Below are 139,218 nucleotides of genomic sequence, written 5' to 3'. Positions count from 1 at the left end.
GACGGTGTTGGGAAATCAGTTTTACCCCTGTTCTTTTATTCGTCGAAACTTCCAGAGACGGCACCGGAACTCAGTAGTTATTTCACAAAACCTTTATTCATCTTTATTCATCTTCATTTAAGCATGCACTTCTAGAAGGGAAGACGAGGCCGGTGAGTCCCTCTGCAAAATCTTCACCCCTTTGTTAGTTACAGCCAGCTTTATAGAGGCGTCCCCATCATAAACCCCCCCCCACTGTGCTGCAAACTCTGTCTGTGTCTATGTGCACGAGCACATGAATGCCTACATGTGCGTGTTCCCACGTGTCTATGTGAGTGCTCGTGAGTGACTGTGTACGCATACCTGTGTGTATGTGTGTGCACGTGAGTGAGTGTGCGTGTGGATGTGTGTGCGTAACAATTAAAACACTGTGGGTGTAGGTGACTCCCTAGGTCATAAAACCCATCTCCCTTCCAGACCACAGTTATCCAGTTACAAATGTTGAGACCCCCAACCAAACATCCTCTGGGTAATTTCCCCTCAGCATTAACTCCTCTGTTTTACTTCCACAGTTCAGCTGGGGAGGGGTCTCCTACAATCTACTCCTAAGTTCACGACACAGTCAAGCCTTTATTACTTTGAGGGCAGTGTCTCTACAATAGTTCTACATTCTATGTTAACACATTTCTAAACTCTAAAATAAGCTAAACACTCCTACAAATGTAGTTGGTAACTTTAATGGCTGGTTTTTTTTGGAGGGCTGCATGCAAACACATAGGCTGCATTTCCTAAATCCTTGGATCTGAGTAACCAACAGAACAAACACTCTAGTGTGACTCCTGCTTTAATGCTACCATTAATGCTAGTAGTATTCATGCTACTTCTACATGCTACTCTGAAAATCACTTCCAGGTCTATTAACAATAGTATCAAGAAAAATAATATCCTGATTACTTCTGATGTTCTAGGATTACTAGTTTCTCACAGTGATTGATAGCTCTTGTCAGCATACTGTTAACATACCTGTTTGTTCCCAGAACTCTGAACACACGACTCTCATCTGTAATTTCTTGTGTTACCTGCACATAAAGTGAAACTTCACATGTGTAATGACTTAGAACAAATATGATAAGCACATGATACGAGCTCAGCCAACGCTGGATGGATTTACTAGTTCATCACCTCATCTGAATGGAAACTCCTCCCTTTGAGGCCATGCTTCCAGAACGCCAGCACACTATCCTGCAAGCAGACTGACAGAACAGGAGGTGTCACTCAGCTTTCAGGACACACATCAGCTCTCATTCACTCTGTTTGTCACATCATTATTTCTACCTAGTGTTTCAATGGGGAAGTCAAAGACTATTTCTGCAGCCAGCTGTCTGGATGGAAGTCCTTGCAGGCTCACGATCTTTACAGTTCCTGTCCAAACGGTACACAGATTGAGAATGAGCATGAAAGACATTTGAAGGATTCACAATATGCGAGGGGACTTACTTTCCAAGGTGATGAGAACAGTGTCTCGGTCCAGCTGGGTTACCTGCACGGCTCTGAGTGCTCCACTATCTCCTGACGCACGGAAAGAAGGAAGCTTGTTGAAACAAGTTGAAGCTTCAGGAAGTCAGCAGAGAAATTCAGAAACGGTCCTACCTGGCACTGGAACAGGAGCGCCGTTCAGCTCTATAATATCAAACCTGAGCTGTTGGCCGGTTGGTGGTTTATCATTACTACAGTCTCTCACTCCAACACACAGCTGAGGAAACTCATCTGTTGCCAACACCAGCAGTTCAAATATCGGAAGAGAATCTGGGAGCCTGATGGCGAGTTGCTGTGAAACAGTCATCAAGGAAAACAAGAAAAACTAAATAAATTCTCATGATGGTTAAGTGATGCTTGTTAAACCTGAGCTGAACCTGTTCATACAACCGTCCAAAACAGCACAACAGAATTCTTGTATGATTAGTAAATCTCTTGAGACTAAAGATAAACCGATGCCATCCACCCATCCATCCACCCATCCATCCATCCATCCATCCATCCACCCGCCCATCCATCCATCCGTCCAGCCGTCCATCCACCCGTCCGTCCATCCATCCATCCATCCACCCGTCCATCCGTCCGTCCATCCACCCATCCGTCCATCCATCCATCCACCCGTCCGTCCATCCATCCATCCATCCATCCATCCACCATCCGTCCATCCATCCATCCATCCATCCACCCGTCCGTCCATCCATCCATCCATCCATCCATCCACCCGTCCATCCATCCTTCCATCCATCCTTCCATCCATCCATCCATCTGTCCGAGCATCCGTCCATCCATCCGTCCGTCCATCTGTCCATCCATCCGTCTATGCATCCATCCATCCAAGCATCCATCCCTCCGTCTGCTTCCGCTTATCCTTTTTCAGGGTGGCGGGGGGCTGGAGCCTGTCCCAGCTGTCTTAGGCCGAGAGGCGGGGTGCACCCTGGACAGGTCCCAGTCTGTGGCAGGGCTAACACATAGACACAGACAACCATTCGCACACATTCACACCTATGGGCAATTTTGCGTTTCCAATGAACCTGTCCCCTAACTGCACGTCTTTGGACTGATGCCACTTTTCCATAATGTTGTGACACAGGCGTGTTTCTCCAAGCAGCACTGTGTTAGGACTGCAGACAGGCTTACAGTTTTTCTCGATTGGTTTGGCTCATTTCTTGAAACCGAGATGACATTCTCAAAACCATAAGGTCATTTGGCCAAACAGTCTTACAGTCCTGCCCAACATTATAGCTCACTAGCAAAATCAAATATCTTTCCCCAAACTCTTCGTCCATGCTTCAAAAGCAGATTCCTTTCCATTATAAAAGGTCAGTACAGTCAAAATAGCACAGATCCTTCTCAATTGCTTTGGCACATGTGCATTCATTTAGTGCTTTTGTCAAAATAACCTGGATGGTTTAGCACAACACCATGGATCCCCTGCAAAAGCTCATATCTCTCCCAAAAGAGTTTATCCATGTGTCAAAACTAAATATCCTTCTCATATAAATAGTCAATGCCCCCAAAATGCATTATACCTTCGGCATTGTTTAAGCACTGCAAGTCAAAATGCTTAGACGTTTTGTCACTGAGGCACAGGTCTAGCAACAGAATACCACTATGAATAAAACTAAAAGATTTTACAGTAAAATCAGCCTCCAATAAACCACTCATACTCAAGGAAACTGTAAACATTTTTATTCGTACAAAGAAATGTTAACATTAGAGAACATACTGTGAAAAGAAAACATATACAGGATTCTGTAAATGTGAACAGTTATAAACACAAACAAAACACAAAAAAAACTCTAGCCTACCATACTGTAAATAAAGTTTCAGAACTATAGTACAGTAATATTTTCAGTGGTCGCCATTGTCACCCTCTCTTTCCTGGCCACCATCCTCATCCCCCTGGCCATCGACGCGCTGCTCTCTGTCAGGCCATAAATTCTCATCCACATCACAACGGATATTTTCTCTTGCGATGCAGCGAGGGAAGAAACGGCGTGAATGTCTCAACCATCCCCTACATTGATCCCCTGTGATGTCCTCACATGCAGCATCCATTGCATGCAGCAGGGCCCTCTGGTCTTGAGCCTGATGCTCATACATCCTCCACCTCCAAGCTGAAAAAAACTCCTCAATTGGATTTAGGAAAGGAGAGTAAGGTGGAAGAAACTCCATTAGCATCCGGGGATGGGTGGTGAACCAGGTTCTGATGCGTGGGCCGCGGTGGAAGTTCACATTATCCCACACAATGACATAATGTGGTAGCTGAGGTCCTTCTTCACCTCTCTCATTTTCTGGGATCAGATCAGTATAAAGGTGGTCCAAAAAATTGAGGAGCTTTTGTGTATTGTAGGGCCCTAAACTGGGAATGTGTGTGGCCACACCTCTTTCTGATATAGCGGCACACATTGTTATATTTGCTCCTCGCTGGCCTGGGACATCCACAGTGGCTCGGTGGCCAATGATGTTACGGCCACGCCTTCGACCTTTGGCCAGGTTGAAGCCAGCTTCATCAACGAACACTAGGATGTGAGGGGTTTCGTTGCCTTCTAATGCCATTATTCTCTACAATAGAATAGAAATATATCTAATCAGTCAAGTAGAGACAGATACTGCAGGGAGGATCTAAAGTACTGTAAAAACAGGGAGTGGAAAACTGAAGACAATTTCTAGGCAAAATGCTCTAGTCACACAAAGCTGGATTCTGAAGGTAAAAAGGATAACGCAAAACAAAAAAACAGTGGTAACCATGTCTTACTGTAATAGTGTTACAATGATAGACAACCAGTAGTTGACTTACATGCACATACTGGTACCGCAGCCCTTTCACTCTGTCAGAGTTTCTCTCAAATGGTACCCTGTAAATCTGTTTCATGGTCATCTGATGTTTCTTCAATACCCGGTCTATTGTGGAGATGCTGATAGAGTTTATATTTTGGAACATTACATTGTCTAGCAGGATTGCATTACGAATCTGTCTCAGTGTGATGGCATTATTTGCAATGACCATGTTGCATATTTCTCGTTCTTGTTGTTCATTTAGAAGTTTTCTTCTGCCACCCACTTGAGGCTGTTGTCCAATCCTAGACATACAAGTCAAAGGTCAACACTGTAAATTTGTTACAAAATGAGTTACCAATGTAATTGTACTGCTGTTTTATGGTACTAAAAGTGTGATGCACTGCACAGTGACTGGAATACTATTCACAGTATTTTCTCCATTTTTTTTTCTTTGTCATTTTTATAGTATCATATAACATCACATGAAGATATTACAGTACTCTAGGCCTACACACACACCAACACTGAATAGTTCAATAGCATAGTTCTGTACCTGTTTTCCCTGCGAAAGGTTTGGATGATGGAGGAGACTGTAGACCGAGGCACATTAGGCTGCACTCGGCGACCTGCCTCTGCCATTGTGAGGCGATGGTTTATAACGTGGTCAATAAGGGTGGCCCGGATTTCATCTGGGACATCATGGTGCCTCCGTGCTCCTCGGCCTCTTCCCCCTATTCCTCCACGCATTCTCACTCCTCCTCTTCCTCTTCTTCTTCCTCCTCTTCCTCGAGCAGGAAGTTGCTGTTGTACTTGGCGAGGTGCTTCCATGTTCACACTGCAAATGAAACTGGCCCCGGGCCAAGCTCTGTCTATATACTTTTGGCAGCAGTCATAATCATAGACAACACCTGTCAGGTATCTAAACAACCTGTTTGATTGGTCATCTGAGATGTGGGAAACTGCTCCTTCGTTAGTTCTAATTTCACCTGATTGATTGTCAAGTACTGTCATAACTTTATCAAATGTTCCAAGATATTCTTTCATGGTATTATATCTTTGACTAATTTTGACAGTTGAACAGACAATTGTGCATATGATGACTTACACAATGAAACCATGCTGATATGTTTTGGAGTGAGTAACCATTTCACTGAAAAATCAACTAATCAGTTTAGATCGCCAAGATCTATTTATTTGGAAAATGTGCTAAATGTGGGTCATTGTGCTAACTGTAGCTACTTGTACATAATCATTTGAAAAGAAGCACAGAGTCACTTGAGACATGTACTAAAGCATTTGCAATTTGATAAAACCAATGAAAAATGACATTCTGTTGTGAACAATTGCAAGGTGGTTTGGAGATTTGTCCATGTTATTTTGGGAATGTCATCTCGGTTTCAAGAAATGAGCCAAACCAATCGAGAAAAACTGTAACACAGAGCTCTGTTCTCACAATATTTACATTATCTTCATGGAATGTGCGAGACATTCACAAAAAACCTGTCAATTAGTCTGCTATGTGATCTAATGGTGCATGCTGGCGTTGAACTGTGTGCTGATAACACTGTTCCTGTAGCACAGAAAACACATGGTAACCATTCAGTTACACGAGCTTGGACCCAGAGAAGGTGCTGTTGGTGTTTTTGGACGGCGTTTATACAACGTTTCTTTTATTTAGTCTCTAAAATCTTGTTGGGCTTGAATAAAAAGTATGCATATGTTATTAAAAAAAACAATGACATGCTTCAGATTTTGATATGCTGTATGTCTACTTTTATGTAATTCAGGTCTAATGGCTGGTTTGCATTGTGGAAATCGGGTTAGAGTTAGAAAGGAAGACATTTATTCAGGTGGCAAGTTCGACATATCTGTACAAACCTTTAGATGCATGAACTTCTGAAGAGGCTCATACCACAAGAGTAAAACCAGGCCAGATGGGACAGCCCCGCACAGAAATGTGCTATCTGTGTATGGGTTTCTTGCTGAAACAGAGAGAGCAGGACTAAGTGTCTGCAGTTGTTCTCCGTGAACAAACAGACTGACCAGAGTAACTCTGCATTGCTTACCTACACTGCACATCCTACAACCTTTAGTGTCAGGAATCTTTACAGATATGGCAAACTTTCTGTGGCCAACAGAGAATATCCAGGTCAGAACAAGCAGACAAAATTGGGTTTACAGTATCCTCCTTCCTCAAAATCAGGTGGTAGCATCATACATCACATAATTAATACTGCTGCACCTACAGCTCCTGTTTCCCTGCATCTGTGATGGCGTGTCGTACCTGAGACTGATCCGCTCAGTGAGGCGGTTGGTGCTGAGCGACAGTCTGCTGTGTTTCTTGTGCAGATGTCCTTTCTGTTCAAACAGAGCTGGCAGGCTGTGCGAGTAAAGCTGGGCCGACTTCCCTGCAGGATGGAGCCTTTTTAGAGCAGCATATTATCGAGTGGACACAATGTTCTCCGTTTGTGTCACGCTGTTTGTTACCTGATACGGACATCAGCACATTGTTCATAACATATAGCCATATACATCGCTGAGGGAGGAGCTGTGGGGAAAAGACAAGCAGTTCACTGAGACTTCAAACATCCAGCTTCAGTCATCAGACTGTTCCAGAAACACCATTTCCTGGTTTTCAGTGCTCCTCCTTTCATCAGGAGCTGCACTCCTTACTCAGGTTTTTCAGGGTGATGCGATTAATGACTTGCACTTTTCTGTTATTACTTGCATTTTTACACAATGCTCTTCTACTCTGACTGACACTTTCAACTACCAGCTTGACCGCGCATCACTCTTTTCTACCTCAAAACGACCAGTTACACATGTCTGCATGAATTCTGCACGCACGTTTGCACTACAAGCTGCACACAAACACGTGCACACATCCATGATTTACTCCAAACCTAACCTTCAGCGCTTTTTAACTTCCAACCCCTTCAGTGGAAACATCGGGAGAAGTTTGCCAGTGTGGGATTATAATATTATTTTATGCCATGTTAGACCCCTAATTGAAGATTGTGAATTATTATGTAGTTTTAGTTTGCATTATTCTCCTGAATTAGAAGAAGGTGATAACTATTGCATTTGTTAAGCTGAGTTGCATTACATTAGACTGCTGATTTATTGTGAATGAATGATATTGTTTTATGATGCATTATGCTGCTGAGTTATAAGAAATACTGTTTGCAGAAAGTCATCGCCTTATTTGTCTGATTAGAAGAGAACAGAACATACTGGAGTTTTCTGCCCCATCTCAGCAGGAGCAGATAAACAGGGAGCCAAGGTTGTAGCTTAGGCACTGTGTGAGAGAAAGAATGTGAATGTTTAGGCTTTTATGATTAGGTGGGGCCACTAGAGGCTATAAGAGTTTGATCAATGCTCCACCATTTTGAGATCTGATGCTGTCTGCGTACGGTGTCCATCTCCCACGCGTGTGATCATTAAAATCATCGTTTGACTCAACCCGGCCGGACCAGTGTTGTTATTTTTGGTTTTTCCTCTTGTATCCATCCCCAATATTTGAATCCGTAACAGTTTGGGGGCTCGTCCTGTGGTATTGGGGTGGAAGTTGGAGGCTTGGACGGTCCGAGGTGGTCAGATGGGCAGACATTATCCGGCAATCGAACTGAGTGGACATGTGCCTTTATAAAAGAGGTAGGCACAGGCCTGTTGATTTTATCCGAAGTGTGCTGAATTGGACGATAAAATTAAATGTCTATTCTCTAAAAGTTGCCGGTGAGTGCCTGTTTTGATTTTGATGAAAAAAATCTCATGAGAATTGAAAGTTGAAGTAATGATAATGGAAGTTTGTAAGTTACAGTACTGGGTTAGAGGCCCAAAGAAAAGGAAAACAGTGAAATTGGGTCAGAAGCCCAAGTAGTTTGATAGGGAATTGGTCATTTTGTGAGTTAGAGGCTCCGTTGATCATAGGGTTGCACCTGCCTCAGTCATACTCTTGTTTTGGGGTGTTGACTGCTGTTTCAAAGGGTTATAAATTATTATAGAACGGCGTTCGAAGAAGAAGTGCATAGCCCGGAGGTTACGCTCCCTCCTGGCCGCGGACGCGCGACCTTGACCTGTCGGTGAACAGGGTTAGTTCAGTTTGGCTTGACTGTGGGGTACGGGGCATCCTGGAATAAGCTAGGAGTTAGAGGCTCCTTACTGTGTTGAACGGTATCTGCGCTTTTTTGGACACTTGTAAAATGAGTTAGGAACTTTAGAGATGAGGCCAGAGACTGTTGAAACAGATACTGGTTAATTGATCACAAAAAAGTTGGACTTTTTCGGTTGGACCCATCATGGCCTGGAAAACAAGATCTGGAAGTGAAATCGAATTTCATGCTTATAAACAATTATATCATAAGAGTAATAAGTATTCAGCACTAGCAAGACAAGTGTCATGTGCAGGTTTTCTCAAATCAGTAAACTACAATTATTTCCATAATTTGCCTCAGACATGGATCATCCCTTGTACTCAGTCAACATTGATGTAATCGGTGACTTCTCTTAAGCAAAGTCACTCCACTCATCAATCACTATGAGCTCAAAAGTGGCCAGCATAGGAGATCCATATTAAACTATTCCATAAACACTGCATCTCTTATTTGTTTTTCTCATGTCACTTGTCCGCTTCTGCTGAATCCTCTACATGTACTCTTAGAAAAACAAACATTAGCAATACACATTGACCATCGGTGGTCAGGCGCAGGTCGACAGGTTCCAGAGGTGCCATAAAAAGACCATAAAGTTAGCCATCCATAGCTGTGGAAAGAATGTTATTCACATCGTCAAAGTAACCTTCACATTTTCCCAAGAACACAGTGTAACAGCATCACCAACTCATAACCTGTAAACACAGTTTTCTTCACACATAAACCCAGAAATCCTGTAGTAGAGAAACATTAACTAGGCCTCTTATAAATCACATGATCAAACACATGAAGAAATGTAGTGCTGTAGAAAAGAAAATGCAAATGTTAGCGCTGCGCAGGCGTATGCATACTTTGTCACAGTTACCTCTGTACACACAAGGTAGTGAATAACACCCCCTGGTAGATGCACAGACACAGAAAATGGCATTTAAAAAGTTAAATGATCACGCAACCTCGAATGTTGCTGTCATCTTTCTGCTCCTGTAACAGGAAACACATAAATTCATCCGCACCTTTGTCAGGTGGGGGTTAACCTTGAGTCGTGGTCAAGTCTTGTCAGCTTTTACCAGTCAGTCAGTTTGTTTTTATTTCCATTCATTCATCCATTCTTTCTTTCTTTGCTGATAGTGGAACCCATCGTCGCATTTAGTTTTCACCCTCAGCAAAATGACGTCATTTCAAAAAGCAAAAGAAGAACTTTAGATCGGATTACCTCGCTGAATCCTTTTTAGGGAGGGACTCTCATTTTCTAATTGTCCCAAATAAGTGGCTTTCTCCAGAGCCCATTTTAATGTGGAGAAACTCACTTGCAACAATTTTCTCGACGACGTGTAACACTTTTAATTCCCGACGTGCAGATCTGCTTAAAGAAAAGAAATTCACAAACAGAAATCAGTGCCTGTTCAAAAATAAAAATAAAATGAAAAATAACAGAGATTATCAAACAAAACTTTCAGTGCACTGTGAAAGTATCAAAATAAAAAGGCCTCGTTAAGTCATGACACAAGCTCCTCATCTCAGGAGGGTAAATCATACCATTAGCATGGTTTATCATACCATCATACTAATTGTCAGGCTCAACTTCACAACAAAAGAAAAAATCATCAGCTAGATTCACTCCAAACCAACCATCAGCTGCACAACACACAACATAATCCTAATATGTCTTATTAGCTATGAGTTTAATCCCCAGGTCTGTGCTCTTCACTCATTTAGGCCACAGATCTATTTTATTCAATTTTCCTTTTTTCCCGTCATCATAAAACATGTGACATGTTGTCATGCACTTCACAAAAGAAGTTTGTTCTTATGTATTCAGAGTCGTGTATCTGGGTGCAGGATTCACTCGCACATCAAAACAGGAAACTCAGTGTTTTAGAGTCTCCACTCTAACAAACTCCAACACTCACTTGTGCTAGAATTCAGTCACCTTTCATTAATCTAAGAACGATCAACTAATTTGCATATCAGCTATTAACCCACTAAGATGACAGGACAACAGAAATGCATGTTCAAAATCTTATCACAAAAGAGAATTTCCCTCATACAGTAAATCACTTGTGCTGCATCAGTCAAGCAGAAAGCATCTCCCAATTTACTATATCAACGACTAAATTTATTGTCTGATCACTGGTTGGTCAAACCAGAATCTTTTTTCCCACAAAAGTTAAAACTGTTGTCCTGCAACCTAGAGAGTCAATTTGATAACAAGTGTCTGCTAAATTGACACTATTTTAACACTGATGAGAGATAACAAGCTGATCTTCATTGCATGGGTGTTTGTATTATTAGGCAGGTTTAATGCATGTCTGTGGAGCTGCATATCCAGCAGAGCATGTTCTTAAAGCTGCCTTTCCTACACACTTCTCTGCTATTATTTATTAATTTTGTAACTGATGTGCTATGAGTCCACTGATCTTTGCATCACTTCTCATCACACTAAGTGACTTGGACAAGATGATAAACAGACTCACATGCTTAAGATGTTGTCTAATCTTCATGAGCTCTCTTGTGTTTGTGTTAGTAGGGTTAATGCATGTTCTGCTTGTGTGTGTGATTTTGTATGTTTCTTTTTGCAGTGTTTCAGACTCCTTCACAATTTTCCCACTTAAACAGTCAGTTTTGTTTTTCCCAGGTTTGCTAACCCAAATTTTGATTTCCCACATTAAATAACAAAATTCCTATGTGTTCTCACCACTCCTCTCACTCTGTTGTCCTCTCCCACTTCAACAGTCCAACAGCCGGCAGTTCTCCTTCAGCTTTGTCCTGTGTTCCACTGTCTCTTCTTGCCATTTTCTCCAAAGGTGGCAAATGTCAAACTCCAACAGTCTCCTCAGTTCTCCTCAAACGTTCTTGTCACCTGCACAGTGAATTTGCAGCTTGTTGGAAACACAGTGCCATTCATCCAATCAGGCAGGATGATGGGTTTGCTCTTCTTCTCTGATGCTTTTTGTCCACACTGCAGCTGCTTGCTGGGACTCTTTGCTCAGGACTTTGCTGCTGTCTCTTTATCTGCCATGTTATTGCTCTTTGGAGCTGCATTCCTTGTCTTCAGGGAGGAGTGAGAGCTCGCTTGTGAGTTTGAGGGACACATGGAGCTGTAAATAAGTCAGCCAGAAACTTGGCCTGAACGTTTCCAATGATGTTAAACTATAACTTTCTTCCGACCGCTGCATGTGGAAAATTGATTCAGGTCTGCTTTTCACCTGAAAGTGACAAACTAAGACATTTTCATTATTATTATCACTGCTTAATCAACACACATCTCTCTCTCTCTGTTTTTGTGAACAGTCCTTTCTTTAAAGCAGAAAATGAGATTGTAGTTGTTCTTGGCTGATCAACACAAAACCTTTTTCCTATGATTATTTTTCATCTACAATGTGAATTTTGTCTCTTTTTCACTCTTTTTTTTTCTTTCTTTACAATAGCTGGTGACCTGCAGAATCACCGCTCTCACAATCAGAGACAATTACTTTTACACAGCGCACAAAAACACTGTGACGTCAGACACATTCACACTCACTTTTTCATCTGCACAAATAAATCATTTGGCCAGTGGCATGTGCCATGGTGATCCATAAATATGATCACAAGTTTATTTAACTATTTTTCAACCCACCAAAACAAATAAACAGAAACATGATGCTGATGCTATGAACACTCTACACACATGAGTCAAGATGCAGGAAAACTGCTCACGGAAATGCTGCACACTCCAGTTATCATAGTTATCATAGTTCTGTTTCCCTCTCTTTGAAGAGTTCTCAGACAGCTGTTTCATACAGGGTTCAGCATATTAGTTGTTTTCACAGGTGTGCTCTATATCTCAACAATGGCTCATATTAGGATGACAGTTTTTCAAACAGGTCAAGTGCCTCTATACACGTAATTAGTTAAAAGATTTACCTATTTCACTCCATCTCATATGTACTAATTTTGAGCAACCCTAAGCTTAATGCAGATTACTTTCAACAATTATCCACCTCACATCATAACTGACTGAGGTGCCTCTTCATATTAATATTATTTCATCATTAATGCTATTATTTTTTATATAACAGCAATGGTATATTACAATATGTTATTTATATTTTACTTTGTATCCACCAAGGGCTGTGGGTGATCTGCAGTTTCACTCTTTCTCAAGCTGGAGACATTTTCCTTTTCACACACTTTCCTTGGCTGAACAATGACACAACCTTAATATACTTTATGCATCCCTCTATTTCATTTAATATGTGTTTGTGTGAATTATCTGCTTTCATTCATTCTATTCTGGGCATGATCTTCATCCCAACTATGTTTCATTATTAATACCAGTTTATAGGTTGTTATCCTTGCTATTATTAGTTTGAATACATTAAAGTTAAGTTGTAATTTAGCCTTTTGTTTATTTTACTTTATTCCTCTTGTATTTATATCTATTCAGTCGGGTCTGTTTCCAACCCTTTTTGAACTACTTTAAACTACTGTGATCTCTAATTTTCACTGGGTGAGGGATTATTACGTTCTTCCTAGTCTGAACTGCTCTCTTCACCTGAGCTGCTATCCTATTCTGAGTTACTGTCTTCTTTGTTTCTTACAGTCACGTACAAAATGTCCCTCTTTTCCACACCTCCAGCATGTAGTACTAAAGCCACTGTTTGGTGTGTGTGTAGCTCTGCCTCTACCTCTTGCTCTTCCATTATGCATTCCTCTCCCTTTCTTTTGGATTAGTCCTGCTCCGGCTTGCTGTTTTTCTAAACATTTCTCATCAGGTGTTAATTTTGCTTGTTTATCCCCCATTTTCAAAGATTTTGCTGGGCCGTCGCTGGCACACTTGACTTCAGAGTGGTTTACTGATACGGCCTTCAACTCCACCCTAACGGTGAAGCGGTATCAGTTTTATAAGATGAAACTCAACCGTTCTCCTTTGTCACCAGTACGTGAGCCTCAGCAAAGAAAACAAAAATGGAAGTAGTTCAGCAGCGTATTGTGCTGTAAAATCAACTTACTTCCAGACACATACACACACATTACGTTACTTTAAACCTTTGCGGCCGTTTTATATACCAAAATAGTTTTTCTCACCCTCCGACGTCCCACTGGTGGTTCGGATCATCAGACTGAATCCCAGCGCCGTGGACCAGGCACCGGCCCAGACCTGAATTTAACGTCCTGGGGCTCTCTCCTCGTCCAAGAGGGCTGTGCACAGGCTTCGGTGCTGGCTCCCCACGGCGTCAGGAATCAGTGCTGGATCCTGGAACAGAGTCACAGATAACAGTTCTGATATTTTCTGCTCCGGCTCGAAGGACCAAATAATGTTAAGAAATGTACTCTAAAACACTTCTTCAGTAAAGACTCAGAGAAGAGAAACACAAAACTTCTTGCTAGCAAGGGCAGCCTCCAGAACTGAGACTCGCACTGAGGACTGCCCTGGTCTTTATTTATATGCTTCAGTGAGCGTTTGTTCCTTACATTGGAATGTGGAGGTGTACGTGTGTGTGTGTGTGTGTGTGTGTGCGTGTGCGTGTGTGTGTGTGTGAGATCCTGCTGATCAAAGGGTCATATAACATAACAGCACAAGAGGAACATCCTTGGTCATAAAGTGGGTATTCTCCCCCTCACCCTAGATGGTTCACCCTAGATAACACAGTGAAGAGGTTCAGCAGTTCATCTAAACAAAAGGCACTTAGACTAAAACTGACATAGCTACGTTAATCCTACCGTAAAACAATAAGACAAGGTACGACCTCTCTCATGCTCCTAGGATGTGGGGGTGAACGCCAGAACACCCTGGAATGTTACAGACCTCCTAGGATGAGACATTCTTTCAATATGCCACCAACTATATACTTCTAAACACTAATGATTACATGCAGTATTCTACCATATGCAAACTTATATCATTAAAATATTATACTGACTACTAAGTACAATTTTCCATTGACAGTAACTGACTGTAAAAGGTCAGCACAAGGAAAATAAACTCCACCTAAACTTGGTTTATATCTGACCCAGACAGACTGCAGGTCATAACTTCTTACCTGAAGTTCAGTTCACCTGACACTCGAACCGGCGGCTGCCTCGGATCTCTCCTCCTCCTGGGTTGCCGACCCCTGCTCTAAAGCATCTGATTTGGATTCCTGAGATCAAATATATTTTCCTTTGGGTTTGTTTTCTTCCCATTTGTGGCTTTAATGTAGTGTTACATCCTGTTTGTTTGCTTCCATCTGTATACATGTCCAGATTCACTGTTATGTTTCTATTCTTACATTGCTGTGTGATCACTGTTCCCTCTGCTAACTGATGTGACCTTTTGTATCTTACACTGATACTTGTCATATTTGTATCTGTTTTCCATGCTAAAACACAGCTCCACCTCCTGCAGTTCTCCCTCTGAACCACTAGATGTCTCTGTTATCTAAATGAAGACGTGCAGCACAGCAACCACAGCAGCGCTCAGATCACACGTGTCCTGTTATTATGCAGGGCTCTAGACTAACTTTTTGCCATGGGCGTACCGGTACGCCTAACTTTAAAAAATTAGGCATAACTTTAAAAAGTTAGGCGTACCAGCACAAAAGTTAGGCGCACACAAATTATATAATAATTTATATAATATAATGTGTTTTTCTGGATACACTGTGCTTTTTCAGCAATCCAACATTGATGACACCGTGTCAGAGCACTGGCTATGAATTTCAGAAGGATCAGGCCTTAACTTATAGAAAAGTTAGCAATAGTTCTTTTCCTATTACAGCTACATCCACTTCTGTCGTGCCTAGGCTGCTCACTAGGGCTGGGTATCATCACTGATTTCTATAATTCACTCGAGTCCGGTTTTCAAAGTCCCGATTCGATTCAACTCAGCCTCAGACAGTCAGAAATATTATAATTCTGATCATTTATCAGTACTGACTTCATCAGAATTGTGAACATCACAGCAGATGCCTTTGTGTGAAAGTAACTGAGAATAAAACACAGAAAAACATGAAGGAGATTTTCCTGGTCTGGCTTTTTATAGCAGATAACCTTAAAAATATTCTACAATGTTCTGCATATAAAGTTTAAATTTCTTCAATATTGAACAACAGAAAAAATAGGCTTTCTTGTCCGAGGTCATTTAAGTGAAAAAAAGAAAAATAAAGGAAAAAGACAGCAGCCGACAGCGCTGTAAACAACGGTAGACTGGTGGGTAATAAGCGACTGAATAATACAGAAAACAGAGATTGGAGACGGGAAACTGTTCTTGAAGTACAGAGAGAGATAGAGAGAGAGCTAGCTGTGCATGGAGTGTGGTTTTAATAGTCATGGAAGCAAAGCAGCAAAATTCATGACGACATTGATCAAATGTGAAGCGCAGTTTGCTGCTTCTTTTGCTGCTGGCTCGGTGAATTTTGGTTGGAGAGAGAGACAAAACCTGCAGCTCAGAATCAGCGCAAAAAGACGTAATCACAGCGCGGACCGGACGCATCAGAATCACTAAGCTCCGACAGCGTGTCCGTCTACGGGCCGTCGGGTGAGAAAGCCGAGAAAGACAAAGTTAATTCTGATGCGTCGGGTCCGTTCTGTGTTTACGTCTTTGTGTGGAATCCGTGTACCTGCTCTCATTTACTGTTTGGTTGTTGTTGAAATGGTTTTGTGAGCTTTAATCTGAGAATCTGGCGTTTCTGGCAAAACACAGTTATATTTAAAAGTCGATTCAGGATTTAATGAATCGATATCGCTTTATTCAAGCTACTCACCTCCCACTTCCACCTGCACTTTCAACTGGACCACGGCCAATCAGAGAGGTCCCGCCCCTTACTATCTCTGATTGGTTTAGTCCACGATAGGGGCAAAATGTGTGTCTGTTGTTGACCACACGGAGAGTTGAAGAGATTTTATTTTTTTTGTTACCCGACCAGTTGGTCGCACAGGTGCAACCAAATATTTTTTTTTAGTCGCACCACTGAAAAATTTGGTCGCATTTGCGACCAAATTGGTCGCACTCTAGAGCCCTGTTATGTATAAAAGCATGAAACAGGTGAGACAGGTGGGATCAATATTAATGTTGTGGAAATATATGAAAAAGCAAAAGAAGAGTGAAAACATTTCGTGTTTCTAGAAAGATCTTTCAGCTCATAGCTGCTCACAGACTGTATTTACAAGTGACAAACTGCAACTCTACAGTACATCTACAGTATATATCAAATATATTCTGTATTCAAATCTATTGAGTGATGTTTGAAAGTCTTTCCAGGTGAGTTTGATCCAGGAGGGCCTGAAGCCAGAGTCAGACAGAGACTGTGCAGAGACTGTAGAAGGACAGAGCAGCAGCAGAGCAGTCCAGATACACTGATGATCCTCTGTCAGATCCAGAGGGACACACAGGGATGATGCTGGACTCTACATTGTGTCTGACAGTGGAGCTGTTCTCAGAGCAGTTCACTCTGCAGCACTGACAGTCATCTGCACTTCTTCTCATTCCTCTGTCAGTCACTGCTGGATGAAGCTCTCCTCTCCACCTCCCAGTAACATGGCCCAGTCAGAGCGTCTCTACACACAAGCTGCTGCTGCTTCAACCTCTCTGGATCATCAGGACACAGCTCCTCCTCTCTCAGCACACACACCGTCCTGTTTACCATCATCGCCTCCACCTGCAGAGAGAAGAAGGAAGAGCAGAGGAGATAAACGAGTGTTTCCAGAGACTCTTCATCAGCTGTCAGTCACTGATGCAGCACATCCAGTATAAAGAGCAGCAGGGACTTCAGTGCTGGGACTGTACTAGGACTCATTGTTGCTTCACTTTTTCTAATCTTTGGATTTTTATTGAAGGTGATGAAAATGTTTTTCCCTCCTAGTTTGAGTTTGGACTTTCATTCATTAGAAGAACCTTGGTGTGTCCACTCTGAGCTCTGTAGGAACCCCAACAACAAGCCCAACAATCCAGATGGACGGTTCCAGCTGTTAACTGGAGGAATTCCATCCAAACATCTGCTCTCACTAAATTCTTCCTCACCTACAGACTGTGTTCTTCACTGCTTTAAACTTGGAAATGAATGCAGTCATTGGTCTGCGTGCTGCTTTGTTGAGAGAGCTGATTGGCTGTTGACAGTGTTTGATCAGAGCGTGTCAGCCGTTACTATGGTGACCATAAAGGTGACAAAAAGGCAGAAACAGGAAGTGTTTGTGTCCAATCCTGAAGCCTGTCACCATTCTCCTCTCACAGCTTCACTGAGAAGCTGCAGCTTTACAGGAAACACTGGATCTTTGTTTCATACTGACTGTGTTTAGTACAATACTGCTGACAGCACCACCCACACACTCCATCACTCTACTGACCTCAGAGTCTCCAGTCTGTAGTCTGGACTCTGCTGAAGATCAGACAGCTGCTTCACATCTGGATCCTCCAGGTTGTTTCTGTACAGGTCCAGCTGTCTCAGATGGGAGGGGTTGGACTTCAGCGCTGCTGCCAGATAATCACAGCTGATCTTTGACAAACCATAGCTCATCAATCTGTATAAAGAATGAAAGATGTAAGTTTATTAGACAAAGTGTGAGCTTGAAATCATTCAGTGTTTCATCATCTGTTCAGAGCTGAAGAAGGTTCAGAATGTAGAAGTTTAGAAAATGGAAACTCCAAACAGCTGAAGCCAACAGGAAGCAGCTTCAAACAGGAAACTGTGCAGAGTTTCAGACTATATGTCCTGATGCAGCCAGTTGGATTTTGGAGATTTGAATCTCTGTTCTGTGACTAAGTCCTTGAATCATTTCTTCCAGTTGGTCCAACAAGACAGACTAAGTATTGGACATGTGTTGTGGCTCCATTAGGGGAGCTTCTAAATGTGATGTGATGGCCCCTCTGGGTCTGTCAGGTCACAGGACTGAAGAGAGCTCAAACTGGGCACACAGTTGTTCCAGTCTGGACCAAAGACTCTATACTGGGACTGAGGGACTGCTTTGACTGCACCCACTGGGACTTTTTAAAGGCTCATGTTCTCACTTAGATCATCGATTTCTACTTACATTTCTTTCTGGGGAAAATGGGGATTACTTTGAAAACAGGAAGTATTTTACCCAATAAGCAGCCCTGGATTAGTAAATCACTCCAACATGTTCTCAGGCAGAAGAAGCTGTCTTGTTATGAGGGAGAGAAGAAAAAGATTGAGGCACAGAAACTTGTTGAAAGAGAGACAAAGCAGCTAAAATCAGGTGTAAAAGTAAAGCAGAGGATGAGCTGAATAAAGGACACTCAAGGCTGGCTTGGAAAGGAATGAAGTCCATGGTGGGGATGCAGAACAAGGAGCAAAGATGAATGTGATGCTGAATCAGCAGAAGACTTGGACTCATTTGATTCCAGCTTTGATATCATTGATTTCAATGAAGAGCTTTGTGATTGTAGCAAAGGGCTGGTAGCTCTGAGAGTCCCACTGATGAGGTGTTTGTGTGGAAATCTCTTAGTGGGACCAAAGAGAGAAAAAGCCCTGGTCCTGATGCTGTGGGAGGGAAATGATTGAAGTGTGCTGTGAGGAACTGACTGGGAGATTTTCACACATTTTCCAGTCCTCCTTGGAACAACAGGAAGTTCCCAGCATATGGAAACAAAGGTTAAGTGTCCTATGGCACTCAGTGATGATGGTGCTGTGGCCCCACCACCTCCACCTCTTTGTAAAGGAACTAACTGTAATCTGAAGCTTCAAATGGAACTAAGACTTCCTCCACTAGGTGGCAGTGTCTGATGAGAAAGTGTTAGTGGAGCTGGCCTGGAGTCAGAAACAGGAAGATGCAGGATTTGGGCTGAAATGGGGAAAAGTGGTTAGCACTAGTGCCTTAAAGCAAGAAGGTTGTAGGTTGAAGCTTGTTGGCCTTTCTGTGGAGGTTGGATGTTCTCCCACAGTCCAATGAAATGCTGCTTAGGTTCATTGGTGCTTCTAAATTGGCTGTAGGTGTGGATGTGAGAGAGTGCTTCTCTGTCTCTCTCTGTTGGCCCTGTGATGGACTGCTCACCTGTGCAGGTGGACCACGCCTCTTGCCCTATGACAGCTAGGGCACAGGCTGCAGCCCTGTGAGCCTAAGCTGAATAAACAGTTAGCAAAAATGATCCATAGATGGCCTGAAATTCCCCAGTTAGCAGTTTGGTAGATAGCTATGACATGCTAATCCCATCCAGCAGCTGTATTCTACCTGTAAGCTGATCCCTGCTGAGCCAAAGCTCTTTTTCATATACAAATTACAACCTTTAATAGAAACCTATTGGTCAGCATCTTATTAGCCTGCTGTTAGCTTCATTCCACAGAAAACTGAGAGAAACTAACAGAGTTGATAAAGAATAAAGAGAAATGTGCTGATTTAAAGCCTTTGAAGTGCTTCAGATGATCTCTGTCCACTTCTGTCCACTCATTCATTCATGTAAGCTTTCTAATGCAGCTTTGATCTTCACAGTCTGCTTTATGAAACTCATTCTAACCCTGAATGTCAGAGTGTTCCTCCTTCTCTTTCCCATCATTCATGCTGGCAGTGGAGGAGATTTGGATGTTGGACTGTGTTTTGGATGATGTGTGTATGTTTGTGATGGACTGCTGTCTGTAAAGCAAACGCACATTTTGCTTTGGATTTCAGTGTCAGACAGACTTTAAGGTGGAATGAAGAGTTGGAGAGTTTCACAGTGAATTATCCAGTGGAGGATTTTTCTTCTTCTTTGAAGGTTTGAAATGTGAACATTGTTCTGCTGCAGTCAATGGACTAAACCAGAGAAGAAGAAAACAGACTTTACCATGAAGATCCTCAGTGTGGATCAGTATAATATCAGCCTGATGTCTGCAGTTTAGTGTCAGCACAACTTTCACATCATATTCATCTCAGCACAACTAAAACATGCTGACTGACCTCAGAGTTTCAAGTCCACATCCTGGATTCTCCAGGAAACCACACAGATGCTTCACTCCTGAATCCTGCAGCTTGTTGTTCCAGCTCAGGTCCAGCTCTCTCAGATGGGAGGGGTTGGACTTCAGTGCTGCTGCCAGATAATCACAGCTGATCTCTGACAAACCACAGAACCTCAATCTGTATAAAGAATGAAAGATGTAAGTTTATTAGACAAAGTGTGAGCTTGAAATCATTCAGTGTTTCATCATCTGTTCAGAGCTGAAGAAGGTTCAGAATGTAGAAGTTTAGAAAATGGAAACTCCAAACAGCTGAAGCCAACAGGAAGCAGCTTCAAACAAACACAACAAGAGAAAAAACTCTGAATGTTTCACATTAAAGTCGTACATTTATCATAAAAACAGGACAAAGACTTGAAAAAGTCGTGTTTTTCCTTCCAGGAACCACAAGGCTTCACTTTTAAAGGTGAAGTGTGAAAGAAATGGACATATTTGAAGTCCAACACCTTTTTCCAGTCACATTATTAAAGCAGACAAACTACAAGCTCATTTTCATTCCAACAAGTCATCTTCTGACCTGGACTAACAACACTGGTCTCTATGTGCAGCTGGCTGTGAGACCAGTGCTCAGGGACCGTCTACAAAGTGCAACACTGAAAGAACATCACACACTAATTTGCTTCCATCATCCAACCTGAAGAGGAAACAGAGACGGCTCCCCTTCAAAGTAAAAGCTGCTCCTTTTGGACATAGTATCAAAGAAAGTCTACAGTATAACATAGAAAAGACAGAACAAAGTTTTGGTTGTTTTTAAATTGTGCAGAAATGAAACTACACTAAGCTCAATTATGTGACACACATTTCATCCCATGTCAGTTTGGCCTCATCCTGGGCCGGATTATCCAGCACACACTCTGACCACAGGCCCAAGGGCCACGCACAGCTGGGCTCCATCCAAGAGACAGGAAACAAATCAACACAATAATAAAAAGCACCATGTGATCTTCTTACATCTTCAAGACAAACATAGTAAAAACATGAGCATATTTGTTTCCTGATAAAATGATGTGACAGGTAGAACAGAGTAAAGTGGTGGTGTTACAGCCTTTCTCCCCTCTGCTGCCGAGGCTGTTAGTCTCTCCCAAACTCAGCTACAGGACTTCCAAATGAATGAAAGCAGCAGAAGAGGCTTTACAAATGAAAGAGGAAGAGGAGAAGAAGAGGAGAGGGAGGCCACCCTGACCATCACTCCAGCTGAAAACATCACACTTCCATTAAAGTTGGTGAGGAAATGTTGAGCAGGATGAGCTGCTGGCTAATCTGGAGGCTGTAGCAGCAGCTCACAGTCACAGTGGATTTCCACTCATGAAAAAGCTCTGGCTGCTTCATTTCTCATCTCATATCAGAGACTTTAATGCTTCACTGAAGCTGTACTGTGATCCTTCCATATTCCAGTGAGGCCTCCATAATGATTTCAGCTGTTCTGTACACACACTGTGTGCCCTGTATGGCTCAAAGTCTCTGCAGCCTGTTTTTATCTGCTATCATCAGATCTTCATCATCCTCATTCACATCCCTCACACACTCTACAGCCTCATCAGCACTGACTTCATCTTCACTGACTGATGGAGCACAACATGAAACTGTGGAGGCTGAAACACTGTCCTGTCAAACATCTCCCCGTCACCACTCCACTTCTGTCAGCCTTTAAATGAACCCTGCTCAAGTCTGTCACTTCTATTTGGAGCCAAAAGGAAAAACTGTTGTTCAGTCATTTGGAAAGACAAAACATTTCTGAAAGCACTCAAACTTCTTCACATTTGTCTTCAGAAACATCCTGAACATTTAGGAACTAAAGCAAGTTTCAAACATCAATCAAAGACATGAAATATAGAAAAACACAAAACAGCCGCAGTCAGTGAACTCACCTCAGAGTCTCCAGTCGACAGTTTGGACTCTCCAGTCCAGCACACAGAAGCTTCATCCCTGTAACCTGCAGCTTGTTTCCACTCATGTCCAGCTCTGTTAGATGGGAGGGGTTGGACTTCAGAGCTGAGGCCACAACTTCAAAGTGAGACTCTGAGAGTCCACACTGAGTCAGTCTGTGATGATAGAAAATATAAAATGTGTTATTATAAAAGCAGAAAATTGCATTATAAACTCAGACTGAATGTATATGAAGACAAAACAGAGTGAGGTCATAATCTGATGAATCTGCTCTTCACATCTGTGCTTCAGCTCCTCTTACTGTGTTTGACATGACACAACGATTGAGTCTCTCTCAGACCTGCAGACTTTTAATGAGAATCTTTGTTTGGCTTTAATCTGCAGATGAAGGAGGAAGATGGTGTCACATTTAGGCTTCCATAATGTCCACAGTCTGTCACTGAGATCTGATCCAGAGTCAGAGTGAAGACACACATTTGGACTGTTTCCTGTTTTGAATCTGACTCCAGAACATTTTGAATGAGTTCAGCTCAGTGAAGAGTTCCAGCTGGAAAGAAGATCTCTGTTTGCTACCTGCTGTCAGGTACGACTGTTCACGTCCACACGCAGGAAAAACCTGCTGACTGTTACCAAACGGAGCAGAAATCTCATCACTGGACAATAATGATGAATGAACTCAGAGCTGCTGATATCAGATCTGATTTCAGGGGAACTAATCACAGAAATGATTGGCTCATTTTAGCTTTCTGAGCCATTATCTGCTGGTGTGTCACTAGTTGGCAGAAAATGATTTGTATTCCTGTTCAGGGCTTCAGTGTTTATGAGTCCAGATCCAGGTGACAGCAAGTCAAAATGATGTTACCTGTCTGTGTCCAGCAGCAGCCTGTATTCACTTTGAATATTGTTATAACCTGACATGGATCAGTTTGTCTTTGATTGGTTTGTAAATGTCACTGTTTCCATTGGACCTGAGTGACGGTACAAAGACAGAGAGGGAGAGAAAGGAGAGAGAGGATGGAGACAGCAAAGAGAGAGCAAACACAAACAGGTGAGAGTGGACAGGTGACCAAGGTCAGCAACCAATCAGAGAGCTTCTGTTTGACCCACAGTCACTGATGATGACTGCACATAACCAAGCAGTGTGTTACTCTGATATCAAATATGGATCCTGCTCTTATAATAATGATCATCAGATGATATTATTGTGTTATTTTGTAGCTGAATACGATGTTTGTGTGATTATCAGTGAAAGAAGCAGTGAGGAGGATGGAGAGAGAGAGAGAGAGGACAGAGGGTGAAGTTAGAAACACTAAAAGGATTTTTCATGGATTTCATGGATGATTTGAGTGATTTCCAGCAGGACACTTAAACATGTCAGTGGACGTCCTAAAGAACATATTCACTGATATGAAATGTGTCATTGGATTAATATCAGTGGAAACATGGTGGAAACAGCTGTGACTGCATGGATGTGACACACTTCAAATCTGTTCTCCACTCTTGGATTTGGGATCCATGGAGCTGCTGCTGAGTCTGTACAATAAAGGAATGGTGTGGAAGGTTGCAGCGTACGGACGCAAACACTTTGTGGTTACAATCTGATTTTATTTTCAAAATTAAACTACTAACGATCACATCTGGACTCACCCAGCCTTTCTGCAGTTCCTCACAGCTGGAATCAGTCTCTGTCGTCCCTGCTCTGATGTTTTGTACTTCTGCAGGTCGAACTCATGCACAACCTCCTCTGACATCTGCAGCATGAAGGCCAGAGCTGAGCACTGGATCTCAGAGAGTTCCTTCTCTGATCTGTTCTCTGACTTCAGGAACTCTTGGATCTCCTGAAATAATGAGAGGTGGTTCATCTCCATCAGACAGTGGAAGATGTTGATGCTTCTGTCAGGAGAGATTTCATCACTGTTCATCTCCTTCAGGTTGTGGATGACTCTCTGGATGGTTTCTGGACTGATCTCTGTCTGACCCAGCAGACCTACTAAGAGTCTCTGGTTGGACTCCAGACAGAGGCCATGAAGGAAGCGAACAAACAGGTCCAGGTGGCCATTTTTACTCTCGACAGATTTATACATGACTCTACTTAGAAACCCATCCACAGAGGATTCACCCAGAGATGGTTTAATGTGGGGAAAATTAGTATAATCATGATAGTCAAAAACAAAGTCAGAATCATAACAAAAATCTCCCAGGAAGTCCTCCAGCACCTCTGTCTTCCAGCTGGTGAAACAGTGGAACATGTAGACAGCAGCCAGAAACTCCTGAATGCTCAGATGAACAAAGCAGTAGACTGGTTTCTGGAAGATCACACACTCTCTTTTGAAGATCTCTGTACAAACTCCTGAGTACACCGAGGCCTCTGTCACATCCAGACCACACTGCTCCAGGTCTTCTTGGTAGAACATGATGTTTCCTTTCTCCAGATGTTCAAACGCCAGCCTCCCCAGCTTCAGAAGAACTTCCCTGTCAGCCTCCGTCAGCTCCTGTGGACTCGTCTCATGTCCCTCATGGTACTTGTTCTTCTTCCTCTTTGTCTGAACCAGCAGGAAGTGTGAGTACATGTCAGTCAGGGTCTTGGGCAGCTCTCCTCTCTGCTCTGTAGTCAACATGTGCTCCAGAACTGTAGCAGTGATCCAGCAGAAGACTGGGATACTACACATGATGTGGAGACTCCTGGATGTCTTCATGTGGGAGATGATTCTGCTGGACAGCTCTTCATCACTGAATCTCCTCCTGAAGTACTCCTCCTTCTGGGCGTCAGTGAAGCCTCGTACTTCTGTTAGCCTGTCAACACATGTAGGAGGGATCTGATTGGCTGCTGCGGGTCGGGAAGTTATCCAGACGAGAGCCGAGGGAAGCAGATTCCCCTGGATGAGGTTTGTCAGCAGCTGGCTGACTGATGACTTCTGTGTGACATCAGACAGCAGCTTCCTGTTGGTAAAATCCAATGAAAGTCTGCTTTCATCCAGGCCGTCAAAGATGAACAAAAGCTGAGAGACAGCCAGCTTCTCTGCTGTGACCTTCTGTAATGTTGGATGGAAAACATGGAGCAGCTCCAGAAGACTGTACTGCTCATCTCTGATCAGGTTCAGCTCCCTGAATGAAAGCAGAACCACCACACTGACATGTTGGTTCTCCAAGCCCTCTGCCCAGTCCAGAGTGAACTTCTGCACTGAGAAGGTTTTTCCAACACCAGCCACGCCGTTGGTCAGAACCACTCTGATGGGTCTCTGTTGGTCAGGTAAGGCTTTAAAGATGTCCTGGCACCTGATTGGAGTGTCATGGAGGGTGTCCATCTTGGAAGCTGTCTCCAGCTGCCTCACCTCATGTTGGGTATGAACCTCTTCACTCTGTCCCTCTGTGATGTAGAGCTCAGTGTAGATCCTGTTGAGGAGGGTTCTACTTCCTGTTTCATCACTTCCTTCAGTCACACGTTCACATCTCCTCCTCAGACTGATCTTATGTTCATCTAAAACCTCCTGCAGACCAACATCTGCTGAAAGAAAGAAAAACAATGAGGCTAAAGAGAAAGAAAACTCTTCAATGTCTGAACAACACAAGAAGTCCAGTTTTCAGAAATGAGTCCATCAGCAGACAGATGTTCAGTCTTACTTTGTACACAGCTGCTCTGACTGGCTGTCTGCAGTCCAGCTCTGCTTCTGGATCTTTCTCCACACTGTGCAGAAGCTCTGATGGTGACACAGAAAAGTCAAAGTGGAGATACTTCTGTCCACCTTTGATTAGACTCATTATAAAAAGGAAAACAAAGTTTGAACACAGTCATGTTTCCAGTTCACTGACTTACATTTATTCCATGGACACTCACTCTAACCTGAACCACAGCTACAACCCAACATTGTTGAGGCCTCATCTCCTCCTTTCCTGACTGTAGAGGTTAAATATGCAACAACCAACAAATAAAAGAATTTGGTTCATTTCAACGAAATTCACACGGTGACCAAGTAAAGTAACCGTAGTAAAGGAGACAACATCCCGTTGATGGTGGGATTATTTGAAAGATTTGCTTTAGTCACGTCACCCAATGCAGTTGAACCACCCGTGGATCCATGTTTGACCATCCTACCACTCTGAGCTCTGCTTTTAATCATTTTATTATTATCATCATTCATTTATTCATTCTTTGGAGGGGGGCTATTTCCTAATGCCGCCCTAATAAGGTGATGTTCAAGGGGAAATATAACAGAAACTCTTTCAGTGTTATTCATTAATAAATTAACAGATAAACTGTGAAGAAGAAAAAACTGAGATTTAAAGGAGAGAGTGAGAAACTTGATCATCCATCCTCATAATACATGTTTATCAGTATCTGCTGTGACCATACTGCAGTAATAACTACAAGTCTACATTTCTGTGACTGTTGATCAATCACAGCAGGAATCTGAGCTCATCTCTGCACACAGAGCAGCTTCAGCTCTGGGATAAACTGCTCGCTTCACGTCCTTCTCAGCTCACAGACACTCATCCTGTTATTTTCCTTTAACATTTAATGATATAATTCATCTGAGTTTACACTTTATCTGCATAAATACAGAAAAACAGACCCAAACACCATAAACCATCAGTTTCACCATGTAGAATATATTGTTGTTTCCTTGCTTTGAATTCAGAGAAAATCTCTGATTTGGATTTTCTCTGTTCTCTTTGCCACAGCCCATCCCAGCAGCAGCTGAAGCAGCTGACTGTCACAACACTGAATAACACTTTAGGAGGAATTTCAGAGGTCAGTAAAGCTCCAGTTTCAACATCAGTTAATTCATCATAGTTCATCATAAATGTTAACCTGGCTGGCACACATGTTAATGTTAGCCATTTAAATATTAGCAGTTAGCTGAGGCCACAAGAAGAAGAGGCCCTAGAAGAACAATGGATGATAAGATTAGATTTTCAAGACTAGGCAGAGACGTGTTTTCCTTCACTGTCTCTTACAGAGGAGGGAGCAGATACCAGACGAGGTCACGGAGGTACGGGGAGGATTCTCAGCAGACAGCAAGGCTGCCACGTCCATGCGAGAGAGCGATGGCTACGATAATCTCTGTTTTTGTCTCCCTATATAATGTTGTAAAGCCAATTTGAGGGTATTTTAACACAAACATCAGTCCTTCTACTTAAGTATGTTTGCCTCTTTGTTTACGCCTAAATTAACTTTACTGTTAACGAGTTTTCATGTTTCTGTAATCCACCAGTGTGCTCATGCTTTTTTAATTGAAAAGAGATTTTTAATGATCAAATATATTTATGTTTGTTATTTGTGGATTTCAAATGTCCTTGACAGAGACAGATGATGATCATTATCCTGCACTGTGGTCTCAGGTTTGGTCGAGCTAGCACAAAGAATGGCTGGCTATGTTGAACTTCCTCCTGGGATCTACACTAAGAAGTGAGTCCAACATTAGCAGGGTCTCTTTCCTTTATCTGGATTCACTTTAGCATTCACAGTCACGTGAAGCTTGTTATTAACTCGATAAGTCAACCCAGGGTTTCAGCTGAGCGTTCACATGAAACACATGGTGTTGGCAGCATCTGATCAATCATATTCATGGAGACGTGTATCAGCAACAGAGCAGCTGAGTTTGCAGAAGGAAGTCAAACTAAACCACAGGAACAATATGAGGAGATTACACACATAATAAAATACTAGCAGTAACACAGCTGCTGCAGACAAATCAGTCGTGTGATCGTGTGTGAGAGGAGAAGGACTGCAAAGGAGTTTGGTGTTAAAAGCTCTGTATGAATGTGGGAGCATTTGAAGGGCTTTAAAAAGGCCGATATAAAATAAAAGGCAGCAAAATTGCTGACTGTGAAAGTCACCAGACTTATCAGAGCTCTGTGATTAAGACCTGTAAGAACACCTATTTGTACTTGTTGGCATTATATCAAACACACACGTATATTAAGCCTTTGTTTGAACTCTGGTTGAATTTGTTACTTTCAGACTGTGAAACATCACAGAGGCTGCAGCTGCAGATCTTTTTTTTCACCTGGAAATTTACTTTAAATGTTAGATGGAAAATGTATTGCTCAGTTTAACCAAAGTAAGAACAATAATCCATAAACCTTCACAAAGACAAACATCTCCCCAGAACATTGAGCTGCTGAAGTGTCACTGAAGGGAAAAACTATTTGTCCTCCTCCATCCAGCAACACCTGAAACACCTGAGTGGAAGCTCCTCCCTACACTGTGTTTGAAGCAAAGCACAAAGGAGACACCTGCTGGAGCAGCTGGAGTCCTACAGACACTCAGCCTCTTCACTACACAAACACCTCCTACAACATCCACTCTTTCCACTCTGACTGCTGTGTTTGTGGAAACACTCCAACACACACCGCTTCACATACCAACATAGAAATGTGTGTGAAAAAGAGCTGAGCTGATATTAAACATGAGGATTTATTCAAAAATACAGAGTCGGGAACAACATCTAGACACACATTACCTCTCAGCAGCAGAAGAACAGCCTTTAAAGTTTAGACCAAAATCCTTCGACATGTTGCTCTTTAGAGACACACAGCTGGGTTCAGGTCCAGGAGATTCTGGCCTCTTATTGATCCTAAAAGAAAAACAATAAATGTAACAGCTTCATGAGATAGGAAGGAAAAACTGGAAATATTAAATTAAAGACATGATGAACAATCTCATAAAAATAATGTACTTACTCTTTGTCACATAACAGTCTTTTGTTAAAGTTTACAACAATATTCTTCGAGTCGTTGCTCTTTAAGGAAACACAGCTGGGTTCAGGTCCAGGTTCTGGATCAGTTTTAGGGTTATGTCCAGCTGAGCCTGGTACGCCCCACAGCTCTGGGCTTTAAAACAACACACACAGAGGTATGAGTGTGAATAATGATGGAGCAGTGATGTGAGTGCTGAGCTGTGACATGGAGAAGAGCCATGGACAGTTAGAGATGGTCATCTCACCTCTGAGCTTTGGTCTGGCTCTCATGTTCCCCACACAGAGTGCTTTTAGAGGGAGGGACTCCCTCCTCTCTGTCCTCACACTGATCCATGCTGCTGAAAACATCCAGATGAACAGAATCAACTTTTTGGGGATTTACTGGATGATTGAGCATCAAGACACTTTTTAATATTTTACTAATTTCTGAAGCATTTTACCAACTTTATTCAAATTGGTCTGCCGTCATTTTATTGTTGACAAAAAGAGATTTTGAGTTTGACCGTTGACGTTTCCATGTGGGACTGTTGCTGCAACACCAGGATGTTACTACAGAATACACTTTATATTGTGTGCACTTGGATGTTAGTCCAGTGGTCCTAAACTGACACACCTGCACCTGGATTCATTCTGACCAGATTTTCTGAGTGTGTGTGCAGCAGGACACCGTGTCCTATGAGTGTTATACTACAATAAACAGAGCCTGACCGCGGGCATAAAGAGGGCAAAAACCCACTTATGCTCTAAAGATGAAGTTCTGTTTCTCTTCAAATGACCCTCAGAGCATGTGGAGGGTCATTAAACGCATCACAGATTACCTCAAGAACAACAGGCTGAAGAACATAAAACAAATGCAGAGTTTCTGTCTGATGGTTTGAACATGAAACAGGAATTATTTAGCAAAAACGGCCATTTTGCTAATTTATGAACTAACATCAGCGCATTCACCTACAATACACGAATGAATATCACCAGTTAAACTGAAAAAGGGCACGAGTAGAGAAATGCATTTTATAGATGAAGTGTTGGCAGCGACTTCAGAAAAGCAACTCTTTCGAAATTTCGACTTATTAACTTGGAATTTTGAGAAAACTAACTGTCAATCAGTAATTTACGTGAATGACGTAATTTCTTTGTTACCCGGAAGCTGAAGCCCTCAGCTACAAATGCTACAGCTAAGATACCAGAATTACAGCCAGTCATAAATGCACAAATTGCTGATTATTGTCTCTGTGGCTTCAGAAATGATGAAATCTTTCTGTTATTAGCTGAATCACATGGCGTTAATATCAGCAAACTACTCCCGAAAGCCGATTTGTTGCGATGCGGTTTTGAGAGCGCATTCTACGTAGATTACTGATTGGCAGAACTAACGCAAAATTTCGAGTTAATAAGTCGAAATTTCGAGAATGGATCCTTTTTTGTGGCGGAAACGGGCTTCCATAACAGACTGATGGAGGCAGGAGAAGCTGCCTACAGTCATCAGTCAGTGGATCCACAGTAACATCGACTCTGAGTTCAGCTGCTGATCATCAACTGTTTCTGTCTCGTTCCCAGACTCTGATCTCACATAAAACGAAGCAGATTTATGCTGAAACTAAGCTGCGCACAGCTGATGTTAGCCAGGAAAACAGTACAGACTGCTAACGTTACCTTAACTTCGAGACGATCAACTGCGCCACAACATTCACGAAAGCGAAAGTAAAAGCGACGCAAGGAAACGATCAGAGAGGCGTTTGAGGGACGTTCAGAGTCAGGAACCTCAGAAACGGATCAGGCTGGAGTTTAATTCTGTTTTCATCTTTAGAAACATCTGGAAATAGTTATAAACATGCTGCGTAATAAAGAAAAATAGTGTAGATTAGTTTGAGTTGTGTTTAGCTGAGCTGTGTCTTTAATCAAATCTAAACTGAAGAGTTCATTTTGTGGAGGAGCAGCAAGACTTTCAGTGTTACTCTCAGGAGAAAGCCTCCCAAATGTCTGTTGTCTTAATAGCGGAATTATCTGGAAAATGAACCAGTTCTTATAAGCTGCTTTTCAATATGAGCAGTCAAAGCATTTTATACAGCGTGCTTCATTCACACAAGCACTTCTTTTTCTAACAATGACACTATGATGGATGCATCGGAGAGGAAGTCGGGGTTCCACATCTTGCCCAAGGATACCGTGGCGTGCAGACTGGAGCAGCCAGGGATCAAACCTCCAACCTTCCAGTTAGTAATTCTACCTGCTGAGCTACAGTCTGTACTTCCTGAACAACACACCCTCCTTTTGTTTCTTTGTTTCCAGTAGCAACCAGGACCATAATGAACCCTGACTCCAACAGACACTCAGGATCCACCTGCCCAGTAAGTCACCCGCTAACTGTAACTATCAGAGCCCTGACCTTCTGCAGAGACGAGTCACACTGAACACAGCAAGTGTCCCTGCTCTGATACAAAACCTGCCTTTAAAAGTTCAGAGTAATGAAATCAGCAGTTCTGATTCTAGAATTTGTAGTCTCACACACCACTTGTACATTTTTGTTGTTTTGATTTACATACGTTGATTTTCTGCTGCAAACAACTTATGAGAACATTTTATAAAAGCTTTGAGTGTCCATCAGGATCCTGTAGAAACAGCTTCCATGTCAAAGATCAATATTCTGAATTCTGTTTTGAAAGAAAAAGATTTCTAGAAAATTCTCTAAAGAATTCAACATCTGTTTTGTTTTCTACTATTTATTTGTTTTTTTAAATGTCCCACTAGCACAGATTTCTTTAGTCACATGTCTTTCTGTGTCTTCCATACAAACATTAAACATGCAAACACTCAACACAGCAACACTGAAAGCATTTGAGTGTAACTTTCATTCAAATCAAACTTTATACACAATTACAATAATGGAAAAAAAGACTAAATATTAAAACACTACAAACACTGAAGAAACAAATAAAACCAATCACAATCAAAATGAAAATATGATAATAGAAAAATAGAAGACACATATCATACAATTCATATTCATGTGATCTCTACATTCAAAAACCCAATAACCTTCAATCCTTCATTTAAATTACATTTAAATTCCAGCTGGCAGCTGTTGGAGTCAAATTGTTAAATGTTGTCATTGTGTTACTTAAATGTGTAAGTCTTAGTTCAAGCAGCAGGATCAAAGACATTCCTTTGTCTCTGACCACCTCTGCAACCAGTCTGTTGGTGGGGGAGGCTGTAGTGTTTTATTATAGGGACATCCTGTCTGAAGGTTCTGTTTTCTTGGTTAATAAGCTTCCTGCTTTTATTACCCTTTTGGTGAGCAGGAGGTCACACAAATGCACCCCCAAACACAAATACACACACACATCCAAGCACATGCATATACACACACATACATAAGGAGGTCTGGTTTCCCTGCCAGTTTCAAGGAGGGTTAAGGATGGTTTCTCCACCGAAAGGAGGTTTTTCCTCCTCCGCTGAGGGCGTTGAGTGTTTGGTTTCTCCACCAATATGTAAGGAGGATAGAGCTCTCATTGGTGCCTATTTTGTGTGTGAACGCGTGTGTGAGCGAGTGCGGGCCAGACGTGGTCTGTGTGAGTGTGGCTGATTGTTGTCTTGTAATGGGGAATAAACTGAGTAATTCTGCCTTGAAAGGGGATGAAATACATTGCAAAGTATTCACTGGGCAGCACGTAGTATGTAGATCATTGAAGGAAGAAAGTAATGAATTTGTTCACAAAGCAGATGAAACCGTGAGTGTGAATGTGTCTGACCTCACTGTGTGTGTGAGCCACAGAGAGGTGTGAAAGACAAAGTCAAACATCCAAACTCAGCCTGCAGTTCTGTTCTGTGATTCTACATTTGACTATCCGTTGAGTTTGGTGAGTACTTCTGCTTTGTTCAGATGCATTTAGATACATCACCTCCACTCTCCTGTCTTTCCTTCTCTACCATTGCCTCCTAACTAGGGATGGGTACCGGTATCCGGAGCCATTATGGCACCGGATCTGACATAAACGTAAGTAACCAGACTGAAAAGCAGCGCACATTTCGGTGCTTTTTTCTGTGCTTTTTTTTCCTGAGTCACACACTTTGGATTCCAGCCAATCATTTTACCTTTCCGAGGATAGTAGGCGGGCCCAGGTACGTACGTTCTTTTAGAGCAGAGCTACAGATTAAAAATGCCCAAGGCGAAGCGGTCAAAGTCTGGCTGTACTTCACAGCAAAAGATGCAAACTCAGCAGCCTGCAACAAGTGCTTTAAGGGGATACTGTGATACTGTCAAAGGAGGTAACACCTGACATCTGATGAAACACCCAGCGATGTTAAAAGCCGAGAAATGCACCGTATTTGATAGCTTGCTGCGAGACCTCACACCGAGCACATCTACTGCGGGTGTGGTGCCTGTTATCGGAGCCGGAGTTAGCAACATCCTCCAAAAACCCGAAGAGGAGAGTCCTGGCCCCTAGCCCTGCCAGTGTAGCAGAAATGATGACGGATGATGATGATGCAGCAGCAGCCGTTCTTCTCTGCGTGAGTAGCTTAATGTTGTTCGTGTGTAATTTACGTTGAGTAGGCTAACCACGTTATTACATTAATGCATGTAAGGTGAACTAGCAAACACCATCATAGCTACATGCGGCTGTCTTCTTGTTTGATAGAGTGATACCATATATGCCCTATAGCTGCAGAAAAGGCTAACATTGTTGTCTTAGGTTTTAGGTTTTAGGACAAAGTTTGTGTTCTCCATTCTTTAAGCACCGGTTCCAACCAAAGGAGGTGTGTTGTATCAACAGAAAAGGCTGACTTGGTTATCATTTTGCAGAAAAAAAGAGACGGCGAGAAAAACTAGTTTTGTCCTGCAGATGGCGATCTTGCACCGTGTTCAGAGAGCTGACACTTTGATGATGCTGGTCTACTCAACTTACTTTTAGCCTGGGTTGGACTCTATATGAGCAGCTTCCACTCTGGGAAAATAAATATTAAATTATGTGTTGGTACATTTGTTTGCTTCATTTGAGGAGAAAATGAATCAGGTTAAAATAGTGGTGCTTTAAATCACTGCAGATGTATAATGTAATTTAAATGTTGATAATGGTTGTAGTGGGCTTGTAATGTAAATGTGTTCTGATTAAATGTGACATTAATGGTGACGCTGCATAAACCTGATAAAAGAGTTCTATTAGTGGGTCTGTGTGATCAGCATCAGTGGGTTAAGGTGAGGCCTTGACTAGTAGAACGTCATGTTGTTGTTTGACAACACATGAGCCAACATCAGACTCCGAGCGCTACGATGCTAAAGATCAGAAGATCCAGTGTGACATCATCGTTACCTGGCAACAGCAGCCCTCATCTGAGTTTATTGGAGGATATTTAAACCAGCAACACTGTTTAGTTTGACATGTGTAGAAATGTTTAGCTGATTTAGAGTTTAGAAATGTGTTAACATAGAATGTAGAATTATTGTAGAGACACTGACACTGCCCTCAATGTAATAAAGGCCTGACTATGTCATGAACTTAGGAGTAGATTGTAGGAGACCCCTCCCTCACTTGAACTATGAAAGTAAGACAAAGAGGAGTTAATGCTGAGTGGAAATTCCCCAGAGGATGCCTGTGTGGGGGTCTCAACATTTGTAACTGGAGAACTGTGGTCTGGAAGGGAGATGGGTTTTATGACCTCTAGGGAGTCACCTACACCCACAGTGTTTTAACTGTCACGCACACTCACTCACGTGCACACACATACACACAGGTATGCGTACACAGTCACTCACAAGCACTCACATAGACACGTGGGAACGTGCACATGTAGGCATTCATGTGCTCGTGCACATAGACACAGACACAGAGTTTGCAGCACACCGTGGGGGGGGTTATGATAGGGTCGCCCCTACAAAACTGTGTTTCACAGACAAAGGAGTGAAGATTTTGCAGAGGGGCACCGGACTGGCAAGTCTTCCCTTCTAGAAGATGCATGCTTAAATGAGGATAAATGAAGATGAGTAAAGATGAGTAAAAGATGAGTAAAGATGAATAAAGTTTTGTGAAAATGACTACTGAGTCCGGTGCCGTCTCTGGATGCTCGAGGAATAAAAAGAACCGGGGTAAAACTGATTTCGCAACACATGACGGATTAACAACATGCACTGTGATATCCAGTTTATGTGTAATAGATACTGGATCTAATCAGTCAGCAGATATTTGATCACCTTATTTATAACTATACTAGAAACAAATACAACTGTGTTGGTGATTCATGCAAACTTGCATATCAGCCTTTTAAGGTTTTGTAGTATTGAGAACAAAGAGGTTGTGTTAGGGCTGAAAAGCCCGACTTGTTCTCCTCTGCAGGTCATCAAATGCACCACAGAAGTTTGTATTTGCACAAGCCTGTATATGTTTGATGGCTTTATTATTCTCTGTTCAAAGACAATAAATGTGGAAAATGTCTCATGTAGTATCAGCTTCATTTAAAAATGACTGCAAACATTTAGAGAACATGTGCTGCTGTTTGTCCGACATTTCCAACACTGAATGAACCCTGAAAACGTGATGGCAGGTGGCAGATTGGAGTTCACATGAAATATAGGCTGTATGAAGACTGGAAAATATAGATCAGTGGCGGAGCGGGGGGGTGGCTCACTGGGCTTAAGCCCGGATTGTTTTTTCAGAAGCCCGGGGTCTTTTGGAGTGTAATTTTTTCATAGTTAGATGCCTGGCTGACAACTGTAGGGAATTTACAACTGTGCGTAAATCCCCCCTAATATTGGTATGATCCGAGCTCAGGCACTAAGCGGGGCGGGGCAGCTGCTGCCTACGAGTGCGCTGTTGGAGAAACGGAGCCAGGCAGACAGAGGAGAACTGAAGTTCGACCAGGTACCAAAGCAAATCATTGGTACTGTACAAATAATGTAAATATGACGGTGTATCACAAAAGATTGATATCAAACTGATCACTTGACCCATATTACGTTACTTGCTCTTCGAGTGAAACAACAAATGGCGAAATGAAAAGCCGAACAACAACAATGCTGTTTCTTCAGAGAGTCTCAGCTTACATGTGTTTATTTCATATTTTCAGTTGTTTCCCTCCACGGCTAAATAAATCGGTTTCAGTAATGCACTGATATACAAGAATGGACATAAGGGGCTTCTTTCAAAGAAAAAACTCTGGTAGTATTTTTATATATTATGCTTTGTATGTTGTTCAGTGTATTTCTATGCAAAACAAGAGGAATTTCAATACACAGCAGGATATTCACAGTTGAAACCAGATATTTACATACACTTTATGGAAAACACAAGAACATTTTTTTACTGTACAACATCAATTTAGAGTAAACTTGTTTTGTTTTAAATAAATAACTGTTGAAATATCTTTTGAATTAGTTAAATGTCAGAATATTGAATCAATCAGATTAAATATTCTTCCACGACTGCTGTATTTGTTTCAGTCTCTACCGATTGCCATACCACAAAAACAGTTTGCGGCATGGGATAGAACATTGTCAAAATATATCTGGAATGGGAAAAAAGCTAGAGTTAAATATAAAACGCTCCAATTAAAGAAAGAAAAGGGAGGTCGTGGGCTTCCCTGTCTATGAGAATATTATTGTGCAGCTCAGTTAAGACCACTGATTTGTCTCTGTTGTCCAGACTACACCGCCGGATGGAAAGATGTTGAAGGAACAATAGTAAAAGAAATACCAGTTTCAGCTTTAATATCGGACATAAAATTGCAGAATAAAATACATATGGCAGATAAACCTATACTACAAATAATGATATCTGCTTGGAAAGAAGTAATAAAAATTGGTGGTTTGGAAAATGCCTCTAAGGTTTTAAGATGGTGTGCATATGATTCAGATTTTACCCCAAATCAATATGATAATAGATTCAAAAACTGGATTTCAAAAGGTATAACTAATTATTATTCATTTGTCTATAAGGGTGCATTTCAAAGCTTTGAATTTTTAAGGAGTAAATATGACTTGGGATCAGATGATTTTTTTAGATATCTACAGATCAGAAATTATTTTAATCAAAACTTAAAAGTGAACCTAAACGAATTACAATTTGTAGAAACATTCTTATTATTAACCAAATCTGAAGTGCAAAGTAAAATTATTTCTAAATTATATAACAGCATCCGGCGGTGTAAAAACGACAGCACTCTGTATATTAAAGCGAAGTGGGAAAAGGAGGGTAATTTGACAATTACAGAGAAGTGTTGGGCTCACGCATGCAAGATACAGTGGGCTACCACTGGGTCTAATGTTTGGCGTGAATTTTGCTGGAAAAGCATTATGAGATTTTTCATTACCCCTGCTCAACAAAGATATCGAGGAATTGGTGATAAATGTTGGAGATGTGGGGGAGACGGAGCTAACCATTTTCACATCTTTTGGAACTGTAAAGTTATTCGCCAGTATTGGTCTCTAATCCATGATCATTTACAAAATGTTTTTTCATTTGTTTTTCCTTCAACTTTTGAGACCATATTTTTGTGCAATGCACCAACGGATAAACTGAATTTCAATGACAGAAGACTCCTGTAAATCCTTCTGGCCGCAAGTAAAAAGCCCCTTACGAGAAGATGGCTTAAGCCTGAACCACCAACGATAGAAGACTGGATACATTCTGTACAAGAGATCTATACGATGGAAAAAGTGTAATTTTCTCTTAAACTTCAGAGGGATACCTTCTACGGAATATGGTCTAAATGGACAGACTATGTTAAGCATATGAGGTGTGATTTTGTATATGATGTTACAACCCTGAGTACTACGTAAACCTTCCTGCCCTGCTGCCTCCTAACCCTAGTTTTTTTGTTTTGTTTTGTTTTGTTTTGTTTTTTGTTTGTTTTGTTTGTTTTGTTTTTTTGTCTTTTTTTTCTCTTCTTTTTTTGTTTTCTTTATTTTTAAATTATAAGTTAAAATGTGACAGCAAAGAAAGTGTAAAAAGGTAAACTACTGTTATGTTCAACAGCTGTCCCAATAAAAGAGATAATAATAAAAAAATAAATAAATGTCAGAATAAAGAGAGAGAGAGAGCTGTCTATTTTTTATCACTTTCATCAAATTTAGGAGTACATATACACTAAGTTTATTGTTAATTAATAAGAAAACTCCAGATGATTCCATTCTGAGCTGAAGAAGCTTCTGATAGGTTCGTAGAGTCCATGTGAGTAAATTGGTGGCACAGCTGTGGATGCATATAAGGCAAAACACAGAGCCTGTTTCTGTGACATGGGAAAATCAAGAGATGTCAACCAAAACACCAGGAAAAGAATTGTGGAGCTCCATAAGTGTGGCTCAATTTTGAATACAATTTGGTGCCATTTACAATTAAGAAATACAAACAATTTATCTCTTTACTCTTAAAGTTAACAAATATGTTTTTTATATTTATCAATCTAAAAAAATAAACATTTAGTCTGATTTGATGTTACAATTAAAAAAGTGTTTTTATCTGAAGAGTTTGTAAATATCTGGTTTCAACTGTATATTTGATGATTGTCAGCACAAAGAGGGAGAGAGAGGAACAGAGAGGGAGAGAGAGGAACAGAGAGGGAGATGGAGAATGAGGACAGAACAGAGATGAACAAGAGCAGGTGAGACACACATGTTAGTCAAATGGTTGTTTACCAAAAGTATCACCGTATCATAGGCACTCATGTATCTCGTACCTAGTGTTTCTTTTTAGGTTTACTATTTTTCAAATTCTACATTTATTAAGTTATGCAGGCTTGTTTGCACAACAAGGCTAAATAATTATATAAACTTTTCTCAATCTAAATAGTGGACTTTGGTAGAATTAAAAAATAAGTGTAGTGCAGGTCTATGATGATTTTTAGTGCTACTATCATCTAGTTCTGATTCTGGTTCTGTCTTGGTTAAGTCCTCAGTAGTCCTGATTTTGAACTGTTGTAGTCCTGTTTTAATTCTGGATCAGTTCTGGGTCTGGTTGAATTGGGGTTTAGTCCTCGTGTCTTGATACAGCCCTGACCTTGTTCTGCCTTGCTGCTTAACTGTCATGATCCTGGGTCCTTTTGACCCAGCGTTTGGTGTTTTCTGTTCTTCCTCTGTTTAGTGTTTACTCTGTTCTGCCGTGTGTTCTTGTATTTAGTCCGCGTTTCTGAGTTGGAGTCCTTTCATGCGTAGTTCCTGTTTTATTGTGAAGGTCTGCGTCTTATGTGAGTGTTTTCAGTTTGCCTCCCTAGTCTCGTCACGTTAATCACTCCCAGCTGTGTTCCCCACCTGTGTGTAATCTCCCTGTGTTCTCTGAGTGTATTTAAGTTGTGTCTTCTGTCATAATAGTTGCTGGTTTGCCTGTGTTGTTTCCCCTCGGTCTCCCTGCATCTCTCCATGTGTATTTCCCCGGACCTCCCTGCATCTTCGTTTCTGGTTTGTTTTGTTAGTTTTATCCAGTTTAGGTTCCAGTTTCATGTTCCCAGTGCTTTTGTTGTTTGTTTTGCCCTTTGTTAATAAATACTCACCTGCACCAGGGCTGCCGCGTCCTGGTCCTAAATATTCCACACGGCTTGCCCTGGCAAACTGTGACATTAACTTAAAAACCTAGTTTAAGGTGTCCTGCATATGTGATATATTTTTTTCCTATATGAAGTCATTCTTTTTTGAACAAAACTCAAAACAGAGCCAATTAATCTTTCAGTCATTTCTACACCCCCCCCCCCAAAAAAAAAAAGAAAAAAAAAATCCCACATGCATACTACCCTTTAGGGCTAAGCCCGGGGTGTTTCAAATGTCTGGCTCTGCCTCTGATATAGATTATGAAAATATGCAGCCAAACATTTGTGGACATGGATAAACTATCTGATCCAAAAAGCAGGAAGTGACACAGCTAGAAAATGAAAGTGTGTAACAGCTGAAGTCAAATGTAATGCAGAGTTGAATCTGCACTTGGATCCATCTGTGAAAGGTCCACATGTAGGGATTACATGAGTCCTGATGTTTGTCAGTCCAGCTTGATAACTCCATCTACTGTGGGCTACATATACTGGGCTGGTAGCTCCATAGTGTTGGAAAGAAACTATTAAATGTGCACATTTAAACTCAGAGGCTCTTCTAACACAGGAGCCATGTTGAGTTTAGATCACAGCCGACCACCGGCAGTCTGAAATGGAATGAAGCCCATTGACAGCCAGCAGGTCTAAACAGGAACGCACCCATTTGTATGCGTGGCAATGATGTGGCTGCAGCTGACACAGGATTGATTCAAACTAAACATCAGATGCATTTCACAGAGTTCACAAATAAACTCACGTTTTTATCTTTGAAGATCATCATAAAGTAGAATTGATGGTCCAGTAGAAACAGCAGGAGGTTTGAGCCCTTCTGATGCAGCAGAAACAGGATTTGGAGGAAGATGTTAATAGATTAGAAAGAATTGTACACTGTGAATCAATGCAAGTCTTTCTAGATAGACAGATCTTTAATAATCCCTCAGGCAGGTTCCTCTGGGACAGTCACAGATAGAGACACCAATTCTGACGTCCTTTGAAAGTTTGAATTTTCATAACTCGTCATGTACACAGATGTTAATTCTACATATTCCTAGTACTGAACTCTAAATCAATATGAAGAAAATGCTCCTACTAATCTGCATATATGTTGATATCAAATCCTTTTCCAGCACATGGATAAATCTCTATAAATCTTTCAATCTGATCAGAATGGGCACAGTGTTGTTATTGCAGCTGATGTTTGAAAAGCTAAATGTCCATTTTAAAGTGGTCGTGTGTAGGATTGTGTTTTCCTTCCTTTGTGCAGTTCTTACAGTAAACATGTATGAATGTTTCCTGTTCCCCTGATGCTTCTTCCTGTTGGAGAAAGTTGGTTTGAATAACATGTTCTTATAGGTTTCAATGAACTTCAAACTGTGATCCACTTACAAAACTGTCTCATTTTATTGGAACGATCCACATTTGCATCCATTCACGGTACATTTGACAACTGAACACGTTTGTACACATGATGAAAGGACAGATGGTGTTTGTGTGTCCTTCTTAAACTTAGTGTGGATGTTTCATCATGTAGAACTACTTAGAACAAAGTCTTTGGAACATTTGGAGAGCACGTTTAGGAAAGTAAGATCCTGGTAGAACATTTTCTTAAAGCAAAGCAGAGCTGCAACATGACTGTGAGGATTCAGAATAATAAAGTCAGAATACTTTATTATTATGAAGACTAAAGAGCACCTTAATGCTGCCAATGAATACACGTGTTCTTTGTGAAAGCATGTGTGAGCACAGCTGACGTGCACCACACTGACCCCACTCGCCCCATTTCTTCATCCACTTCTTGCTCTTGTGCTTGAAATGAGACGCAGACGCAGCAAAAGTCAGAGGCTCTAAAATCCACAAAAAGGGGGCTCGTTAGATCAGGATACTGGATGTGATCCATAAAAAACATGGATAATACACCACTTTATTTGAAGACATCTGTAGCACTGCCTCAGTTCTGGATGTTTCCACAGACTCCTCTGTGCACCTAAAGAAAAGGTCAAAGGTCAGCAGCACATGTAGTTGGGACAATTCTTCAGTCGCACAAACGATACAATTATTTTCCTCCAATTAGGACTTTTCACTTGCAGAAATGGTCCTGTGTGATTTCTAGGCTGTGATATGAAAAACTAGTTCCTAATGGCAGCGATTCACTCAGTAAACATGTGTTTCCTTCACCAACCTCACACACAGATCCAATAAGATCAGGAAGTGGGCAGTATAGTACAATATGTGTTATTTTGTACTGTACTGCCCAAACTAAAGATCTGCTGAACTGTTGGAAATGATTCAGATGTTTATTTTGGACGATACAGCAGAAGATCAGATATGAAAGTGGAGATAACACAGAAGACCTGCAGCAAAGGGTCAGAGGTCAGACTGGGCCACTGGATTCAACAATGAGCCAATGATCATCAAGCAGTGACTAAAGCAGAGCCCTGACGTTCTGACATTCATCACACAGTTAGAACAAATGTCTGCTGATGACTTCATCTCATGAAATGACTGATAGATGTCAATTCATTGATCAGCTGAGCTGCTGATCTTCATCGTGCACAGAAACATTCAGTTTGTTTCAATCAGTAAATAACTCCCACTACTCTCAGTTTGAACTGTTCCCACTCAAAATGCTGTGAGAACAATGATCATTGTAGAACTCCACAAACATCACGTGTTGTTTTCCACATGTAAGATCAGCAAACACACAGAAACTTCCTGTTGCCACACACGGCCTCTAAAATCTCTTCCACGGTTTCTGTCTGAAGTCGACTCTCTGTGTCGGATCCACAGGAAACAACAAGATCTTATTAACATGGTTAATAAGTGTGGCTCTGTTTTCCCCGTCTGCCGCGTATTGCTTTTTCTCTCTCTCTCCCCTCCTGCCCCGCATGCGCTCATTTGGATACATCCGTGACGCCCAGATTTTAACTATAAACACAAGCCTTTAAGGCAGATGTATTCACGGTACTACGTAACCAAACCAACACAGCAACAAAAAAAAAAAATTTAATCCACCACCATAAACATGCATTTACTTCTTAAATTATTAATTACACAAACAAGTTTAACAACAGCAAAATATAAATACTAAAACATATGAACTATATTAACTTGGCTCCCACATACCAGCCCCTAATTGTGACTCTATTACACAATTACCAAATTAAACTTGTGGAGCCAAAGTACACAAACTTCAGTCTCTGCAGCTGATTACTTCAGTCCGATTCCTGCAGAAGGCAAATCTTCGTAATGGGCCTGTCCAGTACACTCGTTTTGGTTTTGATCCTAACCTGCCGCTCCATTCTACATGACTGTCTTCAGCTATGCTAGCCATTTGGCTAGTAACCACAGATATATCCGTGCTAGCATCCCAATCTGACGAACACATTCTTCTGCCTTGGCCGAGATGGTATGGATTACTTTCCCTGTAATCCAAGAGTTGCGTGGGGCTGTATCGTCAACAATAAGCACAATGTCTCCAACCAAAAAGTTGCGAGATTGACGGGTCCACCTTTGCCTCTCTTGAAGTTGCGGCAAATATCCCCTTGCCCATCGTTTCCAGAATATTTCCGACATGTATTGCACATGCTTCCATCTTCTTCTTGCGTAGAGAATCTGCCTGTCAAACAGTCCGGGAGGAGGAGATGGTTTGTTCCTGAGAAGCAACAGGTGATTGGGAGTGAGTACTTCCAGATCATTTGGATTGCTGGACGCTTTGGTTATTGGCCGACTATTTATAATGGCCTCTGCCTCACACAGAAGTGTATGCAGGCTCTCTTCATCCAGTGTCTGCAGCCTCAAGGTAACGTTTAGGATTTTCTTCACTGACTTGATTAATCTCTCCCAGACCCCTCCATGATGGGGTCCTGAGGGAGGGTTGAATGTCCACTGAATGCCTTGTTGTTTTAGGTGGTCTTCAATTTTGGACACATTCCATTCAGCAATGGCTCTTTTAAGTTCACGCTCTGCACCAATGAAGTTAGTTCCATTGTCAGAACGAAAGATCTTTATCTGGCCTAGTCTGGCTATGAAGCGACGGTGAGCATGGATGAAGGAATCTGTCTCCATCGAGGCTGCCATCTCCAAGTGTATTGCACGAGTAGTTAGGCAGGTGAAGATGACTCCATACCTCTTCACTGTACTTCGACCACGTTTGATCTTGAACGGACCAAAGTAGTTCACTCCATAGTTGGAGTAAATGGAGGGTCATCTAGCAGAACTCTGTCTTGGGGTAGGTCGGCCATCTGCTGCTCTCCTGCAACTCCATGTGCACACCGGCAGGCAATACACCTAGCGAGTGTTTTTCTTACTGTAGAGTTGGCACCGGGTACCCAAAATTTTGTTCTTAACTTAGAGATAATGTCATGGTCCCTGTGCCCCGCTGGTCGACCCTCTATTGGGCAATATGTTTGTGGTTTGTTTGCTCTCTCTCGCTCTCTCTCTTGCCGCAGCGACGCTCATTGCGGGCTCCCGCTGCTGGCCCACACACCTGCTCATCACCGCACCGGCCGCTGATCCCAGCTGATTACGGCACTACTTAGATGGCGAGTCTGCACTAGTCTTCGCTGGATCGTTGAGCTATCAGCGTCAGTTAAACTTGTGTATCAGCCAACCTGTATCTTGAAAGCCTTTTGTTATTATCCCGCTAACCCGACCTTTTGTGTTTAGATCGTTTTTGGAACCGGATTCTGAGAGGAGTGACTGAGGAGGAACTTTTGTACAGAAAGTGTGGAGCACCCTTTCCCCTAACCCTGTTTCCCACGGACCCTGGCGACCCGGACCCGTTTCCCCTGCACGTTGTATATAGCCACTTGGTGATTGTGTTCACTGTGAATAAACCATATCAGATAACATGATTGCGACCACAATGAGCGAAGTTCTCATGTATTTCTCTGAGGATAAGCTTTGTGACGTGAAGATCCTTGTTCAGGATTGCTGGCCGCTTAGATCCCTCGGGTAATGCTGCTCTGCTGAGTCGCCCTCCGACCCTGAGGATGCCTTGTTCAAGTACTGGACTCAGTTTGAAAAGACTACTAGTCCTCTTCACCCCTTGACCTTTAGAAAGTGCGGTGATCTCTTTGGAAAATGTCCTCCTTTGACAGTAGTGAATGATTGCTTCTTCAGCCTTAGCAAGGTTCTCTACAGTTAGCTTGTTGGTGTCCCCTTGAAACAGGCTGTCCTTGAAACCATTCATATCCCTCTCGACTTCAGGTTGAGCTTTAACAGCACTCAACTCCTTCCTTTTGCGACACAGTTGCAGCAGAATGCTCTTGACTTTAAGCATCCATGCCACTACCCTTTTAAGCTTAAACCAGGATGAGAAGTACTGCAGGAACTCCAGCACTACATCTTCACATTCCTTGGTTGTACTAGCACACACCAGGTTACGGTCTTCAACTGGGTGCACCTCTCCTGGCCACTCTTCCATGGGCTTGGTGAGAAAGTCCAGCCCCTGTAACCATGTGTGGGACTGCAGGTAGCTCTCTGCTTGGAGCCCTCTTGACGCAAAGTCGACAGGATTCAGTGAGGTGTTGATATACCTCCATTGCTCTGGACTGGAACATTTCAAGATGGCATCCACACAGTTAGCCACAAAGGTATGGAATCTACTTGTTTGATTGCTGATATACTTGAGTGCCGTGGTACTATCTGACCAAAATACAGATGGTTGGAGTGGAAGCTGCAATTCAGATGCCAGAACCCTGTCCTGCATGCTCTGGGTTTGTCTCAGAGTCCTCACAGGTGACAAATTAGCTCCAGAAACCCAAGTCAGGTGTCTGAATACTGACACATGGACTCTTCCAATCCAGAGGGAGGACTTAGTCACACTTTATAATAACTACACAATAGTGAGCATTAGTATGTAATTTATTAATGGAACCAGACCCCAAACTGTTCCTTTTATACCCGACTTTCAGGACCTTAAAGTTTGCACTTATTATCAGTTGGAGCCCCTCCTCATTCTTCTTCTTCTTCTTTGGTGCAACCCTGTAAATTTTGGGGTACCCCTTTGGCCCCTCCCCTTTTCTACAATTCCCCTGTGGGAGAAGTCGGTGTCATTTCTTTCGTAAACACTGTACAACACAGATATAATGTATATTTAGCCACCCTGATATTTCTGATTGTGTTTTTAGTTCAATTATTGTCATCATTGTGCCTGTCTTTGCTAGATGCTGTAAATTTGTAGTACGTGTGTGCCACAAATGTGTTACAGGCACAGTCTATGCTAGCATGAATAGATCATTCTTGCTAGCTTGGAAGTTGTGGTGGGTGGAGCTAACCCTCTTCCCTACTGTTTGCATTTGGTTGTAGGAGCTGGAGCGAGCAAGTTAATGACTTGGAGGTCTTTGTTTCTTTGACCTTTCATTGTCGGACACAACGTAGGAACACGCCGGTTCCATTAAGACAGATTTAAAAGATCTGGATCAATAAGTTCAGAACATCATCAGTGACAGCATTTTTATATGTCTAAAGTATGACACACAGACAGACCAGTTATTTAGGAGCTGTTATGGTTGTAAATTATAGGTTTATTACTTAGAAAATAATTAATGAAGTATTTAGATAATAATAATGTTTCAGATGATTAACATACAGGATAATTCTGGTTCTATAAATGTTATGAAGTTTGATTTCTCTGAGGTTTCATAAATACTTATCTCTGACTGTAATTTCTGGTAACTGAGGCACTTACTAGTCGTTATTGTTAGTTAGTGCTTTTGTCTGATCTCAACGAAGGTGACGATTATTCAGACCTTCAGGAAGTTTTAGATGAAACTGAAAGGCCCACAGAACCAAACAAAGTCTCAGCTGTGATCACCAGAGATGGGCAGTAACGCGTTACAAGTAACGCGTTACTGTAATCCGATTACTTTTTTCAAGTAACGAGTAAAGTAAGGGATTACTATTGCAAAAACGGTAATTAGATTACCGTTACTTTCCCGTAGGAACACTGCGTTACTGCGTTACTAAAACCGTGATTTTTTTGCGAGAATGTCTCATGACAGTGACGTAAGCAAGTGCGACGTTCTTGACAACAGCTGTCTGCAGATCAACAGTGGATAATATATAGAGTGCGGGAGAGAGTATGAGCGTGGAGCGTTTAAAGCGTGGAAGTACTGACCTTACTTTGAGTTTGATTCCATAAAAAGTGACAAAAACATTAGTGTCCGTTGTGCGTGGGAAGAAAACTTCTTTTTACACCGAAAAAAAACCCCCTAAACTTCCAAGCAAGCACCGAGTAGCTACCACGTAATGGGAAATTCACAGAGAAACTCGCGGATTCTTCCACTGACTGCTGCGGCACACCTGCACCAGGGTAAACCTCCGCCTACCCTACTCCTGCTTTACAGGTGAAAATAGAGCAAAAGGACCGCTAGTCTTTGACTTTATTTATTTTCTGCTGTGTTTTACTTGCATCTATTTGAAAGAGTGAGTGTAAACACACACACACACAAAAATTATGTGCTGGAATGTGAAGAAAATAGGTTTAAATATTAAACAAATTTCTTCCAGTCAGAGAATGTTGCATATAATTAAATTTTTGCTTGATGCATAAAGTTAAAAGATTAAAACTAATAAAACAAGTTTTAAAAAGGGACTTTTCCATTTGATTACATTTTGTATGATGGATTATGTAGAAAAAGTAGAATTGGGCTGAAAGATCTATCACTTTATCACCTATTCAGGTTGTAAATCGTGTTTTTAAAAAGTAACTAAGTAATTAATTTCTCTTGAAAATAAGTAATCAGTAAAGTAACGGGATTACTTTTTGGGGGAAGTAATCAGTAATTAGTTACTGATTACTTTTTTCAAGTAACTTGACCAACACTGGTGATCACACCAGAAACAGAAAAACACAAAGTGATCAAACACATACCAAAGCCTACACTGCCATCTAGAGACATAAACTAGTACTGCTAGACAACCAGGCTACTTTAAAGCAGGTGATATTTAGGTTGAAAAATAAATGATAATAAACATTTGACAAAATCTTTTGGCAGCTAACATCTGGAAGTGAGCTGTTCTTTGGTGGTAATTAACAGTTTATTCTTGTTGGTAATTATGTAATGAAAGGTAGCAGTAAAAGTCACCCACTCACACACTCACACACACAAACACAGCAAATCTGCATTTATTTGTCCCACAAGTGGAAAATCTGCATTGTCATTGCAAAAAAGTGTACAGTGCAAGACAAAAGCAGCTAAATAAAAACTGTACAAAGAGCACGGTGTAGAAAGTGTACTATACAATCTATCTATCTATCTATCTATCTATCTATCTATCTATCTATCTATCTATCTATCTATCTATCTATGTGTGTGTGTGTGTGTGTGTGTGCGCGCGCGCATGTATGTATGTATGTATGTATATATATATATCTATATATATACACACACACATATATATATATATATATATATATGTAGATGTGTGTGTGTGTATAACTAGACTTTATGCATATTATGTAAGGTGCGGCTATATAAATATATGTACAACTCTTTGTATATATGTTTATGGACAGGCATGCAATGTAGTGACAAGGATTGACAAGAACTAATATTGCATATGAGAAATATTGCACATAGAAACTACCATGGTGTATTGTACGCTGCAGGTAAGGAAGGAAAGTAGCCTTGCAGGGAAGGAAAGACCTGAATCTCTCATGAATGGGGGAGGGTGTGTTTGCACAACAAAAGCAGGAGAACAATGGAGCTGAAGACCTGTGAAAATCTCAGCGGGGTGCCAAGAGGTGTTAGGGTCGGGGGAATTTACGCAAATTTGCGCAGGGCTACTAAATCTAGTAGTAGGGACTTGCACCAGGGGAAAAAAGGCTCAGTAATTCTAGTGTTAGGGGTGTTTGTGACCATAAAGTCTGTCTCACAAGGGCAGCCACTGGTCCAGGCGAGGATGCCTCCACAGTGGGATGTCTGAGGGTGCAGACATGGGTGAAGTTAGGACCAGGTGCCAGTGGACCTGTGTACCTCTGGAGATAGGAGTTATTATTTCACTCCACCAAAAGCAGGAGAGAAAGATGTTTATTAATAATCCTTCTAATTAATAAATGCTCTGTAGAGCAAATTTGTTGAAGGTAAACAAACATAAATGATGGAAACAGCATCAACCAATCACAATGCTGCACTCTTGCAGGAGGAGGTTGTGGTTTGATGCATGTGATGAATATATTTATTTCTTATTCTCCTAACAGGAAAATTATCTTTTATTTTTGTATATTTATACTAACATAAGTGCATTTAAAGGCTCGTCATCTTGATTTATTTATTCAGAAATGATATCAAACAATAATACAGAGAAACCCTGAATTAAATGACACAATTCTTGGTCATTGATGGTTACAGCTCACAGTGTCTCTGGGACCACTTTTGACAGCATTTGACTGAAGTGCTGGTTGGCTGCAGGGCCACCATGAAGGCTCTTTCTGGAGCTCTCAGTGCTGCAACACATATCCTGCAGTGCAGGCTGCAGGGTAACAGGACCAGTGGTTGTTAATGCTACATCCACTTTACAGTCAAAAACACCCACTAGTCTGGGCCTAACACCCAATCGGTGACCCTGTTTCCTCCACCAGCTCCATCCCTTTGTTTCTTAATCTCTTCTTTCTGTTGGAATGATTATTTCTTATTATAATTATAATTTCAAGGTTGATCGACCAAAGTTAATTCACTTTGACTGCATTCTATTTTTCTGTTGTTTTCTACTAACTATTATCACAAAGTCCAGAAGATAAATTTGATATTTTAGCACAAACAAGTTTCAGTAGTAAACGCTCAGAAGCAGCAAACTAGCAGTGCAAAATAGCCCATTTTAGTAGGTGGCCAGTTAAGTTGAGTGACCTAGTAATCCATTTACTTTTACTAATATTTTTTTCTAAGCTGGGGAAACAACTTCCCCCTAATTCTAGTTTATGCTGGGCCAGGCTAAACATGTCCTGGACATGGTCTCTGCACACAGAGAAAACTTAAAATAAATAAAGAGAGTGAAAATGTCAGTTCCTTTCCAGAGATCAGTTTGAACAGGACAGACATCTACTGTTTAAGTTAGACCAGAATGGGAAAAATGTTCCTATATGTGTGATTGTTCAAATAACACTGGTTTCCAGCATTAAGTAATCAGACAGAGCCAGTTTCCTCATCTATAAGACACTGTTTGTGGCTGTAACGGCCATCTACATACCTCACAGTGTCCAGTCTTAGCTGCTCAAGCATCTTCACTCCTGCCTCTCCTGGGTTATTGTAACTCAGGTCCAGCTCTTTCAGATGGGAAGAACTGGAGCTAAAAGCTGAGACCAGAGACTTGCAACCTTCCTCTGTGATCAGGCAGCCTGACAGCCTGCAGACATGACAAATACTCTTAGAGAAGAGAAAAATAGCTAAATGCAAACAGGAAATTGCAGCCAAACATGAAACAGGAGTTAAAAATGGCCATTAGTCAATCTAAACCTTAGATTGTAAACCTCTAAACCTCATCTACTGAACATTTCAAGAACGCTGACCTGAGTGTTTCCAGTTCACAATATGGACTTTTCAGTCCAGAAGACAAAACTTTCACTCCAGAGTCCTTCAGGTCATTGTTACTCAGGTCAAGCTGTCTCAAACTAGAGGGCTGGGAGCTGAGTAGTGAAGACAGAGTTTCACAGCTTCCCTCTGAGAGATTACAGACACTCAATCTGAAGAGACAATAATGAGAAAAATAATCATGTTAAACTTTCTGGTCTGAACCTTTGAAAAAACATGATCTAGATAAAATATCATCTCTATAGAGGTTAAATCATGTGGAGGGTTAATTAATCATCAATAATCAATCAATGAGTCATCATTAAATAATTAATTAAACGTCATTAATGAATTAAGTTCAAAATACTTAATAAATTAAATATATACATTACTGATTTAATGCCATGTAATTTCCAATAAATTAATTAGAAGTTTAGTGTTTTTTAACTATATTTAATTAATCACTTACTGACACATTTAATTATATATTTAAGAATCTATTTATTTAATTCATTTGGGCCCTTCTAGCCCTGCAGCTGTGCATGTGCTTACATATCCACTGGTATGTATCCTACAGGTATTCTCACAGCAGTGCTGCTGAACATTAAATGACCAGCAGATGTCAGTTCTTCATATAAGCAGTTAAACGAGGCTTTGTGTGATCTGCCTTTGGGCGAAGCAACTGGCCAGAAACATTCGACACATTCACAGAGCTTTACCACACCATCACTAGACAACAATGGAATTATTTTAACTAAAGAAAATTAATCAGAAAGTCTTCTGCCTGGTCTCGTACCTCTGTGTTTCTGTAACATGAATAATGAGCTGAAATTCTCCTCACGACTCCACCGATCAGCTCAAAGGGCCCTCGAGTTTACCTGCATGCATCCTGTTCACCTGTCAGCTGTTTACCACCTGCTGCTTATTCAGGAAACACGCCCACATTACCTGGTGACAGTCACAGTTTAATGCGGGCCACTGTTTGTCAATATAAAAGAATTTAGTTCCAATATTGTGCACACAATTTGCAAATGTACCGTATTTTTCGGACCATAAGACTCACTGGATTATAAGACGCATTAAGCGAAACAAAAATGTTGCATAAGTCAAACTTTACTCAGCTCATTCTTCTTGCTTCCTCCACTTCCGTACCGTTGATTCATTCATGTTTAATTCTCTCACAGCTGCTTTATTCCCATGTTGGGAAGGGCGATGGACACTAAGATAACTACAGAATACTTTATAAGTGAACCTGATGCTTTAATAAGGATTTGGGCTATTTGCATTTAAATCAAATAGATTTATTGACAGACATCAATTAAATAAGTAAACGTGTACCTCAGTAATATAGTTCTGCCACTTATCTGCTCTAATGACTGGAAATCTGATATCCAGTCACCAGCACAGCTCACTCACTTACAGTCACTTACTTCACTGTTTTTGCTCCTGAGCAAATCAGTTTGTTTTAGATTAAAGTTGTTTCATAACTGCATCATTTTACTGAAGTTTAATGTGTCAGCGGAGCACATGTGGAACTGAACCATTCGCTTGTCTTAATTATCTGATGTTTATATGTGTTACACTTTTTTAATCTTTAATTTTAAATTGAAACTAACATTTAAAAACATTTGGTACAATGTGGAAAGAGGAAGAGTATTTCCACCAGGAGCAGAAACGTCTGACTCAGCATGACGATGCTGTTGGTGGATACTGAAGAGCTCAGCCTGTCAAGACAGGATTAGGTTATCGTTTTTAAACATGTTTATTCAATTATATTCTGAGGCCAGTTATCTGGTATAATTTTTGGAAGTCTATTAAAATAAAAATAAAATCAGATGTGTGGTCTTTTGGTTGTTTTTGTTTTGTTCAATAAGCAGATGTTGATGTTTCAGCAATGCAGTAACTTAAGTTTAAAAGACTTGTTAGAAACTATGAAACACATCATACAGACTTGTGGACATTAGAAGACGACTAATAATCATCATGAATAAGACTAAAGGCAGGAAGGTGTCCTTTATAACTAATAATATTAATAGTGGTTGGCACCTCCACATTTGTATCATAGTCTGTCTGCAGCTGAGACAATACAAACTCAAACTGTGGGGAGAAGATTATATCACTTCAGTTTAAATTGACCTGGAAGCGCCACATTTTCACAGACTTCTTTATTTATAGCATTTTTTACGTGCTGTAGAGATTATACAGTTAGGTCCATAAATATCTGGACAGAGAGAACTTAATTTCTAATTTTGGTTCTGTACATACACTAAAATCAATTTTAAATGAAACAACTCAGATGTGTTGGAAGTGCAGACTTTCAGCTTTAATTCAGGGGGTTGAACAAAGAGATTGCAGAAAAATGTGAGGAACTAAAGCATGTTTAACACAATCCCTTCATTTCAGGGGAAATGTAGAGGAAAAATTAGAAAAATTAAATAACTTAATTAAATCATAAGATTGTCAGCTGATAACCAGCTTTATGCGACCGCTTATCCTGGTCCCAGTGTTAGGGTCAGTGAATCCAGTTAACAGAAAGATATCTTGGATATACTTGACTGACTTTTTAGACTCAAGATTAATAATCATAATAAAAATTATAGTCTAACATCCAGAAATCTGTACGATGTGTTTCATTATGTCTAACAAGCTTTTTAGAGTTAAACCTAACAGTTACTACATGACTGAAACACCAACATTAGCTCTTTTATTTATTTTTTTATTTATTTATTTTTTTTAGATATACAATTTTTATTCGTTATCAAGAATAGCATAAAACATAACAACCAAACAGAAAAGAAAAAAAAGAAAAAAACAAAACAAGACACATCCACACACACACAAAAAACATATTTTCACTCAATTACCCACAGATATAGAAAGAGAAAAAGATAAACTCCAAGAATGAATTGTCCTTTACACTTACTTCCTATTTAACTGAGAGCATCTTAATCGCAACCACCCCCCCTCAACAGTTGGGACAAATCATTTGGCAAATAAGAAAGCAAAGGGGACCAAACATTGAGAAAGAGACCCTCATTTCCTCCTAAAATAGCAGCAGTTCTTTCGTGAGGAATAATTCTCTGTACCACAACGTCACAGAGGGAGGTTTATCCTTAACCCAATTAATGAGAATACATTTCCTAGCTACCAGCAATAGTTTGTCACATAATTTGCGCTGCAAGTGATTCAATGTTACTTCTTTTGAGGGTAGGCCAAGAAGAAAATACCCGGGGTCCCTTTGAATCAGATTGTTAAAAATATTACTTAGTTCTTGAGATATGAAGCTCCAAAATCTTTTGATTAATTTACATTCCCAAAAGTAATGAAAAAAAGTGCCAGTTTCTTTTTGACATTTACTACAAAGATGGTGAAATGTGAGGTGCAATCTTATGCAAGACATTAGGAGCTATATAAAGGCGATGTATGATTTTGTATTGGGTTTCTCGCAAGGGGTTACAAGTAAAAGTGGAACTACTCATGTTAATGGCTCCTTTCCACTCCTCTTCAGTATATTGATTATTAAGATCTCTCTCCCATTTATAAATAGCGCTCAGTGTGTTGCTACTAAGAGTATATAGGAGAGAGTAAAAAGCTGAGATAAAATGAGTTCTGTCTTTTCGCTTAATAAGAAATGTCTCAGTATCATCATATATAACTATTTCTGAAGACTGTGGAATTCTAGAATGAACGAAGTTACGAACCTGGAGAAAGCCAAAAAAATGGTCTCTAGGAATATTAAAATTTGACTGCAATTGCTCAAAGTTCATCAGTGTGTTGTTTTGATACAAATCGCCAATTACCCTCAATCCCTTTTTGTGCCACTTATCGAACATGCTACAAGACATTCCTGGAACAAAATCTTTGTTTCTCAGTAAAGGAGTCAAGAATGAAGTGCAATCTTCTCTACCCAACCTTTTACGCATTTCCGCCCAGACTCTTATTGTATTATAAATGATTGGGTTATTCTTAATCCCCATTTTTAATATTGTTTTTTTGTCACAGACAGCTAAGCTCCAAAGGGAATAAGGTAAAGTGGACCAAGAGTCTAGGTGAGAGTGAGAATTTAGATAAGCATGTAGCCACTCCGATAAGACACGGCTATGACATGCCCAATTATAAAAAATTAAATTTGGTAAGCCTAAGCCTCCCCTATCTGTAGGCAGTTGCACAGTTCCAATCCTTAATCTAGGTTTCTTGCCACGCCAGATACATTTTGAAAAGGCTTTTTCTATATCACAAGAAACTTTCTGGGTGATCAGTAAAGGTAGCATTTGTAGGGGATATAATAAACGCGGGAGAATACTCATTTTGATTAAGTTCACACGCCCCATAAGAGAAAGCGGCAGTTTTTGCCATCTATCTAAATCTTTTTTTATTTTTATTATAACGGGTGATAAGTTCAGTTTCCATAAATCTTTAAGAACTGGTGGAATTTTTAGCCCAAGGTATGTAAAGCTGCTGGGGGACCATTGAAAGGCATTAGAGATATCTGGCAAAGAGTTAATCTGATCACCCAGCGGCATAACTTCTGATTTCCCAAAATTAATTCTGTAACCAGAGAATGAGCTGAACTCATGTATGGTAGACATAATAGCTGGTATTGATTGTTCTGGTTTTGATAAGAACAGCAGAATATCGTCAGCGTACAATGCTATCTTATGATTTGTTCCACCCACTGTTATACCATGCACATCTTGGTGCTGGCGAATAGCCTCAGCTAGAGGTTCAAGTGCTAATGCAAAGAGGAGAGGGGACAGGGGACAGCCTTGCCTCGTACCTCTTTGCAATGGAAACGCTGATGATTGTATACCATTAGTTATGACAAAAGCTTCTGGAAATTTGTAGATAGTTTTAATCCATGCAATAAAACCCTCGCCTAAGCCAAATCTCTCTAATACACTAAATAGATATGTCCACTCGATTCTGTCAAATGCCTTTTCGGCATCTAAAGATATAACATAGGCTTTATGATTTGTCTGATTCAAGTATTGTATAATATTTAATAGTCGTCTAATATTTGTAGATGAGAAACGATTTTGGATAAAGCCTTTTTGATCAGGGTTTATGAGCAGTGGGAGAATGCCGTCAAGCCTCCTTACTAATAGCTTGGAGAGTAATTTAGCATCGACATTGATGAGACTGATCGGTCTGTATGATTCACACCTATCTGGAGATTTATTTTTCTTTAGAATTAACAAAATATTAGCCTGTCTGAGTGTTGGGGGCAACTGTTCATTCTTAAAAGAGTCTAAAAACATATCAGTCAATGGTCCTACAAGAAGGTGACTTAGTTTTTTATAAAACTCTGGGCAGAAACCATCAGGTCCTGGTGCTTTTCCTCCTTTAAGGGAGTTAATAGCAAGTCGCACCTCCTCCTCTGTCACAGGGTTATTTAACTCTTTCCTGTGACTTTCTGATAACGATACAACAGGCACCTTCTCTAGAAATTCCCGCATCTTCCCATCTGTATTACTACACTCTGATGAGTATAAGTGTATATAAAACTGCTTCATAATTCGATTAATATCCGTTGTTTTATAATGCTTAACATGTTTATTATCAAACAGTGATTGTATAACGTTTGTATCTGTCCTGCCTTTTGCTATTTTTGCTAAGAGACGGCCAGGTTTATTCCCAGATTCATATAATTTATGCTTAGCAAAGAAAATTGCTGCCTTTGCTCTTTTAGTCAGTAATTGATTTAAAGCTGAGCGGGCTGCTTCTAACTTCTTAAGTATAGTTTTGGACCTGGAGATTTTAAACTGCACTTCTAGTTTTTGTATTATGTGCTCTAAATCGAGTTGTTCTTTCATTGACGCCTTTTTCTGCGCTATAGTGTATGAGATAATACTACCCCTAAGATAGGCTTTAGCAGTTTCCCACAATAAAGATGGGCTTACATCTTCCGTTTTATTAGTGGTCATAAAAACATTCCTCTCTTTAGTGATATACTCAATAAATAAGGGGTTACTCAATAAATGAGGATTCATCCTCCATCGGCGGGAATTTGGCTCAAAATAAGGTGGGTGAATATTTATACTTACTACTGAATGATCAGATAATGGACAAGACCTTATTGAGCACTCTTCCATCCTATCCAACACCATCCTGGATGACAGGAACAAATCTATTCTTGAGAAACTCTGGTGGGGGCAGGAAAAAAAATTGAAGTCCCTATCTGTGGGGTGAGCTACTCGCCAGGAATCAAAATTTCTAGATCAGAACAGAACTCTTTCAATCTAATGCTTCTTGGCGACAATTCACTCCCTGGTGGAGATTTATCAACCCTAGGATCAGGAACACAATTAAAATCACCTCCCAACACCAAATATGGGGAAGCTATGGCTGAAACATGGGTTAAGAGATTGGGAAAAAAGAGACATCTTCTGAATTTGGACCATAAATACATCCTATAGAAACAGATTCTCTAAATAAGAAACCAGATATAAGAATGTAGCGTCCTTCCTTATCTTTTATGACTTTTTCTATGGTTAGAGGCAACTTGCTACGGATAAGGATGGCTACTCCTCTGCTTTTTGTGTTATATGATGAGTAAAAAACTTGGCCAACCCAATTTCTTTTTAGTTTTGAGTGTTCCAAATCATTTAAATGAGTTTCTGAAAGTAAGGCAATTTGTGTTTTTTCCTTTTTCAAGAATGAAAGACGTTTTTGTCTTTTAACAACATTATTCAGCCCTTTAACATTTAAAGAAATTATTTTAAGGTCAGTCATATCAGCTCAATCTCTTTTGTTATAGTTTCTTTTCCCCCCTCTATTATAACATGATGTGTGGGAAACCATTTTTCGGAGTGCGCTACTGCAATTAAGCAAACAGATGTTTCCATAGAAGGGAATGCAGGTAATTTTAGATACATTATATAGACACAAACATGAAAAAATAAATAAATAAACAACAGAAACAATAACCACGCATATTAATGATAAAAAAAAAGGAAAATAACAACCCCTAAAATCCCCCTTCCCTCCCCCCAAAAAAACGATCCTACGATCCATCAAAAAAGAAAACTTGGTTTCGTGAAACCGAGCAAAAGTCACTGACAGAGAGGCAAAAAGGAAAAGAAAAAGAAACAAAACTTCCTCTCCAAACTCCCGCATGCCACCGAGAGAACCTCATTTATATTTCTGAGTTAAACATGTTTTACTTTATAAAGTTTGTAAGAAAAAACAAATAAGAAGGGACGGGACAGTTAAATCATTCCTTAATAACTGTACAACTTCCAGTTCCAATATACCTTAACATGGACTGGGTATCCTTAAATTAAGAGTATGTGTAATATTTAAGTGCCGTAATAGAGCTAATCATATTCAATCAATTGCTGTCGGTGTTCAATTTAACTCAAATTGTTCAAAAAAGCAAGAGCATCTTCAGATTTACGGAAGGAGTAATTGTTTCCTCCGTGAGAAAAGTTAAGTGTAGCAGGATAGCGCATATAAAAGCGCATATTTTTCCGGATAAGTTTTTGGCACACTCCGTTAAACGCACGTCGCATCTCTTTTACTCCTGTTGCCAAATCTTGTCGAATATGAATGATCTGTCCATCATAAGTCAGGGGGCCATTATCTTTAGCTGCAGTGAGGATCCTAATCTTGTCTACCGGATTATGCACCTTAATAATCATTGCACGAGGGTGATTAGGTCTTGATAATCCAATGGACCGATGGGCTCTGTCGATTTTGATTTTCCCCTGTTTAGTTTGAATACTCAACAAAGTCGGTAGCCAGCCTTCGAGGAATTTCACCGGTTCACGACCTTCAGTGCCTTCCTTTAAGTTCAGAATTACAATGTTGTCTCTTCGGCTCCGGCCCTCCAAGTCTAGACATTTTTCCATAAGAGTATTCACTTTAGTCTCCATATCAGCCAGTCTAGTTTCCATACCTGACAGCGAGTCTTCTGCAGTTGAAATGTGATTCTCCGTGTCAGAGATCCGTTGAGAATTTAATTCCAGTTGTGCCGATATACTTTTTAGTGATAATGAGAGCTCATCGAATTTATTCTCCATCATAGTAGATATTTTGTCCACGACTGTCTTTGATATTTCCGCAGCGAGCGCGTCGGTGTCCACAGGTGTACTTGGAGTGGTAGCTGTGCTCGTCAACATACCCTTTTTCGCTTCTGATTCTTCAGGAGATTTGTTGGATGCAGATTTTGCAGCTCTTGTAGGAGGCATTTTAACAGACTCTTGTTTAAAGTTTTTATCCCTCAAGGTTGTACAGAACGTATCGATAATAAAGCAGGATATGCTCAGTGGCGGCGGGAGCTCAGGAAAGACCTCCGCTCAGTCTGACACCATCACGTGACCAAGCTCTTTTATTAAAACATGCATATTAGGGCTGGTATCGTCACTCATTTCTAGAATCGATTCGATTCCGATTCACAAGGTCCCAAATCGATTCGAACCACGATTCCATTCAGTTTGAATCGGGGAAATTTTGCCTCAGACAGTCAGAAATATTATAATTCAGGTCATGCATCAGTACATTTTTATATTTTTATATCTATAAAAAGAAATCTGACACTTGCGAGACTTTATCAAAGGTGACCATGGCTCAGGGGGTTGGGAAGCGTATCTGTAACCGGAAGGTCGCCGGTTCGATCCCCGGGCTCTCTGTCCTGGTCGTTGTGTCCTTGGGCAAGACACTTTACCCTGCTGGTGTTGGCCAGAGGGGCCGATGGCGCGATATGGCAGCCTCGCTTCTGTCAGTCTGCCCCAGGGCAGCTGTGGCTACAACCGTAGCTTGCCTCCACCAGTGTGTGAATGCGAGAGTGAGTGAGTAGTGGCATTGTAAAGTGCTTTGGGTGCCTTGAAAAGCGCTCTATAAATCCAATCTATTATTAAAGGTGTGAGCATCACAGCAGATGCCTTTGTGTCAAAGTAGCTGAGGATAAAACACAGAAAAACATGAAGGTTTTCCTGGCCTGGGATTTTATACAAATATTCTGCAGTACATCAAAAACGAAAGAAAACCATTAATGAACATATGAACATTACCTGGTGCTGCTGTCATGAAGCAGAGCAAAGTTAGAGAGGTTTTATTCCAGACACAGCTGAGCGTTTTGCAATTTTGCATCATTTTAAAAAGTTTAAATTTGTTCAGTATTGAACAGCAGAAATGAGGCTTTGTTTTCGGAAGTAAGTAAAAGAAAAAAAAACAGCGGCCGACAGGCTGTAAGAACGATAGACTTGTGCATAACAAGCAAGCGAATAATGCAGAAAACAGATTTTTAGACGGGAAACTGTTCTTGAAGTACAGAGAGAGAGAGAGAGAGAGCGAGAGAGCTGTGCAGGAAGTGTGATTTTATTGTGGTGGCAGCAAAACAATCAGAGGGAATTCATGACGATGTTTATGTGAAGCGTAGTTTGGATCTTCTTTTGCTGCTGGTTTACTCAATATTGTTTGGAGAGAGATAAAACCTGCAGCTTCAGAATCAGCGCAAAAAGGGCATAAACACAAAGCGCGGACCCGCCGAAACATCAGAATCAGCGAGCTGTCGGCTTTCAGCTCGTGTCCGTGCAGTCAGGTGAGAAAGTCACATCTCACTGATTCTGATGTGTCGGCGGCTCCGCGCTTTGTGTTTACGTCTTTGTGCAGAATCCGTGTTCCTGCTCTCATTTACTGTTTTAGCTGTTTGGTGGTTGTTGAAATTTTGGAGGTTTAATCTGAGATTCTGGCGTTTTGGCCAAAATAAATTTATATAAAAAAATCGATTCAGGATTTTAATGAATCGATATCACGTTATCCAAGCGAGAATCGATTTTAATCGATAAATCGATAATCAAAACCCACCCCTGATGCATATACACGGGTCATACTGCTTATTGAAACCCCCCCAAAGATCAGATCTTAATCAGACAGGTTTTTGTTTTTTGTTTTTAAAGTTTAGACTTTGCTTCTATTGGACTTTTTATCAGTAACACGTGCTTACTTTTTCCAGGAACAGTTGAAACTAACATAAATAAATAACTCCAGAGGTGATAGTCAGCAGGGGGTTTACAAGTTGTGTGCCGCGTTGTCGGCGGTATAAACTCGACCACTTGCAAGGTGAGCTGGCAGACATCACTGAATTCATCAGAGATGATTAGGTTCATTTTGACAAAGTGAGCAGATATTTAACCTCCTAGGACCTGGCGTCCACATATGTGGACATCACATTTTGGGTTTTTTAGACCAAAATACTCAATTTTGCTCTACAAGGGCCTGATATCCACTTACGAGGATGTTATACTGCCACTGTGCTATCGAAATTTTAGACCAATATCCTCATATGTGGCTCTCGTTTTTCTCACAAACAAAAATTTGGTAAAAAAAAAAAAATCTGGTAATTCTTTGTTTTTACATTCATCAGGTCCCAATCAGCCCAAATATCAAAGAGAAATTAAAAATGAATGCCACAGAGGAGTTCGGGTCTTAGGAGGTTAAAGATTATGCCACTACATTCTTGTCTAGAAGATATTAAAGTGTATTTGGTGACACACAAAAAAGGGTAAAGTTTAAGTATAGTTTGGATCCACAATGTCCAAACCGGGGTGTATAGGCCTACTTAGTTTTGAGAAATTGTCATGGGACCGGGGTCTGGGTGACCCAGGGCCTGTAAGAAGTTATGGACATGTGTGTTTTTGGTGCTGCTGTCTCCTGTTTCCATGTTTGTGTATCTAGGGCTGTATCCCAATTCAGGGTCTGCGGCCTTAAAGTACGCAGCCTCAACGGCCCTCAAGGACCGCGTACTCAAAGACCGCTAAGGCCGGAAGTGTGAGGCTTGTAAAATGGGACGGTCTAGCCTCCGTCGCGCTGCCCAGGTTGCCTAGCAACCATGATAGCTGGAAACGTGTGGTCGACAGAAATGAAGGAGAAAATATTTTGTTCGTTTGTTTGTTTCTGCATGAGCTTTGTGTGATTTAATAAGTATCTGAGGCTGAGACCACATGACTGTAAAACATGATTGTTGGGCTTCATATCTGTACTGAACAGTCATATAAGATTAGCTAGTAAATAACAAATAGTTAATGTTGTTCATGAGACTAAAGTCAGTGTAAATATTATATGGCCAATATTATAGTTATTATACTAATCATTATCAGTTATTATAGCAGTGAGTTTGAACTCTCAAATCAAATCACTTCTATTGTCACATCACATGTGCAGGTACACTGGTATAGCACATGTGAGTGAACTCTGTGTCAAATACTGAGCTTCAGTAAAGATTCAAGTTGCAGCTATTTATATGTCCTATCACCTTAAATCTTCACTCAAAGACACTCAAGTATCTTTGACAGTGTATATATAGATGTATTATATATGAGACAAATGTTGTTCCTTCAGTATGTTGGCATTATTACATTTGGCTCAATGCTTACATATATGTGTAAAAAGCAAATGTACGAGCTGTGATAACTGTGTCTGATAGAATGAAGAGGAGACTGATATATGAAATATTCCTTTATTGGGTGAGAAAATCAGACCATGTCATAACTGCTTTAAGTCATACAGAATAGATATCAGAGCCTTAAACAGGCTGACTTCTGCTAAATGGGTCAAACTGGGCAGAAAGTCTACAAACACATAACATCCTTATAGAATATGATGTAACACTATAGATCAACTTACCTCAGAACATATAAAGCATATAAACAATTACAGCAATATGATGCAACAAACACAGCAGTGCTACTGATCCAAAATACTCAAAGCTTCATAGAACTGAAACAAACATTTATTTTTAGCTCCATTCTGCTGCTGATACATACTTTAGGTTTCTGAATATTAAACTTGTTGCTGCCTTTCATAGTGTGTGACTTGAAGGCCCTGAGTACTTTCTCCCACACTGAAAACACTGGGATGATAACATTATTTGAACATTACCTAATAAGACTGATTCAGGACAGACAATTAGTTATTTAAACTTTTCTAGCAGTCCTTCACAAACAGGGAACAGTCTGTCTATTCTCTCCATCTGTCAGCTGCTGCTTGCTCTTCCTCCTCCTCTTCCTCACACACTGCTGAGTTTGTCCTGGTGGATCATCAGGGGTGCAAAGCCTCACAGATGATGTGCAGCAGTGGGTCCCTCAGTCTGTCCTCACTCTGGACACTTGCAGTTGTCACACATGGAAATCAAATGTGTGATAAGCTGCAGGATTCAAACACAAGTGTAACTTATAAATACATGTTCATGCTTTTATTCCACAATCAGAGAGAAAGAAACAGAGAGAGAGTGCAGGACAGACAGACAGGTGACAGTCTCAGGTGTTTACACTGCTACAAAACAGCACCAGAGAAGGAGGATTTAGTGTTTGTGTTATTACGAGTGCTAAACAAGAAGAGTTCCCAGATGGTACAGTGGACACATGTGTGACTCCTGTGATTAAAGCATCTTTCTTTCAGCTTAACGAGTGAACCGTCAGCTCGTTCAAACAGACGTTAAAGTCCGTTTGGCTCGACACCACCGAACAGAGGCAGCAATATAACATAGCTAACATTAACAGTGCAGTGAATCCTGCTTGTGCCGTGATGTTCAGGACTGCAAACCGAGCAGCATCACTGACTTTCAGCTTGTTGTGTTTGTGGATATATGACTGACTTTAATTATCCATAAAATCATCACATTCTTTGTAAGATTAAGGCCGACTATTGAACGGCGTATATTTTGAAATAAATGTTTCTACTTTTACTTTAAAAAGTAAAAACATCGCTAATGTCACATAACTTTGCCGACATGTGGCCAACAGTAATGTTTTAATGTTCTTCATTATTAAACATTTGCGCATAAATAAGTGACATAATATTGAGTACTTACTTTTGAAAGTTTACTCTTTGGCCGCTCCGATTCCACCGTTTTTTTCGGAAAAAATGATCCACACCACCGCCGCGCTATGAAGTCTGGGATATGTTGGGCCATGAAGGCTACACCAACCCATCCTTAAAATTCAGGGAAATGAAGGACGCATTTGAGGGCCGCATTTCGAGCAGCCTTTGAATTGGGACAGCCTTCATCGTGTGGCTGTGACGTAATCGGTCTTGAAATGCAGCCTTTAAGACTGCAGACCCTGGCTGTGTCCTTCAAAAGAGACTCTACAAGTTCTCAAATGAGGCTCGAAAGTCAAGGTTAAGGAAGCCATGAACTTGGCCTTATCAGTGCCAGGCTCCAGTAGTCTTGGCTTAGAAGCAACCATAGAAAGTCAATAACATGCCATGACCTCAAGCGACACGGGTGAAAAAATCACGACTTGGAAGCAGGCTGTTGGTGGAACTCCACCTGCATAGGTGGCTTCTGATCAGTAGGAGCTTCCAAGAGTTGGCTTTCATTGGTACAGCTTGAAGTAATTTCTTGTAAACACACATTTCTCTTGTGTTCTTAACAGTTCTTCCACCCTCTTTTTTGGTATATTAGACCAAAAAAAGGGGTCAGTTTAGACACAAGTCGTGGGCCGGTTAGCTCAGCTGGTCAGAGCGTGGTGCTAATAACGCCAAAGTCATGGGTCCAATCCCCATACTGGCCATTCCAACAGCCATCCAAGGTGCTGTCTCATGGTAGACTGTGGTTTTTGTTTGGTGGGATCCAAGAAAAAGACCTCTGCCAACTTCCAGGTGACAGATCGGGCCACGTAAGCTTTATGACCTCCATTGGCAGATGATACTCTGGCTTAGTGGGTGGATCCACTGTGCATGTGGCAGGTAGGACTACGTTTTTAAGAGCGTGATACATGGGAGAAATGCTGTGGCATGCACTTATTTCAAGCAACAATCAATTATTTCAAGCAACAATCAAGCAATATCCACCAGCCACGTGACCAACCCAACACCAGCAGTTGGCTCAAACAGACTCCAACGATCGTTCGTGAAAAGTGGGAACTTCTACCAGACCACGTGGCCTAACGGACAAGGTGTCTGACTTCGGATCAGAAGATTGAGGGTTCGAGTCCCTTCGTGGTTGGTTGTGAGTCCTTGAGGAGCAGGCATGCGTTCGCAGCAGGCCAACCTCGGATCCTTTATGTCATCCAAAATTGCTACGCTGTTGTCAATTTCATGTCCTTCAACAGAGACTCTACGAGTTCTCAAACGAGGCTCGAATGGCCAGGTTGGGGACTGAAGCCATGAACTTGGCCTTATCAGTGCCAGGCTCCAGTAGTCTTGGCTTAGAAGCAACCATAGAAAGTCAATAACATGCCATGACCTGAAGCAACACGGGTGAAAAAATCACGACTTGGAAGCAGGCTGTTGGTGGAACTCCACCTGCATAGGTGGCTTCTGATCAGTAGGAGCTTCCAAGAGTTGGCTTTCATTGGTACAGCTTGAAGTACTTTGTTGTAAACACACATTTCTCTTGTATTCTTAACAGTTCTTCCACCCTCTTTTTTGGTATATTAGACCAAAAAAAGGGGTCGGTTTAAACACAAGTTTTGGGCCGGTTAGCTCAGCTGGTCAGAGCGTAGTGCTAATAACGCTAAGGTCATGGGTTCAATCCCCATACTGGCCATTCCAGCAGCCATCCAAGGTACTGTCTCATGATAGACTGTGGGTTTTATTTGGTGGGATCCAAGAAAAAATCTCTGCCAACTTCCAGGTGAGTGATGTACGCAACTACAAATGACAGCAAACCATAAAATTCACTGACACATGACACGCTAATGAATACATTACATGCTTAGCTACAATCTCCAAATCATTTTTCAAGCTACTTTCTGTATAAATCACTCATTTCCAAAGTCTGACACAGCATACTGCATCAAAAACTGCTGCTTTATATCCTCACCTATCGACCCTAACAGTAGAAGACGCACACCATGTATTGTTTTGTGGCAAATTTCTTCTTAAAGCATTTTTTGTAAGTCAACAGAAGACTTTTTTTTCCCAATATGTTGAGGTAATTTCTTATAAACACACATTTCTCTTGTGTTCTTAACAGTTCTTCCACCCTCTTTTTTGGTATATTAGACCAAAAAAAGGGGTCGGTTTAAACACAAGTTGTGGGCCGGTTATCTCAGCTGGTCAGAGCGTGGTTCTAATAACGCCAAAGTCATGGGTTCAATCCCCATACTGGCCATTCCAACAGCCATCCAAGGTACTGTCTCATGGTAGACTGTGGTTTTTGTTTGGTGGGATCCAAGAAAAAGACCTCTGCCAACTTCCAGGTGACAGATCGGGCCACGTAAGCTTTATGACCTCCATTGGCAGATGATACTCTGGCTTAGTGGGTGGATCCACTGTGCATGTGGCACGTAGGACTACGTTTTTAAGAGCGTGATACATGGGAGAAATGCTGTGGCATGCACTTATTTCAAGCAACAATCAATTATTTCAAGCAACAATCAAGCAATATCCACCAGCCACGTGACCAACCCAACACCAGCAGTTGGCTCAAACAGACTCCAACGAACGTTCGTGAAAAGTGGGAACTTCTACCAGACCACGTGGCCTAACGGACAAGGTGTCTGACTTCGGATCAGAAGATTGAGGGTTCGAGTCCCTTCGTGGTTGGTTGTGAGTCCTTGAGGAGCAGGCATGCGTTCCCAGTTTGTTCGCAGCAGGCCAACCTCGGATCCTTTATGTCATCCAAAATTGCTACGCTGTTGTCAATTTCATGTCCTTCAACAGAGACTCTACGAGTTCTCAAACGAGGCTCGAATGGCCAGGTTGGGGACTGAAGCCGTGAACTTGGCCTTATCAGTGCCAGGCTCCAGTAGTCTTGGCTTAGAAGCAACCATAGAAAGTCAATAACATGCCATGACCTCAAGCGACACGGGTGAAAAAATCACGACTTGGAAGCAGGCTGTTGGTGGAACTCCACCTGCTTAGGTGGCTTCTGATCAGTAGGAGCTTCCAAGAGTTGGCTTTCATTGGTACAGCTTGAAGTAACTTCTTGTAAACACACCTTTCTCTTGTGTTCTTAACAGTTCTTCCACCCTCTTTTTTGGTATATTAGACCAAAAAAAGGGTTCGGTTTAGACACAAGTTGTGGGCCGGTTAGCTCAGCTGGTCAGAGTGTGGTGCTAATAACGCCAAAGTCATGGGTTCAATCCCCATACTGGCCATTCCAACAGCCATCCAAGGTACTGTCTCATGGTAGACTGTGGTTTTTGTTTGGTGGGATCCAAGAAAAAGACCTCTGCCAACTTCCAGGTGACAGATCGGGCCACGTAAGCTTTATGACCTCCATTGGCAGATGATACTCTGGCTTAGTGGGTGGATCCACTGTGCATGTGGCAGGTAGGACTACGTTTTTAAGAGCGTGATACATGGGAGAAATGCTGTGGCATGCACTTATTTCAAGCAACAATCAATTATTTCAAGCAACAATCAAGCAATATCCACCAGCCACGTGACCAACCCAACACCAGCAGTTGGCTCAAACAGACTCCAACGAACGTTCGTGAAAAGTGGGAACTTCTACCAGACCACGTGGCCTAACGGACAAGGTGTCTGACTTCGGATCAGAAGATTGAGGGTTCGAGTCCCTTCGTGGTTGGTTGTGAGTCCTTGAGGAGCAGGCATGCGTTCCCAGTTTGTTCGCAGCAGGCCAACCTCGGATCCTTTATGTCATCCAAAATTGCTACGCTGTTGTCAATTTCATGTCCTTCAACAGAGACTCTACGAGTTCTCAAACGAGGCTCGAATGGCCAGGTTGGGGACTGAAGCCATGAACTTGGCCTTATCAGTGCCAGGCTCCAGTAGTCTTGGCTTAGAAGCAACCATAGAAAGTCAATAACATGCCATGACCTCAAGCGACACGGGTGAAAAAATCACGACTTGGAAGCAGGCTGTTGGTGGAACTCCACCTGCATAGGTGGCTTCTGATCAGTAGGAGCTTCCAAGAGTTGGCTTTCATTGGTACAGCTTGAAGTAATTTCTTGTAAACACACATTTCTCTTGTATTCTTAACAGTTCTTCCACCCTCTTTTTTGGTATATTAGTCAACAAAAGGATCGGTTCACACACATGTTGTAGGCCGGTTAGCTCAGCTGGTCAGAGCGTAGTGCTAATAACGCTAAGGTCACGGGTTCAATCCCCATACTGGCCATTCCAGCAGCCATCCAAGGTACTGTCTCATGATAGACTGTGGGTTTTATTTGGTGGGATCCAAGAAAAATCTCTGCCAACTTCCAGGTGAGTGATGTACGCAACTACAAATGACAGCAAACAACAAAATTCACTGACACATGACACGCTAATGAATACATTACATGCTTAGCTACAATCTCCAAATCACTTTTCAAGCTACTTTCTGGATAAATCACTCATTTCCAAAGTCTGACACAGCATACTGCATCAAAAACTGCTGCTTTATATCCTCACCTATCGACCCTAACAGTAGAAGAAGCACACCATGTATTGTTTTGTGGCAAATTTCTTCTTAAAGCATTTTTTGTAAGTCAACAGAAGACTTTTTTTTCCCCCACTATGTTGAGGTAATTTCTTGTAAACACACATTTCTCTTGTGTTCTTAACAGTTCTTCCACCCTCTTTTTTGGTATATTAGACCAAAAAAAGGGGTCGGTTTAGACGCAAGTTGTGGGCCGGTTAGCTCAGCTGGTCAGAGCGTGGTGCTAATAACGCCAAAGTCATGGGTTCAATCCCCATACTGGCCATTACAGCAGCCATCCAAGGTACTGTCTCATGATAGACTGTGGGTTTTATTTGGTGGGATCCAAGAAAAAATCTCTGCCAACTTCCAGGTGAGTGATGTACGCAACTACAAATGACAGCAAACCATAAAATTCACTGACACATGACACGCTAATGAATACATTACATGCTTAGCTACAATCTCCAAATCATTTTTCAAGCTACTTTCTGGATAAATCACTCATTTCCAAAGTCTGACACAGCATACTGCATCAAAAACTGCTGCTTTATATCCTCACCTATCGACCCTAACAGTAGAAGACGCACACCATGTATTGTTTTGTGGCAAATTTCTTCTTAAAGCATTTTTTGTAAGTCAACAGAAGACTTTTTTTTCCCCCACTATGTTGAGGTAATTTCTTATAAACACACATTTCTCTTGTGTTCTTAACAGTTCTTCCACCCTCTTTTTTGGTATATTAGACCAAAAAAAGGGTTCGGTTTAGACACAAGTTGTGGGCCGGTTAGCTCAGCTGGTCAGAGCGTTGTGCTAATAACGCCAAAGTCATGGGTTCAATCCCCATACTGGCCATTCCAACAGCCATCCAAGGTACTGTCTCATGGTAGACTGTGGTTTTTGTTTGGTGGGATCCAAGAAAAAGACCTCTGCCAACTTCCAGGTGACAGATCGGGCCACGTAAGCTTTATGAACTCCATTGGCAGATGATACTCTGGCTTAGTGGGTGGATCCACTGTGCATGTGGCAGGTAGGACTACGTTTTTAAGAGCGTGATACATGGGAGAAATGCTGTGGCATGCACTTATTTCAAGCAACAATCAATTATTTCAAGCAACAATCAAGCAATATCCACCAGCCACGTGACCAACCCAACACCAGCAGTTGGCTCAAACAGACTCCAACGAACGTTCGTGAAAAGTGGGAACTTCTACCAGACCACGTGGCCTAACGGACAAGGTGTCTGACTTCGGATCAGAAGATTGAGGGTTCGAGTCCCTTCGTGGTTGGTTGTGAGTCCTTGAGGAGCAGGCATGCGTTCCCAGTTTGTTCGCAGCAGGCCAACCTCGGATCCTTTATGTCATCCAAAATTGCTACGCTGTTGTCAATTTCATGTCCTTCAACAGAGACTCTACGAGTTCTCAAACGAGGCTCGAATGGCCAGGTTGGGGACTGAAGCCATGAACTTGGCCTTATCAGTGCCAGGCTCCAGTAGTCTTGGCTTAGAAGCAACCATAGAAAGTCAATAACATGCCATGACCTCAAGCGACACGGGTGAAAAAATCACGACTTGGAAGCAGGCTGTTGGTGGAACTCCACCTGCATAGGTGGCTTCTGATCAGTAGGAGCTTCCAAGAGTTGGCTTTCATTGGTACAGCTTGAAGTAATTTCTTGTAAACACACATTTCTCTTGTATTCTTAACAGTTCTTCCACCCTCTTTTTTGGTATATTAGTCAACAAAAGGATCGGTTCACACACATGTTGTAGGCCGGTTAGCTCAGCTGGTCAGAGCGTAGTGCTAATAACGCTAAGGTCATGGGTTCAATCCCCATACTGGCCATTCCAGCAGCCATCCAAGGTACTGTCTCATGATAGACTGTGGGTTTTATTTGGTGGGATCCAAGAAAAATCTCTGCCAACTTCCAGGTGAGTGATGTACGCAACTACAAATGACAGCAAACAACAAAATTCACTGACACATGACACGCTAATGAATACATTACATGCTTAGCTACAATCTCCAAATCACTTTTCAAGCTACTTTCTGGATAAATCACTCATTTCCAAAGTCTGACACAGCATACTGCATCAAAAACTGCTGCTTTATATCCTCACCTATCGACCCTAACAGTAGAAGAAGCACACCATGTATTGTTTTGTGGCAAATTTCTTCTTAAAGCATTTTTTGTAAGTCAACAGAAGACTTTTTTTTCCCCCACTATGTTGAGGTAATTTCTTGTAAACACACATTTCTCTTGTGTTCTTAACAGTTCTTCCACCCTCTTTTTTGGTATATTAGACCAAAAAAAGGGGTCGGTTTAGACGCAAGTTGTGGGCCGGTTAGCTCAGCTGGTCAGAGCGTGGTGCTAATAACGCCAAAGTCATGGGTTCAATCCCCATACTGGCCATTACAGCAGCCATCCAAGGTACTGTCTCATGATAGACTGTGGGTTTTATTTGGTGGGATCCAAGAAAAATCTCTGCCAACTTCCAGGTGAGTGATGTACGCAACTACAAATGACAGCAAACAACAAAATTCACTGACACATGACACGCTAATGAATACATTACATGCTTAGCTACAATCTCCAAATCATTTTTCAAGCTACTTTCTGGATAAATCACTCATTTCCAAAGTCTGACACAGCATACTGCATCAAAAACTGCTGCTTTATATCCTCACCTATCGACCCTAACAGTAGAAGACACACACCATGTATTGTTTTGTGGCAAATTTCTTCTTAAAGCATTTTTTGTAAGTCAACAGAAGACTTTTTTTTCCCAATATGTTGAGGTAATTTCTTATAAACACACATTTCTCTTGTGTTCTTAACAGTTCTTCCACCCTCTTTTTTGGTATATTAGACCAAAAAAAGAGGTCAGTTTAGACACAAGTTGTGGGCCGGTTATCTCAGCTGGTCAGAGCGTGGTGCTAATAACGCCAAAGTCATGGGTTCAATCCCCATACTGGCCATTCCAACAGCCATCCAAGGTACTGTCTCATGGTAGACTGTGGTTTTTGTTTGGTGGGATCCAAGAAAAAGACCTCTGCCAACTTCCAGGTGACAGATCGGGCCACGTAAGCTTTATGACCTCCATTGGCAGATGATACTCTGGCTTAGTGGGTGGATCCACTGTGCATGTGGCAGGTAGGACTACGTTTTTAAGAGCGTGATACATGGGAGAAATGCTGTGGCATGCACTTATTTCAAGCAACAATAAATTATTTCAAGCAACAATCAAGCAATATCCACCAGCCACGTGACCAACCCAACACCAGCAGTTGGCTCAAACAGACTCCAACGAACGTTCGTGAAAAGTGGGAACTTCTACCAGACCACGTGGCCTAACGGACAAGGTGTCTGACTTCGGATCAGAAGATTGAGGGTTCGAGTCCCTTCGTGGTTGGTTGTGAGTCCTTGAGGAGCAGGCATGCGTTCCCAGTTTGTTCGCAGCAGGCCAACCTCGGATCCTTTATGTCATCCAAAATTGCTACGCTGTTGTCAATTTCATGTCCTTCAACAGAGACTCTACGAGTTCTCAAACGAGGCTCGAATGGCCAGGTTGGGGACTGAAGCCATGAACTTGGCCTTATCAGTGCCAGGCTCCAGTAGTCTTGGCTTAGAACCAACCATAGAAAGTCAATAACATGCCATGACCTCAAGCAACACGGGTGAAAAAAATCACGACTTGGAAGCAAGCTGTTGGTGGAACTCCACCTGCTTAGGTGGCTTCTGATCAGTAGGAGCTTCCAAGAGTTGGCTTTCATTGGTACAGCTTGAAGTAACTTCTTGTAAACACACCTTTCTCTTGTGTTCTTAACAGTTCTTCCACCCTCTTTTTTGGTATATTAGACCAAAAAAAGGGGTCGGTTTAGACACAAGTTGTGGGCCGGTTAGCTCAGCTGGTCAGAGCGTGGTGCTAATAACGCCAAAGTCATGGGTTCAATCCCCATACCGGCCATTCCAACAGCCATCCAAGGTACTGTCTCATGGTAGACTGTGGTTTTTGTTTGGTGGGATCCAAGAAAAAGACCTCTGCCAACTTCCAGGTGACAGATCGGGCCACGTAAGCTTTATGACCTCCATTGGCAGATGATACTCTGGCTTAGTGGGTGGATCCACTGTGCATGTGGCAGGTAGGACTACGTTTTTAAGAGCGTGATACATGGGAGAAATGCTGTGGCATGCACTTATTTCAAGCAACAATCAATTATTTCAAGCAACAATCAAGCAATATCCACCAGCCACGTGACCAACCCAACACCAGCAGTTGGCTCAAACAGACTCCAACGAACGTTCGTGAAAAGTGGGAGCTTCTGCCCGACCACATGGCCTAACGGACAAGGCGTCTGACTACTGATCAGAAGGTTGAGTGTTTGAGTCCCTTCGTGGTTGGTTGTGAGTCATTGAGGAGCAGGCATGCGTACGCAGCACGCCAACCCCGGGCCTTTATGTCATCCAAAATTGCTACGCTGTTGTCAATTTCATGTCCTTCAACAGAGACTCTACGAGTTCTCAAACGAGGCTCGAATGGCCAGGTTGGGGACTGAAGCCATGAACTTGGCCTTATCAGTGCCAGGCTCCAGTAGTCTTGGCTTAGAAGCAACCATAGAAAGTCAATAACATGCCATGACCTCAAGCGACACGGGTGAAAAAATCACGACTTGGAAGCAGGCTGTTGGTGGAACTCCACCTGCATAGGTGGCTTCTGATCAGTAGGAACTTCCAAGAGTTGGCTTTCATTGGTACAGCTTGAAGTACTTTGTTGTAAACACACATTTCTCTTGTATTCTTAACAGTTCTTCCACCCTCTTTTTTGGTATATTAGACCAAAAAAAGGGGTCGGTTTAAACACAAGTTGTGGGCCGGTTAGCTCAGCTGGTCGGAGCGTGGTTCTAATAACGCCAAAGTCATGGGTTCAATCCCCATACTGGCCATTCCAACAGCCATCCAAGGTACTGTCTCATGGTAGACTGTGGTTTTTGTTTGGTGGGATCCAAGAAAAAGACCTCTGCCAACTTCCAGGTGACAGATCGGGCCACGTAAGCTTTATGACCTCCATTGGCAGATGATACTCTGGCTTAGTGGGTGGATCCACTGTGCATGTGGCAGGTAGGACTACGTTTTTAAGAGCGTGATACATGGGAGAAATGCTGTGGCATGCACTTATTTCAAGCAACAATCAATTATTTCAAGCAACAATCAAGCAATATCCACCAGCCACGTGACCAACCCAACACCAGCAGTTGGCTCAAACAGACTCCAACGAACGTTCGTGAAAAGTGGGAACTTCTACCAGACCACGTGGCCTAACGGACAAGGTGTCTGACTTCGGATCAGAAGATTGAGGGTTCGAGTCCCTTCGTGGTTGGTTGTGAGTCCTTGAGGAGCAGGCATGCGTTCCCAGTTTGTTCGCAGCAGGCCAACCTCGGATCCTTTATGTCATCCAAAATTGCTACGCTGTTGTCAATTTCATGTCCTTCAACAGAGACTCTACGAGTTCTCAAACGAGGCTCGAATGGCCAGGTTGGGGACTGAAGCCATGAACTTGGCCTTATCAGTGCCAGGCTCCAGTAGTCTTGGCTTAGAAGCAACCATAGAAAGTCAATAACATGCCATGACCTCAAGCGACACGGGTGAAAAAATCACGACTTGGAAGCAGGCTGTTGGTGGAACTCCACCTGCATAGGTGGCTTCTGATCAGTAGGAGCTTCCAAGAGTTGGCTTTCATTGGTACAGCTTGAAGTAATTTCTTGTAAACACACATTTCTCTTGTATTCTTAACAGTTCTTCCACCCTCTTTTTTGGTATATTAGTCAACAAAAGGATCGGTTCACACACATGTTGTAGGCCGGTTAGCTCAGCTGGTCAGAGTGTAGTGCTAATAACGCTAAGGTCACGGGTTCAATCCCCATACTGGCCATTCCAGCAGCCATCCAAGGTACTGTCTCATGATAGACTGTGGGTTTTATTTGGTGGGATCCAAGAAAAATCTCTGCCAACTTCCAGGTGAGTGATGTACGCAACTACAAATGACAGCAAACAACAAAATTCACTGACACATGACACGCTAATGAATACATTACATGCTTAGCTACAATCTCCAAATCACTTTTCAAGCTACTTTCTGGATAAATCACTCATTTCCAAAGTCTGACACAGCATACTGCATCAAAAACTGCTGCTTTATATCCTCACCTATCGACCCTAACAGTAGAAGAAGCACACCATGTATTGTTTTGTGGCAAATTTCTTCTTAAAGCATTTTTTGTAAGTCAACAGAAGACTTTTTTTTCCCCCACTATGTTGAGGTAATTTCTTGTAAACACACATTTCTCTTGTGTTCTTAACAGTTCTTCCACCCTCTTTTTTGGTATATTAGACCAAAAAAAGGGGTCGGTTTAGACGCAAGTTGTGGGCCGGTTAGCTCAGCTGGTCAGAGCGTGGTGCTAATAACGCCAAAGTCATGGGTTCAATCCCCATACTGGCCATTCCAACAGCCATCCAAGGTACTGTCTCATGGTAGACTGTGGTTTTTGTTTGGTGGGATCCAAGAAAAAGACCTCTGCCAACTTCCAGGTGACAGATCGGGCCACGTAAGCTTTATGACCTCCATTGGCAGATGATACTCTGGCTTAGTGGGTGGATCCACTGTGCATGTGGCAGGTAGGACTACGTTTTTAAGAGCGTGATACATGGGAGAAATGCTGTGGCATGCACTTATTTCAAGCAACAATCAATTATTTCAAGCAACAATCAAGCAATATCCACCAGCCACGTGACCAACCCAACACCAGCAGTTGGCTCAAACAGACTCCAACGAACGTTCGTGAAAAGTGGGAGCTTCTACCAGACCACGTGGCCTAACGGACAAGGTGTCTGACTTCGGATCAGAAGATTGAGGGTTCGAGTCCCTTCGTGGTTGGTTGTGAGTCCTTGAGGAGCAGGCATGCGTTCCCAGTTTGTTCGCAGCAGGCCAACCTCGGATCCTTTATGTCATCCAAAGTTGCTGCGCTGTTGTCAATTTCATGTCCTTCAACAGAGACTCTACGAGTTCTCAAACGAGGCTCGAATGGCCAGGTTGGGGACTGAAGCCATGAACTTGGCCTTATCAGTGCCAGGCTCCAGTGGTCTTGGCTTAGAAGCAACCATAGAAAGTCAATAACATGCCATGACCTCAAGCGACACGGGTGAAAAAAATCACGACTTGGAAGCAGGCTGTTGGTGGAACTCCACCTGCTTAGGTGGCTTCTGATCAGTAGGAGCTTCCAAGAGTTGGCTTTCATTGGTACAGCTTGAAGTAACTTCTTGTAAACACACCTTTCTCTTGTGTTCTTAACAGTTCTTCCACCCTCTTTTTTGGTATATTAGACCAAAAAAAGGGGTCGGTTTAGACACAAGTTGTGGGCCGGTTAGCTCAGCTGGTCAGAGCGTGGTGCTAATAACGCCAAAGTCATGGGTTCAATCCCCATACTGGCCATTCCAGCAGCCATCCAAGGTACTGTCTCATGGTAGACTGTGGTTTTTGTTTGGTGGGATCCAAGAAAAAGACCTCTGCCAACTTCCAGGTGACAGATCGGGCCACGTAAGCTTTATGACCTCCATTGGCAGATGATACTCTGGCTTAGTGGGTGGATCCACTGTGCATGTGGCAGGTAGGACTACGTTTTTAAGAGCGTGATACATGGGAGAAATGCTGTGGCATGCACTTATTTCAAGCAACAATCAATTATTTCAAGCAACAATCAAGCAATATCCACCAGCCACGTGACCAACCCAACACCAGCAGTTGGCTCAAACAGACTCCAACGAACGTTCGTGAAAAGTGGGAGCTTCTGCCCGACCACATGGCCTAACGGACAAGGCGTCTGACTACTGATCAGAAGGTTGAGTGTTCGAGTCCCTTCGTGGTTGGTTGTGAGTCATTGAGGAGCAGGCGTGCGTACGCAGCAGGCCAACCCCGGGCCTTTATGTCATCGAAAATTGCTACGCTGTTGTCAATTTCATGTCCTTCAACAGAGACTCTACGAGTTCTCAAACGAGGCTCGAATGGCCAGGTTGGGGACTGAAGCCATGAACTTGGCCTTATCAGTGCCAGGCTCCAGTAGTCTTGGATTAGAAGCAACCATAGAAAGTCAATAACATGCCATGACCTCAAGCGACACGGGTGAAAAAATCACGACTTGGAAGCAGGCTGTTGGTGGAACTCCACCTGCTTAGGTGGCTTCTGATCAGTAGGAACTTCCAAGAGTTGGCTTTCATTGGTACAGCTTGAAGTAACTTCTTGTAAACACACCTTTCTCTTGTGTTCTTAACAGTTCTTCCACCCTCTTTTTTGGTATATTAGACCAAAAAAAGGGGTCGGTTTAGACACAAGTTGTGGGCCGGTTAGCTCAGCTGGTCAGAGCGTGGTGCTAATAACGCCAAAGTCATGGGTTCAATCCCCATACTGGCCATTCCAGCAGCCATCCAAGGTACTGTCTCATGGTAGACTGTGGTTTTTGTTTGGTGGGATCCAAGAAAAAGACCTCTGCCAACTTCCAGGTGACAGATCGGGCCACGTAAGCTTTATGACCTCCATTGGCAGATGATACTCTGGCTTAGTGGGTGGATCCACTGTGCATGTGGCAGGTAGGACTACGTTTTTAAGAGCGTGATACATGGGAGAAATGCTGTGGCATGCACTTATTTCAAGCAACAATCAATTATTTCAAGCAACAATCAAGCAATATCCACCAGCCACGTGACCAACCCAACACCAGCAGTTGGCTCAAACAGACTCCAACGAACGTTCGTGAAAAGTGGGAACTTCTACCAGACCACGTGGCCTAACGGACAAGGTGTCTGACTTCGGATCAGAAGATTGAGGGTTCGAGTCCCTTCGTGGTTGGTTGTGAGTCCTTGAGGAGCAGGCATGCGTTCCCAGTTTGTTCGCAGCAGGCCAACCTCGGATCCTTTATGTCATCCAAAATTGCTACGCTGTTGTCAATTTCATGTCCTTCAACAGAGACTCTACGAGTTCTCAAACGAGGCTCGAATGGCCAGGTTGGGGACTGAAGCCATGAACTTGGCCTTATCAGTGCCAGGCTCCAGTAGTCTTGGCTTAGAAGCAACCATAGAAAGTCAATAACATGCCATGACCTCAAGCGACACGGGTGAAAAAATCACGACTTGGAAGCAGGCTGTTGGTGGAACTCCACCTGCATAGGTGGCTTCTGATCAGTAGGAGCTTCCAAGAGTTGGCTTTCATTGGTACAGCTTGAAGTAATTTCTTGTAAACACACATTTCTCTTGTATTCTTAACAGTTCTTCCACCCTCTTTTTTGGTATATTAGTCAACAAAAGGATCGGTTCACACACATGTTGTAGGCCGGTTAGCTCAGCTGGTCAGAGTGTAGTGCTAATAACGCTAAGGTCACGGGTTCAATCCCCATACTGGCCATTCCAGCAGCCATCCAAGGTACTGTCTCATGATAGACTGTGGGTTTTATTTGGTGGGATCCAAGAAAAATCTCTGCCAACTTCCAGGTGAGTGATGTACGCAACTACAAATGACAGCAAACAACAAAATTCACTGACACATGACACGCTAATGAATACATTACATGCTTAGCTACAATCTCCAAATCACTTTTCAAGCTACTTTCTGGATAAATCACTCATTTCCAAAGTCTGACACAGCATACTGCATCAAAAACTGCTGCTTTATATCCTCACCTATCGACCCTAACAGTAGAAGAAGCACACCATGTATTGTTTTGTGGCAAATTTCTTCTTAAAGCATTTTTTGTAAGTCAACAGAAGACTTTTTTTTCCCCCACTATGTTGAGGTAATTTCTTGTAAACACACATTTCTCTTGTGTTCTTAACAGTTCTTCCACCCTCTTTTTTGGTATATTAGACCAAAAAAAGGGGTCGGTTTAGACGCAAGTTGTGGGCCGGTTAGCTCAGCTGGTCAGAGCGTGGTGCTAATAACGCCAAAGTCATGGGTTCAATCCCCATACTGGCCATTACAGCAGCCATCCAAGGTACTGTCTCATGATAGACTGTGGGTTTTATTTGGTGGGATCCAAGAAAAAATCTCTGCCAACTTCCAGGTGAGTGATGTACGCAACTACAAATGACAGCAAACCATAAAATTCACTGACACATGACACGCTAATGAATACATTACATGCTTAGCTACAATCTCCAAATCATTTTTCAAGCTACTTTCTGGATAAATCACTCATTTCCAAAGTCTGACACAGCATACTGCATCAAAAACTGCTGCTTTATATCCTCACCTATCGACCCTAACAGTAGAAGACACACACCATGTATTGTTTTGTGGCAAATTTCTTCTTAAAGCATTTTTTGTAAGTCAACAGAAGACTTTTTTTTCCCAATATGTTGAGGTAATTTCTTGTAAACACACATTTCTCTTGTGTTCTTAACAGTTCTTCCACCCTCTTTTTTGGTATATTAGACCAAAAAAAGGGGTCGGTTTAGACACAAGTTGTGGGCCGGTTAGCTCAGCTGGTCAGAGTGTGGTGCTAATAACGCCAAAGTCATGGGTTCAATCCCCATACTGGCCATTGCAACAGCCATCCAAGGTACTGTCTCATGGTAGACTGTGGTTTTTGTTTGGTGGGATCCAAGAAAAAGACCTCTGCCAACTTCCAGGTGACAGATCGGGCCACGTAAGCTTTATGACCTCCATTGGCAGATGATACTCTGGCTTAGTGGGTGGATCCACTGTGCATGTGGCAGGTAGGACTACGTTTTTAAGAGCGTGATACATGGGAGAAATGCTGTGGCATGCACTTATTTCAAGCAACAATCAATTATTTCAAGCAACAATCAAGCAATATCCACCAGCCACGTGACCAACCCAACACCAGCAGTTGGCTCAAACAGACTCCAACGAACGTTCGTGAAAAGTGGGAGCTTCTACCAGACCACGTGGCCTAACGGACAAGGTGTCTGACTTCGGATCAGAAGATTGAGGGTTCGAGTCCCTTCGTGGTTGGTTGTGAGTCCTTGAGGAGCAGGCATGCGTTCCCAGTTTGTTCGCAGCAGGCCAACCTCGGATCCTTTATGTCATCCAAAATTGCTACGCTGTTGTCAATTTCATGTCCTTCAACAGAGACTCTACGAGTTCTCAAACGAGGCTCGAATGGCCAGGTTGGGGACTGAAGCCATGAACTTGGCCTTATCAGTGCCAGGCTCCAGTGGTCTTGGCTTAGAAGCAACCATAGAAAGTCAATAACATGCCATGACCTCAAGCGACACGGGTGAAAAAAATCACGACTTGGAAGCAGGCTGTTGGTGGAACTCCACCTGCTTAGGTGGCTTCTGATCAGTAGGAGCTTCCAAGAGTTGGCTTTCATTGGTACAGCTTGAAGTAACTTCTTGTAAACACACCTTTCTCTTGTGTTCTTAACAGTTCTTCCACCCTCTTTTTTGGTATATTAGACCAAAAAAAGGGGTCGGTTTAGACACAAGTTGTGGGCCGGTTAGCTCAGCTGGTCAGAGCGTGGTGCTAATAACGCCAAAGTCATGGGTTCAATCCCCATACTGGCCATTCCAACAGCCATCCAAGGTACTGTCTCATGGTAGACTGTGGTTTTTGTTTGGTGGGATCCAAGAAAAAGACCTCTGCCAACTTCCAGGTGACAGATCGGGCCACGTAAGCTTTATGACCTCCATTGGCAGATGATACTCTGGCTTAGTGGGTGGATCCACTGTGCATGTGGCAGGTAGGACTACGTTTTTAAGAGCGTGATACATGGGAGAAATGCTGTGGCATGCACTTATTTCAAGCAACAATCAATTATTTCAAGCAACAATCAAGCAATATCCACCAGCCACGTGACCAACCCAACACCAGCAGTTGGCTCAAACAGACTCCAACGAACGTTCGTGAAAAGTGGGAGCTTCTACCAGACCACGTGGCCTAACGGACAAGGTGTCTGACTTCGGATCAGAAGATTGAGGGTTCGAGTCCCTTCGTGGTTGGTTGTGAGTCCTTGAGGAGCAGGCATGCGTTCCCAGTTTGTTCGCAGCAGGCCAACCTCGGATCCTTTATGTCATCCAAAATTGCTGCGCTGTTGTCAATTTCATGTCCTTCAACAGAGACTCTACGAGTTCTCAAACGAGGCTCGAATGGCCAGGTTGGGGACTGAAGCCATGAACTTGGCCTTATCAGTGCCAGGCTCCAGTGGTCTTGGCTTAGAAGCAACCATAGAAAGTCAATAACATGCCATGACCTCAAGCGACACGGGTGAAAAAAATCACGACTTGGAAGCAGGCTGTTGGTGGAACTCCACCTGCTTAGGTGGCTTCTGATCAGTAGGAGCTTCCAAGAGTTGGCTTTCATTGGTACAGCTTGAAGTAACTTCTTGTAAACACACCTTTCTCTTGTGTTCTTAACAGTTCTTCCACCCTCTTTTTTGGTATATTAGACCAAAAAAAGGGGTCGGTTTAGACACAAGTTGTGGGCCGGTTAGCTCAGCTGGTCAGAGCGTAGTGCTAATAACGCCAAAGTCATGGGTTCAATCCCCATACTGGCCATTCCAGCAGCCATCCAAGGTACTGTCTCATGGTAGACTGTGGTTTTTGTTTGGTGGGATCCAAGAAAAAGACCTCTGCCAACTTCCAGGTGACAGATCGGGCCACGTAAGCTTTATGACCTCCATTGGCAGATGATACTCTGGCTTAGTGGGTGGATCCACTGTGCATGTGGCAGGTAGGACTACGTTTTTAAGAGCGTGATACATGGGAGAAATGCTGTGGCATGCACTTATTTCAAGCAACAATCAATTATTTCAAGCAACAATCAAGCAATATCCACCAGCCACGTGACCAACCCAACACCAGCAGTTGGCTCAAACAGACTCCAACGAACGTTCGTGAAAAGTGGGAGCTTCTGCCCGACCACATGGCCTAACGGACAAGGCGTCTGACTACTGATCAGAAGGTTGAGTGTTCGAGTCCCTTCGTGGTTGGTTGTGAGTCATTGAGGAGCAGGCATGCGTACGCAGCAGGCCAACCCCGGGCCTTTATGTCATCCAAAATTGCTACGCTGTTGTCAATTTCATGTCCTTCAACAGAGACTCTACGAGTTCTCAAACGAGGCTCGAATGGCCAGGTTGGGGACTGAAGCCATGAACTTGGCCTTATCAGTGCCAGGCTCCAGTAGTCTTGGATTAGAAGCAACCATAGAAAGTCAATAACATGCCATGACCTCAAGCGACACGGGTGAAAAAATCACGACTTGGAAGCAGGCTGTTGGTGGAACTCCACCTGCTTAGGTGGCTTCTGATCAGTAGGAACTTCCAAGAGTTGGCTTTCATTGGTACAGCTTGAAGTAACTTCTTGTAAACACACCTTTCTCTTGTGTTCTTAACAGTTCTTCCACCCTCTTTTTTGGTATATTAGACCAAAAAAAGGGGTCGGTTTAGACACAAGTTGTGGGCCGGTTAGCTCAGCTGGTCAGAGCGTGGTGCTAATAACGCCAAAGTCATGGGTTCAATCCCCATACTGGCCATTCCAGCAGCCATCCAAGGTACTGTCTCATGGTAGACTGTGGTTTTTGTTTGGTGGGATCCAAGAAAAAGACCTCTGCCAACTTCCAGGTGACAGATCGGGCCACGTAAGCTTTATGACCTCCATTGGCAGATGATACTCTGGCTTAGTGGGTGGATCCACTGTGCATGTGGCAGGTAGGACTACGTTTTTAAGAGCGTGATACATGGGAGAAATGCTGTGGCATGCACTTATTTCAAGCAACAATCAATTATTTCAAGCAACAATCAAGCAATATCCACCAGCCACGTGACCAACCCAACACCAGCAGTTGGCTCAAACAGACTCCAACGAACGTTCGTGAAAAGTGGGAACTTCTACCAGACCGCGTGGCCTAACGGACAAGGTGTCTGACTTCGGATCAGAAGATTGAGGGTTCGAGTCCCTTCGTTGTTGGTTGTGAGTCCTTGAGGAGCAGGCATGCCTTCCCAGTTTGTTCGCAGCAGGCCAACCTCGGATCCTTTATGTCATCCAAAATTGCTACGCTGTTGTCAATTTCATGTCCTTCAACAGAGACTCTACGAGTTCTCAAACGAGGCTCGAATGGCCAGGTTGGGGACTGAAGCCATGAACTTGGCCTTATCAGTGCCAGGCTCCAGTAGTCTTGGCTTAGAAGCAACCATAGAAAGTCAATAACATGCCATGACCTCAAGCGACACGGGTGAAAAAATCACGACTTGGAAGCAGGCTGTTGGTGGAACTCCACCTGCATAGGTGGCTTCTGATCAGTAGGAGCTTCCAAGAGTTGGCTTTCATTGGTACAGCTTGAAGTAATTTCTTGTAAACACACATTTCTCTTGTATTCTTAACAGTTCTTCCACCCTCTTTTTTGGTATATTAGTCAACAAAAGGATCGGTTCACACACATGTTGTAGGCCGGTTAGCTCAGCTGGTCAGAGTGTAGTGCTAATAACGCTAAGGTCACGGGTTCAATCCCCATACTGGCCATTCCAGCAGCCATCCAAGGTACTGTCTCATGATAGACTGTGGGTTTTATTTGGTGGGATCCAAGAAAAATCTCTGCCAACTTCCAGGTGAGTGATGTACGCAACTACAAATGACAGCAAACAACAAAATTCACTGACACATGACACGCTAATGAATACATTACATGCTTAGCTACAATCTCCAAATCACTTTTCAAGCTACTTTCTGGATAAATCACTCATTTCCAAAGTCTGACACAGCATACTGCATCAAAAACTGCTTCTTTATATCCTCACCTATCGACCCTAACAGTAGAAGAAGCACACCATGTATTGTTTTGTGGCAAATTTCTTCTTAAAGCATTTTTTGTAAGTCAACAGAAGACTTTTTTTTCCCCCACTATGTTGAGGTAATTTCTTGTAAACACACATTTCTCTTGTGTTCTTAACAGTTCTTCCACCCTCTTTTTTGGTATATTAGACCAAAAAAAGGGGTCGGTTTAGACGCAAGTTGTGGGCCGGTTAGCTCAGCTGGTCAGAGCGTGGTGCTAATAACGCCAAAGTCATGGGTTCAATCCCCATACTGGCCATTACAGCAGCCATCCAAGGTACTGTCTCATGATAGACTGTGGGTTTTATTTGGTGGGATCCAAGAAAAAATCTCTGCCAACTTCCAGGTGAGTGATGTACGCAACTACAAATGACAGCAAACCATAAAATTCACTGACACATGACACGCTAATGAATACATTACATGCTTAGCTACAATCTCCAAATCATTTTTCAAGCTACTTTCTGGATAAATCACTCATTTCCAAAGTCTGACACAGCATACTGCATCAAAAACTGCTGCTTTATATCCTCACCTATTGACCCTAACAGTAGAAGACACACACCATGTATTGTTTTGTGGCAAATTTCTTCTTAAAGCATTTTTTGTAAGTCAACAGAAGACTTTTTTTTCCCAATATGTTGAGGTAATTTCTTGTAAACACACATTTCTCTTGTGTTCTTAACAGTTCTTCCACCCTCTTTTTTGGTATATTAGACCAAAAAAAGGGGTCGGTTTAGACACAAGTTGTGGGCCGGTTAGCTCAGCTGGTCAGAGTGTGGTGCTAATAACGCCAAAGTCATGGGTTCAATCCCCATACTGGCCATTCCAACAGCCATCCAAGGTACTGTCTCATGGTAGACTGTGGTTTTTGTTTGGTGGGATCCAAGAAAAAGACCTCTGCCAACTTCCAGGTGACAGATCGGGCCACGTAAGCTTTATGACCTCCATTGGCAGATGATACTCTGGCTTAGTGGGTGGATCCACTGTGCATGTGGCAGGTAGGACTACGTTTTTAAGAGCGTGATACATGGGAGAAATGCTGTGGCATGCACTTATTTCAAGCAACAATCAATTATTTCAAGCAACAATCAAGCAATATCCACCAGCCACGTGACCAACCCAACACCAGCAGTTGGCTCAAACAGACTCCAACGAACGTTCGTGAAAAGTGGGAACTTCTACCAGACCACGTGGCCTAACGGACAAGGTGTCTGACTTCGGATCAGAAGATTGAGGGTTCGAGTCCCTTCGTTGTTGGTTGTGAGTCCTTGAGGAGCAGGCATGCCTTCCCAGTTTGTTCGCAGCAGGCCAACCTCGGATCCTTTATGTCATCCAAAATTGCTACGCTGTTGTCAATTTCATGTCCTTCAACAGAGACTCTACGAGTTCTCAAACGAGGCTCGAATGGCCAGGTTGGGGACTGAAGCCATGAACTTGGCCTTATCAGTGCCAGGCTCCAGTAGTCTTGGCTTAGAAGCAACCATAGAAAGTCAATAACATGCCATGACCTCAAGCGACACGGGTGAAAAAAATCACGACTTGGAAGCAGGCTGTTGGTGGAACTCCACCTGCTTAGGTGGCTTCTGATCAGTAGGAGCTTCCAAGAGTTGGCTTTCATTGGTACAGCTTGAAGTAACTTCTTGTAAACACACCTTTCTCTTGTGTTCTTAACAGTTCTTCCACCCTCTTTTTTGGTATATTAGACCAAAAAAAGGGGTCGGTTTAGACACAAGTTGTGGGCCGGTTAGCTCAGCTGGTCAGAGCGTGGTACTAATAACGCCAAAGTCATGGGTTCAATCCCCATACTGGCCATTCCAGCAGCCATCCAAGGTACTGTCTCATGGTAGACTGTGGTTTTTGTTTGGTGGGATCCAAGAAAAAGACCTCTGCCAACTTCCAGGTGACAGATCGGGCCACGTAAGCTTTATGACCTCCATTGGCAGATGATACTCTGGCTTAGTGGGTGGATCCACTGTGCATGTGGCAGGTAGGACTACGTTTTTAAGAGCGTGATACATGGGAGAAATGCTGTGGCATGCACTTATTTCAAGCAACAATCAATTATTTCAAGCAACAATCAAGCAATATCCACCAGCCACGTGACCAACCCAACACCAGCAGTTGGCTCAAACAGACTCCAACGAACGTTCGTGAAAAGTGGGAGCTTCTGCCCGACCACATGGCCTAACGGACAAGGCGTCTGACTACTGATCAGAAGGTTGAGTGTTCGAGTCCCTTCGTGGTTGGTTGTGAGTCACTGAGGAGCAGGCATGCGTACGCAGCAGGCCAACCCCGGGCCTTTATGTCATCCAAAATTGCTACGCTGTTGTCAATTTCATGTCCTTCAACAGAGACTCTACGAGTTCTCAAACGAGGCTCGAATGGCCAGGTTGGGGACTGAAGCCATGAACTTGGCCTTATCAGTGCCAGGCTCCAGTAGTCTTGGCTTAGAAGCAACCAGAGAAAGTCAATAACATGCCATGACCTCAAGCGACACGGGTGAAAAAATCACGACTTGGAAGCAGGCTGTTGGTGGAACTCCACCTGCATAGGTGGCTTCTGATCAGTAGGAACTTCCAAGAGTTGGCTTTCATTGGTACAGCTTGAAGTACTTTGTTGTAAACACACATTTCTCTTGTATTCTTAACAGTTCTTCCACCCTCTTTTTTGGTATATTAGACCAAAAAAAGGGGTCGGTTTAAACACAAGTTGTGGGCCGGTTAGCTCAGCTGGTCAGAGCATGGTTCTAATAACGCCAAAGTCATGGGTTCAATCCCCATACTGGCCATTCCAACAGCCATCCAAGGTACTGTCTCATGGTAGACTGTGGTTTTTGTTTGGTGGGATCCAAGAAAAAGACCTCTGCCAACTTCCAGGTGACAGATCGGGCCACGTAAGCTTTATGACCTCCATTGGCAGATGATACTCTGGCTTAGTGGGTGGATCCACTGTGCATGTGGCAGGTAGGACTACGTTTTTAAGAGCGTGATACATGGGAGAAATGCTGTGGCATGCACTTATTTCAAGCAACAATCAATTATTTCAAGCAACAATCAAGCAATATCCACCAGCCACGTGACCAACCCAACACCAGCAGTTGGCTCAAACAGACTCCAACGAACGTTCGTGAAAAGTGGGAACTTCTACCAGACCACGTGGCCTAACGGACAAGGTGTCTGACTTCGGATCAGAAGATTGAGGGTTCGAGTCCCTTCGTGGTTGGTTGTGAGTCCTTGAGGAGCAGGCATGCGTTCCCAGTTTGTTCGCAGCAAGCTAACCTCGGATCCTTTATGTCATCCAAAATTGCTACGCTGTTGTCAATTTCATGTCCTTCAACAGAGACTCTACGAGTTCTCAAACGAGGCTCGAATGGCCAGGTTGGGGACTGAAGCCATGAACTTGGCCTTATCAGTGCCAGGCTCCAGTAGTCTTGGCTTAGAAGCAACCATAGAAAGTCAATAACATGCCATGACCTCAAGCGACACGGGTGAAAAAATCACGACTTGGAAGCAGGCTGTTGGTGGAACTCCACCTGCATAGGTGGCTTCTGATCAGTAGGAGCTTCCAAGAGTTGGCTTTCATTGGTACAGCTTGAAGTAATTTCTTGTAAACACACATTTCTCTTGTATTCTTAACAGTTCTTCCACCCTCTTTTTTGGTATATTAGTCAACAAAAGGATCGGTTCACACACATGTTGTAGGCCGGTTATCTCAGCTGGTCAGAGCGTAGTGCTAATAACGCTAAGGTCACGGGTTCAATCCCCATACTGGCCATTCCAGCAGCCATCCAAGGTACTGTCTCATGATAGACTGTGGGTTTTATTTAGTGGGATCCAAGAAAAATCTCTGCCAACTTCCAGGTGAGTGATGTACGCAACTACAAATGACAGCAAACAACAAAATTCACTGACACATGACACGCTAATGAATACATTACATGCTTAGCTACAATCTCCAAATCACTTTTCAAGCTACTTTCTGGATAAATCACTCATTTCCAAAGTCTGACACAGCATACTGCATCAAAAACTGCTGCTTTATATCCTCACCTATCGACCCTAACAGTAGAAGAAGCACACCATGTATTGTTTTGTGGCAAATTTCTTCTTAAAGCATTTTTTGTAAGTCAACAGAAGACTTTTTTTTCCCCCACTATGTTGAGGTAATTTCTTGTAAACACACATTTCTCTTGTGTTCTTAACAGTTCTTCCACCCTCTTTTTTGGTATATTAGACCAAAAAAAGGGGTCGGTTTAGACGCAAGTTGTGGGCCGGTTAGCTCAGCTGGTCAGAGCGTGGTGCTAATAACGCCAAAGTCATGGGTTCAATCCCCATACTGGCCATTACAGCAGCCATCCAAGGTACTGTCTCATGATAGACTGTGGGTTTTATTTGGTGGGATCCAAGAAAAAATCTCTGCCAACTTCCAGGTGAGTGATGTACGCAACTACAAATGACAGCAAACCATAAAATTCACTGACACATGACACGCTAATGAATACATTACATGCTTAGCTACAATCTCCAAATCATTTTTCAAGCTACTTTCTGGATAAATCACTCATTTCCAAAGTCTGACACAGCATACTGCATCAAAAACTGCTGCTTTATATCCTCACCTATCGACCCTAACAGTAGAAGACACACACCATGTATTGTTTTGTGGCAAATTTCTTCTTAAAGCATTTTTTGTAAGTCAACAGAAGACTTTTTTTTCCCAATATGTTGAGGTAATTTCTTGTAAACACACATTTCTCTTGTGTTCTTAACAGTTCTTCCACCCTCTTTTTTGGTATATTAGACCAAAAAAAGGGGTCGGTTTAGACACAAGTTGTGGGCCGGTTATCTCAGCTGGTCAGAGCGTGGTGCTAATAACGCCAAAGTCATGGGCTCAATCCCCATACTGGCCGTTCCAACAGCCATCCAAGGTACTGTCTCATGGTAGACTGTGGTTTTTGTTTGGTGGGATCCAAGAAAAAGACCTCTGCCAACTTCCAGGTGACAGATCGGGCCACGTAAGCTTTATGACCTCCATTGGCAGATGATACTCTGGCTTAGTGGGTGGATCCACTGTGCATGTGGCAGGTAGGACTACGTTTTTAAGAGCGTGATACATGGGAGAAATGCTGTGGCATGCACTTATTTCAAGCAACAATCAATTATTTCAAGCAACAATCAAGCAATATCCACCAGCCACGTGACCAACCCAACACCAGCAGTTGGCTCAAACAGACTCCAACGAACGTTCGTGAAAAGTGGGAACTTCTACCAGACCACGTGGCCTAACGGACAAGGTGTCTGACTTCAGATCAGAAGATTGAGGGTTCGAGTCCCTTCGTGGTTGGTTGTGAGTCCTTGAGGAGCAGGCATGCGTTCCCAGTTTGTTCGCAGCAGGCCAACCTCGGATCCTTTATGTCATCCAAAATTGCTACGCTGTTGTCAATTTCATGTCCTTCAACAGAGACTCTACGAGTTCTCAAACGAGGCTCGAATGGCCAGGTTGGGGACTGAAGCCATGAACTTGGCCTTATCAGTGCCAGGCTCCAGTAGTCTTGGCTTAGAACCAACTATAGAAAGTCAATAACATGCCATGACCTCAAGCGACACGGGTGAAAAAAATCACGACTTGGAAGCAGGCTGTTGGTGGAACTCCACCTGCTTAGGTGGCTTCTGATCAGTAGGAGCTTCCAAGAGCTGGCTTTCATTGGTACAGCTTGAAGTAACTTCTTGTAAACACACCTTTCTCTTGTGTTCTTAACAGTTCTTCCACCCTCTTTTTTGGTATATTAGACCAAAAAAAGGGGTCGGTTTAGACACAAGTTGTGGGCCGGTTAGCTCAGCTGGTCAGAGCGTGGTGCTAATAACGCCAAAGTCAGGGGTTCAATCCCCATACTGGCCATTCCAGCAGCCATCCAAGGTACTGTCTCATGGTAGACTGTGGTTTTTGTTTGGTGGGATCCAAGAAAAAGACCTCTGCCAACTTCCAGGTGACAGATCGGGCCACGTAAGCTTTATGACCTCCATTGGCAGATGATACTCTGGCTTAGTGGGTGGATCCACTGTGCATGTGGCAGGTAGGACTACGTTTTTAAGAGCGTGATACATGGGAGAAATGCTGTGGCATGCACTTATTTCAAGCAACAATCAATTATTTCAAGCAACAATCAAGCAATATCCACCAGCCACGTGACCAACCCAACACCAGCAGTTGGCTCAAACAGACTCCAACGAACGTTCGTGAAAAGTGGGAGCTTCTGCCCGACCACATGGCCTAACGGACAAGGCGTCTGACTACTGATCAGAAGGTTGAGTGTTCGAGTCCCTTCGTGGTTGGTTGTGAGTCATTGAGGAGCAGGCATGCGTACGCAGCAGGCCAACCCCGGGCCTTTATGTCATCCAAAATTGCTACGCTGTTGTCAATTTCATGTCCTTCAACAGAGACTCTACGAGTTCTCAAACGAGGCTCGAATGGCCAGGTTGGGGACTGAAGCCATGAACTTGGCCTTATCAGTGCCAGGCTCCAGTAGTCTTGGCTTAGAAGCAACCATAGAAAGTCAATAACATGCCATGACCTCAAGCGACACGGGTGAAAAAATCACGACTTGGAAGCAGGCTGTTGGTGGAACTCCACCTGCATAGGTGGCTTCTGATCAGTAGGAACTTCCAAGAGTTGGCTTTCATTGGTACAGCTTGAAGTACTTTGTTGTAAACACACATTTCTCTTGTATTCTTAACAGTTCTTCCACCCTCTTTTTTGGTATATTAGACCAAAAAAAGGGGTCGGATTAAACACAAGTTGTGGGCCGGTTAGCTCAGCTGGTCAGAGCGTGGTTCTAATAACGCCAAAGTCATGGGTTCAATCCCCATACTGGCCATTCCAACAGCCATCCAAGGTACTGTCTCATGGTAGACTGTGGTTTTTGTTTGGTGGGATCCAAGAAAAAGACCTCTGCCAACTTCCAGGTGACAGATCGGGCCACGTAAGCTTTATGACCTCCATTGGCAGATGATACTCTGGCTTAGTGGGTGGATCCACTGTGCATGTGGCAGGTAGGACTACGTTTTTAAGAGCGTGATACATGGGAGAAATGCTGTGGCATGCACTTATTTCAAGCAACAATCAATTATTTCAAGCAACAATCAAGCAATATCCACCAGCCACGTGACCAACCCAACACCAGCAGTTGGCTCAAACAGACTCCAACGAACGTTCGTGAAAAGTGGGAACTTCTACCAGACCACGTGGCCTAACGGACAAGGTGTCTGACTTCGGATCAGAAGATTGAGGGTTCGAGTCCCTTCGTGGTTGGTTGTGAGTCCTTGAGGAGCAGGCATGCCTTCCCAGTTTGTTCGCAGCAGGCCAACCTCGGATCCTTTATGTCATCCAAAATTGCTACGCTGTTGTCAATTTCATGTCCTTCAACAGAGACTCTACGAGTTCTCAAACGAGGCTCGAATGGCCAGGTTGGGGACTGAAGCCATGAACTTGGCCTTATCAGTGCCAGGCTCCAGTAGTCTTGGCTTAGAAGCAACCATAGAAAGTCAATAACATGCCATGACCTCAAGCGACACGGGTGAAAAAAATCACGACTTGGAAGCAGGCTGTTGGTGGAACTCCACCTGCTTAGGTGGCTTCTGATCAGTAGGAGCTTCCAAGAGTTGGCTTTCATTGGTACAGCTTGAAGTAACTTCTTGTAAACACACCTTTCTCTTGTGTTCTTAACAGTTCTTCCACCCTCTTTTTTGGTATATTAGACCAAAAAAAGGGGTCGGTTTAGACACAAGTTGTGGGCCGGTTAGCTCAGCTGGTCAGAGCGTGGTGCTAATAATGCCAAAGTCATGGGTTCAATCCCCATACTGGCCATTCCAGCAGCCATCCAAGGTACTGTCTCATGGTAGACTGTGGTTTTTGTTTGGTGGGATCCAAGAAAAAGACCTCTGCCAACTTCCAGGTGACAGATCGGGCCACGTAAGCTTTATGACCTCCATTGGCAGATGATACTCTGGCTTAGTGGGTGGATCCACTGTGCATGTGGCAGGTAGGACTACGTTTTTAAGAGCGTGATACATGGGAGAAATGCTGTGGCATGCACTTATTTCAAGCAACAATCAATTATTTCAAGCAACAATCAAGCAATATCCACCAGCCACGTGACCAACCCAACACCAGCAGTTGGCTCAAACAGACTCCAACGAACGTTCGTGAAAAGTGGGAGCTTCTGCCCGACCACATGGCCTAACGGACAAGGCGTCTGACTACTGATCAGAAGGTTGAGTGTTCGAGTCCCTTCGTGGTTGGTTGTGAGTCACTGAGGAGCAGGCATGCGTACGCAGCAGGCCAACCCCGGGCCTTTATGTCATCCAAAATTGCTACGCTGTTGTCAATTTCATGTCCTTCAACAGAGACTCTACGAGTTCTCAAACGAGGCTCGAATGGCCAGGTTGGGGACTGAAGCCATGAACTTGGCCTTATCAGTGCCAGGCTCCAGTAGTCTTGGCTTAGAAGCAACCATAGAAAGTCAATAACATGCCATGACCTCAAGCGACACGGGTGAAAAAATCACGACTTGGAAGCAGGCTGTTGGTGGAACTCCACCTGCATAGGTGGCTTCTGATCAGTAGGAACTTCCAAGAGTTGGCTTTCATTGGTACAGCTTGAAGTAACTTCTTGTAAACACACCTTTCTCTTGTGTTCTTAACAGTTCTTCCACCCTCTTTTTTGGTATATTAGACCAAAAAAAGGGGTCGGTTTAGACACAAGTTGTGGGCCGGTTAGCTCAGCTGGTCAGAGCGTGGTGCTAATAATGCCAAAGTCATGGGTTCAATCCCCATACTGGCCATTCCAGCAGCCATCCAAGGTACTGTCTCATGGTAGACTGTGGTTTTTGTTTGGTGGGATCCAAGAAAAAGACCTCTGCCAACTTCCAGGTGACAGATCGGGCCACGTAAGCTTTATGACCTCCATTGGCAGATGATACTCTGGCTTAGTGGGTGGATCCACTGTGCATGTGGCAGGTAGGACTACGTTTTTAAGAGCGTGATACATGGGAGAAATGCTGTGGCATGCACTTATTTCAAGCAACAATCAATTATTTCAAGCAACAATCAAGCAATATCCACCAGCCACGTGACCAACCCAACACCAGCAGTTGGCTCAAACAGACTCCAACGAACGTTCGTGAAAAGTGGGAGCTTCTGCCCGACCACATGGCCTAACGGACAAGGCGTCTGACTACTGATCAGAAGGTTGAGTGTTCGAGTCCCTTCGTGGTTGGTTGTGAGTCACTGAGGAGCAGGCATGCGTACGCAGCAGGCCAACCCCGGGCCTTTATGTCATCCAAAATTGCTGCGCTGTTGTCAATTTCATGTCCTTCAACAGAGACTCTACGAGTTCTCAAACGAGGCTCGAATGGCCAGGTTGGGGACTGAAGCCATGAACTTGGCCTTATCAGTGCCAGGCTCCAGTAGTCTTGGCTTAGAAGCAACCATAGAAAGTCAATAACATGCCATGACCTCAAGCGACACGGGTGAAAAAATCACGACTTGGAAGCAGGCTGTTGGTGGAACTCCACCTGCATAGGTGGCTTCTGATCAGTAGGAACTTCCAAGAGTTGGCTTTCATTGGTACAGCTTGAAGTACTTTGTTGTAAACACACATTTCTCTTGTATTCTTAACAGTTCTTCCACCCTCTTTTTTGGTATATTAGACCAAAAAAAGGGGTCGGTTTAAACACAAGTTGTGGGCCGGTTAGCTCAGCTGGTCAGAGCATGGTTCTAATAACGCCAAAGTCATGGGTTCAATCCCCATACTGGCCATTCCAACAGCCATCCAAGGTACTGTCTCATGGTAGACTGTGGTTTTTGTTTGGTGGGATCCAAGAAAAAGACCTCTGCCAACTTCCAGGTGACAGATCGGGCCACGTAAGCTTTATGACCTCCATTGGCAGATGATACTCTGGCTTAGTGGGTGGATCCACTGTGCATGTGGCAGGTAGGACTACGTTTTTAAGAGCGTGATACATGGGAGAAATGCTGTGGCATGCACTTATTTCAAGCAACAATCAATTATTTCAAGCAACAATCAAGCAATATCCACCAGCCACGTGACCAACCCAACACCAGCAGTTGGCTCAAACAGACTCCAACGAACGTTCGTGAAAAGTGGGAACTTCTACCAGACCACGTGGCCTAACGGACAAGGTGTCTGACTTCGGATCAGAAGATTGAGGGTTCGAGTCCCTTCGTGGTTGGTTGTGAGTCCTTGAGGAGCAGGCATGCGTTCCCAGTTTGTTCGCAGCAGGCTAACCTCGGATCCTTTATGTCATCCAAAATTGCTACGCTGTTGTCAATTTCATGTCCTTCAACAGAGACTCTACGAGTTCTCAAACGAGGCTCGAATGGCCAGGTTGGGGACTGAAGCCATGAACTTGGCCTTATCAGTGCCAGGCTCCAGTAGTCTTGGCTTAGAAGCAACCATAGAAAGTCAATAACATGCCATGACCTCAAGCGACACGGGTGAAAAAATCACGACTTGGAAGCAGGCTGTTGGTGGAACTCCACCTGCATAGGTGGCTTCTGATCAGTAGGAGCTTCCAAGAGTTGGCTTTCATTGGTACAGCTTGAAGTAATTTCTTGTAAACACACATTTCTCTTGTATTCTTAACAGTTCTTCCACCCTCTTTTTTGGTATATTAGTCAACAAAAGGATCGGTTCACACACATGTTGTAGGCCGGTTATCTCAGCTGGTCAGAGCGTAGTGCTAATAACGCTAAGGTCACGGGTTCAATCCCCATACTGGCCATTCCAGCAGCCATCCAAGGTACTGTCTCATGATAGACTGTGGGTTTTATTTAGTGGGATCCAAGAAAAATCTCTGCCAACTTCCAGGTGAGTGATGTACGCAACTACAAATGACAGCAAACAACAAAATTCACTGACACATGACACGCTAATGAATACATTACATGCTTAGCTACAATCTCCAAATCACTTTTCAAGCTACTTTCTGGATAAATCACTCATTTCCAAAGTCTGACACAGCATACTGCATCAAAAACTGCTGCTTTATATCCTCACCTATCGACCCTAACAGTAGAAGAAGCACACCATGTATTGTTTTGTGGCAAATTTCTTCTTAAAGCATTTTTTGTAAGTCAACAGAAGACTTTTTTTTCCCCCACTATGTTGAGGTAATTTCTTGTAAACACACATTTCTCTTGTGTTCTTAACAGTTCTTCCACCCTCTTTTTTGGTATATTAGACCAAAAAAAGGGGTCGGTTTAGACACAAGTTGTGGGCCGGTTATCTCAGCTGGTCAGAGCGTGGTGCTAATAACGCCAAAGTCATGGGCTCAATCCCCATACTGGCCGTTCCAACAGCCATCCAAGGTACTGTCTCATGGTAGACTGTGGTTTTTGTTTGGTGGGATCCAAGAAAAAGACCTCTGCCAACTTCCAGGTGACAGATCGGGCCACGTAAGCTTTATGACCTCCATTGGCAGATGATACTCTGGCTTAGTGGGTGGATCCACTGTGCATGTGGCAGGTAGGACTACGTTTTTAAGAGCGTGATACATGGGAGAAATGCTGTGGCATGCACTTATTTCAAGCAACAATCAATTATTTCAAGCAACAATCAAGCAATATCCACCAGCCACGTGACCAACCCAACACCAGCAGTTGGCTCAAACAGACTCCAACGAACGTTCGTGAAAAGTGGGAACTTCTACCAGACCACGTGGCCTAACGGACAAGGTGTCTGACTTCGGATCAGAAGATTGAGGGTTCGAGTCCCTTCGTGGTTGGTTGTGAGTCCTTGAGGAGCAGGCATGCGTTCCCAGTTTGTTCGCAGCAGGCTAACCTCGGATCCTTTATGTCATCCAAAATTGCTACGCTGTTGTCAATTTCATGTCCTTCAACAGAGACTCTACGAGTTCTCAAACGAGGCTCGAATGGCCAGGTTGGGGACTGAAGCCATGAACTTGGCCTTATCAGTGCCAGGCTCCAGTAGTCTTGGCTTAGAAGCAACCATAGAAAGTCAATAATATGCCATGACCTCAAGCGACACGGGTGAAAAAATCACGACTTGGAAGCAGGCTGTTGGTGGAACTCCACCTGCATAGGTGGCTTCTGATCAGTAGGAGCTTCTAAGAGTTGGCTTTCATTGGTACAGCTTGAAGTAATTTCTTGTAAACACACATTTCTCTTGTATTCTTCACAGTTCTTCCACCCTCTTTTTTGGTATATTAGTCAACAAAAGGATCGGTTCACACACATGTTGTAGGCCGGTTAGCTCAGCTGGTCAGAGCGTAGTGCTAATAACGCTAAGGTCACGGGTTCAATCCCCATACTGGCCATTCCAGCAGCCATCCAAGGTACTGTCTCATGATAGACTGTGGGTTTTATTTGGTGGGATCCAAGAAAAATCTCTGCCAACTTCCAGGTGAGTGATGTACGCAACTACAAATGACAGCAAACAACAAAATTCACTGACACATGACACGCTAATGAATACATTACATGCTTAGCTACAATCTCCAAATCACTTTTCAAGCTACTTTCTGGATAAATCACTCATTTCCAAAGTCTGACACAGCATACTGCATCAAAAACTGCTGCTTTATATCCTCACCTATCGACCCTAACAGTAGAAGAAGCACACCATGTATTGTTTTGTGGCAAATTTCTTCTTAAAGCATTTTTTGTGAGTCAACAGAAGACTTTTTTTTCCCCCACTATGTTGAGGTAATTTCTTGTAAACACACATTTCTCTTGTGTTCTTAACAGTTCTTCCACCCTCTTTTTTGGTATATTAGACCAAAAAAAGGGGTCGGTTTAGACGCAAGTTGTGGGCCGGTTAGCTCAGCTGGTCAGAGTGTGGTGCTAATAACGCCAAAGTCATGGGTTCAATCCCCATACTGGCCATTACAGCAGCCATCCAAGGTACTGTCTCATGATAGACTGTGGGTTTTATTTGGTGGGATCCAAGAAAAAATCTCTGCCAACTTCCAGGTGAGTGATGTACGCAACTACAAATGACAGCAAACCATAAAATTCACTGACACATGACACGCTAATGAATACATTACATGCTTAGCTACAATCTCCAAATCATTTTTCAAGCTACTTTCTGGATAAATCACTCATTTCCAAAGTCTGACACAGCATACTGCATCAAAAACTGCTGCTTTATATCCTCACCTATCGACCCTAACAGTAGAAGACACACACCATGTATTGTTTTGTGGCAAATTTCTTCTTAAAGCATTTTTTGTAAGTCAACAGAAGACTTTTTTTTCTCAATATGTTGAGGTAATTTCTTGTAAACACACATTTCTCTTGTGTTCTTAACAGTTCTTCCACCCTCTTTTTTGGTATATTAGACCAAAAAAAGGGGTCGGTTTAGACACAAGTTGTGGGCCGGTTAGCTCAGCTGGTCAGAGCGTGGTGCTAATAACGCCAAAGTCATGGGTTCAATCCCCATACTGGCCATTCCAACAGCCATCCAAGGTACTGTCTCATGGTAGACTGTGGTTTTTGTTTGGTGGGATCCAAGAAAAAGACCTCTGCCAACTTCCAGGTGACAGATCGGGCCACGTAAGCTTTATGACCTCCATTGGCAGATGATACTCTGGCTTAGTGGGTGGATCCACTGTGCATGTGGCAGGTAGGACTACGTTTTTAAGAGCGTGATACATGGGAGAAATGCTGTGGCATGCACTTATTTCAAGCAACAATCAATTATTTCAAGCAACAATCAAGCAATATCCACCAGCCACGTGACCAACCCAACACCAGCAGTTGGCTCAAACAGACTCCAACGAACGTTCGTGAAAAGTGGGAACTTCTACCAGACCACGTGGCCTAACGGACAAGGTGTCTGACTACTGATCAGAAGATTGAGTGCTCGAGTCCCTTCGTGGTTGGTTGTGAGTCATTGAGGAGCAGGCATGCGTACGCAGCAGGCCAACCCCGGGCCTTTATGTCATCCAAAATTGCTACGCTGTTGTCAATTTCATGTCCTTCAACAGAGACTCTACGAGTTCTCAAACGAGGCTCGAATGGCCAGGTTGGGGACTGAAGCCATGAACTTGGCCTTATCAGTGCCAGGCTCCAGTAGTCTTGGCTTAGAAGCAACCATAGAAAGTCAATAACATGCCATGACCTCAAGCGACACGGGTGAAAAAATCACGACTTGGAAGCAGGCTGTTGGTGGAACTCCACCTGCATAGGTGGCTTCTGATCAGTAGGAGCTTCCAAGAGTTGGCTTTCATTGGTACAGCTTGAAGTAATTTCTTGTAAACACACATTTCTCTTGTATTCTTAACAGTTCTTCCACCCTCTTTTTTGGTATATTAGTCAACAAAAGGATCGGTTCACACACATGTTGTAGGCCGGTTATCTCAGCTGGTCAGAGCGTAGTGCTAATAACGCTAAGGTCACGGGTTCAATCCCCATACTGGCCATTCCAGCAGCCATCCAAGGTACTGTCTCATGATAGACTGTGGGTTTTATTTAGTGGGATCCAAGAAAAATCTCTGCCAACTTCCAGGTGAGTGATGTACGCAACTACAAATGACAGCAAACAACAAAATTCACTGACACATGACACGCTAATGAATACATTACATGCTTAGCTACAATCTCCAAATCACTTTTCAAGCTACTTTCTGGATAAATCACTCATTTCCAAAGTCTGACACAGCATACTGCATCAAAAACTGCTGCTTTATATCCTCACCTATCGACCCTAACAGTAGAAGAAGCACACCATGTATTGTTTTGTGGCAAATTTCTTCTTAAAGCATTTTTTGTAAGTCAACAGAAGACTTTTTTTTCCCCCACTATGTTGAGGTAATTTCTTGTAAACACACATTTCTCTTGTGTTCTTAACAGTTCTTCCACCCTCTTTTTTGGTATATTAGACCAAAAAAAGGGGTCGGTTTAGACGCAAGTTGTGGGCCGGTTAGCTCAGCTGGTCAGAGCGTGGTGCTAATAACGCCAAAGTCATGGGTTCAATCCCCATACTGGCCATTACAGCAGCCATCCAAGGTACTGTCTCATGATAGACTGTGGGTTTTATTTGGTGGGATCCAAGAAAAAATCTCTGCCAACTTCCAGGTGAGTGATGTACGCAACTACAAATGACAGCAAACCATAAAATTCACTGACACATGACACGCTAATGAATACATTACATGCTTAGCTACAATCTCCAAACCATTTTTCAAGCTACTTTCTGGATAAATCACTCATTTCCAAAGTCTGACACAGCATACTGCATCAAAAACTGCTGCTTTATATCCTCACCTATCGACCCTAACAGTAGAAGACACACACCATGTATTGTTTTGTGGCAAATTTCTTCTTAAAGCATTTTTTGTAAGTCAACAGAAGACTTTTTTTTCCCAATATGTTGAGGTAATTTCTTGTAAACACACATTTCTCTTGTGTTCTTAACAGTTCTTCCACCCTCTTTTTTGGTATATTAGACCAAAAAAAGGGGTCGGTTTAGACACAAGTTGTGGGCCGGTTATCTCAGCTGGTCAGAGCGTGGTGCTAATAACGCCAAAGTCATGGGCTCAATCCCCATACTGGCCGTTCCAACAGCCATCCAAGGTACTGTCTCATGGTAGACTGTGGTTTTTGTTTGGTGGGATCCAAGAAAAAGACCTCTGCCAACTTCCAGGTGACAGATCGGGCCACGTAAGCTTTATGACCTCCATTGGCAGATGATACTCTGGCTTAGTGGGTGGATCCACTGTGCATGTGGCAGGTAGGACTACGTTTTTAAGAGCGTGATACATGGGAGAAATGCTGTGGCATGCACTTATTTCAAGCAACAATCAATTATTTCAAGCAACAATCAAGCAATATCCACCAGCCACGTGACCAACCCAACACCAGCAGTTGGCTCAAACAGACTCCAACGAACGTTCGTGAAAAGTGGGAACTTCTACCAGACCACGTGGCCTAACGGACAAGGTGTCTGACTTCAGATCAGAAGATTGAGGGTTCGAGTCCCTTCGTGGTTGGTTGTGAGTCCTTGAGGAGCAGGCATGCGTTCCCAGTTTGTTCGCAGCAGGCCAACCTCGGATCCTTTATGTCATCCAAAATTGCTACGCTGTTGTCAATTTCATGTCCTTCAACAGAGACTCTACGAGTTCTCAAACGAGGCTCGAATGGCCAGGTTGGGGACTGAAGCCATGAACTTGGCCTTATCAGTGCCAGGCTCCAGTAGTCTTGGCTTAGAACCAACCATAGAAAGTCAATAACATGCCATGACCTCAAGCGACACGGGTGAAAAAAATCACGACTTGGAAGCAGGCTCTTGGTGGAACTCCACCTGCTTAGGTGGCTTCTGATCAGTAGGAGCTTCCAAGAGCTGGCTTTCATTGGTACAGCTTGAAGTAATTTCTTGTAAACACACCTTTCTCTTGTGTTCTTAACAGTTCTTCCACCCTCTTTTTTGGTATATTAGACCAAAAAAAGGGGTCGGTTTAGACACAAGTTGTGGGCCGGTTAGCTCAGCTGGTCAGAGCGTGGTGCTAATAACGCCAAAGTCAGGGGTTCAATCCCCATACTGGCCATTCCAGCAGCCATCCAAGGTACTGTCTCATGGTAGACTGTGGTTTTTGTTTGGTGGGATCCAAGAAAAAGACCTCTGCCAACTTCCAGGTGACAGATCGGGCCACGTAAGCTTTATGACCTCCATTGGCAGATGATACTCTGGCTTAGTGGGTGGATCCACTGTGCATGTGGCAGGTAGGACTACTTTTTTAAGAGCGTGATACATGGGAGAAATGCTGTGGCATGCACTTATTTCAAGCAACAATCAATTATTTCAAGCAACAATCAAGCAATATCCACCAGCCACCTGACCAACCCAACACCAGCAGTTGGCTCAAACAGACTCCAACAAACGTTCGTGAAAAGTGGGAGCTTCTGCCCGACCACATGGCCTAACGGACAAGGCGTCTGACTACTGATCAGAAGGTTGAGTGTTCGAGTCCCTTCGTGGTTGGTTGTGAGTCATTGAGGAGCAGGCATGCGTACGCAGCAGGCCAACCCCGGGCCTTTATGTCATCCAAAATTGCTACGCTGTTGTCAATTTCATGTCCTTCAACAGAGACTCTACGAGTTCTCAAACGAGGCTCGAATGGCCAGGTTGGGGACTGAAGCCATGAACTTGGCCTTATCAGTGCCAGGCTCCAGTAGTCTTGGCTTAGAAGCAACCATAGAAAGTCAATAACATGCCGTGACCTCAAGCGACACGGGTGAAAAAATCACGACTTGGAAGCAGGCTGTTGGTGGAACTCCACCTGCTTAGGTGGCTTCTGATCAGTAGGAGCTTCCAAGAGTTGGCTTTCATTGGTACAGCTTGAAGTAACTTCTTGTAAACCCACCTTTCTCTTGTGTTCTTAACAGTTCTTCCACCCTCTTTTTTGGTATATTAGACCAAAAAAAGGGGTCGGTTTAGACACAAGTTGTGGGCCGGTTAGCTCAGCTGGTCAGAGCGTGGTGCTAATAACGCCAAAGTCATAGGTTCAATCCCCATACTGGCCATTCCAACAGCCATCCAAGGTACTGTCTCATGGTAGACTGTGGTTTTTGTTTGGTGGGATCCAAGAAAAAGACCTCTGCCAACTTCCAGGTGACAGATCGGGCCACGTAAGCTTTATGACCTCCATTGGCAGATGATACTCTGGCTTAGTGGGTGGATCCACTGTGCATGTGGCAGGTAGGACTACGTTTTTAAGAGCGTGATACATGGGAGAAATGCTGTGGCATGCACTTATTTCAAGCAACAATCAATTATTTCAAGCAACAATCAAGCAATATCCACCAGCCACGTGACCAACCCAACACCAGCAGTTGGCTCAAACAGACTCCAACGAACGTTCGTGAAAAGTGGGAACTTCTACCAGACCACGTGGCCTAACGGACAAGGTGTCTGACTTCGGATCAGAAGATTGAGGGTTCGAGTCCCTTCGTGGTTGGTTGTGAGTCCTTGAGGAGCAGGCATGCGTTCGCAGCAGGCCAACCTCGGATCCTTTATGTCATCCAAAATTGCTACGCTGTTGTCAATTTCATGTCCTTCAACAGAGACTCTACGAGTTCTCAAACGAGGCTCGAATGGCCAGGTTGGGGACTGAAGCCATGAACTTGGCCTTATCAGTGCCAGGCTCCAGTAGTCTTGGCTTAGAAGCAACCATAGAAAGTCAATAATATGCCATGACCTCAAGCGACACGGGTGAAAAAATCACGACTTGGAAGCAGGCTGTTGGTGGAACTCCACCTGCATAGGTGGCTTCTGATCAGTAGGAGCTTCCAAGAGTTGGCTTTCATTGGTACAGCTTGAAGTAATTTCTTGTAAACACACATTTCTCTTGTATTCTTCACAGTTCTTCCACCCTCTTTTTTGGTATATTAGTCAACAAAAGGATCGGTTCACACACATGTTGTAGGCCGGTTAGCTCAGCTGGTCAGAGCGTAGTGCTAATAACGCTAAGGTCACGGGTTCAATCCCCATACTGGCCATTCCAGCAGCCATCCAAGGTACTGTCTCATGATAGACTGTGGGTTTTATTTGGTGGGATCCAAGAAAAATCTCTGCCAACTTCCAGGTGAGTGATGTACGCAACTACAAATGACAGCAAACAACAAAATTCACTGACACATGACACGCTAATGAATACATTACATGCTTAGCTACAATCTCCAAATCACTTTTCAAGCTACTTTCTGGATAAATCACTCATTTCCAAAGTCTGACACAGCATACTGCATCAAAAACTGCTGCTTTATATCCTCACCTATCGACCCTAACAGTAGAAGAAGCACACCATGTATTGTTTTTGTGGCAAATTTCTTCTTAAAGCATTTTTTGTAAGTCAACAGAAGACTTTTTTTTCCCCCACTATGTTGAGGTAATTTCTTGTAAACACACATTTCTCTTGTGTTCTTAACAGTTCTTCCACCCTCTTTTTTGGTATATTAGACCAAAAAAAGGGGTCGGTTTAGACGCAAGTTGTGGGCCGGTTAGCTCAGCTGGTCAGAGCGTGGTGCTAATAACGCCAAAGTCATGGGTTCAATCCCCATACTGGCCATTACAGCAGCCATCCAAGGTACTGTCTCATGATAGACTGTGGGTTTTATTTGGTGGGATCCAAGAAAAAATCTCTGCCAACTTCTAGGTGAGTGATGTACGCAACTACAAATGACAGCAAACCATAAAATTCACTGACACATGACACGCTAATGAATACATTACATGCTTAGCTACAATCTCCAAATCATTTTTCAAGCTACTTTCTGGATAAATCACTCATTTCCAAAGTCTGACACAGCATACTGCATCAAAAACTGCTGCTTTATATCCTCACCTATCGACCCTAACAGTAGAAGACACACACCATGTATTGTTTTGTGGCAAATTTCTTCTTAAAGCATTTTTTGTAAGTCAACAGAAGACTTTTTTTTCCCAATATGTTGAGGTAATTTCTTGTAAACACACATTTCTCTTGTGTTCTTAACAGTTCTTCCACCCTCTTTTTTGGTATATTAGACCAAAAAAAGGGGTCGGTTTAGACACAAGTTGTGGGCCGGTTATCTCTGCTAGTCAGAGCGTGGTGCTAATAACGCCAAAGTCATGGGTTCAATCCCCATACTGGCCATTCCAACAGCCATCCAAGGTACTGTCTCATGGTAGACTGTGGTTTTTGTTTGGTGGGATCCAAGAAAAAGACCTCTGCCAACTTCCAGGTGACAGATCGGGCCACGTAAGCTTTATGACCTCCATTGGCAGATAATACTCTGGCTTAGTGGGTGGATCCACTGTGCATGTGGCAGGTAGGACTACGTTTTTAAGAGCGTGATACATGGGAGAAATGCTGTGGCATGCACTTATTTCAAGCAACAATCAATTATTTCAAGCAACAATCAAGCAATATCCACCAGCCACGTGACCAACCCAACACCAGCAGTTGGCTCAAACAGACTCCAACGAACGTTCGTGAAAAGTGTGAACTTCTACCAGACCACGTGGCCTAACGGACAAGGTGTCTGACTTCGGATCAGAAGATTGAGGGTTCGAGTCCCTTCGTGGTTGGTTGTGAGTCCTTGAGGAGCAGGCATGCGTTCCCAGTTTGTTCGCAGCAGGCCAACCTCGGATCCTTTATGTCATCCAAAATTGCTACGCTGTTTTCAATTTCATGTCCTTCAACAGAGACTCTACGAGTTCTCAAACGAGGCTCGAATGGCCAGGTTGGGGACTGAAGCCATGAACTTGGCCTTATCAGTGCCAGGCTCCAGTAGTCTTGGCTTAGAAGCAACCATAGAAAGTCAATAACATGCCATGACCTCAAGCGACACGGGTGAAAAAATCACGACTTGGAAGCAGGCTGTTGGTGGAACTCCACCTGCATAGGTGGCTTCTGATCAGTAGGAGCTTCCAAGAGTTGGCTTTCATTGGTACAGCTTGAAGTAATTTCTTGTAAACACACATTTCTCTTGTATTCTTAACAGTTCTTCCACCCTCTTTTTTGGTATATTAGTCAACAAAAGGATCGGTTCACACACATGTTGTAGGCCGGTTAGCTCAGCTGGTCAGAGCGTAGTGCTAATAACGCTAAGGTCATGGGTTCAATCCCCATACTGGCCATTCCAGCAGCCATCCAAGGTACTGTCTCATGATAGACTGTGGGTTTTATTTGGTGGGATCCAAGAAAAAATCTCTGCCAACTTCCAGGTGAGTGATGTACGCAACTACAAATGACAGCAAACCATAAAATTCACTGACACATGACACGCTAATGAATACATTACATGCTTAGCTACAATCTCCAAATCATTTTTCAAGCTACTTTCTGGATAAATCACTCATTTCCAAAGTCTGACACAGCATACTGCATCAAAAACTGTTGCTTTATATCCTCACCTATCGACCCTAACAGTAGAAGACGCACACCATGTATTGTTTTGTGGCAAATTTCTTCTTAAAGCATTTTTTGTAAGTCAACAGAAGACTTTTTTTTCCCCCACTATGTTGAGGTAATTTCTTGTAAACACACATTTCTCTTGTGTTCTTAACAGTTCTTCCACCCTCTTTTTTGGTATATTAGACCAAAAAAAGGGGTCGGTTTAGACGCAAGTTGTGGGCCGGTTAGCTCAGCTGGTCAGAGCGTGGTGCTAATAACGCCAAAGTCATGGGTTCAATCCCCATACTGGCCATTACAGCAGCCATCCAAGGTACTGTCTCATGATAGACTGTGGGTTTTATTTGGTGGGATCCAAGAAAAAATCTCTGCCAACTTCCAGGTGAGTGATGTACGCAACTACAAATGACAGCAAACCATAAAATTCACTGACACATGACACGCTAATGAATACATTACATGCTTAGCTACAATCTCCAAATCATTTTTCAAGCTACTTTCTGGATAAATCACTCATTTCCAAAGTCTGACACAGCATACTGCATCAAAAACTGCTGCTTTATATCCTCACCTATCGACCCTAACAGTAGAAGACACACACCATGTATTGTTTTGTGGCAAATTTCTTCTTAAAGCATTTTTTGTAAGTCAACAGAAGACTTTTTTTTCCCAATATGTTGAGGTAATTTCTTATAAACACACATTTCTCTTGTGTTCTTAACAGTTCTTCCACCCTCTTTTTTGGTATATTAGACCAAAAAAAGGGGTCGGTTTAGACACAAGTTGTGGGCCGGTTAGCTCAACTGGTCAGAGCGTGGTGCTAATAACGCCAAAGTCATGGGTTCAATCCCCATACTGGCCATTCCAACAGCCATCCAAGGTACTGTCTCATGGTAGACTGTGGTTTTTGTTTGGTGGGATCCAAGAAAAAGACCTCTGCCAACTTCCAGGTGACAGATCGGGCCACGTAAGCTTTATGACCTCCATTGGCAGATGATACTCTGGCTTAGTGGGTGGATCCACTGTGCATGTGGCAGGTAGGACTACGTTTTTAAGAGCGTGATACATGGGAGAAATGCTGTGGCATAATATATTATATTTCTGAAGTATGACGGAAGGAAAAAGTTACATTTTTTCATATTTAAAAAAAAAATTCAATTTCATATGATCAAATTTATGTCAAAAAGTTCATATTTATTCTCTCCTATGTCATGTGTGAGTACTGTACTGTAAATGTCATATATATCAGATGATACTGATAACCTAATGCTAATAACCATGCAGAGGTCTCTAGGTCTCGACTTTTATGGAGCATGTGAAGTTTTGAGCAGAGTGGACAAAGAACAGTTTCTCAGCAGGTTCAACGGGTTGCTACAACACAGGCCGATGAAGTACTGCACTCACTCATCCAAACTGGCAAACATGTAACATACACCCTAAGACTGATCCTGCTTTTTACTCCGTTGCTATGATTTAATTTGATATTATGTAGCCTTGGAGACAGTTTGCATAGATTAGAATGTTAGATTCCTGTGATGTCATCAATGCCCGATGTTTTGTTTTAATGTCTTGTGATAGTTCTAAGTGCAGACAAAGTCCGAGTTCAAGTGAGTTTAGTCCAATTTTGATCCAGTTTCTGACATGTGGTCAAAATCTTGGCCGACCTTTACCACACCACGTGCTGTGCGTAAATATCTAGGTGAGTAAAGTCCTTTACCTGTTAAATTCATCTTAATTTGGGGCTTTTACTTCAGGTGTTTTGATTCAGTAGTAACCAAGTGATCTTTGTACAAACTGCAGACCGCCACACTGATCCCTGCTTCCTCAGGATAGAGGACAGGACGTCAGATGGGCGAATCAAGAGCTCCAAACGGAAAGATTGTGCCACAGAAAGACAGACAAAACAGTATATAAAATCAAAACAGATAAAATCAGAAGAGTAGATAAAATCAGTAGTTAAATGTAAGTTTTGAAATTTAAGCTTAAAAGTGTGGATTTGGTGCTTTATTCAAATGCAGCTGAGAATAGGTGAGTCTTCAACCTGGATTTAAATAAACTGAGTGTTTCAGCTGATCTGAGGCTTTCTAGAATAGAATAGAATAGCCTTTATTGTCATTGTACAGAGTACAACGAAATTGGAGTGCCACTCCCTTGGTGCAAGTTTCAATAATAAATACAAATGTAAAATATAAAAAGTACAAAAAAACAAAACAAAAAACAATCGTATTACTCAAACAATAGTATGTACAATATATATAGGATAGCAGCATTAATATAATGACAGTATGAGTAGCAGCATAATATAATGACAGTGACGGTATGGAATAGGTTCAATTGTTTTTGTGCTTATTTACTGCGGTGATAGCTCTGGGAAAGAAGCTATCCCTGAATCTGTTTGTCCTGGTTTTATGTGACCTGTACCGTCGGCCTGACGGTAATAGTTCAAACAGTTGATTGCTGGGGTGAGAGTAGTCCTTGATGATATTGCCAGCTCTGCTGAGGTACCGAGAGTTTGCAGTGACCTCCAGGCTGGGCAGAGAGCAGCCAGTGATCTTCTGGGCTGTGTTGATGACCCTCTGCAGTACTTTCCTGTCCGCAGCTGAGCACCCTGCATACCATGATGTTATGCCGTACGTTAGGATGCTCTCTATGGTGGCTCTGTAAAATGTCACCAGCAGCCTCTCCTCCAGGTTGTTCCTCCTGAGCACTCTCAGAAAGTGGAGACGCTGCTGGGCCTTTTTAACCACCGCCGTGGTATTTGCAGTCCAGGAGAGGTCATCAGAGATGTGCACGCCCAGAAACCTCATGGAGTGTACCCTCTCCACACAGTTCCCGTGGATGTAGAGTGGGGCCGGGTCTGCTCTGCCCTTCCTGAAGTCCAAGATAAGTTCTTTAGTTTTCGTGGTGTTCAGTTGGAGGTTGTTAACTGAACACCACTCAGTCAGTCTGTTGACCTCATCTCTGTAGTCCGACTCATCCCCCCTTGAGATGAGTCCAACCACTGTGGTGTCATCCGCGAACTTTATGATGGTGTTTGAGAGATGGGTAGGGGAGCAGTCGGATGTGTAGAGCGTAAACAGGAGGGGACTCAAAACACATCCTTGTGGAGACCCGGTGCTGAGTGTGATGGTGCTGGACAGGTGGGGGCCGAGTCTGACAGACTGTGGTCTATTTGTCAGGAAGTCCTTGATCCAGAGGCAGATGGGGGTGGAGAGTCCCAGGTGAGACAGTTTCTGGACCAGGATCTCCGGGATGATATGATTGAATGCTGAGCTAAAGTCCAGGAAGAGCATTCTCACATAGCTTCCTCGGTGATCCAGGTGACTCAGCGCAGTGTGGAGCGCTATGGTGATAGCGTCCTCGGTGGATCGATTTGTCCTGTAGGCAAATTGGTGGGGGTCCAGAGTGGGAGGCAGACCGGCCCTGATGTGCTGACAGACCAGTCTCTCAAAGCACTTCATCACTACAGGCGTAAGTGCAACAGGCCTGTAGTCATTTGGGCTGGCCACAGCTGTCTTCTTGGCGATGGGGATGATGGTGGAGGTTTTGAGGCAGGGCGGGACGGTGTTTGATGACAAGGAAAGGTTGAAGATTTTAGTGAAGACTCCGGTCAGTTCGTCAGCACATGCTCTGAGAACCTTTCCATGTATTCCATCAGGACCTGCCGCCTTCCTGGGATTCACTGACCTTAGAACACACCTCACTTGATGCTCCCTGAGTGTTAGTGTGCCAGTGCTGGGGGCGGGTGGAAGTGGTGTGGCAGCTGGGGGCCTGGTCGTCTCAAAGCGGGCGAAGAAACGGTTTAGATCCTCAGCCAGCGAGGCATCAGTCCTAGATGTCGCCTGGTTATTGCTTCTGTAGTTGGTAATGTGATTGATCCCCTGCCACATTTTTCTGGGGACGTTGTCAGCAAAGTGATCTTCAATCCTTCTCCTATAGTCCGTTTTAGCTTTCCTGATGCCTCTACTCAGGTCTGCCCTGGCCGCCCTATACGCAGCCCTGTCCCCTGACTTGAAGGCAGTGTTGCGGCTTTTTAGGAGGGATTGTACTTCGCTATTCATCCAGGGTTTTTGATTTGGAAACACCCTGACCCTTTTGTTGACGGTGACATTGTCAACACAGTTCCTGATGTACGAGAGTACAGTGTCCGTGTACTCCTGGAGGTTGTGGCTGGAGAATAAATCCCATACAGTTGTTGAGAAGCAGTCCTGCAGTTGAGAAAGGGCTCCTTCAGGCTAGGTTTTTATTGTCTTTGTCTGGGGCTTTGTTTTTCTCAGCAGGGGGGTGTAGGTGGGGGTGAGGGACATGCAGAGGTGGTCAGATCCAGCCAGGTGGGGGAGGGGTGTCGCTCTGAAAGCATGCCTGATGTTTGAATAGACATGGTCCAAAGTGTGTTCTCCTCTCGTAGCAAAGTCCACAAACTGGACAAATTTAGGAAGCACAGTCTTTAGGCACGCTTTGTTAAAGTCGCCGGCGACAATAAAAACCCCATCGGGGTGGGCAAGCTGTTGTTTGTTTATGGTGTTGAGCAAGAGGCTGAGAGCCGTGCTAACGTTAGCATCCGGCGGTATATAAACAGCTATCACAATAACTACTGTAAACTCCCTCGGGATGTAAAAAGGTCTACACGAGACTGCCAGAACCTCCAAATCAGGAGAACAGTGTGTGTGAATGATCCTGCTGTTACAACTGGGAGTTTGTTCCAGATATAAGGCAAAGGAAAGTCCTGCAGCGATGGAACAAAACAACCACGCAGTAAAAAGAGCAAGACATCAAGCTGACAGGAGGAGGCCAGCTGCTCCGTCTATGAGTCAGATACACACAGCACATATAAAAGTCACACTAAAGGTAAGAAGTACATAGGTAAGTTCACACCACACCTGCAGTGATAGAGCCTCTTTCCCAAGCTCTCAGAGTTTAGCTGGTATCCATCTGCTAATCACTAGGAAGCTTCTAACAAAGACTGTATGAATGTGCACATTGAGGCAAAGTCAGCTTTCCTACATACAACTAATCACAACCCCTGTGTTTGTTTTGTCTCTCTGTAGAGGACTTTGAAGAAAACTACAAAGAGCAGGATAAGCTGGGTGAAGGAGGCTTTGGGACTGTCTTCTTTGGAAAATGTCTTTGAAAGGCCAAAAAAACATAGACTTGGAAGCCTACCTGGCAAACAGAAGAACCTTTGTGCACGAGAGGGAGGTTAAGGTCAGCGAGTGGCAAGATAACATATATGGCAAACTTTAATGGATAATGTAAATCTGATTATTTGAACGTATTTTTCATTTGTCTGTCTGGTCATAATGAGACAGCTGGTACATGCAGCCGCTGAAATGCAATCCAAGGGTGTCTTCCATCGAGACATTAAGCCAGACAATATTGTGTTTGACACATTGCCTGATCATCCAGCATTTCTATGTGTCAAATTCATCAATTTTGGTATTGGAGTCCCTTTTAGATCAGAAGCAGTCACACGAAGAAATGGCAGGTCGTCAGCCTCACTGTTTAAATGTCCTTGCCTGCCCACAGGCTTAGTGTCCACGCGCTCAGTGTCCACATGAATTCCTTACCATGAATAATTACATGGATTTTAGGGACCAAATCAGCCGCTGTAAACTGGCAGGACTTTAATGCCACCACAGCAGATTGCGTCACAGTTTTGCAGCTATAGTAACCTGGCAAGTAATCACTTGCCTTAAAAGTCTCGCCAGTCCCCTAGGGACACTTGTTGGTGGTATTTATTTGTTTATGTTACAGGCCTTGCTGTAGTAGGCATGACCACAGATTACAATCCTGTAAAACAGGAGAGATAATGAACAGAGGAAATCTGTTCTTGTTCAGTTTCCCTTTCAGGTGAGGTGACTCTGGGTTGCTCTGACATATAATATGTGTATTTGTTTTCTGGGCTCTCTCTGGATTCCTCTGAAGCTGATATGTTGCTCTCAGATTCACTGTTTGATGCTGAGCTTGTGGTGATACTCTAAGCCAGTACTGTACTCTGGCTGTTTCAGAGTTTTCACAGTCACTGCTTTCAGGTGTCTCCATCCAGTCACGTCTCCCAACACGATGACTTCTTTTCTTTTGGTTCCCTCTACGTGGAAGTGGTCCCTCAGTGGTCAACAGGTAGGTCAGTCACGAGGTGTAGGAGATTTCTATGAAGTAAACACATTACTTCTCTGAACACATTTTGTAAATGGGACTGTCACTCACTTGTTGTTTGACAACATACAAAGTTTGTTCCCAGTAAGGTCTCAATTTTCCAGGTCCTCCCCTCTCACTCATGTTACAGACTAGGACACTGTCTCACCAGGTTGGAGAGTGACTGTGTTCTGTGTGTGATGATCATAGTTCTTCTACCCCTTGCACTAGAGTGCTGGCTGTTCTCAGCTGCAGTATGATAAGCCTCTTCCATCCACAAAGCCCACTTTTTAGCATAGCTCTGAGGTGTTTCAGTCCCATCTCTGGCTAACAGGCCAAAAATTAAGTCTACTAGGAGATGGGGGTGTTGACCAAATATTTTATCAATTTTTGTGCATAATTCTTTCGAAACATCTGTCATGTATTGATATATGGCTATGTCTTAATGGAGTACTTTTCTATGCTGTGGTGTGCTGGGGGAGCAGCACAGCAAAGAAGGACTCATCCAGGCTGGAAAAACTGATCAGGAAGGCTGGCTCTGTGGTCGGCATGAAGCTGGACACTCTGGTGACAGTGGCAGAGAAAAGGACACTAAAGAAACTGCTGGACATTATGGACAATGCTGGGCATCCTCTGCACACGGCCATAAACAACCAGAAGAGCCTGTTCAGTGACAGGTTGCTTCTCCCCAAGACAAGAACCAACAGACTTAAAAACTCCTTTGTCCCACACGCCATCAGACTGTTTAACTCCTCTCTGGAGGGGAGAGGGAGGGGAAACAGGAGGACAAAGGAGGGGGGAACAACTAAGCTGTAGTGCCTCTTCACCTCACTGTGCAATTACCTTTGTGCAATACTTTTTGTTAATAGTCAACGGTGCAATAGACTCCATACTTGAAATGTGCAATCCACTTGTATTTTTATTTTTATTTTATTCCTATTTATTCTATTTATCCCCTTTGTATATTTTTATCTATATATGTCTTTGTATTTATATGTGTGTGTGTGTATATATATATATATATAATATTCTGTAACTCTATAACTTCTGTCGGTGCTGTGCTTATTTGGAACCGAATTTCCCAGAGGAACCCACCCGAGGGATTAATAAAGTTTTATCTTATCTTATCTTATCTTATCTAATGTGATGACCTTTGAACCGGATGTTGGTGTCCGAAGGAAGCCCCGTTAAGTGGCTAGTTGTAAGATGGACAGTATTCAATAAAGCCAGATAAAGACCATGCTTTATGTCCTGATTCAATTCAGAGTGCTCTGGCTAATTTAGTAATAAGGTGGGCACACAACAATGGCGACGAGGATGGGATGGACCTGAATTTGTTTTTGTGAGAAGTAGACCCAGCGGCGGCACGGTGTTAGCGAAAAACTTGTGGGCTAACATGGAAAAGTCGGGTATTCAACCGTTCGCCTGCTACACTGATCCAGCTACGCTTGGACCGAGATGGACGCGCTGGTTAACATCCTTCGAGTTGTTTGCTGATGGGAAAGGTCTTATTTTGACGGATGATGCTACAGCCGCGATCAGACAGCGGAGACGCGCTCTTCTACTGCACATGGCCGGACAGGACGTGCAGGACGTCTTCTCCACTCTACCACAGATGGGAGAGGCGATGGATTACACCGCTGCGGTGACTGCACTCAACACTTATTTTGTTCCTCAAGTGAATGCAGCATACGCACGCCAAACTTTCCACAAATTGTCCCAAACACCAGGTGAGACTGTGCAACAATTTTGTACACGTTTGAGGCGAGCTGCAAAGGACTGTGACTTTCAAGCTGACAATGATAACCAGATACGGGACGCTATCCTGAGTAAATGCACTTCTGAATATGTACGGAGAAAGCTGCTTGAGGAGGGTCCAGGCTTAACTCTAACGCGCACGTTGGAGGTGGCTTCACACTGTGAACGTGTGGAGGAGCAGATGGCGGCGATGAGCGTCGCCGGGGAAAAGAAAGGAGAGGACACGGTCAGCCGGATTTTTACAGCAAAGAAAGAGAAGAACAACAGACCAAAAGGAAAAATGAAAGATGATAATAAAACAGACAGACAGTGTTACAGGTGTGGTTATACTGACCACATGGGCAAAGATCCCAAATGCCCAGCACGAGGACAAACATGTCACAAGTGTAATGGTAAGGACCACTTTTCAAAAATGTGTCGTACAAAAAGACAAAAGAAACAAAATGTGAATGCTGTTGAACAAGATGATTATGCATTTACTGTGAATGATGATAATGTACCTGAGAAACTTACCTTTTCTGTTGGGGGAATAGAGTTGAAAATGTTAGTTGACTCTGGAGCTACAAGTAATGTGATGGGAGAAAACATATGGGAAAAGCTAAAAGCTGAAAAGATAAAATGTCACTCATATGTACCCAAAGAGCAGAGGAATTTATATGCATATTCCTCAGCACAGGCACTCACGGTTAAAGGTGCATTCAGATGTGAAATCAAGATTGGTGACAGGACTGAAGAGGCTGAATTTATTGTGATTAGAGGTAATGGTGAACCACTCCTGGGGAAAAAGACTGCCATAAAGTTAGGAGTGTTGAAAATAGGTGAAAATGTGGCGGCTGTCACAGATTTAAAGCACACTCTTAAAGAAAAGTATCCAAAAGTGTTCAAAGGAGTAGGAAAGCTAAACACCAAACAGATCAGCCTGTACATTGATCCAAATGTGAAACCAGTAGCACAGCCACTGAGGCGCATACCTTATCATTTGAGGGATGCAGTGGAGAAAAAGATCAATGAACTAATCGACATGGACATCATAGAACGTGTAGAAGGACCTACACCTTGGGTAAATCCTGTAGTGGTACTCCCAAAGAAATGTGACAAAGATATCAGAATGTGCTTAGACATGAGAAAAGCAAATGAGGCAATAATCAGGGAAAGATACCCCATACCCACTGTGGATGAAATTTTGCAAGGACTAAACGGCTCTGCAATCTTCACCAAACTCGATCTCAAGTGGGGATACCATCAGCTAGAGCTTACCCCGGAGTCAAGAGAGATAACTACATTTGCAGTGCACAACGGAGTATACCGGTACAAAAGGCTAATATTTGGAGTCTCATCAGCTAGTGAGCAATATCAGCATGAGATTGCCAATGCACTAGCTGGCATTGAAGGAGTTGAGAACATTTCAGATGATGTAATCATACACGCGCCAGATCAGGAAACCCATGATAAGCGCCTGCATGCTGTGATGAAGAGACTCTCTGACTGTGGCCTGACACTAAACTCAGAGAAGTGTCAGTTCAACATGGACAGACTCGTGTTCATGGGAATACTGCTGACACAGAAAGGCATAGGCCCAACTGAAGAAAGAGTGAGAGCTGTGGTGGAAGCCCGAGAACCGAAGAATGCTACTGAGGTGAGAAGCTTTCTTGGACTGGTAGGCTTCAGTAGCAGGTTCATACCACAGTTTGCTACACTCTCTGAACCACTTAGACGTTTAACTCGAAAAGAAACTATGTTTACATTCGGGCCAGAACAAAAGCAAGCATTTGAAAGACTAAAGACTGAGTTAGCCAGAGCAGGTACCCTAGCCTATTTTGACAAAGAAGCCCCAACCAGAGTCATAGCAAATGCAAGCCCTGTAGGCTTGGGCGCAGTGCTAATACAAATACAGAACGGAGAAGAGGTACCAGTGTGCTACGTAAGTCGGAGTTTAACAGACTGTGAGCGAAGATATTCTCAAACAGAAAGAGAAGCCCTAGCACTGGTATGGGCATGTGAGAGACTACATCCATATGTGTATGGCAGGAAGTTTGACCTAATCACAGACCACAAGCCGTTAGAGGTCATATACAGCCAGAAATCTAAACCTTGTGCACGCATAGAAAGATGGGTTCTCAGACTGCAACCATATGACTTTAAAGTAGTGCACATCGCGGGAAAACAAAACATTGCGGATTCACTGTCAAGACTGCTGTCTGACACCACGTCAAAAGAGATACATAAGCATGAATCTGAAGAATATGTGAGATTTGTTGCAGTTAATGCTACTCCAAAAGCACTCACAACAAGAGAGGTTGAAGAAGCCTCTGCTACAGACTCAGAATTAACAGAAGTTCAATTCAATTCAATTCAATTCAATTTTATTTATGTAGCGCCAAATCACAACAAAAGTCGCCTCAAGGCGCTTCATAGATACAGAGAAAAACCCAACAATCATATGACCCCCTATGAGCAAGCACTTTGGCGACAGTGGGAAGGAAAAACTCCCTTTTAACAGGAAGAAACCTCCGGCAGAACCAGGCTCAGGGAGGGGCGGCCATCTGCTGAGACCGGTTGGGGTGAGAGAAGGAAGACAGGATAAAAGACATGCTGTGGAAGAGAGACAGAGGTTAATAACAGATATGATTCAATGCAGAGAGGTCCATTAATACATAGTGAGTGAGAAAGGTGACTGGAAAGGAAAAACTCAATGCATCTTGGGAATCCCCCGGCAGCCTACGTCTATTGCAGCATAACTAAGGGAGGATTCAGGGTCACCTGGTCCAGCCCTAACTATATGCTTTAGCAAAAAGGAAAGTTTGAAGCCTAATCTTAAAAGTAGAGATAGTTTCTGTCTCCCGAATCCAAACTGGAAGCTGGTTCCACAGAAGAGGGGCCTGAAAACTGAAGGCTCTGCCTCCCATTCTACTTTTAAATACTCTAGGAACAACAAGTAGGCCTGCAGAGCGAGAGCGAAGTGCTCTAATAGGGTGATATGGTACTACAAGGTCATTAAGATAAGATGGGGCCTGATTATTTAAGACCTTGTATGTGAGGAGCAGGATTTTGAATTCAATTCTGGATTTAACAGGAAGCCAATGAAGGGAAGCCAAAACAGGAGAAATATGCTCTCTCCTTCTAGTCCCTGTCAGTACTCTTGCTGCAGCATTTTGGATTAGCTGAAGGCTTTTCAGTGAGTTTTTTGGACATCCTAATAATAATGAATTACAGTAGTCCAGCCTGGAAGTAATAAATGCATGAACTAGTTTTTCAGCGTCACTCTGAGACAGGATATTTCTAATTTTAGAGATGTTGCGCAAATGGAAGAAAGCAGTCTTACATATTTGTTTAATATGTGCGTTGAAGGACATGTCCTGGTCAAAAATGACTCCAAGGTTCCTCACAGCGTTACTGGAGGCCAAGGTAATGCCATCCAGAGTATGAATCTGGTTAGATACCATATTTCTAAGATTTTCAGGGCCGAGTACAATAACCTCAGTTTGATCTGAATGAAGAAGCAGAAAGTTAGCGGCCATCCAGGTCTTTATGTCTTTAAGACATTCCTGCAGTTTAACTAATTGGTGTGTGTTATCTGGCTTCATGGACAGATAGAGCTGGGTGTCATCTGCATAGCAGTGAAAATGTATGCTATGTCTTCTAATGATGCTGCCTAAGGGAAGCATGTATAATGTAAACAGAATTGGTCCTAGCACTGAACCCTGTGGAACTCCATAATTAACCTCAGTGTGTGAAGAGGACTCTCCATTTACATGCACAAATTGGAGTCTATTAGATAGATATGATACAAACCACTGCAGTGCAGTACCTGTAATACCTACAGCATGTTCTAATCGCTCTAATAGGATATTATGGTCGACAGTATCGAACGCTGCACTGAGGTCTAGAAGTGCGAAGAGCTATTGAAAATGGACACTTTGAAAAATGCAAAACATATTCACCCATTGCAAATGAACTGTGTGTCATCGGCTACATAGTTTTGCGGGGAACTCGCATTGTATTGCCAGAAAACCTCAGAGCTCAACCACTGTCACTAGCTCATGAAGGACATTTAGGAATTGTTGGAACCAAACAGCATCTCAGAACAAAAGTTTGGTGGCCAGGGATGGACAAAGCTGCAGAAAAGTTTTGTAAAGCTTGTCACGGATGTCAAATAGTAGCCAGACCAGATCCACCTGAACCACTGAGAAGCACACTTTTACCGGATGGACCATGGCGAGATGTGGTGGTAGACTTACTGGGACCGCTACCTTCGAACCACTCAATACTTGTACTGATAGATTACTACAGTCGGTACTATGAGTATGATGTAATGTCATCTACAACTGCTGAAAAAGTCATTGACTCTATTGACTGTATATTTAGCAGACATGGGCTACCAGTTACCATCAAATCTGATAACGGCCCACAGTTCAAATCTGAGCTGTTCAGAGAATATTGTGAAACTAATGGAATCAAACATATAAGAACTACACCAAAATGGGCTCAAGCAAATGGAGAAGTGGAACGTCAAAATGCATCATTGATGAAAAGAATCAGGATCGCACAAGCCGAAGGACTTGACTGGAAGCGAGAGCTAAGAAAATATGTAACAGTGTATCGCAGCATTGAACATCCAACCATGGGCAAAAGTCCAGCAGAACTCCTGTTCAACCGCAAAATGAGAGGAAAGTTACCGAACATCAGGGAGGCAAAAACAACGGAGTTGGACGTGCGTGACAGAGACGCTGAACAGAAAGGAAAATCAAAGATTTATGCTGATGAACGAAGGGGAGCTGAGTATTCAAAAGTTGACACGGGAGACACAGTGCTGGTTCAACAAGACAAAGTGGACAAGTTTACAACACCATTCAACGCAACACCACACAAAGTTGTAAGCAGAACTGGAAACCAAGTCATTATTGAATCACCAACAGGAGCTCGCTATCACCGGAATACCACACATGTGAAGAAATACGAGACAAATGAGACCAGAGAAGGACACTATGACACAATACCTGAAAGGGAGGAAGGTGAAACACCCACAAAGACTGACACCTTCACTCCAACACCACAAGAGGGCTCCCAGGGGCCAGAGAGACCAAGTAGATCACAGAGGGCTAAAAAGATACCCGAGAGGTTTCGTGATTTTGTGGTGAAATGAACTATAATATGTTAAGGTGAAGAGGTACCTTAAAATTGGCAAGTTTCAAGTTCATATGTGTATGTCGACATGTATATATTGAAAAAAGAAAAGTACATGTGTGGTGAGACAGTTAGATTATATAATTGTTAGAAAGTAAGACAAGAAGAATGTTCAATGTTGGAAAAAAAAAAAAAAGACATCAAAGTTATTACAACTAAAGTTTGAGTCTAAGGAAAAGGGGGATGTCATGTATTGATATATGGCTATGTCTTAATGTGATGACCTTTGAAACGGATGTTGGTGTCCGAAGGAAGCCCCGTTAAGTGGCTAGTTGTAAGATGGACAGTATTCAATAAAGCCAGATAAAGACCGTGCTTTATGTCCTGATTCAATTCAGAGTGCTCTGCCTAATTTAGTAATAAGGTGGGCACACAACAACATCAAGTGCCATAGTTGCATAAATAAGTCGGGAGAGGCCTTCAACTTTGGCTACCAAGGATCTTCCAGTAATGGATAAATCTCTTTGAAGCCAAAGATTAAATCTATGTTGTATTGCAGTTATAAGCAGTGTTGGGACTAACGCGTTATTAAGTAACGCGTTACAGTAACTACGTTATTATTGTGGTAACGAGCACGGTAACTAGTTATTATGCCAAAACCGGGAACGCGTTACTCGTTACTGGGATTTAGATAGGCTCGTTATTCGTTACTTCGTGTGGTGGCTATCGCGGAGCTTCCACAGATTCAATAACATTAGCAAGTGGTGGAAGCCAGCAGGTGGATGAAGGAAAAGGGAGGCAGGAGGAGAGACCCGAAGCGGCCGCTGGTCCGAGAGTGTCAGGTGAACTGAACTTCAGGTAAGAAGTTATAACCTGCAGTCCATCTGGGTCAGATATGAACCAAGTTTAGGTGGAGTTTATTTTCGTTATGCTGACTTTTTCGTACTGCGTGCTAGCTAGCATGACGGAGTTTCTATACAGCTGGGTGGGTGCTATGTTACTGATGTTGAACTTTATTTTGTTCTTAAGGTTAATTACTAGAGTTGCCAACCGTCCCGTAAAAAACGGAATCGTCTCGTATTCAGAGAAACTATTACGCGTTTCGTATTGAGGTGAAAAGGAACAGTTTGTCCCGGACTTCAGCTACAATAAAAAATACACAAAGCTGGAGTTATTCTGTGTTTACGCTGCACAGCTGCCTCTTCTTTTCTCATCCTCTCACCCTCCCTCTCCTGTTTCTACTTCAATCATGAAACTGATCAATGATCAGCTGATCGGCTTTTCTCTCTTTTTTATTTATCGCCCACTTTGCGCCAGAAAGAGGAAACCAGCGGATGTCGCGCTAAACAACAGCAGCACTTTTAAGCTTGATCAGCTGTTGTTAGAATTTATTTAATATTAATTTCTAGTATCAGCTGATGTTTGCTGGAGCCACAGCTGTAAAGCTGCTGGTCATGATATCGGTTTGGTTATGTGATGAGTGGGAAACATGAAGATGAAACCAGGAGATGTCCTTACTGAATCATCAGAGCTGTGATGGAGAAACAGGTTTACCTTTTAGGTGACATGAATGAGTTGAAGGGAAGTTATGAACTGTTTCTGAGAGACAAATAACACCAGGATCCTTTTCTAAGTAGCTGACAGCTGGTAACTGTGCAGGGGCGGGTCTAGCAAAGTGTTGCCAGGGGTCCATGTAGGGCATTAAAAGGGAAAGGGGGGCACAAGGAAATACTTTTTTATTCTCATTTAAAATGTCTCACTTTTAAAAAATAATTATCTGAGTCTTACAACAAACAATTGATAGATTGATACATATATACCATCAGAACAGTGTACATCACTGTCACAACAGTGTTTATTTTCATTCAAAGGCTTTATGATTTTTCCTGTAATGGTGGGCCGGTCTCTAGTCAAAATGCCCGGGATGATTTTTTTGTCCCAGTCCAGCTCTGTATGCAGCTCATCTTCAGTCTGGTGTTACCTACATCTTCCTATTCAGAAGGCAGAATTTCCGAGTTCTGAGTACAATCGAAAGCACCACGACTGCAGTTTTTGTGTTGGATGTAAAAAGCAGGCTAGGATAGAATCAGGCATGGGATTTCTCTCGTGGAAATGTGCACATTATTTTTTCCTTTCTATTGGTAGGTGGCACAGTGCACTTGTGGCAAGTAAGCAATCTAGAAGACTGGCAATCTTGCTGGGTTACGGAAGCAACACATTAACAAGAGAATTCTGAGTAAAACCAAAGTTACTTTCCCTAGTAACTAGTTACTCTGAAAGTAACGAGTAACTTGAAGTAACTGAGTTACTTTTGATAGAAGTAACTAGTAATGTAACTAAGTTACTAATTTAAAGTAACTTACCCAACACTGGTTATAAGAGGGTCAAAATTTTCAGATAATCTGGCATCTTGGTCTTTTTGAATGATAATACCAAAATATTTAACCTTATTTTTAACAGGAACACCTGATATAATAGTATCTGTGCAGAATTTAACAGGGAGACGTTCACATTTTGGAATGTTGAGTTTAAGACCAGAGGCTATTGAGAAATTATTGACAACTTTGAGCGCTTCATCAACTTGATATTTATCCTTTAAAAAAAGTGTTGTGTCATCCGCTAGTTGAGTAATAGATAATGCTCTGCCAGCAATAGAGAGACCCACTACACTGCTGTTTTTAAAATGAATAGAGAGTAACTGCATAGGAAGAAGGAAAAGATGTGCAGAAATTGGACAACCTTGCTGGATCCCACAGTTGATATCAAATCTTTTCGTTGTACCAAATGGGAGTTTGATTGAGCTATTTGCATCTGCATATAAAGTTTGAATTGATTTTTTAAAGATATTTCCAAAACCAAAAATATCAAGTGCTCTGAACATGAATTCATGTTCAATGGAGTCGAAAGCTTTATAAAAATCCAAAAAAGAATGAAACTATTATCTGTGATTAAATCTGAATGATCCAAAATATCAATTACCAGTCTTATGTTGTTAGTTATGTGTCTGCCAGTCATAAAACCAGACTGTGTTTCATCAATGATATCATTAAGTGCACATTTTAACTTTTTAGCCAAACACATAGCAATTATTTTATAATCGTTATTCAGCAGTGAAATAGGTCTCCAATTTTCTATCAAAAGGGTGTCTTTTTGAGGTTTTGGAATCAAAGTAATTAGCCCCTGAGTCAAAGAAGGAGGGAGCTTTTCATTATCAATGCTTTCAATATATACTTTATGTAAAGAGCGTGATAAGTCCTTTGAAAATAATTTGTAAAATTCAGAAGTCAAACCGTCATTCCCTGGACTCTTATTAAGTTTCATTTTATTAATAGCACCTTCAATGTCTAGTATTGCGATGGGGGCATCACACATGGTTTTATTATTGTCACTAATTGTTTTAATATTACCTAAGGAATTATAGAATTCTTCCATGGCTTCTGTAGAAAGATTAGATTTATATAAATTTTTTATAGAAAAGTTCACAAGTCTTGGAAATCACTTGAGGGTCTTGTGTGATGACCCCATCTGAACAAAGTTTAGTCATGCTGGCAAGAGCATTATGGTGTTTTTCTAATTTGAAAAAATAGCTAGAGTTTTGTTCTCCGTCTTCAAGCCATTTCCTTCTTGACCACACAAAGGCACCTTTTGCCTTGTAAATATATATATTATCTAATTTTAATTGTAGAATTTGAAGTCTGTTCCGGTTATCTTCAGATAAATTATCAGGTGATCTAGACAAAGTGATAATTTCAGAAATTATTTCTGACTCTTCTTTTTTTCTATTTTTAACTGTTTCAGCTCCCCTTTTCATTAAAAGGGACGTCAATTCAAATTTCATAAGCTCCCAATTTTTACAAAAAGCATTTTCAACACATGCCTTGTTCCAATACTCATCTATTTTTGTTTTAATTTCCTTTACCAAAGAATCATTCAGTAGAAGAGAATTATTTAATTTCCAATATGAATTCACTCTTTTAGACGGTTTACTGGCATACAAACATATCTCCAAAAAAATTGTTTTATGATCTGTCAAGGGTGTAGGCAACATTTTTGATGTAGAAACATATTAGATGGCATATAAGATGGCGGCGCGTGAACAACGCGAGGCTCAGTGTCTCTCCAGAATCTGCTATTTAGCGGTTTTTTATCTACTTTTAACCGGATTATTCGTCCAGAATTGCTGTGCGTTGCTGACCTACAGCAGACAAGAGCTTCTGGACATCTGGACTCATAACTCCAACAGTTTTATCGCCGATCTCCGACTCATCCCAGAGATCTCCAGAACACCGGAGGCTGCCCACTCTCCCCGGCCGGGCGGAAGTGCACGCAGACAGCGCCGAGATCGTAAACAAAGGCGAGGTAGGCGCGGAGGGCTACGGGCTAAGCTAAAGCTAACACCACACCGGCTGCCTTTACCCAGTATTTTCCTCGCCAATGTCCGTTCTCTGGCAAACAAAATGGATGAGATACGGCTCTCCATCACTAACAACAGACGGATTATGGACTCAAATGTCATGTTTTTCACCGAAACATGGTTGAACAACAGCTGCCCGGACAATGCTATCGAGTTAGCAGGACGCCACACACACCGAGCCGACAGGCTAGCAGATGACTCCGGCAAGACCAGAGGTGGAGGTTTGTGCATTTATATTAACAATGCTTGGTGCATGAACTCCACTACTACTGAGAGTCACTGCTCACCTAATGCGGAGTTTTTAATGGTCAAATGCAGACCTTATTATCTCCCCAGAGAACTCACTTCGATCATACTCACTGCCGTGTATATACCCCCCGACGCTAATGCTAGGTTGGCCATGAAAGAACTTTCTGCAGCCATTAACAAACACCAGAATAAACACCCCGAGGCTGCTTTTATTGTTGCTGGCAACTTCAACCACACCAACTTAAAGACAGTCCTCCCCAGATTCCACCAACATGTCTCCTGCCACACCAGAGGAGACAAGACTTTAGACCATGTGTATTCCAATCTGGCTGGAGCCTACAAAGCCACACCCCTCCCCCACATTGGACAATCGGACCATCTCTCCCTGTTCCTCACACCTCGGTATTCACCACTCATCCAACGTGTGAAACCTGCTGTGAGGACAATTAAAGTGTGGCCAGAGGGGACAGACGCAGTGCTCCAGGACAGATTTAAAAACACCGACTGGAATACGTTCACCCACACAGACCTGGACCAGTACGCCTCATCTGTACTGGATTACATCTCCAAAACCACAGACAGTGTCACCACCCAGAAACGGATCACCATGTACCCCAACCAGAAGCCTTGGATGAACCGGGATGTTCGTCTCCTCCTGAAGGCCCGCAACACCGCCTTTAGGTCAGGAGATGCACACGCCTACAGCACAGCCAAGGCTAATCTAAAGAAGGGCATCAAAAAAGCCAAACACCATTACAAAAAGAAGGTAGAAGAACACTTCTCCAACTCCAACCCCCGACGCATGTGGCAAGGACTCCAGACCATTACAGACTACAGGACCACCAAACCCTCCCCCGCATCCTCTGATGTCTCCTTCCTCAACGAGCTCAACAACTTTTATGCTCGTTTTGAGCGAGGGAACCCCACAACCACAACCAAAGCAGACGTGACGCCAGACCACCAACCTCTGACTCTCTCCCCCACCGATGTAGGAGCGGTGCTGAGCAGGATCAATGTCCACAAGGCTGCAGGCCCTGATGGCATACCCGGGCGTGTTCTCAGAGCGTGTTCTGGGGAGCTTGCAGGAGTGCTGACAGACATATTCAACCTGTCCTTGGCCCACGCTGTGGTACCGGCCTGCTTCAAATCCACCTCCATCGTCCCGATACCCAAAAACTCCAACCCATCTTGCCTCAATGACTACCGCCCAGTAGCACTCACCCCCATCATCACTAAGTGCTTAGAGCAGCTGGTCCTAGCACACTTCAAATCCTGTCTCCCCCCCACCCTGGACCCCCACCAATTCGCATACCGCCAGAACAGGAGCACAGAGGATGCAGTCTCCATCGCACTGCACTCTGTCCTCTCACACCTGGACAACAACAACACCTACGCCAGAATGCTGTTTATAGACTTCAGTTCAGCGTTCAATACAATCCACCCCTCACAACTCATCAGGAAACTGACAGACCTGGGCATCAGTTCCCTCATCTGCAAATGGTTACTGGACTTCCTGACCAACTGCCCCCAACATGTCCGGCTGGATAACCACTGCTCATCTACCATCACAATGAACACCGGTGTACCACAAGGCTGTGTGATGAGCCCCTTCCTCTACTCCCTCTTCACCCACGACTGCAGACCTGCTGATGGTTCCAACACCATCATTAAGTTTGCAGATGACACCACGGTGATTGGCCTCATCAGTGACAACGATGAGGCCGCCTACAGGGAGGAGGTGGATCGTCTGGCTGAGTGGTGCGACACAAACAACCTGCTGCTCAACACCGAGAAGACCAAGGAGCTCATCGTGGACTACAGGAGGAATGCTGACCCACATCCACCCATCCACATTAAGGGGACGGCTGTGGAGCGTGTGAGCAGCTTCAAGTTCCTGGGAGTCCACATCTCCGAGGATCTCACCTGGACGACCAACTGCTCCAAGCTGGTCAAGAAGGCTCACCAGCGCCTCTTCTTCTTGAGGACTCTGAGGAAGAACCACCTGTCCTCAGACATCCTGGTGAACTTCTATCGCTGCACCATCGAGAGCATCCTGACCAACTGTATAACAGTCTGGCACGGGAACTGCTCTGCCTCGGACCGGAAGGCGTTGCAGAGGGTCGTGAAAACTGCCCAGCGCATCGCCAGAGCACCACTTCCTGCCATAAAGGACATCTACAGGAAGCGGTGTCTGAAAAGGGCTGGGAAAATCATCAGAGACCCCAGTCACCCATCACACGGACTCTTCACCCTCCTGCCCTCTAGGAGGCGCTACAGGAGCCTCCGGACTAAGACCGGAACAGCTTCTTCCCCACAGCTGTCAGACTCCTGAACTCTGCCTCCTGACATCTGATCCACGTTAACACATGGACTGAACATACACACACCCACAATGGACAACTGTACCCTCAAACACACAATAATAACATGGACTGAACCACCACTCACAACCACTAGCACTTTATATAGATACTGTAGAAATTATCCACATATCTAATTTATCTTAACTGCACTACTGTATAGCTCTGTAAATAATCATTCTGTACATACGATAATTTTTAACCCCACAACTGTTTACAACTTGCATAGTTCCCATTTCTGTATAACTGTATATCTCAGATTTCTGTAAAGTTATTTATTTCATATTCTGTATAGTTTTTCATATTTATATCCTGTTCATAGCCTGTACATAGCTTGTACTCACTACAGCCTGTACATACCTATAGTTATAGAATATTCACAACATACTTCATACCGTGTACATTATAACATACCATAATAGACCCATTTCTGTAATATACTTACATATCTATATTATTGCTAATATATATTGTAATATATCTATATCACTAAAGCATTTCTGGATGGATGCAAACTGCATTTCGTTGCCCAGTACCTGTGCATGTGCAATGACAATAAAGTTGAATTCTATTCTATTCTATTCTATTCTATTCTATTCTATTCTATTCGGATAAGGGATCAGAAATTAGCCAATAATCAATACGAGACTGTAATGAGCCAGATGGCCCGTTTCAAACATGAAAGGCAAGAGAATCGGGCCATGACGTCAGAAATTGTGACAGACTGTTCTTTGTGGGCGTTACCTATTTTCAATCAGCCAATAGGCAGCGTTGCTGTGGGTGGGGTTAGTTTCAAAGCTGAAAGGTAAGAGAATCAGGCCGTGACATCACAGTCAACTCAAATCCTTAATAGCAGGTGAAACCGCACACTGGACAAGCACGTTTCTTACTTACAGTCACGAGCAACTCACTGGATGAACTTTTGTTCTGCTTCCCTCACTCTTATCTCAATATCTGTTTTTAGCTTTGTTAGCTTTGTTTCTAATGTCAGAAATGAGCAACCAAAAAGCAAAAGCAGAATTTGTGTGCACTGTGCCAAAAAGTGCACTGGACAACCTTATTCAGGTTAGGAAAGCCTTCCAAAACACGCTCTCTGAAAATCAACTTTTAAGAGAGGATACAAAGACAGCCAGACAGCAAATCAAACAGCTGATGGCCAAAATTTCACTGATGCATGCCAAGCTGGGCCAGTATGAGATCCAAGCCGGAGAACTCACTGATGAATCAGTGTCATGCAAAGTGAAAATGAGCAGCACCACCAACGAAAAAGGGGATCAGACTTGTTGTGTTTTCATCTCAGGTCAGGAAAATACCATCACCTTTGACCTTGAGATGAACCGTCTGAAACAGCAGCTTCAGCAGAGGGACAGCGAAATCCTGATCCTCAAACAGGAGAAGGACAGTCTGTCTGCCGAACTTGCAAAGCTTCAGACACACGACAAACCAACATTTGTGTGCACTCTGCCAAGGAGTACACTGGACGACCTTATTCAGGTTAGAAAAGCCTTCCTAAAAGCTCTGTCTGAAAATCAACCTTTAAAAGAGGATTCAAAGACAGCCAGGGAGCAAATCAAACACATGATGGCCCAAATTTCAATGATGCGTGCCAAGCTGGAACAATATAAGATCCAAGCTGGAGAAGAAAAAGAGGAACTGGCTTGTTCAGATCAGGAAGAGATCATCACCTTTGACCCTGAGATGAACCGTCTGAAACAGCAGCTTCAGCAGAGGGACAGCGAAATCCTGATCCTCAAACAGGAGAAGGAAAGTCTGTCTGCTGAACTCGCACAGCTTCAGAAACATGAGGCCTCTCTGGAAGAAACTCTGTGGCATGAGAAAACACACAGAGAGAATCTGGAGCAGGAGAAGAAAGTCCTGGAGGAAGAAAATAAGAAAGTCCTGGAAGAGCAGAAAGTGGTGACGGACATAAAAGAAATGCAGAAAAAAACGGACGAGCAGACAAAAGAATTAGCGGAGGCAAAGACAGAGACAGTAGAAACGGTAACCCCAGAGAGATACATCCTCCAGATGTATCTGAGCGCAGATGAGCTCAACCAAATACAGGAGACAAAGGCTGAAATATCACCATGGGAGAAAGCACTGCAAATGGAGGATAAGTTGTGTGTGAACAGACTGATCCAGTTGGTGGTTTCACAGGCCATAGAAAAAGTCTCCTCTAAATACAAGCTCTTCACAGAGCGCCTCACTCCTGACTGCATCAGCGATCGCCTGATTCAGAAAATCTGGCCTGAAATTGAAACAATGAAACATTTGGATCTGTCCCCAAAACGGCTGAAAAATCTTGACAAGGCCATTCTCAAGGATCTTTGCATAGCACACAACTGCAAGGAAAAGTATTTGATTTTTAATCTGAGGGAACAGCTCGATAACTTTACTGTCCCAACCTTCACCAAACACCTGTTTGCATTACCAAGAAGAGTACTCAGTGTCTCTAAAAACAGGCAAGAGTACAAGGAAGTGGTGAAAAATGTCATTGAAGATGTGATAATGCACACTATGAACCAAAGAAATAAGTCAGCAGATCCAGATATAGTTGAGTTTACTATACAGAGGCTTAACGGTAAGATGTGGAACAAAATTGTGTCCAAAAACTACAAAATGTCCTTGGAGAACATTGAACAACTCAGCCTGACAATATACACTGAACTCCAAGAAACGTGGCCTCCTTCAATACTGAGGTCAAGCAACTCATTGGTTGAAAAACTAATCATGGCAACCTTTAAAAAACATGCCAAACTGAGGAGACCAAACATCATCTTTAGGGTTTTCTCGTGTGCACGCTAAAATTGAACTGACACGTGCATGTAATTATGTGACAAAACTCTTAAATTGGTTTAAAATATTCATTTAGATTGGGCATCTAAATGAACTTTTCAAACCAGAGTGGTTAAAAAGAAACACTCTTCTCCCAACTTCCTTCCCTCATCACCAACTGGCCGAGGCAGATGGCCACCCCAGCCTTGGTCTGCCGGAGGTTTCTCTCTTTTGAAAGTGAGTTTTTCCTTCCCACTGTCGCCAAAGTGCTTGCTCTAGGGTGTTGGAGTTTTTCTGCATTATTGTAGGGTCTCGACCTTACAATTGTTACGACCCGTCTAGGGCCAGGCAATAACATGAGTGAGGCACTCGCTTCCCCCCCCAAGACCCAAGCAGCCACAGGAAACAAATCCGTTCTTTACAATGTGATTTATTTACAATGTGATTTATTTACAATGTGGAAAAAAAGGAACAACAAAACGGGAGTGTCAACACTTCAGGGTGAGCCAAGGCCAAAATAATAAACAAAACTAATCTACACAAATCCCGCACCCCTGACCTTACCAAAACAAAGTCAAAAATAAAGACAGAGTCTGACATCCTTAACTAATTCAAAACAGGAGAAAACGGGTGATCAAAAGAAACGGCAGCTCACCCCTACCCACTCCACTTCCACAACTTTTAAAAAGCTTGAGAAACAGAACATCAAGGTCAGTGTTCAAACATTAGGCTGTTTGAGGTACACGTTGGCTGACTAAAAACTGAGCAACATGCTTAATCACCACCTGCATTACAGAGAAAATGTGTTTTAGAAAAAGAGAACAGGAGGAACTAGAAGAATTGTAAAGTGCACACATAAGAAGCCATACTGGGAAATTGTCTTCTCTGCGTTTTCCAAAGAAGACAGTCCCAAAGCCTCCTTCACCCAGCTTATCCTGCTCTTCGTATTTTTCTTCAAAGTCCTCTACAGAGAGACAAAACAAATTGAATTTAACAGGTAAAGGACTTTACTCACCTAGATATTTACGCACACCCACAGCACGTGGTGTGGTAAAGGTCGGCCAAGATTTTGACCACATGTCAGAAACTGGATCAAAATTGGACTAAACTCCCTTGAACTCGGACTTTGTCTGCACTTAGAACTATCACAAGACATTAAAACAAAACATCGGGCATTGATGACATCATAGGAATCTAACATTCTAATCTATGCAAACTGTCTCCAAGGCTACATAATATCAAATTAAATCATAGCAAAGGAGTAAAAAGCAGGATCAGTCTTAGGGTGTATGTTACATGTTTGCCAGTTTGGATGAGTGAGTGCAGTACTTCATCGGCCTGTGTTGTAGCAACCTGTTGAACCTGCTGAGAAACTTTTCTTTGTCCACTGTGCCCCAAACTTCACATGCTCCATAAAAGTCGAGGCCTAGAGACCTCTGCATGGTTATTAGCATTAGGTTATCAGTATCATCTGATATATATGACATTTACAGTACAGTACTCACACATGACATAGGAGAGAATAAATATGAACTTTTTGACATAAATTTGATCATATGAAATTGGATTTTTTTAAAATATGAAATAATGTAACTTTTCCCTTCCGTCATACTTCAGAAATATAATATATTAAGTTTTGAACATTTTAAAACATTTAAGTTTGCTCATTGTATTTATAAGATCCTACATGGACGTGCTCCACAATCTTTGGTCAGTCATGTTAAAATCCATTATCAGTGGAAAACAAACCTGATCCTCTACTAGAGGCGATTGTGCAATACCTTTTAGACATAACACTCAGCAAACAGTTATTATCAGTTAAAGTCAGTGAGATTTGGAGTGATACATGACACATGACGGAATAAGACACGCAGACTTAGCATGACGAACCGACGAGGAACACGTACACTGTGAATACATACAGAGGGAAAAGAGGACTAGAGATGAGACATGGACATAACTAAGCACAAACAGAACATGATGGCTGGGGGGGAAAACACACGTGACAGAAGGAGTGGGTCACAAGGGCAAAACATGTAAACGAGAGGAGGAGACGGGAGAAAAAGACATTACTGAAATACATGAAGGGCCAGGGCTGGGGCAGCCAACCAGTCACAGACAAAGAGCCACATTTTTTACTGTGTCACCGCAAAGAGCCACATCATACACCTGGGCACACATGAACATCACCCATCCCTTCCTCTGTCCTGCGTTCAGTTTAGGGTATCGAACTCAGGACCCTAACCTCATCAGGCCGGGGTCTTTGTGTGGAGTCTGCATGTTCTCTCCAGCTTCCTCCCACAGTCTAAAGACATGCAGTTAGTGGGGATCGGTGTGAATGGTTGTCTGTGTGTTAGCCCTGCCACGGGCTGGCGACCTGTCCAGGGTTGACCCCGCCTCTTGCCCTATCACAGCTGTGATAGGCTCCAGCCCCCCACGACCCTGATAAGTGGAAGAAGGTGGACGGACTTTGATGACCTCAGTGGACGCCAGGCAACTTCTGAATGGATTGTTAACACTGGGCCACTCTACATGCCTGTTTCCAGTTATCGTGTTTACAGACACAGTGACACCAACGCTACCAAACACAGAAGCTGCTTGGCAGAAGTTATGTCACATTATTGTAACTGAGAAATGTCACAGCATTGCTCACAATGTGAGGGCGGGGCTGCAATAACCCTGCTGTGCTTTCTAATGTTTCATATTAAGACTAATCTGTGTTGACCTTTCTCTGATTATTGTTTCATAATGAAGAAAGGTCAGATATTACCAAACACATATGAAAAACTCATCCAAACAACATGTAGTGTAAAAATAAATGTCTTGGAGACAGCAGCTAATCAGATATTTTAATTGTCGGGTTTGGATTCAGCACATTAAAATAATAAGAAACAGCACTCTATATGTGAAACAGACGACTTCTGAAAAGTCCAGCAGAGTAAGACAAGCAGGTGAACAGCAGCAGTATATCATGAAGCCTTTTATGGGCATGTTGGATGACAACAGCCATTTTTATGTTTCCTGTTCTTGTATAATTTACCAAGAAACAGTTGCACAAATGAACCAGAGAAACCCACACAGTGTTTTGAAATTGAGCTGCAAACATGTTTTCTTTTATTAGCACTTCAAGCTTCACCCTGAAGACGAGCACGAGCTGCGTCTGCTCACAGAGACTCGGAGATGTGATTGAAAGCAGCTGAAGGATGGTTTTGGTTTATTTTTTTACAAATGAGATGTTTTTCTTTTTTCTAATTCTCCATGTAACTTTGCACTGTCCACCGCTGTAACAAAACAAATTTCCCACGTGTGGGACTAATAAAGGTTATCTTATCTTATCTTATCTTATCTTATGTAATTTGACATATTTTGTTGTTTTGTGTGTGTGTTTGTCTGTGTGAAGTTTTGATGTGTATCTGAAAAACACAATTTTGAAAACACTGGAAAACCTCAGGACATTTTTTCCTTGACTTTCTATGCAAACAAAAATTCCCACCAAGGCTTTTCAGTGTGAAATTTAGTGTGTATAGAAAATACCTGTGCCAGGTTGTCACCATCTAGTGGTGAACATGGCCTTACCACTACATCAGGTGAGTTTTTCACTGTGCACAGTGACACAAAACTCATTTAACAACACAAACTATTTAAAAAATGCATTTTAAAATGATGTAGGCAGATCAAGGCAATGTTAAAGATTCAGTAAGAACTGAAGTTTATCGTAATCCTTCAATTATGCAGGGCATCACACTAACACAGTTGTTTATGTTCAGTATAGATAAGAGATAAGATAAGATAAGATAAAACTTTATTAATCCCTCGGGTGGGTTCCTCTGGGAAATTCGGTTTCCAAAAGCAGAGCACCGACAGAAGTTACAGAGCGTGAGCAGAATATTATATATATACACACACATATATAAATACAGAGACATATAAATAAAATATACGAAGGGGATAACCATAACCATAGCCTTAAGAAGTATTCCAGATGGGTGAGAGAAAAAGAAGTTAATGTGGGTTTGGTGTTGTGCGCATGCACTGCGTCTGCGCAGAAACATTGGAGAAGGGTCTGGCTGCAGCCACTGGGGAGCGCCATATTGGGACCTCCACAGTAACCGGAAGCAGGTGACCTCCACAGTAGGCGGAAGCGGGTGACCTCCACAGTAGGCGGAAGCGGGTGACCTCCACAGTAGGCAGAAGCAGGTGACCTCCACAGTAGGCGGAAATACGTGACCTCCACAGTAGCTGGAAACACGTGACCTCCACAGTAGGCGGAAACACGTGACCTCCACAGTAGGCGGAAATACGTGACCTCCACAGTAGGCGGAAATACGTGACCTCCACAGTAGCCGGAAGCACGTGACCTCCACAGTAGCCGGAAATACATGACCTCCACAGTAGGTGGAAACATGTGACCTCCACAGTAGCCGGAAATACATGACCTCCACAGTAGGCGGAAATACGTGACCTCCACAGTAGGCGGAATTACGTGACGTCCACAGTAGCCGGAAGCACGTGATCTCCACAGTAGGCGGAAATACGTGACCTCCACAGTAGGCGGAAATACATGACCTCCACAGTAGGCGGAAGCAGGTGACCTCCACAGTAGCCGGAAGCACGTGACCTCCACAGTAGCCGGAAATACATGACCTCCACAGTAGGCGGAAACACGTGACCTCCACAGTAGCCGGAAATACGTGACCTCCACAGTAGGCGGAAGCAGGTGACCTCCACAGTAGCCGGAAGCACGTGACCTCCACAGTAGGCGGAAATACGTGACCTCCACAGTAGCCGGAAGCAGGTGACCTCCACAGTAGCCGGAAATACGTGACCTCCACAGTAGCCGGAAACACGTGACTTCCACAGTAGGCGGAAATACGTGACCTCCACAGTAGGCGGAAATACGTGACTTCCACAGTAGGTGGAAACACGTGACCTCCACAGTAGCCGGAAATACGTTCCTGCATGGATCATCGACTGTGGAAACCTTGCAAGTGGATCATAAAGGTTGGCACAGAGTCTTTCATGTATAAATTTGCCGTTAATAATTATATAATTTTAGAAATCATCTAGTTTCCTTACACTGATTACGTTGGCACTTTGTTAGCGTTACAACAACAGTCAGACCTCCGAGGTATCTAAACTTTAGTAAGGAATGTGTGCACTTTTGACACCTCCGGTTAGCATTTAGTGGTCAGTTTCAAACGTATTTGATTTTTGCTTGTTATTGAACTACTTTTCACTATCTGTAACATCAATGCACATTGTTCCATTTACTGCATATTGCACTTTATTCGTGTCTTTCATTCCACCTGCAAAAACATAGTAAAGTTCGTCACAAAGAAGTTTATATATTTATAAATACTTATATTCTCTACTCCATTCTGTTCTGCTTTTTTATTGCCCAGATTTTAGTTAGCACTTGTTAAATTGTCTGTTATATGTCAATAGATACGTATGTCACAAATAAATTGTAAATTATGTTTTTGTAAAGAATTTTCTCCCCAAATTTCTTACATGCTAACTGTAACGTGTTATTTCTGCTAAAACCTGAACTTAAATTTGTATATGGTGTTTATCTGTTTTTCTCTCTGTTTTAAATGCACATATCAATTTGGAATTCTGCCTCCAAGCCAGAATTGCAGGAATGCACCACGTGTTGGCTGTTTCACTGCCCTCTGTGCCCGACTCTCAGCTCTACTGTCAGATTGAAGAGCATATAAATGGACACATTAAAAATGCTTTGCCCTCAAAGGTATGTTGGTATTAAATATACCTCATAGTGAAAGTTATGAGTTATGCACTTCTGCAGTCTCTTTGTTGACTTAAAAGTTTCTTTTCACACTGTACAGTTCAGTGCATTCATCAGCGAGAGAAAAAAGTGTGTTTTCATTAAATACTTTTTTTCTTGTTCACCACATTTCTTGACAGCTCTTGTGATCCACAGCATTTTGCTTTCATTATTGAGGATGGCTTGGATGTTTTTGTTAATATGTACAATCTGATTGTTAGATAAACTGATTGCATTCTATACATTTAAATTACAAGTTGTTTTTTCTTTTTTTTTCTGAATCTTCAGTAGAACATTCATGTGCTCTACCCTCTGTGCTAAATGAAACTGTGGCTTGTGGAAAGTCCATGAAAATGAAATGGCCTCACTGTGGTCTTACTCTTCTTACAAAAAAAAACTTCAAGGCTCACATGATGAGGAGGCATTCAAACAGGTCAATAGATGTTTGCCTGGCCTGTCATCTGCAGTGTTTTTGTGTAGAGGGACTTCTTCCTCTTTGTTTTTCAGTTTGCAGAGGACATGGAGCTCTTTTTAAAAGCATGTGGTGACGAGCAGGGACTACGGGTCAGTGCGATGTTTGACATTTAATGGACAGATGAAGGCACTGGCTGCTTGTTTGTGTTTTTTATGTTTGTTTTCTTTTTTCTTTTTTTCTTTTTTTTGGGGGGGGGTGTCAGTGTGCAGACTTCCAGACTTCCAGTTAAACTTATTATAAAATGTTGTTCACTTGTTTCCATGTCCATACTTATAGTAAAAGATTTAAGTGTAAATGTAACAGCATTGTCTATACTTGTAACTTCAAAGTAAAAAGCTTACAGTTGCTATTAACATTAATGTATTACCCAGTAATCAATAATATTTTACGCATTTTATGCATTAACCCTCTGGGCTCTATCCTGGCCATTTGTGGCCACTTCACTTCTTTTTTTCTTTTTCTTTTTTATGACTGCTACACTGCAGTGGACCAAAACAATGACACAGGTTTGATCTTAAGGATCTAATAGTTGTGTGTGTTTGTGCATGACATTGCAACGCAAATATGTATTTGCAAGATAGACTGGGATAAATTATGACGCATCAAATATTACACAGGCTGCAGTGAAATTTTGGTGATACAGACTATTGAGCTTTGAGTTTCCCAGTCAAACTTATCTTTGAAGCACATGCTAAAAACACTTTTACTCTTGTAGATTTCATAACAAGACACCATAGTGGTGTTGGGTGCCATCTCCAACAACGATGAGGCGGCCTACATGGATGAAGTGAAGAATCTGGCATCATGGTGCCAGGACAACCACCTCCAGCTGAACGTCGGCAAGACCAAGGAGCTGGTGGTGGACTTCAGAAGGGGTCAGCACAGAGACTACAAGCCCATTATAATCAATGGAGCTCCAGTGGAGAGGGTGCAGTCCTTCAAGTATCTTGGTGTCCACATCTCCTCAGACCTGACATGGGCTGCCCACATTCAGGTCCAGACCAAAAAGGTTAGGCAGCGCCTGTATCACCTACGACAACTGAGGAAGTTCAGGGTCTCTCCAAAGATCCTCAGGATTTTCTATACAGGCGCTGTGGAGAGCATCCTCACACAGAACATGACATCGTGGTTTGGGAACAGCTGTGTGAAGGACCAAAAAGCTCTCCAGAGAGTGATCCGTACAGCAGAACGCTGCTGCAGGATTGCTCTCCCCCCGCTTCAGGACACCTACACCAGGAGATGCCGGACTAGAGCAGCGCAGATACTGAAGGACCCGTCCCATCCTGGCAACAAACTGTTCCAACTTCTGCAATCTGGTAGAAGGTTCCGCATCATCCGGGCAAGGACAGAGAGACTCAAGAGGAGCTTCTATCCCCAAGCCATCCGGGCCCTAAACACACACACCCGCCCTCTCACATCATCTATAATTGACTGAGACAGGACTCTCTTCCAGACACTCTAAACCAAGGCACAATGTACATTCCAAATTCCTTTAATTTTAAATATGTTCATATTGTCTATCCTGTAAAATAGTCAGATGTCTATTCATATTAATGTACAGAATTCACCTGCTTGCTGCTACTACTGCACATTCACCCAATGTATATACTATATATATATATATATAATGTTCTTCCTCTACCCCCCCCATTTTTGCACATGTCGAGGAGCGTGTCAGGCTACATTTCACTGTGTGTTATACTTGTATAACTATGCATGTGACAAATAAAGAACCTTGAACCATAGCCAAAATATTAACTCTCAAAAAATGTTCAAAGCTGCAGCACATACAGCAACAAACACAATTTGTAAATGTGTCCTGGAGTTTATGCAGGTGCAGAAAGTGCTGCTGCTGTAAGTAAGCCGAACAGTTTCCAGATCACTTATATTTCTGGAAAGATGGTAGGAAGGGCATCACTACTCATTTCTACAATCTCCCAGATCTTGGAATATAATGCCTTTGTCCCATGAAAACCTGCATGCTTATATGAAAAAACATAGGAAGATTTATGAAACCATTAGGACTTTATCACCGTTTTATCTGGAAAGTTACTGGTAATATATAGCCTAACTGGCATTTAAAGTGTAAAAAAAAAAGAATGTAGATAAAATGTTGGGTTTTTTGTTGAAAAGGACTGGTGCTAATTTAAAGAGTCAAGTCGGTAAAAGTATTTAAATGTTTTAATAAATATACATTTTACAGCATTTTGTGAACATACACAAAAGTGGCCATTTTTGGTAACGAACAAGCTGAGAGAGAGTTTTATATTTTGCATGATAATCAGTGTTGATGTTAATCAATTAAATGTCCCAGACTCTACTATTAATAATATTGTGGTCCCTCGTTTATCGCGGTAGGTGAAATCCGCGAAGTAGCCAACTTTATTTTTTACAATTATTATAGATGTTTTAAGACTGTAAAACCCCTCACTACATGCTTTATACACTTTTCTCAGACAGGCATGAACATTTTCTCACTTTTCTCTTTTGTTTATACACTCTTAAAGTTCAACCAATCATAGAAACATAAGTCCATTAAAAAATGAAACCGTGCAAAACGTTTAGTCGGCATTGTTGTGTTTGTTGAGGAGAAAACTTACAAACATACAGTACAGCACTTCAGAGTCACACAGCTAGCGATCGAAGATTTATATGAATTCGACAAGCTAAACGCATTGTGTACTGTACAGCAGCGGTCTCCAACATTTTTTGCACCACGGACCAGTTTAATGTCAGACAATATTTTCATGGACCGGCCTTTAAGGTGTTGTGGATAAATACAAGAAAATAAAATGATACAGACAAAGACAAAAACTGTGGTATTTTGTAAATATAATAATAACGCAAATTCAGCTGTGTAATTGTGTAACTTTATTAGCAGCGTACTCCTGAAATGCGCCAACAACATTGAGAGTAACATCCTCCTCTCTGCTTCTTGATGCTCTCTGGTCGCTATGGTAACGCGTAATTTCTTTCAAAATAAAACACACGACTACAACACGGGAAAAGACCCAGGGAAACCGACTTAACAATTAAAAACCTTGCAAACCATACATTTCACACCCGAGCCTCAACTCTTGCGGCCCGGTACCAAACGACTCACGGACCAGTACCGGTCTGTGGCCCTGTTTGCGACCGCTGCTGTAAAGGAGACATGTGTCACATTAGTATATGTGAGGGGGCAAACTCCTCAAGATGGGTGGTGACCATGGTGGCCATTTAGAAGTCGGCCATCTTGGATACAACTTTTGTTTTTTCAATAGGAAGAGGGCCATGTGACAGATCAAACTTATTGGTAATGTCACAAGAAAAACAATGGTGTGCTGGGTTTAAACGTAACTTTATTCTTTCATGAGTTATTTACAAGTTTCTCTTTGTTCACAGCCATTGACATGTTGAAGAGGTTAACACGTGAGGAGCGGATCAAAACTGTGTTGATATCTGGTGAATGCAGTAACCGGGTCATTGCGGCAGATTTCAATGCAAGACACCCTACGAGACCACCCATCTCCCATGCTACAGTTAGCAAACTGCTTGCTAAGTTTCGTGAAACTGGCTCAGCGTTGGATTTGCCAAAATGTGGACGCAATAAAACTGTCACTATTGAAAAAAACATCAGTGGCTGTCCTAGCTTCATTCAGCAAGAGCCCACAGCGTTGCACTCGCCGCATGTCACTGGAGAGTGGCATTAGTCGAACATCCCTTAACATAAGGGATGTTGGAATACGTTGGGATTCCGGAATGTTGGGATATGTTGGGATATGTTGGGATTCCGGAATGTTGGGATATGTTGGGATACGTTGGGATATGTTGGCATTCCGGAATGTTGGGATATGTTGTGATATGATTGCGGAATGTTGGGATATGTTGGGACATGTAGGGATTCCGGAATGTTGGGGTACGTTGGGACATGTTGGGATTCCGGAATGTTGGGATACGTTGGGATATGTTGGGATTCCGGAATGTTGGGATACGTTGGAATCCCAACATATGTTGGGATATGTTGGGATTCCGGAATGTTGGGATATGTTGGGATATGTTGGGATACGTTGGGATTCCGGAATGTTGGGATATGTTGGGATACGTTGGGATTCCGGAATGTTGGGATATGTTGGGATACGTTGGGATATGTTTGCGGAACGTTGGGATTACGGAATGTTGGGATACGTTGGGATATGTTGGGATTCCGGAATGTTGGGATATGTTGGGATATGTTTGCGGAATGTTGGGATATGTTGGGATATGTTGGGATTCCGGAATGTTGGGATATGTTGGGATTCCGGAATGTTGGGACATGTTGGGATTACGGAATGTTGGGATACGTTGGGATATGTTGGGATATGTTGGGATTCCGGAATGTTGGGATATGTTGGGATATGTTTGCGGAATGTTGGGATATGTTGGGTTTCCGGAATGTTGGGACTTGTTGGGATTCCGGAATGTTGGGACATGTTGGGATTCCGGAATGTTGGGACATGTTGGCATTCCAGAACATTCCAACATTCCAACATTCCAGAACTATGGCGCATTCCGGAATTCTGAACATATCCGAACCTTGGCGGTTCCGGAATTCCGAAAATTCCGGAACTATGGCGCATTCCGGAATTCTGAACATTCCGAACTATGGCGAACCTTGGCGGTTCAGGAATACTGAACATTCCGGAACTATGGCGCATTCCGGAATTCCGAACATTCCGGAACCTTGGTGGTTCCGGAATACTCAACATTCCGGAACTATGGCGCATTCCGGAATTCTGCACATTCCGAACTATGGCGAACCTCGGCGTTTCCGGAATACTGAGCATTCCGGAACTATGGCGCATTCCGGAATTCTGAACATATCCAAACCTTGACGGTTCCGGAATCCTAAACATTACGGAACCTTGGCGCATTCCGGAATTCTGAACATATCCGAACCTTGGCGGTTACGGAATTCCGAACATATCCGAACCTTGGCGGTTCCGGAATTCCGAACATTCCGGAATCTAAGCAGTTCCGGAATTCTGAACATTCTGGACTATGGCGAACCTTAGCGGTTCCGGAATTCTGAACATTCCGGAACTTTGGCGCATTCCGGAATTCCGACCATTCCGGAACCTTGGCGGTTCCAGAACCTTGGCAGTTCCGGAAATCCTAACATTCCGGAACTATGGCGCATTCCGGAATTCTGAGCATTCCGAACTATGGCGAACCTCGGCGGTTCCGGAATACTGAGCATTCCGGAACTATGGCGCATTCCGGAATTCTGAACATATCCAAACCTTGGCGGTTCCGGAATCCTGAACATTACGGAACCTTGGCGCATTCCGAAATTCTGAACATATCCGAACCTTGGCGGTTCCGGAATTCCGAACATTCCGGACTCTAAGCAGTTCCGGAATTCCGAACATTCCGGAACCTTGGAGCATTCGGGAATTCTGAACATTCCGGAATTTTTGCGCATTCCGGAATTCCGACCATTACGGAACCTTGGCGGTTCCAGAACCTTGGCAGTTCCGGAATTCCTAACATTCCGGAACTATGGCGCATTCCGGAATTCTGAACATATCTGAACCTTTGCGGTTCCGGAATCCTGAACATTACGGAACCTTGGCGCATTCCGGAATTCCTAACATTCCGGAACCATGGCGCATTCCGGAATTCCTAAAATTCCGGAACTTTGGCGGTTCCGGAATTCCGAACATTCCTTAATCTAAGCAGTTCCGGAATCCTTAACATTTAGGAACTATGGCGCATTCCGGAATTCTGAACATTCCGAACAATGGCGAACCTCGGCGTTTCCGGAATTCTGAACATTACGGAACCTTGGCGCATTCCGGAATTCTGAACATATCCGAACCTTGGCGGTTCCGGAATTCTGAACATTCCGGACTATGGCGAACCTTGGCGGTTCCGGAATTCTGAACATTCCGGAACTTTGGCGCATTCCTGAATTCCGACCATTCCGGAACCTTGGCGGTTCCAGAACCTTGGCAGTTCCGGAATTCCTAACATTCCGGAACTATGGCGCATTCCGGAATTCTGAACATTCCGAACTATGGCGAACCTCGGCGGTTCCGGAATACTGAGCATTCCGGAACTATGGCGCATTCCGGAATTCTGAACATATCCAAACCTTGGCGGTTCCGGAATCCTGAACATTACGGAACCTTGGCGCATTCCGGAATTCTGAACATATCCGAACCTTGGCGGTTCCGGAATTCTGAACATTCCGGAACTTTGGCGCATTCCTGAATTCCGACCATTCCGGAACCTTGGCGGTTCCAGAACCTTGGCAGTTCCGGAATTCCTAACATTCCGGAACTATGGCGCATTCCGGAATTCTGAACATTCCGAACTATGGCGAACCTCGGCGGTTCCGGAATACTGAGCATTCCGGAACTATGGCGCATTCCGGAATTCTGAACATATCCAAACCTTGGCGGTTCCGGAATCCTGAACATTATGGAACCTTGGCGCATTCCGAAATTCTGAACATATCCGAACCTTGGCGGTTCCGGAATTCCGAACATTCCGGACTCTAAGCAGTTCCGGAATTCCGAACATTCCGGAACCTTGGAGCATTCCGGAATTCTGAACATTCCGGAATTTTTGCGCATTCCGAAATTCCGAACATTACGGAACCTTGGCGGTTCCAGAACCTTGGCAGTTCCGGAATTCCTAACATTCCGGAACTATGGCGCATTCCGGAATTCTGAACATATCCGAACCTTGGCGGTTCCGGAATCCTGAACATTACGGAACATTGGCGCATTCCGGAATTCCTAACATTCCGGAACCATGGCGCATTCCGGAATTCCTAACATTCCGGAACCTTGGCGCATTCCGAAATTCTGAACATATCCGAACCTTGGTGGTTCCGGAATTCCGAACATTCCGGAATCTAAGCAGTTCCGGAATTCTGAACATTCTGGACTATGGCGAACCTTAGCGGTTCCGGAATTCTGAACAATCCGGAACTTTGGCGCATTCCGGAATTCCGACCATTCCGGAACCTTGGCGGTTCCAGAACCTTGGCAGTTCCGGAAATCCTAACATTCCGGAACTATGGCGCATTCCGGAATTCTGAGCATTCCGAACTATGGCGAACCTCGGCGGTTCCGG

The 139,218-nt window shown here is 42.9% G+C and overlaps 3 protein-coding genes and 55 non-coding genes across 61 annotated transcripts in view; 55 read left to right on the top strand and 3 right to left on the bottom strand.

The window, feature by feature from the left end:
• LOC146391893 (mitogen-activated protein kinase kinase kinase kinase 5-like) overlaps positions 1-6,331 on the bottom strand; it is an 8,602-nt gene extending 2,271 nt beyond the window's left edge. Inside the window, exons 1-6 of the mRNA XM_084922902.1 lie at positions 6,175-6,331; positions 1,630-1,807; positions 1,477-1,548; positions 1,315-1,401; positions 1,162-1,232; positions 1,003-1,058 (exon numbers count right to left, since the gene is read on the bottom strand). Coding sequence (XP_084779028.1) covers positions 1,003-1,058; positions 1,162-1,232; positions 1,315-1,401; positions 1,477-1,548; positions 1,630-1,807; positions 6,175-6,186 — 476 coding nt within the window. The 5' untranslated portion in view covers positions 6,187-6,331. The remainder of the gene's footprint in view (positions 1-1,002; positions 1,059-1,161; positions 1,233-1,314; positions 1,402-1,476; positions 1,549-1,629; positions 1,808-6,174) is intronic.
• On the bottom strand, positions 3,189-5,691 carry LOC146391894 (uncharacterized). The gene is made up of 3 exons (XM_084916863.1): positions 4,850-5,691; positions 4,316-4,598; positions 3,189-4,080 (listed from the first exon to the last, which is right to left on the bottom strand). The coding sequence occupies exons 1-3, from the start codon at positions 5,338-5,340 to the stop codon at positions 3,367-3,369; spliced, it is 1,488 nt and encodes a 495-aa protein (XP_084772989.1). The 5' UTR covers positions 5,341-5,691; the 3' UTR covers positions 3,189-3,366.
• A 9,094-nt stretch (positions 6,332-15,425) lies between the features above and the next one.
• Positions 15,426-30,700, bottom strand: LOC146391892 (protein NLRC3-like). Of its 4 annotated transcripts, none has more exons than XM_084915915.1 (10): positions 30,595-30,700; positions 29,187-29,279; positions 28,925-29,074; positions 28,705-28,818; positions 25,862-25,938; positions 23,888-25,745; positions 22,222-22,395; positions 20,298-20,474; positions 17,754-17,927; positions 15,426-17,068 (listed from the first exon to the last, which is right to left on the bottom strand). In XM_084915915.1, the coding sequence occupies exons 2-10, from the start codon at positions 29,273-29,275 to the stop codon at positions 17,056-17,058; spliced, it is 2,826 nt and encodes a 941-aa protein (XP_084772041.1). In that variant the 5' UTR covers positions 29,276-29,279; positions 30,595-30,700; the 3' UTR covers positions 15,426-17,055. The 4 variants fall into 4 exon arrangements, with proteins under 4 accessions (XP_084772041.1, XP_084772057.1, XP_084772049.1 ...); XM_084915931.1 differs by having other exon boundaries at positions 23,888-25,742; XM_084915923.1 differs by having other exon boundaries at positions 29,187-29,276; positions 30,595-30,696.
• A 32,698-nt stretch (positions 30,701-63,398) lies between these two features.
• trnai-aau (transfer RNA isoleucine (anticodon AAU)) lies at positions 63,399-63,472 on the top strand. Its single transcript has one exon. It is a non-coding gene; the product is annotated as a tRNA-Ile (tRNA).
• A 361-nt stretch (positions 63,473-63,833) lies between these two features.
• trnar-ucg (transfer RNA arginine (anticodon UCG)) lies at positions 63,834-63,906 on the top strand. Its single transcript has one exon. It is a non-coding gene; the product is annotated as a tRNA-Arg (tRNA).
• A 469-nt stretch (positions 63,907-64,375) lies between these two features.
• trnai-aau (transfer RNA isoleucine (anticodon AAU)) lies at positions 64,376-64,449 on the top strand. Its single transcript has one exon. It is a non-coding gene; the product is annotated as a tRNA-Ile (tRNA).
• A 928-nt stretch (positions 64,450-65,377) lies between these two features.
• Positions 65,378-65,450, top strand: trnar-ucg (transfer RNA arginine (anticodon UCG)). Its single transcript has one exon. It is a non-coding gene; the product is annotated as a tRNA-Arg (tRNA).
• A 480-nt stretch (positions 65,451-65,930) lies between these two features.
• trnai-aau (transfer RNA isoleucine (anticodon AAU)) lies at positions 65,931-66,004 on the top strand. Its single transcript has one exon. It is a non-coding gene; the product is annotated as a tRNA-Ile (tRNA).
• Positions 66,005-66,365: 361 nt separating this feature from the next.
• On the top strand, positions 66,366-66,438 carry trnar-ucg (transfer RNA arginine (anticodon UCG)). Its single transcript has one exon. It is a non-coding gene; the product is annotated as a tRNA-Arg (tRNA).
• Positions 66,439-66,916: 478 nt separating this feature from the next.
• trnai-aau (transfer RNA isoleucine (anticodon AAU)) lies at positions 66,917-66,990 on the top strand. Its single transcript has one exon. It is a non-coding gene; the product is annotated as a tRNA-Ile (tRNA).
• Positions 66,991-67,484: 494 nt separating this feature from the next.
• On the top strand, positions 67,485-67,558 carry trnai-aau (transfer RNA isoleucine (anticodon AAU)). Its single transcript has one exon. It is a non-coding gene; the product is annotated as a tRNA-Ile (tRNA).
• A 495-nt stretch (positions 67,559-68,053) lies between these two features.
• Positions 68,054-68,127, top strand: trnai-aau (transfer RNA isoleucine (anticodon AAU)). Its single transcript has one exon. It is a non-coding gene; the product is annotated as a tRNA-Ile (tRNA).
• Positions 68,128-68,488: 361 nt separating this feature from the next.
• On the top strand, positions 68,489-68,561 carry trnar-ucg (transfer RNA arginine (anticodon UCG)). The gene has a single exon. It is a non-coding gene; the product is annotated as a tRNA-Arg (tRNA).
• A 478-nt stretch (positions 68,562-69,039) lies between these two features.
• On the top strand, positions 69,040-69,113 carry trnai-aau (transfer RNA isoleucine (anticodon AAU)). Its single transcript has one exon. It is a non-coding gene; the product is annotated as a tRNA-Ile (tRNA).
• Positions 69,114-69,607: 494 nt separating this feature from the next.
• On the top strand, positions 69,608-69,681 carry trnai-aau (transfer RNA isoleucine (anticodon AAU)). Its single transcript has one exon. It is a non-coding gene; the product is annotated as a tRNA-Ile (tRNA).
• A 492-nt stretch (positions 69,682-70,173) lies between these two features.
• trnai-aau (transfer RNA isoleucine (anticodon AAU)) lies at positions 70,174-70,247 on the top strand. The gene has a single exon. It is a non-coding gene; the product is annotated as a tRNA-Ile (tRNA).
• Positions 70,248-70,608: 361 nt separating this feature from the next.
• On the top strand, positions 70,609-70,681 carry trnar-ucg (transfer RNA arginine (anticodon UCG)). Its single transcript has one exon. It is a non-coding gene; the product is annotated as a tRNA-Arg (tRNA).
• Positions 70,682-71,162: 481 nt separating this feature from the next.
• trnai-aau (transfer RNA isoleucine (anticodon AAU)) lies at positions 71,163-71,236 on the top strand. The gene has a single exon. It is a non-coding gene; the product is annotated as a tRNA-Ile (tRNA).
• A 1,337-nt stretch (positions 71,237-72,573) lies between these two features.
• Positions 72,574-72,646, top strand: trnar-ucg (transfer RNA arginine (anticodon UCG)). Its single transcript has one exon. It is a non-coding gene; the product is annotated as a tRNA-Arg (tRNA).
• A 478-nt stretch (positions 72,647-73,124) lies between these two features.
• Positions 73,125-73,198, top strand: trnai-aau (transfer RNA isoleucine (anticodon AAU)). The gene has a single exon. It is a non-coding gene; the product is annotated as a tRNA-Ile (tRNA).
• A 494-nt stretch (positions 73,199-73,692) lies between these two features.
• On the top strand, positions 73,693-73,766 carry trnai-aau (transfer RNA isoleucine (anticodon AAU)). The gene has a single exon. It is a non-coding gene; the product is annotated as a tRNA-Ile (tRNA).
• Positions 73,767-74,127: 361 nt separating this feature from the next.
• trnar-ucg (transfer RNA arginine (anticodon UCG)) lies at positions 74,128-74,200 on the top strand. The gene has a single exon. It is a non-coding gene; the product is annotated as a tRNA-Arg (tRNA).
• A 481-nt stretch (positions 74,201-74,681) lies between these two features.
• On the top strand, positions 74,682-74,755 carry trnai-aau (transfer RNA isoleucine (anticodon AAU)). The gene has a single exon. It is a non-coding gene; the product is annotated as a tRNA-Ile (tRNA).
• A 902-nt stretch (positions 74,756-75,657) lies between these two features.
• Positions 75,658-75,731, top strand: trnai-aau (transfer RNA isoleucine (anticodon AAU)). The gene has a single exon. It is a non-coding gene; the product is annotated as a tRNA-Ile (tRNA).
• A 361-nt stretch (positions 75,732-76,092) lies between these two features.
• On the top strand, positions 76,093-76,165 carry trnar-ucg (transfer RNA arginine (anticodon UCG)). Its single transcript has one exon. It is a non-coding gene; the product is annotated as a tRNA-Arg (tRNA).
• Positions 76,166-76,643: 478 nt separating this feature from the next.
• On the top strand, positions 76,644-76,717 carry trnai-aau (transfer RNA isoleucine (anticodon AAU)). Its single transcript has one exon. It is a non-coding gene; the product is annotated as a tRNA-Ile (tRNA).
• Positions 76,718-77,211: 494 nt separating this feature from the next.
• Positions 77,212-77,285, top strand: trnai-aau (transfer RNA isoleucine (anticodon AAU)). Its single transcript has one exon. It is a non-coding gene; the product is annotated as a tRNA-Ile (tRNA).
• Positions 77,286-77,778: 493 nt separating this feature from the next.
• trnai-aau (transfer RNA isoleucine (anticodon AAU)) lies at positions 77,779-77,852 on the top strand. Its single transcript has one exon. It is a non-coding gene; the product is annotated as a tRNA-Ile (tRNA).
• A 361-nt stretch (positions 77,853-78,213) lies between these two features.
• Positions 78,214-78,286, top strand: trnar-ucg (transfer RNA arginine (anticodon UCG)). The gene has a single exon. It is a non-coding gene; the product is annotated as a tRNA-Arg (tRNA).
• A 481-nt stretch (positions 78,287-78,767) lies between these two features.
• On the top strand, positions 78,768-78,841 carry trnai-aau (transfer RNA isoleucine (anticodon AAU)). Its single transcript has one exon. It is a non-coding gene; the product is annotated as a tRNA-Ile (tRNA).
• A 361-nt stretch (positions 78,842-79,202) lies between these two features.
• Positions 79,203-79,275, top strand: trnar-ucg (transfer RNA arginine (anticodon UCG)). Its single transcript has one exon. It is a non-coding gene; the product is annotated as a tRNA-Arg (tRNA).
• Positions 79,276-79,756: 481 nt separating this feature from the next.
• Positions 79,757-79,830, top strand: trnai-aau (transfer RNA isoleucine (anticodon AAU)). The gene has a single exon. It is a non-coding gene; the product is annotated as a tRNA-Ile (tRNA).
• A 902-nt stretch (positions 79,831-80,732) lies between these two features.
• On the top strand, positions 80,733-80,806 carry trnai-aau (transfer RNA isoleucine (anticodon AAU)). The gene has a single exon. It is a non-coding gene; the product is annotated as a tRNA-Ile (tRNA).
• A 912-nt stretch (positions 80,807-81,718) lies between these two features.
• Positions 81,719-81,792, top strand: trnai-aau (transfer RNA isoleucine (anticodon AAU)). The gene has a single exon. It is a non-coding gene; the product is annotated as a tRNA-Ile (tRNA).
• Positions 81,793-82,286: 494 nt separating this feature from the next.
• Positions 82,287-82,360, top strand: trnai-aau (transfer RNA isoleucine (anticodon AAU)). Its single transcript has one exon. It is a non-coding gene; the product is annotated as a tRNA-Ile (tRNA).
• A 493-nt stretch (positions 82,361-82,853) lies between these two features.
• trnai-aau (transfer RNA isoleucine (anticodon AAU)) lies at positions 82,854-82,927 on the top strand. Its single transcript has one exon. It is a non-coding gene; the product is annotated as a tRNA-Ile (tRNA).
• Positions 82,928-83,842: 915 nt separating this feature from the next.
• Positions 83,843-83,916, top strand: trnai-aau (transfer RNA isoleucine (anticodon AAU)). Its single transcript has one exon. It is a non-coding gene; the product is annotated as a tRNA-Ile (tRNA).
• A 1,337-nt stretch (positions 83,917-85,253) lies between these two features.
• trnar-ucg (transfer RNA arginine (anticodon UCG)) lies at positions 85,254-85,326 on the top strand. The gene has a single exon. It is a non-coding gene; the product is annotated as a tRNA-Arg (tRNA).
• Positions 85,327-86,372: 1,046 nt separating this feature from the next.
• Positions 86,373-86,446, top strand: trnai-aau (transfer RNA isoleucine (anticodon AAU)). The gene has a single exon. It is a non-coding gene; the product is annotated as a tRNA-Ile (tRNA).
• A 2,458-nt stretch (positions 86,447-88,904) lies between these two features.
• On the top strand, positions 88,905-88,978 carry trnai-aau (transfer RNA isoleucine (anticodon AAU)). Its single transcript has one exon. It is a non-coding gene; the product is annotated as a tRNA-Ile (tRNA).
• Positions 88,979-89,339: 361 nt separating this feature from the next.
• trnar-ucg (transfer RNA arginine (anticodon UCG)) lies at positions 89,340-89,412 on the top strand. Its single transcript has one exon. It is a non-coding gene; the product is annotated as a tRNA-Arg (tRNA).
• Positions 89,413-89,893: 481 nt separating this feature from the next.
• trnai-aau (transfer RNA isoleucine (anticodon AAU)) lies at positions 89,894-89,967 on the top strand. Its single transcript has one exon. It is a non-coding gene; the product is annotated as a tRNA-Ile (tRNA).
• Positions 89,968-90,869: 902 nt separating this feature from the next.
• Positions 90,870-90,943, top strand: trnai-aau (transfer RNA isoleucine (anticodon AAU)). Its single transcript has one exon. It is a non-coding gene; the product is annotated as a tRNA-Ile (tRNA).
• A 1,337-nt stretch (positions 90,944-92,280) lies between these two features.
• trnar-ucg (transfer RNA arginine (anticodon UCG)) lies at positions 92,281-92,353 on the top strand. The gene has a single exon. It is a non-coding gene; the product is annotated as a tRNA-Arg (tRNA).
• Positions 92,354-93,834: 1,481 nt separating this feature from the next.
• trnar-ucg (transfer RNA arginine (anticodon UCG)) lies at positions 93,835-93,907 on the top strand. Its single transcript has one exon. It is a non-coding gene; the product is annotated as a tRNA-Arg (tRNA).
• A 478-nt stretch (positions 93,908-94,385) lies between these two features.
• On the top strand, positions 94,386-94,459 carry trnai-aau (transfer RNA isoleucine (anticodon AAU)). The gene has a single exon. It is a non-coding gene; the product is annotated as a tRNA-Ile (tRNA).
• A 494-nt stretch (positions 94,460-94,953) lies between these two features.
• On the top strand, positions 94,954-95,027 carry trnai-aau (transfer RNA isoleucine (anticodon AAU)). The gene has a single exon. It is a non-coding gene; the product is annotated as a tRNA-Ile (tRNA).
• Positions 95,028-95,520: 493 nt separating this feature from the next.
• Positions 95,521-95,594, top strand: trnai-aau (transfer RNA isoleucine (anticodon AAU)). Its single transcript has one exon. It is a non-coding gene; the product is annotated as a tRNA-Ile (tRNA).
• Positions 95,595-97,062: 1,468 nt separating this feature from the next.
• trnai-aau (transfer RNA isoleucine (anticodon AAU)) lies at positions 97,063-97,136 on the top strand. The gene has a single exon. It is a non-coding gene; the product is annotated as a tRNA-Ile (tRNA).
• A 1,482-nt stretch (positions 97,137-98,618) lies between these two features.
• On the top strand, positions 98,619-98,692 carry trnai-aau (transfer RNA isoleucine (anticodon AAU)). Its single transcript has one exon. It is a non-coding gene; the product is annotated as a tRNA-Ile (tRNA).
• Positions 98,693-99,594: 902 nt separating this feature from the next.
• trnai-aau (transfer RNA isoleucine (anticodon AAU)) lies at positions 99,595-99,668 on the top strand. Its single transcript has one exon. It is a non-coding gene; the product is annotated as a tRNA-Ile (tRNA).
• Positions 99,669-100,029: 361 nt separating this feature from the next.
• Positions 100,030-100,102, top strand: trnar-ucg (transfer RNA arginine (anticodon UCG)). Its single transcript has one exon. It is a non-coding gene; the product is annotated as a tRNA-Arg (tRNA).
• A 467-nt stretch (positions 100,103-100,569) lies between these two features.
• Positions 100,570-100,643, top strand: trnai-aau (transfer RNA isoleucine (anticodon AAU)). The gene has a single exon. It is a non-coding gene; the product is annotated as a tRNA-Ile (tRNA).
• A 495-nt stretch (positions 100,644-101,138) lies between these two features.
• On the top strand, positions 101,139-101,212 carry trnai-aau (transfer RNA isoleucine (anticodon AAU)). The gene has a single exon. It is a non-coding gene; the product is annotated as a tRNA-Ile (tRNA).
• Positions 101,213-102,140: 928 nt separating this feature from the next.
• On the top strand, positions 102,141-102,213 carry trnar-ucg (transfer RNA arginine (anticodon UCG)). Its single transcript has one exon. It is a non-coding gene; the product is annotated as a tRNA-Arg (tRNA).
• Positions 102,214-102,691: 478 nt separating this feature from the next.
• On the top strand, positions 102,692-102,765 carry trnai-aau (transfer RNA isoleucine (anticodon AAU)). The gene has a single exon. It is a non-coding gene; the product is annotated as a tRNA-Ile (tRNA).
• A 495-nt stretch (positions 102,766-103,260) lies between these two features.
• On the top strand, positions 103,261-103,334 carry trnai-aau (transfer RNA isoleucine (anticodon AAU)). The gene has a single exon. It is a non-coding gene; the product is annotated as a tRNA-Ile (tRNA).
• Positions 103,335-103,827: 493 nt separating this feature from the next.
• Positions 103,828-103,901, top strand: trnai-aau (transfer RNA isoleucine (anticodon AAU)). Its single transcript has one exon. It is a non-coding gene; the product is annotated as a tRNA-Ile (tRNA).
• Positions 103,902-139,218: the final 35,317 nt, after the last annotated feature.

Source organism: Perissodus microlepis, chromosome 3 (assembly GCF_051167445.1).
Source record: "Perissodus microlepis isolate ML-2025 ecotype Zambia chromosome 3, ASM5116744v1, whole genome shotgun sequence".
NCBI classification, from domain to species: Eukaryota; Metazoa; Chordata; class Actinopteri; order Cichliformes; family Cichlidae; genus Perissodus; species Perissodus microlepis.
The sequence above is the reverse complement of the archived record's forward strand: the minus strand, read 5'-3'. Positions and strand labels throughout refer to the sequence as shown.

Coding starts and splice junctions, on each gene's coding strand:
- LOC146391894 (XM_084916863.1), bottom strand. CDS start 5,340: ATGAAAGAATATCTTGGAACATTTGATAAAGTTATGACAGTACTTGAC. Junction 4,599..4,849: donor ACCTTTCGCAGGGAAAACAG/GTACAGAACTAT, acceptor TTGTATGTCTAG/GATTGGACAACAGCCTCAAG. Junction 4,081..4,315: donor TGCGGTACCAGTATGTGCAT/GTAAGTCAACTA, acceptor ATTCTATTGTAG/AGAATAATGGCATTAGAAGG.
- LOC146391892 (XM_084915915.1), bottom strand. CDS start 29,275: ATGGATCAGTGTGAGGACAGAGAGGAGGGAGTCCCTCCCTCTAAAAGC. Junction 29,075..29,186: donor AGCCAGACCAAAGCTCAGAG/GTGAGATGACCA, acceptor GTTGTTTTAAAG/CCCAGAGCTGTGGGGCGTAC. Junction 20,475..22,221: donor TGTCGACTGGAGACTCTGAG/GTGAGTTCACTG, acceptor TTCTTTATACAG/ATTGAGGTTCTGTGGTTTGT.